Raw genomic sequence first — 141,956 nt, forward strand, 5'->3', positions numbered from 1 at the left:
TCTGTAGAAGAGACATCTGGCCCAGCAAGTGGAGGGCAGTCCACAAGGAAGGAGGTGACTATTTGTAGAAAAAAAGAGCTTTAAAAAGACAAAGCTGTATTACCCAAGAGAACTGTGATCTGAGGACAGCTGGCAAGGGAGACGGAGGGCCTGAGAGAGCAGAAGCTTCTCTCAAGAGGAAGAACCCTTTCTCAACACTGGGGCTGGTGGCAAGCCCTGGTCAGAATAGGCCCCATAGCTTACAATAGGCACCTGTTAGTAAGAATTCTGACAGCCTGGGAAGTGGTGGCTGGAGCATTGGGTTTGGAAGCTTCAAGACCTGAGTTCAATTCCCCACATGATATGTGCCATGTCATCTTAAAAGAATTGAAAGAGGGAGTCAGGTGGTAGCACAGCGGATTAAGTGCACATGGCGCAAAGCGCGAGGACCGGCATTAAGGATCTGGGTTCAAGCCCGAGGCTCCCTACCTGTAGGGGAGTCGCTTCACAGGTGGTGAAGCAGGCCCACAGATGTCTCTCTTTCTCTCCCCCTCTGTCTTCCCCTCCTCTCTCCATTTCTCTCTGTCCTATTTAACAACGATGACATTAATAACAACAATAACAACAACAACAATAAAAAAAAACAAGGGCAACAAAAAGGAAAATAAATAAATATAAAAAAATTTAAAAAGAATTACTATTATTATTATTGCCATGCACATGGACCTATGTTCATGCTCCTAACCTCATCTGCAGGGGGGAAAGTTTCATGAGTGGTGAAACAGTCCTGCAGGTGTCTCTCTTTTTTTGTCTCTCTATCTCCCTTTTCCCTCTACATCTATAAAAAAGAAAGTCAGGAAGGAAGGAAGGAAGGAAGGAAAGAAGGAAGACAAGAAGAAAGGAAGGAAAGACAGGAAGGAAAAAAGGAAGGCAAGAAGAAAGATAAAAGGAAGTAAATGACAGAAATATAACCAGAGGGGATGGTTTTCAAAGTTAGGAAAGGAAGGACTAGGGGCAAGTCTAAGGTTAGCTGTGGGGTGTGTGGGAAGAGGACAGGCAGGAAGAGTGTGTGCAGTGAAATTCTGAAAGCCATTCACAGACCCCATGCTGATGCCAGAGCAACCCCCCCACTCTCTGTCCTGGGGCTCACTCCTCATTCTTGGGGGTAGATTCATCTGGCAGGTATGATGCCCAACCCACTGGGTCATATCCTTGGCTTTCTGAGCAGGGCAGCCTGGCAGAGCCTCTGGAGAAGCAAAGGACTGCAGGGGCAGGTGCCAGCAAGAGAGGCAGGCATGCCAAGAAGACACCCATGGTGAGAGGTGCAGATTGCCCAAGGGCAAGTTTGCTCAGCTCACCCAGCTTCACACTCTCACTGGGGCCAAGAGAACTCACTCACTAAGGCCAAGGGCCCTCAGGCACTCTTGCAGCTAGCTTATCAGGGCCTAGCTTCTAGAGAGCCAGGAACAAACAGGCTTCAAAGTCAAGAGCTTGGCTGGCAGACAGGGGCTGCATCCTTCACCTCTGGCCCCTCTTCTTGCTAGTATATATTAGACCCTTTTCACAATTGGGAGTTAGGAGGGCAAGGCACCTGCAGCAAAGATGGACATAGGCAGCAAGGAGGTTTTGATGGAGAGTCCACCGGTAAGTGTAACTGTGTGTGTCTTTACATGTGGAAGTGTGCATGTGCATGTGTGTACATATGGAGTGTTACATGCACTTTCATGTTCTCCTACAAGTTGGAGTGTGCATGAGTTTGTGTGTATGCATGTGTGTGTGTGTGTGTGTGTGTGTGTGTGTGTGGTGGGCCCTAGCCCCTTTGGTCCCTGTGGACTGCTTCCTCATCTGAATTCATGCTGACTGACCTGAGCCTGCACGGAGGTACTGTCACTAAGCCGATTCCCTCAGGGACACAAACATGGCACATGGCAGCCAATACTTCCAACATGGAAGCTGAGAGTCAGCACAAATATCGGTGGAAAGAGGTAAAAAGAATCCAGAGAAAATGCCATTTGAGCTGGCTCCAAAGGAGTCAGCAGAAGTTCAACAGGTGGGGGAAAGGCCAAAAACACAGCAAAAAGAAGGGATAGTGAGTGCAAAGGCATCAAGGTTTGAGGCAGTATGGACTTAAGGGAAACAGAAAAGACTGGGCACGACTGGGGTAAAAAGCTGGAGATGAAAGAAACAGACTCACTTGGGCCTCTCTATTCTAGGCATCTATAGGCTTGTTGGAACCTAGGTCACCTCCTCTAGGAAGCCTTCTCTGAGCTCTTCAGCACATCAGAGCCTAGGTTGTCTAGCTTTGGGAGGGTGCCAGTAGGGTGTGTTCCCATGATTTCACACCTATCTTCCTACCTGACCCTCCCCCCACAAACTCAGGACTACACAGCAGCCCCCCGGGGTCGGTTTGGCATCCCATGCTGTCCTCTGCACCTCAAACGCCTTCTCATCGTTGTGGTGGTGGTGGTCCTGGTTGTGGTGGTGATTGTGGGGGCCCTACTCATGGGTCTCCACATGAGCCAAAAACACACTGAAATGGTGAGTAACCCCAGCTGGGCAGGTGGTGGGCATAGGGCATTCAGGACAGACGGTCTGGGAGGGCAGAGAACAAGCTGGGTGGGGAGCATGAGAACCAAAAGGATGAGCAGAGAAGGTGGATGCCAAGAATTGCAATGCCTCCTCCCCCCAGGTCCTAGAGATGAGCATTGGGGGGCCTGAAGCCCAGCAACACCTGGCTATGAATGAGTATAGGGGTACCACAGCCACCTTCTCCGTCGGCTCCACTGGCATCGCAGTCTATGACTACCAGCGGGTGAGTGTGCCTGGCTCTTTCCACCCTGGGGCCTCAGGCAAATGCCAAGCTCTGCAAGACCTGCCTGCTGTGCCCCACACTTCCTACACCCCATCTCTCCTCATCCCAGCCCTTCTGCCTCCTCTGGGGGTGCCTGAGCACCCCCTCCCATGCCCAGCCTAGAGCCCAGCATTAAAGGATGAGCAAGGTAGTGCCTTCCTCCCTGAAGTCTGGGATTCCTGTACCCAGCTCCTGATTGCCTACAAGCCAGCCCCGGGGACTTGCTGCTACATCATGAAGATGGCTCCGGAAAGCATCCCCAGTCTTGAGGCTCTCACCAGAAAATTCCAGGTGGGTGTGTGGGTGAGAAGGGGCTACTGAGATAAACCTTGGAAATGATGGCTGTCATCTGCTCTTCCTGGGCTGCCACCCTGACTGCCTCATCACCACCCCACTCCCTGCCCCCAGATCTGTCCATTGCCCAGCAGTTGACTTCAACTGAGCCGTGGTGCTCTCTCTCTCTCTTTCTCTGTGTGTGTGTGTGTGTGTGTGTGTGTGTGTGTGTGTGTGTGTGTGTTGGTTCTTACTCCAGCACAGCCCTCCTTTTTGCTGGTGTGGAAGCTGAGGATCCAAAAGACCACCTGACACGACTGAGGCCTCCCTGGGTAAGGGCTGCAGGTGAGACAGAAACACAGCCCCCAGGCTCCAAACCATGTGCTTTTTCCAGACCAAGCCGGAAGTGCCTTCCTCAAAGCTGGCTCAGGAGGGGGCCGCTGACCCTGGCGCGGGGGCCTCGCTGGAGCTGGCCTTCCTAGGCACCACCTTGAACACCCTGTGTGGGGAAGTGCCCCTCTACTACATCTAGCGGTCCCCCCACCCAGGTGAGAGGCAGGGGCGGCAGGGCCTTAATGACCTTGAGCAAGCTAGCCAGTCTTGGGAGTCGTGCAGAGCGCTGGGCCTCCTTCTTCACATGATAAAGTGCATTCCTTTGCTTCACAGGACCCATGGAAGCCCCAAGGCGACAGGAAAGGACGGTTAGACAGCCGCTCCCATCACACCATACAAGTGGCCCTGGAAAAAAAAGTAGGGCTGGGGGCTGAGGGTGGGGGTTACCACGGGCAGGGGCGCCTACTACAAAAGAATAAAGCAGCCTGATTGAAAAACGAAGGGTGTCTCTCTTCCTTCTTCCCTCGGCCCTTAGTCCCACTTTCTTGGGGGTCGCGCAGGAGAGCGCAGTCTGAAGCAAAGGGGTTTCCCGTCCCCTCCCCTCCCAGGGACATGGGGGTGACCAGGCTGCGGGCAGGGCATGTGTGTGTGTGTGTGTGTGTGTGTGTGTGTGTGTGTGTGTGTGTGTGTGGCCAGGCTGGGGGCAGGGCGTGTGTGTGTGTGTGTGTGTGTGTGTGTGGTGTGTGTGTGTGTGTGTGTGTGTGTGCGCGCGCGCGCGCGCGTGCAGGGCGTGTGTGTGTGTGTGTGTCGTGTGATGTGGTGTGGTGTGTGTGTGTGTGTGTGCGCGCGCGCGTGCGTGTCCGGAGCAGCAATCTACAGGCTTCAGGCGCCCTCCAGTGGTTTCTCCCAAGGGAGGGCGAGGGCAGCGACAGAGACGAAAAGAGCGCTAGAAAGAGAGCGGGGCCGAGATGAGAGAGAGCGAGGATCTAGAGAAGGAGAGACAGACCGACGCCCAGCAGAGCCGCGCGGCCAGTGAGCGGCAGATCTCGATGCGGCCGCGCTGGCGGCCCGACAGCGGGTCCCGTAACCCGGGAGAAGCCGCCGCTAGAGGGCACCCCGCGGGCGCGGCCGCCCTATAGGCACCCCCGGGCCGGCGCCCTCTCCCCGCCCCGCGCCCGTCGACCCCTCCCGGTGCGGGCCAGGGAGGGGTCCTCCTTGCCGCCGCCTGGCGCGCCGCCCGGCCAGGCAGAGCACGGTCGCGGCCTCAAAGGGGCCGAGCTCCGGGCAGAACCCGCCCTCCAGCGAGCTCATTTCCCTAAAACGGGGGGTCGAGGAAGGGAGGGCGAGAAGGAAAGAGAGAAAAAGCAGACAAGGGAGAGCAGAAGGCAGCCGGCGTGGGGAGCGGGCGGCCGAGCCGGGTCGGAGGGGGGTAGGGAGACAGGAAGGAGGGAAGGGGAAGAGGTAGGAGCGCTGGGGGGGGGGGGGGCGCGGGAGGAGGGAGCGAGCGGGCCGGCCGAGGGGAGCGCCTCCCCCTAGCCGCCAGTCCTCCGCTTCCCTCCAGCCGCTCCCGCGTCCGAGCGCCCCGCCGCCCGCCCGCCGCCAGCATGCCCGGCGTGGCCCGCCTGCCGCTGCCGCTGCTGCTCTGGCTGCTGTTGCTCCCGCGCCCGGGTTGCCCGCTCGACCTGGCCGACTACACCTATGACCTGGGGGAGGAGGACGAGCCGGAGCCCCTCAACTACAAAGACCCCTGCAAGGCGGGTAGGCACCCACACCCCCGCCGGCCGGGGCGCAGGGGGCGGGCGCGGGCTGGCCGGGTGGCCCCGACTTTGGGGCGGGGGGAGAGCGGTCCAGTGTGGGAAGCCGGGAGCTGCCTGGTTGGCAATGCTGTGAGGAACAAAAGAAAGAGGGAGAGAGGGAGGGGAAGTTTGGGGGACTTTTAGGACCGAAGTTTTGCTGCTATGTCTGGCGGCCGCGGCGGCTGCCTTTTCCCTTCCCAGAGGATTCCTGGGGGCGGCAGGCAGCTTACGGTCCCGGCAGAGACCTGCGGTCACCCAGGCTTTTCCTCCTGCAGGAAACTTCTAGCCAAACTCGCAAGTGTGTGCGACTCCGAGACATTGGTGTTTTCCAGTCTGTATGTCTGGGCTGCCCCGGCTGTTGCACATCTGTCCTCTGGATTGGAGGCAGCGGGTACAGGGAGGCTTGCATCTCCCAGAAGCAAGGCTCCAGAGGTGCACGCTTTTGGGGAAGAAGAAAGTTTTTTTTTTTCTTTTTTCTTGGAGGGGAGGACCCTCCTTGGTATTTCTTGGTCGCCAGCAGCGGCAGCAATTTTCTGGGATGAAGGAACAGCTGTCAAAGTCAAAAAAGCCAGCCCAGACTTTCTTCTGCCTCTGTTCTGGGAGGCCCTCACTAAGGCCATCCTGGGGTGCAAAGGGTGCAAGAACATACGCAATCTAGCTGCTGTGTTTCAGCCCCCTCCCTCCTGGAGGTTAATTATCTGAGGTCAAGGCCCCCCTGAGTGTTTGTGTGTGTTCTTTGTCCTTAAAGACCTGCATAGCCCCTACCCTTCTTCTGGGCTCAGAAGTCTGGCCCTGAGAGTGACCAGGTGGCCAGGCACTCAGGTCATTTGCCTGATAGGATGACCCCCTGCACAAGCTGCCTGGGACAGGATAACATGGGGAATATGAGATCACAACCTTTCCTAGACTTCCTGCTTGTCTCCAGCCAGAGCAGAGCTGGGGCAGCCACAGTTCCTAGAGTTCTAGGAGCGCCTGTGTGTGGCGCATCTGTTCCAGTCCTGTCCCTGGAGACCTTTCTTGGGTGGATGGGAGCACAGTACACTATAGGAATAGGACAGGAAGAGGAACTGAGTTTCCCAGTTCTTCCTCATTCCCACAAGGGCTGGAGGCGAGTCCAGATGTTGGCCAACATCTCTTGTTGGGCTTGTGACTAGTTTGGTTAGAGTAGTTTGGAGGCAGACTGGTCCAATAGTTAGTCCTCAACCCATAGCTCATTAGCTCTGTCACCATGGGCACGTTAATTATCACCTCTGCTCACTTGTGAAATGGACCTAGTGTGATGTCTCTACAGAGTTGATGGTAAGGCGTTAATGTGAGCACCTCTATAAAATGGTACATAGTAGGCCAAGAGATAGCTCATCTGGTAGAATTCACAACTTGAATTTGGAGTATTACACCAAAGTAAAACAAACAAACAAACAAACTTCAAGCTGGGGGAAGGGGTAGATAGTGTAATGGTTATGCAAACAACCTGAGGCTACAAGGTCCCAGGTTCAATCCCTTACACCACCATAAACCAGAGCTGAGCAGTGCTGTGGTAAAACAAACAAATAAACAAAAAAACAAAACTGGGGGATGGAGAGTGAGGGTAGATTTTTCAGCTTCACTAGAGGGGGGTGGGGGTAGGGACACAGACCTTTGGTGACAGAAATGATGTTAATATACACTCCAATAAAGTATCACAAAAAGAGAGAGAGAGAGAGAGAATACACACCTTGCCATGCATGAGGACCTAGGTTTGAGCCCCTGGCACAACATGGGAGCTCCACACAGCACCAGGGGCAACCCAGTGAGTGGCAGAACAACTCTGTTGTGTCTCCCTTTCTCACTCTATCGCTCCGTCTCTACCTGAGATCTTAAAAGGAAAAAAAAAAGTGTGGGAGTTGGGCGGTAGTGCAGCGGGTTAAGCGCACGTGGCGCAAAGAACAAGGGCCGGAGTAAGGATCCCGGTTCGAGTCCCCGGCTCTCCACCTGTAGGGAAGTCACTTCACAGGCGGTGAAGTAGGTCTACAGGTGTCTATCTTTCTCTCCCCTTATCTGTCTTCCCCTCCTCTCTCCATTTCTCTTTGTCCTATCCAACAACAACGACATCCATAATAACAATAATAACTACAACTATAAAACAACAAGGGCAACAACAAGGAATAAATAAGTAAATTGAAAAAAAAAGTGTGCAGGAGGGCCGGGTAGTAAACTGCACAACTTACCATATGTGAGGACCTGGGTTTGAACTCTTGGCCCCTACCTGCAGGAGGAAATCTTCACAAATGGTGGAGCAGCCTGCTGGTGACTCCCTTTCTCTCTTCCTCTCTTGCATTCTATTTGCGTTTCTCATAATTAAAAATTTTTTTTAAAAAATAAAAAGGGGAAATTATGGCCCCTGGGGGTGGTATATACCACTGCAGGCACTGAACCCCAGTGATAATCCTGGTGGCAAGAAAAAAAAAAGTGCTAGAAGCAGTAGGTCCCTGTGTGTTTTCTGCCCCTGCAGTTTTACACAGAGCAAGTGTTGGCTTCCTGCCTCTTGTTTTCTGGGCTTCAGACTCACTTCAACTTTTTGTTTTTTGTTTGTTTAGTATTATATTTATTTATTAATGAGAAAGAGAAAGAAAGAACCAGACATTACTTTGGTACATGGGCTGCTGGGGCTCAAACTTGGGACCTCATGCTTCAATGTTTTATCCACTGCACCACCTCCTGGACCACCCCACATCAACTTTTCTGAAAGTGTTTGCTGACTTTTAGGAACAGGGAGTTTCAGCTTTTTATTCTCCTGATCTGCATATGCCATACCTGTGTGAGGCCTGGGCTTGATGTTTGGGCAATTGCGAGAAGTGTCAGACCCAGTGCCTGCCCTTGAGGTGCTTACAGTTCACTAGGGTACAAGACTCCTGTGCTCCCGTTTCACAGCACAGTCCAAGATGCATTTAGCAACACCTTGGAGGGTAGTCTCGGAGCTTTGATCCCCAGTGGCACTGGAGGTGGCAAAGAAACAGGGATTGTAGGAGGCTCAGAGGAGGTTGGGGTCTTCATGGATGAGGTGAGTTGAGGCAAGGACTTCAAGAATCGGTAGGGGGGGCAAGGTGGTGGCTCATCTCATGTTACCTTGTGTGAGGGCCCAGGTTCAAGCCTTCAGCCATCACATGGGAGCGCCTGCAAAGAGGAGACTTTACAATCACTGGAGTGGTGCTTTACTTTTTACTTATTTATTTTAAGAGAGGCAGAGAAATTGAGAAGACAGGGAAAGTTAGGGAGAGAGTGAAACACCTGCAGCACTGCTTCACTGTTCATGAAGCTTCCCCAGTGAAGTTGGGAGCCAGGGCACTTGAACCCTGGTCCTTGTGCACTATAACATGTACATTCTACTAGATATACTACCACCCAGCCCCAGGAGTGGTGCTTCTGTCTCTTTCTCTCTTTAAAAATTAAAATAAAATAAAGAATGGGTAGGAAAACACCATAAGAAGTCAGGCACTGTTTCTCTTATCTGAGAGAGAAGAAGAAAAAGGAAGGACACTCAGAAGTAGTAATAGTGGTGCAAAGCACAAGGACTGGTAGAAGGATCCTAGTTTGAGCCCCTGGCTGCCCACCTGCAGGGGAGTCACTTCACAGGCAGTGAAGCAGGTCTATAGGTGTCTATCTTTCTCTCCCTCTCTCTGTCTTCCCCTCTTCTCTCCATTTCTCTCTGTCCTATCCAACAATGACAACATCAATAACAACAACAATAATAACTACAACAATAAAACAACAAGGGCAACACAAGGGAATAAATAAATAAATAGAAGTAGTAATAGGTATAGGTGTGACTTAGAAAGGAAGTGAAGGCAGGACCATAGAAAAAATGGGCAAAAAAATATAGATATAGATAGATAGACAGATGTAGATATAAATATATAGTCAAGCCATATCTGACCTTAAGAGAATTATTTTGGGATAACCAAAGGTGTGGGAGGTGGGGATACAGAACTTTGTCTCAGAGTTCACAGGCAGAGCCACTACTCCAGCCTGACAGTGTCAGGGTTACAGAACTTTGGTGGCTGGTGTGGTGTGGAACAATACGTTATAATCTTACAATCTTGTAATGAACTATTAATAACAAATAAAAAATTAAATATATGTAATAAAAATAAAATTTTGATTCTCCAATGTAAAAAAAAAAAGCAAACTTACAGTTTCTGCTGGAGGAATGGGGACACAGAATTTCGGTGGTGGGAACAGTGTGGAATTATACCCCTATTATCTTGTATCTTATAATTTTGCAAGTCACTATTAAAAACATGGGGGAAAAAAGACTAGGTAAGAAGAATAGGAGTCACAGCTGATGAATTTCATTACTCAGTGGAAAGTGGAGTGAATTTTGGAGCTCTGCAAACTGAGGGCTCTATCCCCCATCTCAGATTTTTTTTTAAAAAGATTTTATTTATTTAGTTAGTTGTGAAAAAGGAGAGAGAGAGAGAAAGAACCAGACATCACAATGTTACATGTACTGCTGGGGACCGAACTCAGAACCTCATGGTTGAGAATCCAATGCCTTGTCCACTGTGCTACCTCCCAGACCACCCCCATCTCAGATTTCAACTGGGGTGCTGGGCTGGCTGACTTGAATCTTCAGAAAAAGCTTTCTACCAGAGTGCAGCAAGGCCGGTGGTAAGCTGGGTCAGACCTGGGGGTGGCTGTGTTGGCCTGAAAATAGGCCATGCCTCAGGAACAGGATAGGCCTTCCTCCTGCACCTGCTGCGACATTCTTGCTTCTTAGTTTGCTGGCCAAGACCCTTAAGTGAGGAACCCAAGGCTCTTTTCTCTGTGTGGTTACTTCCTGCCTGGCTTTGCCTCTTACTTCCCTTGGAGCCCTGACCTCCAGACACAGGTGGTGATGGTGCCAGTGTGCCTGGCTCTGGGGTGCCTGCTTGCCTCTGCTCATTTGTCCCTTTCCTCCTCCCTCCCACCCACGCATGGGACATGACAGCCCTGTGATCTCCCAGGCCCGCACAGAGGTAAGATTACTGTTGAAGCAGGACAAGACTGGGGCCTGGCTTCTCTAGAAGGGGTCCTGGAGCTCCTGGGCAATGACCTGAACAATGTGCTGACCTCTGTGTGCTCGCTCAGCTGCTTCCACCAAGACACCCCCCCCCCCCATGCCCTCGCTAAGGGAGACTAGGAATCAGCCTGGAGCACTTGTTTGTTGGTGACCTTGCACAACCTTCCAGGGGGTCCTTCCCCAGGCTCTCCAGCTCTGTCTGAGGACCCCAGTGTTTTGGTGGTGATCCTCAGGGCTCCAGCAGACCTGGAGACAGGACCCATTTGCTATCCTAAGCAGAGATTCCCCCCCCCCCAGGAGCCTTCCTGGGCAGGATGAGGGGTGGGGAAGCTTCCAAAAGCATCTCCCACAGCTGGTGGGCCCTAGGTCACAGCCTCCCTCACCACCTTCACCCAGGGCAAGTCAGGGGGCCAGCTTTGGACTTCAGGGGACCTAAGAGACTTTGAAGAGGCTCCTTCTCTCACCAGACCACATTCCCCTCTAGACACACTAAATGAGTCACCCGCCCACCTATGCCCTGCTGAGTCACCTTCTCTTTTAGGTCCCCTGAGGGGAAGGAGACAGAATATATCCCTAGGCTTCAAATGGGGAGGAACATAGTCTCTCTGGGAAGAACTCTGGAATTCTGATTTCTCCTAAGAAGAGATTTCAAGGGGTAGGAAAGGAAATATCTGCCATTTCTTAGACCACCTAGAGATATCCTTGAGTATCAGATAATGTAAAGATTTACATATTTATTATCTTCCAGTCAAGAGAGATGGACCAGAACACCACCCTAGCATATACAATGCTGGAGTCGGCGCTCAAGCCCAGGCCCTCAGTGTGTGCAAGCCCTTCACTCTACCAGCTGAGTTATTTCCCCAGCATATTCCATTTCTGAGGGTGCCCACTCCCTTGGGGGAGGGGATGTAGCCTGTGAAATGGGGCCTGTGCATATATTTGCATGTGTGTTTGGAAACACAAATGGAGTATGAGTTTTTTTGCCTGTGAGTGTAAGCCTCCGCTCTCTGGATACATCTATTCAACTATACTGTGTAGGGGCCCCAGAGGGCATCTGAGTTTATGTGCAAATGTGTATCTGTGCCTGAGCAAGTGCGCACATATCTTGGTGTAAGTGTGTCCTCTCAGCATCCCGATAGAAGGCTGCATCTGTCTGGTCCACAGCATGTGGGGGAGCCTGCCCAAAAGCCAGGAGTCTCTCCCTCTCCCCCAGTAGGGGCCTCCCTGCCCTGCTCTGCTGTGGGGTAGCCCATGGGATAGACACATGGTAGGGGTCTGCTCCCTTCTCTCCTCTTCCACTCCTGGTTGGTTCACAGCCACAAAACAAAACAACAAGTGGTACCCTGGCCTTGATACCCCCTCTTGCTGCCCTTTCACCTCTCCCTCACTTGTTTCCTTCCTGATAAGGAGGGTCATCCTGAATTCTCCAGTATCTAGATTCTCCATTTCTGCTCTGGGGAAATCCACATGGGCAGTGACTTCAGACCCAGCTCCTGTCCATAAGGCTCTCCTGTCCTCCTCCCCTACCTCCCCACTCTTACACTTCCCACGCATTCTTCAGCCATGACATCCCTACCACAGACGCTCACTCTTCTGCAGCCAGACCACCAGGCCCTCCTTCCCTGTCCCCTGCCGGCACAGCTCTCTCTACTGGAATTTGAGATTCAGGCTTCAAGGCACACCCAGTATGCTTTGAGAAAAAGAGAGCTGACCTTGAACTTGCAGGGTTGTTAATGAGAAGGTATCCACAATGGCCATTCAGTTGGAGTGGCCTCTCCTCCCAGTTCTGCTAGCTTATTCAACTCAGTACTCCTAAGAGACAGATTCTGTTATCAACTATCTTGTCTATAAGAGAAAACTGAGCTTTAGGTGAGTTCCTACAACTTGTCAGTGGTAGCTGTACTGGGCTTCGAAGATGAGTCGCTGCCTCCAGAACCCTTTGCAAAGACAAGTCTGAATGTGTAGCCACAGGAGGACATGCGTATGTGTGCAGTGTAGGAGCCTGCAGGTGCAGAGCTGTGCAAAGGTGTGTGTGTAGGGTTCACATGGCAGGTGCACACCTGTGCAGACAAATGAACAAAGTAAGAGCTCACTCACTCATGCCTCCTTGGGATGTGCATCCTGTCCTAAGGCCTTGGAACACCTCCCTTGTGTGTCGGCTGAAAAGCAGCTTCTGTCACTCTCCCATGACTGAGCCTAGCCAAAGACAGCCACTTGCCAACTTGTAACTTCGGGTAAGTCATGTCTCCCCCAAGTCAGGGAGGAAGGCTGGAATCCAGCCACTAGTTAACTCTTCACAAGTGTGTAAGGATATACAAGCTAGGCAAACACAGTGGCAGCCCTCAAAGGACATGAGGGTTATGTCTCAGGCAGGACAGGGCTAAATTACTTCTTTAATAGGAAAGAACTTTGTCAACTGGAAATCACACCCATCACAACAAACATTTCCACAGATTTTGCTGTTGCAACTGTTAATGCTTTAGTGGGTTCACAAGTTGCAGTTGGTTTGTGTGTCTTGGAACTCTTAGATATGTTTTTCAGGGATGCCTGTAGCTATGTGTGTGTTGCTATTATTTTTGTGTGTAGATGTGTGTGTTTGAGTGAGTGTCTATTTTTGCATATGTGTATTTACAGTGCAGGCTCCTCGAAGGTAATGAGCTTGAGGGCATTCAGCAATGGACTGGGAATTGTCAGGCCTGAAGTACAAACCCAGCCAGTACTGAGGGGTGGTGTAGTTTTGTTAAGTCATTTCCCTGTAGACTCAAGTTTCCTCATCTGTATAAGATGGAGGGGAGGCCTGCATAACTGCTGAGGTCACTTGTACTGATCCAGGTTTAGATCACATCTGTGGGAGAGAAAGAGAGAGAGGGAAAGGGAGAGGGAGAGGGAGAGAGAGAGAGAGAGAGAGAGAGAGAGAAACGATGTCTGTTGGTGTGTGTTTGCCAGCCCTAAGATCATCCGTGTAGCCTGTCATTTGCACACACAATCTCGAGTCCCTTCCACCCAAGAATGAAGCTGCTTGTGTGTACAGGGTTCAACTGTGTTTCTCTGGACATGACAGCATGGGTGTGGACAGTGGTGTGTGTGTGTGTGTGTGTGTGTGTGTGTGTGTACTCTAACCTCTTGTGTCTGACTCTGTGTAACAAAGCATTTGCTGTGTGTGTGTGTCCACCCAATGGGCCATCTGCGGAGGAGAAACCTGTGTGCAAGGCCTCAAGGTTAAAACAATTTTTGTAATGCTGCTGGTCAGGCCTGTGCTGTGCTGGGATGAGAAGCAGATGTGGCCATGGGTGGAGCTATGGGAAAGTTGCCCCACCTCCTGCCCAGCCCAGTGCTGGCCTCTGAGCTTCTTCGAGAGCTCTTCCTTCGCTTCAGGCCTCCTGCCCTTCTTGTTCCTAATGTCACAGAAAGTAGACACATCATTGAACCCACCCATCCAGAAATCATGTCCCTCAACTCCAGAAAGCAAAAATGGCCTACAAGGGGGGCTGTTTCTTTCAGATTTTTCTCCCTCCAGGGAGGGGAGCCTGAAATTCAGCATAGGAATCATTTGAGAACTGTTCCACCTTTTCCTCTGACCTGAGAAACTCCCACTATGTGCTCTGGCTCCCCTAAAATGTCTGTCTCCTCCTGTCTACTTCTCCCCTTAATCTAATTTAAAGGGCAATTGTTGAATGTAAACCGCAGATTCAGTTCCATCAATGGCCCACAAAGCATGTGTACCATCATCTTTTCCATCCCTTTTGTTCTTCTCATAGCCGCCATCACTAACTGGTATTTGTCTACTTGTATCTTGTTGAGAGTAGTGCCTCGTGAACAGGGACTTGTCTCACTTATCACTTGAGCAGTGCCTGGCCCACAGAAGGTGCTTATGGGTGTTTGCTGAAGAATAATGATGTAAATGACGTGACTGTCTCATATCTGGGAGGGGCCAGAAATGAGCTTTGCTGGGATTCCAGCTAAAAAGTGAGCATAAGTCTCCCATGAGAACTGGAAGATAGCCCCCACCTAACACTCATCCTCTTCATCTGTCCATCTCTCTCTCTCTTTCTCTCTCTCTCCCCCTCTCTCTCTCCTGTCTTAGAAGGTGTTTAAGGATTAAGTTGCCAGGTGTGGGCTGAGTGAGGGCTAGGAGACAGCTCCACCTTGGGTTTGAGCCTCACTAGGATAGTATGCTGCTTTGTCATGTGCAGGACCCCAGTTTGAGCCCAACTTCCTCTATATTGAAGAAAGCTTCAGTGCTGTGGTCTCTTTGACACTCTTTCTCTCTCTCTCTCTCTTTCTCTCTCTCTCTCTGCTTTCTCTGTCTCTATTTAGATCGATCAATCAATCAATCAATCAAGACAAGAATAAAATTGCTGTATGCTTGGAGGATGGGCCCACAGTGTATAGGACATCTGTGCAGGATAGGATGATTGACTCAGCTCCTGGACTCTTCTTTTCTCTCTAGCTGCCTTCCTTGGGGACATTGCCCTGGACGAGGAGGACCTGCGGGCCTTCCAGGTGCAGCGAGCGGCAGATCTGAGACAGCGTGCGAGCAGCAGGCTACCCGGCAGAGCTGCAGGTACCGTGGTTACATGCTGGCCCTTCTATGTTCAGAAGTGTTTCCAAAACTGAAGGAACAAGGAGTGTACCTGTTCCCAGCCAGGCCTTCCCAGGACGGAGGCCATGAGCATGAACCCAGTGTGAGGGCCATCTTCCCTTGGGATGTCTTCATCCCTTCCTGAGGGGAATAGCAAGTACAGACATACCCAGGAGCTAAAAATGGACTTGCTTTTTTGCTGACAGCTCACAAAGCACTTTGATAAACATTATCTAACTTGATTGTCTCCAACCACCTTGAAAGGGAGGTGTCAGGACAACACCTACTTTACAGAAATGGATAACTAAGACTCAGAGGAGGTAACTTGACTTACCCAACATCATAGTCTAGTCAGTGACAAAACTGGGGTAGGAACCAAATCCTCTTACTCCAAATCTGGAAGACTCCTTTCTTCATACCACAATCTCCCTGGATACTTCTCTTGCTCGTGCTTTGCCAGCTTCTATTCATTTTTCAAAACCCATCTCAAGGGGCCAGGTGGTAATACACCTAGTAGAGTGCACTTGTTACCATGCTTGAGGACCAGGGTTCTAGACCCTGGTCCCCACCTGCAAGTGGAGAAGCTTTACAAGTGGTGAAGCAGTGTTGCAGGTGTCTCTCCCTCTCTGTCTCTTCTTCAGCTCTAAATTTCTGTCTGTTTCTATTAAAAAAAAAAAAAAGACCGGGATAAACTAATGGCTACTGGGAGTGGATTCATCATGTAGGCACTGAGTCTCAGTGTAAATCCTGGTGGCAATTAAAAAAAAAGTTTCAAGAGCTTCTCTTTTGAAATATTGCCTGATTGTCCTTCAGACATTTTCTATAAAATTCCCATTTTCTGTGTTCTTCCAGTGCTGTAGTCATCAATTTTTCTGTCATTTCACTCATTGTACCATATTGCAGTGATTTTTTTTTTTTTCAATGCCTGGATTCCCAGAGAGAGACTCAAAGGTCTTCATGGTCAGGAGTGGTCTCATCTTATCCTTTTATTTTCCCCAGGCACCTAACAACCCATCTGGAGCTTGTGAATGGCTGAGAAATGTTGGCGGGATGAGGATCTGGGCTGGCTCAGTTCTATCCGGCCTTCCTACAGCTCTGGGGAGCCCACAGGCACCTCTCCCACTGCCAGAGTGCAGGGATTCTCACTCTGGGCCTGTTCTGAGCATACTCAGGTGGTGCTTGGCAGTCATTCTGCATGGGATGAAAAAGAGGATCCTGACATGGGCAGCTTAGGGAACCAAGCTCACCCTACCCCAGATAACAGCAAGGACTGGAGGGTGACCTGTTAGTCTGGTAACTTATTTGAATTTCTTGTGGCCTAGTAGGCATGGTACCAGGGCAAAGCAGAATGGGGGAAATGGGTCATGTTCTCTGCCACTAAGCCACTATGCTTTCTCCTCTGTCACATGTAGATAGTGACACCCTAGAGAGCTATGGTGCCAAGTGACACCAGGTGTTTGGGAGTACTTCAAGACACCACTTCTGTGCACTCCACAAACAGGAAAGTTTACTGGATGAGAAAGAAACATTGTTCTAATCGCAGGTCCCTCTTAGTGCCTAGAAAATTAACATAGCAGGTCCTCACAGACAGTTGTTCTGCACAGTGCTGTTTCATTATAACATTGACAAGGAAAAAAAAAACCAAAACTATTCAGCCTCGAGCCCCCGGCTCCCCACCTGCAGGGAAGTTGCTTCACAGGCAGTGAAGCAGGTCTGCAGGTGTCTATATCTCCCCCTCTCTCTGTCTTCCCCTCTTCTCTCCATTTTTCTCTGTCCTAACAACAATGACATCAATAACAACAACAATAACTACAACAACAATAAAAAACAAGGGCAACAAAAAGGAAAATAAATAAATAAGTAAATAAAAAGCTATTCAGCCAGGATCACTGTGTGGAATGGAGTTACACACTCTGCCCACATCATGAGGGAGATGTATGTGAGTCTTGGGTCCACTGGCATCAGTTGTTTCAGTGTGAGTGAGTATGGGTGGGAGCAAGTACACCTGGCAATAGAAGGTCATTCTGTTCAGAGTTGGGTTCCACCTTGTGTCCTATGTCACTGAGATAGGCTCCAGCCGCTGGGGACCCTGAATTAGAGTTAGTGGACTGGAAAATGAATGAACAAATGAAGGAATGTAAGTTATTATTATTATTATTTAGTATCAGATGGGCTCTGGGTCTTATTTAGAAGTTTGGTGGTGTTTTCATAAATATGTGATCATAAATATGCTGTGGTGATTTGATTTATGTATGTGAGTTAGCCTATGGTAAAAGTGGTTTAATTATGCGTTGTTTCACCTAAAGTCATGGTTTCTAAGAACCTATTAGCAGCATTAAGTGAGATGTACTGTGCACTATTGCTCTTTTCAGTTGGTCAGTTCTTTACTCTGATGGCTGTAGGTGGGGTTATAGAATAACCTTACAGTTATTTGTAGAGTCATTGAATTGGTGAGTAAAGAACCTTTGTTCCTAATGGAAATGCAGGATTAGGTTCCTGTGAGCCTGTGCTCACACTTGCACCAATTGATCAGTCTATAGCACTATCTACTGTGTCCTTCTGTTTCAGGACACCTTATTTAGTTAGAGAGTTTATTCCTTACTGTGGAACTCAGATAAACACAGCCATACCACCTGCCTCAATGAGCTTATCTAGCACATGGATTTTCTAAGATCTTAGCTAGTACTTCAGCACCACAGGAGGGACATCTTAAACAGCAAAATCACCACCAACAACCAAAAAAAATGCAAAAACCCTGGCACTAAGTAGACTGTGAAAAGGATACTTATGTACAGACTGAGAGCTGAAGCAAAAAGGCAAAGCATTATCTTGTCCAGCCGCAGCTGGGTGTGTTTACCCTTGGGCAACCCACATTTTTCACTGCTCCGCCCATGTCAATCAATGACCCTGAGAGAGCTGGAGCAATTGATTTTGAGCTTACAAATAAATGTTAGTGAGTGGGCAAATACGGACTCTTCAGACAGTGAGAACTGACTCCCATTTGTGTTCCCCTAACTCTGTTTTATCCACTCATTATCAACATCTTTTCATTCCAGGAAACTCTTCTGCCCCCAAGTGCCAGGCCGCTAGTGGGCAGCCTCAGAGGAAAATCTGTGGGGGGCGGAGAAGCAGGTCTCGCAGCAGGCGGGCGGCCACATCTAGGCCAGAGCGTGTGTGGCCCGATGGGGTCATCCCCTTTGTCATTGGGGGGAACTTCACTGGTGAGCGTGGTGTTGGGGAGCAGCCTGGATGTGCTGTGCACGGTGGGATGAGTGGGACCTTCTGCTTATCTGTCTGATGGGTGGCTATGACTTGCTAGTTGGGTGGAGGTCGCTCCCCCACCCCCAACACTGAAAATCTGGAACCCTGGGTCCCGGCAGGCAGCCAGAGAGCCGTCTTCCGGCAGGCCATGAGGCACTGGGAGAAGCACACCTGCGTCACCTTCCTGGAACGCACAGATGAGGACAGCTACATAGTATTCACCTATCGACCCTGCGGGTGAGCAGGGGCCTCCTGGGAACAACACCCCCAGCCATCATCCCAAAGGTGTCTGTCCTGGGCACTGTAGTTGCCCCAGCTGGGCACGACCCTGTTTCATCTGTCCCCTCCCTCCATGGGGCATCTCCCCAGAAATTAGCACACAACCTGGGGCTCCCACACTCAGGTCCCCTGCCTGCTCCCTCCACTCCCCTGCCCCCCTGGCAGCCTCGCCCGGCCCCTGAGTGGATGCACTCCCCCAGCTCGGGACCGCCCCCCTGAGCTGGCCCCGCCCTCCAGGTGCTGCTCCTACGTGGGTCGCCGTGGTGGGGGCCCCCAGGCCATCTCCATTGGCAAGAACTGTGACAAGTTTGGCATTGTGGTCCATGAACTGGGCCATGTCATTGGCTTCTGGCATGAGCACACACGCCCTGACCGGGACCGTCATGTCGCCATCGTTCGAGAAAACATCCAGCCAGGTATGAGTCTTGGCTAGAAGCTGTTCCCTCAAGCCTTTAGTCAACTCAGCCCTGTAGCACCCACTGACTGGGTGCTAGCAGTTACACCTGGAGCCCAGGACACTACAGTTGCCACCTCTCTTTGGGTCAGTGGCAGCTCTGGGGACACAGATCAGTGTGGAGCCATTTTGGGGGACTAGACAGGTTCTGGTTCTCGACATGGGCCATTCATGGAAGCCTCCAGTGGGTCTTGAGGACTGGGGGGGGTTGGTAACCCCTCATGCTGCCTCAGCCTTTCTGTTGGCTCCCCCAGTCTTCAGCTCTCTGCCTATTCTGCCCTCTTTTTTTTTTTTTCATGTTTCTCCTCACTCTCTGTCTCTCCAACCCTTAATACCTTTCATGTGTCCTCTTCTGTCTTCTCAGGCCTCCTCTGTTCTTCACTGCTTCCCTGTGGCTGAGGTTCTAGAAAAGGGCCCTCCATTCTCAGACTCCCTGTTGCCTTTCCTCCAGCAATTCCTCACTCACCCCTCCCTTCTCCCAGACAGACTTTTCTAGAGACCTTCCTTTCTCTGCCCCCGTCCCCTGCTATGGACCCCTCCCCTTCCCTTGGCTCCTCCTTGGACCCTCAGGTATGGGGGTATCTCTCAGGCCCAGGGTGGACCACATTCCCACTCTGAATGGTCGGCACTGTATCAGTGCACACACACACACACACCCTCACCCCCACCCTCCCACCGCACACCCTTTTCCTGGTCTTTGCAGGGCAGGAGTATAACTTCCTAAAGATGGAGGTGCAGGAGGTGGAGTCTCTGGGGGAGACTTATGACTTTGACAGCATCATGCATTACGCCCGGAACACGTTCTCCAGGTGAGAGATGGGCCTTGACCTCCCACCAGCTCAGCCTCCCTCTGGAGGCCACCTGCTTACCACCAGGCTGTCTGTTGGGGTCATCATCAAGGACAAGAGTGGGCCTCTGGGCAGGGGCCCATGGGGGCTACTTACACCGCCAGGTTCTTCCATGGTGGAGCCATGCCAAACCTCAGTTTGGGCTGGGAAGACAGCATAATGGTTATGCAAAGACTTTCATGCCTGAAGCACCAAAGACCACAGGTTCAATCTCCAACACTAACATAAGCCAGAGGTGAGCTCACCTTAAACAAACAAACAAACAACAACAACAACAAAAACTTGGCATCAAAGCTGCATTTTCCACCTAGGACTATACACCCAAGGATACCATCTGACTCAGGAGGCAAAATGCTACTATGAGCTACATGTGTGCCAGAGCTCAAGCTGTAGCAACCTAAAGGGAGCTGTGCTGTCCCCTCACCCCTTTTCTGATGGGCCTGGTTTTCTATATTTGACTAATTTGCCCCCTTCCTGCTCATAAGCTCACACACAGCTACTCCTGATGGGTCCAGGTCCCTGGAAGTCCCAGCCAGAACCTCCAGAGGTAACAGCCTTGTCTCCCCATCCCAGCACAGTGTGGGAAGCCTTCACCCAGCTCACTCCCCTTTCTGCCCAGCTTTCTTCTCAGTCTCTGCTCTCTGGCCCAGCCCAGCTTCTGGCCCTCCCCCTTCCTCAGTCCTCAGTCCTCAGTCCTCAGTCCTCAGTCCTCAGTCCTCAGTCTTCTTTCTAGACCCATTCTTTTTGTCTCCAGAGCTGAGGGACCAGACCAAGCTAAGGTGGTGAGGTCATTCTTCCCGTCCCCACACCACAGACAGACCCCCACCTGAACGTCCCTCCTTTCCCACTACATCCCACCCACCCCCTGCTGGGCTCCACCCAGCTGGGTGTGAGTCAGGGCCCTGGGGAGGTGGAGGGCTGCTGCTTCCCCTTCAGTCTGCCCCTTCCAGATGGAAACACCCAGGATCTGATGATGGGATCTGGGGGCAGGGGACAAGAGACATCAGTGGAAGAGAGTTGGTAGGCTGTCCCCAGGCCTGGCCCAGCCACCATGGACCCTGATCTTTGGCCTTGTCCTGGGTGCTATCAGAGGCAGTAATGCCCAAAGGGTGAAGTGTTGGCCTAGTGGTCTGGGGGAAAGTTCTGGAACTGAGCCAGCCTGAGGGGCACAGAAGCAAGGTGGTGCTAGATGTGACCCGCTTGGGGCCTGGCCTGGGACTGGGGGAGGGGCCATCCTGAGCTTGGGTCCCAGTGGGTCTCAGTGCCCCCTCACTCCCAGAATATTTCTGGGGCTTCCTCTGGTTCCTGTGGTGTGGTTGCCACGGAGCAGGGTGGCTGTTGGTCAGTGGGCAGCATAATGACAGGGTAAGGAGTCCCCACCCATCCCTGACCCTGTGGAGGAATGTCTGTACTTGGCAGGGTCATGACCTTCGGTGCCCAGGCCAGCATGCCCCCCCTTGTCCTAGCAGACTCACCCCACCCACTGGACTTTTCCTCCTCAGGGGCATCTTCCTGGACACCATTGTCCCCAAGTATGAGGTGAACGGGGTGAAACCTCCCATTGGCCAAAGGACTCGACTCAGCAAGGGGGACATCGCCCAGGCCCGCAAGCTCTACAAGTGCCCAGGTCGGGGCCTGAGCATCAGTTGGGGGACAGGGCCTGTGCTGAGAAAGTCAAGGCTGTGTTAGGGGAGGCTGCCTGCTGTTGGGTGGGGGGGAGGCACTACTCAAGTTCTGGATCGAAGCTGGCCTAGGTTCAGGTGGTGGGAGACATGGAGTCACCCCCATTCTCAGCATTGAGATGGAAGCACAGTAGCAGCAGGACTGTTCTCAGGGAGTGCAGGCCCACCGGAGAAGCTAGCCCTCAACCCTGGACCCTGTTGCCTTGACAACAGGACACCCTGCATGTGGGGAGATGATGTGGCTGTGCTGATGCTGAGGAGAAGGGACACACTGCCTTGCACTGCTCCCCTCTGCTCAGCCAGGCTCAGAATAGGGAAACCAGAAGATGAGGAGGTATGTGGGGGGTGCCTGCAGCCACCCACTCAGTCACTTCCTTTCCTCAACAGCCTGCGGAGAGACACTGCAAGACAGCACAGGCAACTTCTCTTCTCCAGAATACCCCAATGGCTACTCTGCCCATATGCATTGTGTCTGGCGCATCTCCGTCACCCCAGGGGAGAAGGTAAAGGAATGGCCCTACACTGCCAGGACCCCAGAGCTGGAGAGCCTGGTTCCTCTCAGAAGCCTAAAGTTGGGGTTCCTGTGTCTGTGAAATGAGCTATAAGAGGAACAATACCCTTCCCCCCAATTTACCCCATTCCTTCATCCTTCTGTTGTGATGCCTGTCTTGGGGAACTGTTTAATGGATAATTGTAATGATAATGATAATAGTAACTAAGGATGACTGAGCATGTGATTGACCAGGCATTGTCAGTGAGATGGGGCCCCCACAGTCTACAGCCTCCCCAAAAAATGCTTGCTAGGCCCTGCTCTGAGTGCCTCTCAGACTCATTCGAAGGCTTTACAAGGAAAGTCCAGACCCTTCAAGTACTCTCAGACCTTCTATGCCCTTCAGACTTGTACTGCTCTCAAGAGTCAACTTTTTTCCCCCCTATTTTTTACCAGGTTTATCCCTGGGGCTAGGTTCCTATATAATTTACCACTCCCAGTAGCCATTTTTCTTATTTTTCTTTCATTCTTCCCTTCTCTCTATGCCTTCCTTCATTAGTTCCTTCCTTCCTTCTTTTTGATAGAGGATGATAGAGAAAAATAGGATGTGAGGGGGCAGTTGATGGTGTATCTGGTTGAATACACATGTTACAATGTGCAAGGGCCAGGGTTTGAGCCCTCTGTTCCTACCTGCAGGGGGAAAGCTTTGCAAGTGGTGAAGCAGTGCTGCAGGTCTCTCTCTCTCTCTCTCTTCCTACCCTCTCTATTTCTGTCTGTTTTTATCCAATAAATAAAGATAATTTTAAAAAGAGAGAAATAGGATGTGAGAGAAAGACAGAGAGAGAAGAGAGAGAGGAGAGATGACTGCAGTGCTGCTTCACTGTTGGTCAGGCTTCCTGACATGCCATTGGGGACCAGAGCTTGAACCTGATTCCTCATGCATATGGTAGCATGTATGCTCTACTGTGTGAATTAGCACCCACTCCACACCCCACGAGTCAACTTTAAGACTTAATCTCCCTTGGATTGAACACGGCATTTTATATACCAGTGCATCTCCATTGGGATTAGATGTTACTGCTTATCACATTGTTCATCCAACAAAGGTCTCAGGATCACTTGGGACCTATCTCCAGTGGGTAGCCATCCTTCTTCTCTCTCATAAACTCATTTAGTAAGTAGGTCTTGTAAGTCTTCTCCATCTGGTATTTGATGAGAATATTGAGTAGGACAGGATCCAAAGCAGACACAGGAGCTCCCTTTGAAATGACATAATGGGGGCCGGGTTGTGGAACACCTGGTTGAACGTACATATTACAGTGCACAAGGACCCAGGTTCGAGCCCCCAGTCCCTACCTACAGGGGGAAAGCTTTGCGAGTGGTGAAGCAGGTTTGCAGGTATTTCTCTGTCTCTCTTTCTCTTTATCTCCCTTCCTTCTCTCAATTTCTGGCTGTCTCTATCCAATAAATAAATAAAGTTAATAAAAAATTTTGAAAAAAAAATGACATGATGAATCTACAGGCTTTGAGTAGAGTTAGTCCACCAGTGATAACACTTCTTAATGCTACTGTCACCCAGTCTTGGGTGACCAAAATTTTGTGGTGAGCTACAGCTGAGACCATACCTATGTCGTTAATGGGTTGCCTTACAAAAATCAAATCCACCATTTCACCAGTTGGTAAAATCCCTTTGAAAACAGAAGAGGAACCTGTTTTACATACATTATTTCAAGTGAACTCAAACTGCCTCCTAGTGATCAAGTGTTCCTTTTCTAAGTAGTCTCAGGAATTCTGGTTAATTGAGGATTGACAATCATTTCAGTGGCTTGAAATTCCCAGAACCTGCTTCAAATCCCCTAGGGGACACACACACACACACACACACACACACACACACACACACTCCTTAGAAGGTTGGGAAAGCTTTTGTTCTGTGTTCTCAAGACTGCAAGACACTGATCACATCTGTAAGTTATTTGAATGTCCAGTGATGTCATTTTAGAAACCAGAGACAAAAGCCAATTTAAAGAGATGCACATTGATTCTCTCCCTATAATACACAGACTTCCCTTTCCTTTCCACAATATGCTTATTCATGTTTTGTGATTTGGAGTTCTTTCTCATTAACAACAGATTTTTTTAAAAAAAAATATTTATATATGTATTCCCTTTTGTTGTCCTTGTTTTATTATTGTAGTTACTGTTGTTTTCCTCATTGTTGGATAGGACAGAGAGAAATGGAGAGAGGATGGGAAGATAGAGAGGGGAGAGAAAGATAGACACCTGCAGACCTGCTTCACTGCTTGTGAAGCAACTCCCCTGCAGGTAGGGAGCCAGGGACTCAAACCGGGATCCTTACGCTGGCCCTTACACTTTGTGCCACCTGCACTTAACCCGCTGTGCTGCCGCCCGACTCCCAATAACAGATTTTTTTAATGTCATGTGAAGAATTGAACCCAGAGCCTTGTACATATTCATTCTGTATTTGCTGAGTGATCTCCTCAGCTCTGTTCTATATTGTTTTTTAAAAATATTTAATTAATTTATTTATTGGGTAGAGACAGAGAAATCAAGGGGGGATGGAGAAAAGAGGGGAGGGGGAGATAGAGAGGGAGAGAGACACTTGCAACACTGTTTCACTGCTTGTGAAACTTCCCCCTTGCAGGTGGGGACCTAGGGCTTGAACCCAGATTCTTATGCATTATAATATGTATGTTCAATATTGTCCAGCCCCTGTTTTATATTATGTTTTTATGAAAGGGACCTGGTGGTGACGCACCTGGTTGAGTGTATATGTTACAATGCTCAAGGATCCAGGTTCAAGACCCCAGTCCCCACCTGCAGGGGGAAAGCTTGTCTTGCCCTTCATCTCAATTTCTATCTATTAAACAAATAAAGATAATAATAAAAAAAGAAAGAGGGAGAGACATCAAAGCACCATTATACCATCCAGAGTTCCACTCGTTTCTGTTCTTATTGCTGTCATGTGGTACTGGGTATCAAACCTTGATTTACAACAGATTTTTTTTTTTTTTGCCTCCAGGGTTATGTTTGGGCTTGATGCTTGCACCATGAATCCACTGCTCCTGGAGGCTATTTATTTCCCCTTTTGTTGCCCTGGTTGTTTTATCGTTGTTGTGGCTATTATTGTTGTTGTTGTTGATGTCATTGTTGTTGGATAGGACAGAGAGAAATCGAGAGAAGAGGGGAAGACAGACGGGGAGAGAAATATAGACACCTGCAGACCTGCTTCACCGTTTGTGAAGTGACCCCCCCCCACAGGTGGGGAGTCGGAGGCTTGAACTGGGATCCTTACGTCAGTCCTTGAACTTTTGTGTCATGTGCTCTTAACCCGCTGTGCTTCTGCTCAACCTCTACAACAAACTTTTATTGAATCATTTCATCATCTCTCTTTATTAACTTTCTACCCTTTTCCCTCAAAAGTGAACCCATCTCCCTCCTCCTCCTCTTCTCCCCTGCCTTCTACTTTTTCCTCTCCTCCTTAACTTTAACTTTAAAACCAAAATCCTTTTGCTGTTTTGTACTAATTGTGCCCTGGCTTCCTTAACTCTTCTGCTGGGGAATCTCCTTGACTCCAGCCTTTGGAAGTCTCCTCACAGATAATAACAATGACAATAACAGTAACAATCTAATAGCAACAACAATAATAGTAACTAATGATTATTGAGCATATAATTGCTCCGGTATTTGTTTAGTTATTTATTTAGATGTCTTGTAGTGGACATAGCATTTTGGGATGGATAAAAATGTCATCATACTCTACATATGAGAAAACAAACTGAAAAAGTGAATAACATGTTCAAGATTGCATAGAATCTGAATTATGACACCATATCTCATAATTGCAATACTAGATGTGTTCTAGTATCTGTCCCTGTCCCTTTTCCCTTCTACAAGCCCACACTCCCATTCTGTGACTGGCACTGGGGATGGGGAGATGCCTGAGGAGTACTGAACTCTTTCTTTCCCTCTGGGAGTTTGCTCAGTCAGGGAGACAGCAGCTTGGATCATCTTCTTTGGCAATTGCTGCAGACTGGCCCTAATCTCTAGTGGCCTTGCCCCAGGAGCCCCTCTGTGTCTTGGGTCTTCTTCCTCCAGAACTCCCAGAAGACTTCCATTCTTTTCAGAGGCTTGCTAGGAGCTTCAGGGAAGAAAAGTGGGTGATAGTCACAGAAAAAGTTCAGACTAATCAGTGGTTATGGAAATACAAAATAAATAAATAAATAAATAAATGTCATCTACAATCCTGAATGAAGGTATGAAGTTGTAAGTGAACCAAAGCTAGACCCTGCAGGGAAGAAATATTTAAAGAGACCAGGAGGGCCAGGGAAATAGCACATGTGAAAAAGGCTTCCATGCCTGAAGCCCAAGGTCCCATGTTCAATCTCCCAGCACCACCATAAGCCAGAGCTGAGCAGTGCTCTGGTAAATAATAAATAAATAAGCAAACAAACAAAACAAGCCAGAAACCAGGATATGGTATTTTACAATAATGATCCTTATTTGTTATGTTATTTAACAATTATGTAGGGCTGGTGAAATAGCTCACTTGGATAGTGTGCTGCTTTGTTTGCCATGTACAACACCTAAGTTTGAGCACACTGATGGACGCAGTGGTGTTGTGCTCTCTCTCTCTCTCTTTCTGTCTCTCTCTCTCTCACTCTCTCTCTCTCTGTCTCTCTCTCTCTCTGCCCACCTCTATTTAAAAAAAAACGATATTGGTAATTATGTGCTAGGTAAAATATTAGGCATCTCCCATGCATTCTTTCATGATCCTTTCAATAATGTGGTGTAGTATTCTCTCTATTGGATAGCTAATGGAATTGAAGCTAAAGGGAGTCATTAAATCTGCCTAAATTGGTATGGGTAGTAGTGGAATATCCAGCATGTAGACTCCAAAGTCTATGCTCTTTTAATAGCACACTTTAAATAAATCCACCTGTATTTGTACATGGACTTTGACATCTATTTTTGGCTGATAGGTTGTTTTTTCACTTGCTTCTCAGTTTTCAGCTTATTGTCAGAAAGGTAAATGATAGGGAGGAACCCTTATTTTATACAATTGTACAAGTTAGGGGTATGTCAGACAAGAAAAAGGACCACAGTGGAAGGCACCTCACGTCTCTGCACTACACATTATCAGCAGGTGCTCCAACCAGGAATTTCTGTTTCTCAAGTAATCCAGCCAGCTTCTTGATACACAGGAAAAAGCTTTCAGAAGATCATGGTTGGATGAGCAGAAGGGCCAAGAAGATAAGAATTTTAGGTGTCTTTTAGATTGAGCAGCATCCACCTTCATTCCCACCCCTGCCTCATGATATCCTGCCTCATATTCAGGGTCTGCCCTCCGTTCTACCCACTTTGTGCCTCCTTAGCATGCAGACACACACACACACACACCCCAACACCACCACCACCACTACCAACAACAACAACAACCTCCACTGAGCTTCAGGACACCTCCCTCTTCTGCAAGACCTATGCTGGCCACTACCCTAAGTAACCCCTTCTCAGTATCGGCCTGTAGAGCTCTGAAGGTAGGACAGGAGTTGATGTTTAGTCTTTGCAGATCTTGGGCAAAACTGATTGGCTGGTGGACCGGGGGGGGGGGGCAGGGAGTCAGTGGCTTAGGGTGTAAATTTCAGAGCCAGGTGGCTGGGTTTGACTTCCAGCTGCACTGTTGGCAGGATTGACAGGTCTAGAGGGAAGTTGCTTAACATGCATCATGTCACAGCCTCCCCCACCCCAAGTTTTTATTCTATATTCTATAAGAAAGAAGGAGAAAGGAGACACCAAAACACCACTCTGCCATGCATGGAAAACCACCTGTTTTGGCCCCTGGTATTGTCTATGGTGCTGGGAATAGAACCCAGGGCCTCAAGCATGGAAGACAGATATTCTATATGACTGAGCCACCTCTCAGGCCCGAAGTAGTGAAATTCAATCAACAGTAACTGCTATTGTCATTTCTATGTTCTTAACCTATTAAATGAGTAAACCAGATCCCCTTCCCTAGTGCCCCATTTGCCTCCCTCTTCTCCAGGAGTACCTTTCAGATGTCAAACTACCTTAAACTTGGCTCCCAAGAGTGAAATGAACATTTATTGAGTATTGTGCACTGCCATATATATATGTGCGACACATATGTTGGGTTATGACACATGTACTTGTCTGCCACTGTTATAAACCTTACATCTATTAATTTAATTCCCCTAAGTTCCATAAGCCAGGTACCCATGCTATTACTTTTTTTTTTTTTTTGCCACCAGGGTTATCGCTGGGCTCAGTGTCTGCACTACAAAGCCACTGCTCCTGGCGCCCATTTTTTCCATGTTACTGGATAAGATAGAGAGAAATCAAGAGGGATAGGAAGATAGAGAGGGAGAGAGAAAGAAACCTGCAGACCTGCTTCACTGCTTGTGAAGCAACCCTCTTGTAGGTGGAGAACCGAGGGCTTGAACCAGGATCCTTGCACGGGTCCTTGTGCTTCATACTTCATATGTGCACTTAACCTTGTGTGCCACTGCCCACCTTATCATCATCATCATCATCATCATCATCATCATCATCATTATTATTATTTAGATAGAGGCAATGAGACAGAAAAGCAGAGAGAGAGAGAAACAGAGAGAGACCACTGCACCAAAGCTTTTCTCAAAGGCTGGACTTGAACTTGGATCACACACATGGCAAAGCACTCAACAGAGGTGGATACCCTCACATCCATGATTTATCTAGAGACTCTGAACCTTAATTTCATCTACCCCCCCCCCACACTTTCCAGGGGAGACATTACCACATCCATTGTTCAAAGACACAGGAGCTCAAAGAAGTCAAGCCACAGGCCCTGAGTAGCCAGCCATGGCAGAGTTTGGCAGGTTTTCTTTGGCAAATGGTGTTGCTCTGCCACCAGAGAGCACAGCTGTTTCCACAGGAGAGCAGTTTCTACAGCTCTTAATTAGACATCTCCACTCTGGATAGTGCCTTGCTCTGCCTCTTGGCAGGACTCCCCTAACCACCAGCACAAGCCCCTCTCTGCTGAGTGAGCCTCCCTCCTGCCCTGGAACCTCCTTCAGGGGGTCCTTTAGGGTTCCACCCACTGGGTGTGGTTTCTCCTTTGGAGACTCTGGACTTACTGAGACTGAAGCCAGAGCTGTTCCAAGGAGGAAGGTTCTTAGCACTGCTGCTGAACAAAACTGATTGGCAGGCTCAGGCAGCCTGGTGGGCAGTGGTGAAGGGTATAAGATGAAGAGCCAGGCTGCCCTCCTTAGCTCTCTATATTCCTTTCATCCAGCAGCTACTTTAAAAAACATTTTATCAATAAAGAAATTTTTTAAAAAAGTAAAACATTAAAAACATTTTATTTAGTTAATTAGTTGGTAGACAGAGAACAATCAAGAAGGAAAGAGAAGATAGAGAATGAGGGAGAAAGAGAGACACCTGCAATAATGGTTCACCCCTCTGAAGCTTTCCCCTGCAGATATAGACTGAAGCCTTGAACCAGGGTTCTTGCACATGATAACTAGAGCACTCAACCAGATGCACTACCACCCAGCCCCCCAGAAGCTATTTTAAAAGTTGTTTGTGAGTTATAGAGACCATATTTTCATGTTGTAAAATGTTTAAACAGTGTAAGGGTTTCAGATACAAAGTGGTTGATCTCGTCTTGATGCTTCTCCAGCCCCACACCCCAGAGGTAGGTCTGCATCTGTACATGTGTGTAGACCCTTCCAGGTCTTTCTAGGTGTGTGTGTGTGTGTGTGTGTGTGTGTGTGTGTGTGTGTGTGTGTGTGTGTGTGTGTGAGAGAGAGAGAGAGAGAGTATAAACAAAAAGAACAACATACCTATAATAATAAATCCTGGCCATTATCCATGTTAACACATTTAGATCTGCCTCAACCGTCTCCAAGTCTGCTTAACATCTTGTTATCTTGATTTTGCTACATTTAATTATCTGGTCGTCCCCAGCAGGTCTCTACTGATGGATGTTTGATTTAAGTTTCTCCAAGTTCTCACTATTGCTCAGAGTACTGCAATAAATATCTTGAAGTTGACATCTTTAATATTCTTGGGCAGGTGTGTCTGTAGGATAAACTCCACAAAGCAGGATTCTGTTCAGGCTGGGAGAGAGCTCAGTAGATAGAGTGCAAGTCTTCCTTTGCAGGAGGCCCCGGGTTCAATCGACAGCACCACATGGGAGCACAATGGATAACATCAAGGGAACCCCATGGTTGGTAGAGTGATGCTTTGGTATCTTTGCCTTTCTCTTCTCTCTCATTCTGATAGTCTTTCCTTCTCCTCTCCTCCCCACCCCCACTTTATGTAGAATATGGAATGAAAAAAAAACTGGACTGGAGAAACCACTTGGCAATGTCACTCTGCAAAAGTCTCTTTGTTCATCCCCCAGTGCCACATAAAAGATAAATTAAATATATTTAGCTGTCTAAGGAGTAGTGTAGTGGCTAGAATGTTAGACACATGGGGTCCTGAGTTCAATCCCTGACATCACATATGCCAGATTGATGCTCTGGTGTGTTCTCTCTCTCTCTTTCATGCTAATGAATAAATACATATTTAGAAAAAAATCTAGTCAACAAGTATTTAATCAGCTACTACTATGTGCCATGTACCCAAAGTTTCACAGTGTCTTGAGTCAGGAGTTGACATTTGGGTGGTGAGAGGCAGCAGACAATGAGCAAACAAACATGTCGAGGCACAGGTCAGATGGTATGCTATGGAGGAAATCAGCAGCAGAAGGTGAAGGGGTAAGGTGGGGACTTCAGCTCCATGTGAGATGGCCTTTGAAGTTAAGTTGGAAGGGAAAACAGGAAGCAAGCAACTCCAGGCAGAGACCTGGGGGGGGGGGGGGTGCTTCCAGGCAGCAGATGCAGAGCAGGCAGCCAGTGTTATGCTGGGATGAGGAGCTGGCTCCTTTGTTCCCCCCCTTCCACAGGCAAGAGCCAGCTCTGTGCCTACCCCTCCCCCCTCAATCCCCCAGGCAGAAGCAGGCTCAGCTCCATGGTCCACAGAGTGGCTGGAGATTGGTCAGGGAGATAGCAGAGGCTCACTCAGGTCATAAATGGCTTTGAGATCCTGACCAGGACTTGGGGTTTCACTCCGAGTTATATGGACTAGAGGATTGGTAGTGGGGGAGGGGGATATTGTCTCAGAAGATAGTTTGTGCTTTGCAAGCCTGAAATTGGGCCCAGCTCTGATCCCCACCACATGTGACACCATATGTGACTGAACAGTGCTCTAGCTTCTCTCTTTTTCATAAAAATAAATAATAAATAGGGTCCAAGAGAGCTCACCTGGTAGAGCTCACGCCTGCCACATCAAAGCATTACAAATGTAGGACTCTTGATAATATTAATCACTTAATAATATTAAGCACTCTTGATTAATATTATTAAAAGCTGAGCATTATTATTATAAAACAACTTCTGGCATTTTGAAAAAAGAATTGAAAATCTTTTGTAGCTCTGGTTAAGGAGCTAGTGTCTTTTTTTTTTCCTGAGGAGTGAGTATTTTTGAGATGTCTCTTCTGTTTCTCATTCTCCTTTCTTTTTCTTCTTCTTTTTAATTGCCACCAGGTTTATCACTGGTGCTCAGTGCCTACACAATGAATCCACTGCTTCTGGAAGTTGTCGTCTTCTTCCTCCTCCTCCTCTTCTTCTTTTCTTTTCTTTGACAAGACAGAGAGAAATTGAGATGGGAGGAGGAATAGAAAGTGAGAGAAAAAGAGAGAGACTTGCTGCACAGCTTCAAAGCTTGTGAAGCTTGTGAAGCTTTCCCTCTGCAGGTGGGGATCAGGGGCTTGACACCTGATCTTTCCCCCCCCCCCCCCCCCCCCCCCCACCTCCACCCCAGCCACTCCCTGCTCTTTCTAAATAAAAAAAGTTTTTTTTAAGTGTCTAATGTTTCTTGTTTATATATTTATGGGACAGAGACAGAGAGAAATCAAAGGGAGGAAGATAGATAGGGAGAGAAAAAGAGAGGCACTTGTGGCATTGCTTCATAGCTTATGAAGCTTCCATTTGGCAGGTGTTATTTTTTAAGTTTTTTTATTTTATTATTTTTTTGTATAATTTTTAAAAATATTTATTTAATTTATTTATTCCCTTTTGTTGCCCTTGTTGTTTTATTGTTGTAGTTATTATTGTTGTTGTCATTGTTGGATAGGACAGAGAGAAATGGAGAGAGGAGGGGAAGACAGAGAGGAGGAGAGAAAGATAGACACCTGCAGACCTGCTTCACCGCCTGTGAAGCGACTCCCCTGCAGGTGGGGAGCCGGGGTTCAAACCGGGTTCCTTATGCCGGTCCTTGTGCTTTGCGCCACCTGCGCTTAATCCGCTGCGCTACAGCCCGACTCCCATTTTTTAAGTTTTTTAAAAAATATTTATTTATTCCCTTTTGTTGCCCTTGTTGTTTTATTGTTGTAGTTATTATTGTTGTTATTGATGTCATTGTTGGATAGGACAGAGAGAAATCGAGAGAGAAGGGAAAGACAGAGAAGGGGAGAGAAAGATAGACACCTGCAGACCTGCTTCACCGCTTGTGAAGCAACTCCCCTGCAGGCGGGGAGCTGGGGCCTTGAACTGGGATGCTTATGCCGGCCCTTGTGCTTTGTGCCATGTGCGTTTAGCCCGCTGCGCAGCCGCCTGACTTCCAAGGTTTTTTTTTTTTTTTTTTTTTTTTTATGAGAGAAAGAGAGTATAAAAACCAGAGTATCTCTCAGGCATATGTGATACCAGGTTTGAATTTGGATCTCATACTTGAGAGTCCTGCTTTTTACCTATCATGTCACCTCCTGGTCCACAATAAATGAATATTTAAAATTTTTTTAAAAGTCTGTTATGTTGAGCAAGGTCAGGGGCTATTGCTCTAGTCTTGGGGTAGATGGCAGTGGGACTAGGACTGAGAGGAACGAGGGGGAAGAGAGGGTGCGAAGAGGGTATATAGATGGCCTGGGCCAGATGAGTGATTTTAGACTTCAGATGAGGCTACTATCATGCTTGCATTTCTTTTCTCCAGCCATATTGGCTGTCCCAGTCCTAGTGCAGAGTAGATCAAAAGATAGAATCGGGGCCAGGTGAGTTAAGTGCACATGGCAGAAAACACAAGGACCAGCTTAAGGATCCCAGTTTGAGCCCCGTGGCTCCCCACCTGCAGGGGAGTCGCTTCACAAGTGGTGAAGCAGGTCTGCAGGTGTCTATCTTTCTCTCCCCCATCTGTATTCCCCTCCTGTCTCGATTTCTCTCTGTCCTATCCAACAATAACAATAAGGACAACAAAATGGGAAAAATGGCCTCCAGGAGCAGTGGATTTGTAGTGCAGGCGTCGAGCCCCAGCGATAACCCTGGAGGAAAAAAAAAAGCTGGAATCAACATGTCCAGTGAAGAGAAAAAGGAGCAAGCTAGTTGAGGACAGGAAGGTGATGCCAGAGATACACGGTGGGTCAGCTTTGATGTCATGTGACTGCTTGCACTTTGTCATTCTCTCCATGACCATCTGTGGTCTGGTTTCATTTTGTTTAGTTTTACCATTGCACTGCTCAACTCTGTTTTATGGTAGTGTGGGGGATTGAACCTGGGACTTCGGAACCTCAGGCATGACAGTCTCTTTGCCGCGAAGTACAAGGACTGGTGTAAGGATCCCAGTTCTAGCCCCCAGCTCCCCACCTGCAGGGGAGTAGCTTCACAGGCAGTGAAGCAGGTCTGCAGGTGTTTACCTTTTCTCTCCCCCTCCCTGTGTCCCCCTCCTCTCTCCATTTCTCTCTGTTCTATCTAATAATAATGACATTATTAACTACAACAATAATAAAAAACAACAATGGCAACAAAAGGGAAAATAAATAAATAAAAGAAAGTCTCTTTGCATAACCATTATGCTATCTCCCTCACCCTATTTGGTCCTTTTCTAAAATGATGGACTATTTCTAAAAAAAAAAAAAAGATACTAGCCCCTTAACCAGAGCTACAAAAGATTTTCAACTCTTTTTTCAAAATGCCAGAAATTATTTTATAATAATAATGCTCAGCTTTTAATAATATTAATCAAGAGTGTCAAGAGTGATTAATAGAATGAACTTTTTAAGACATGATCTTACTCAATTATACCTCAGAGTCCCACAACTAATAAAAGGTGCCCCAGATACAAACATTTAAACTCAGGGAAGAATTAAAGAAAAGAAGGAAGGGTGCTGAAGTTTCCAAACTTGATGAGGAATGGAAGTGAAAGGCAGCACTAAACTTAGGGAGGAAAAGTCAGAGTGAACTGGAAGGATGGTTGGGCTCAGCAAATCAGAGGAATGAACAAGGAAAGATTGGTGCGTGCAGGTGGAGAGTGGGTTCTTGAACTTGAGAGTGTGGATGTGAAAAGCCTAGGGTGTGGCATGCTCTGTATGGCCGAGATCGGGCTAACAGCCTGGGGAAAGAGGTCATGGAGCTGAGGGACCAGGACATGAGAAAGACAGCTAGGGGGATCTTGAAATCACCAGAGCTTCTGCCCGCTGCTGCTGTTGTGACTATGAACCTGAATCCTTTCCGTGGCTGCTCATAGCACTGGCAACAGGCAGAGAGAGCACTTGTAGATAGCAGATAACACTGCCTTGGATCCTCTTCCTTCTGGCCTCCATTCTGTCTGCTTCTGACACTATGAGAGAGCCAGAGGGAAGGCTGGTCTCTCCCCCCAACTCCCCTTCATTCCCTTCTCTAGTAGGGACCCCTGCAGGCACCTAACAGGGGTGTCCCTTGGGCTGTGGTGTGTCCAGTGCATACACTTCTGGTTGCATGGTGAGCCTCTCTCTGGCTCCCTTCCTGCTTGTTGTATTCTGAACCCACAACAAACTTCAGGCTCACTCTGGAAACTACTAAGGAAGCAGTTTCCCTCCGGTCCCTGTGAAGTGCTATGCTTGGAGGGGAGACTGCTTCCTCACTTTATGCACGCCATAACTGGGGTTCAGAGAGGTTGGTGTCTTATCCCACAACTCATAGCAGGAAATGCAGAGATTCCAACCTAGGCTCTTGCATCTCTGAGTCTGGGTTTTTGTTTGTTTGTGTGCTTGTTTTTATTTTTCTTTCTTTTTTTAATTTTTATTTATAAAAATGAAACACTGACAAAACTGTAAGATAAGAGGGTACAACTCCACACAATTCCCACCACCAGAACTTCCTATCCCATCCCCTCCCCTGATAGCTTTCCTATTCTTTATCCCTCTGGGAGTATGGACCCAGGGTCATTATGGGGTGCAGAAGATGAAAGGTCTGGCTTCTGTAACTGCTTCTTCGCTGAACATGGGCATTGGCAGGTTGATCCATACTCCCAGCCTGTCTTTCTCTTTGACTAGTAGAGCGGGGTTCTGGGAAAGCGGGGCTCTAGGACACATTGGTGGGGTCGTCTGCCCAGTGAGGTCTGGTTGGCATCGTGGTAGCTTCTGGAACCTGGTGGCTGAAAAAAGAGTTAACATGTAAAGCCATACAAATTGTTGACTAATCATGAACCTAAAGGCTGGAATATTGCAGATGAAGACTTGGGATCTCCATTTTATTTTATTTTATTATTATTATTTTATTATTTTATTTTTTAAATTTTTTTATTTAAGAAAGGATTAATTAACAAAACCATAGGGTAGGAGGGGTACAACTCCACACAATTCCCACCACCCAATCTCCATATCCCACCCCCTGCCCCGGTAGCTTTCCCATTCTCTATCCCTCTGGGAGCATGGACCCAGGGTCATTGTGGGTTGCAGAAGGTAGAAGGTCTGGCTTCTGTAATTGCTTCCCCGCTGAACATGGGCGTTGACTGGTCGGTCCATACTCCCAGTCTGCCTCTCTCTTTCCCTAGTAGGGTGGGTCTCTGGGGAAGCTGAGCTCCAGGACATATTGGTGGGGTCTTCAATCCAGGGAAGTCTGGCCGGCATCCTGATGACACCTGGAACCTGGTGACTGAAAAGAGAGTTAACATACAAAGCCAAACAAATTGTTGAGCAATCATGGACCCAAAGCTTGGAAAAGTGGAGAGGAAGTATTAGGGAGGTACTCACTGCAAACTCTAGTATACTTCTGCTTTCTTACTTTGGTGCCATACTCCAAACTCATGCTTTGCGTTTCTACTTCTTCTTCCTTTTTTTTTTTTTTACATGCATAACATTCCCCAGATTCCCATTTAACAATACAACCCCCACTATTTCATTCATCATTTTTCATGGACCTGTATTCTCCCCACCCACCCACCCACCCCAGAGTCTTTTACTTTGGTGTAATACTCCAATTCCATTTCAGGTTCGACTTGTGTTTTCTTTTCTAATCTTGTTTTTCAACTTCGGCCTGAGAGTGAGATCATCCCGTATTCATGCTTCTGTTCCTGACTTATTTCACTCAACATGATTTTTTCAAGGTCCATCCAAGATCGGCTGAAAACGGTGAAGTCACCATTTTTTACAGCTGAGTAGTATTCCATTGTGTATATATACCACAGCTTGCTCAGCCACTCATCTGTTGTTGGACACCTGGGTTGCTTCCAGGTTTTGGCTATTACAAATTGTGCTGCCAAGAACATATGTGTACACAGATCTTTTTGGATGGATGTGTTGGGTTCCTTAGGATATATCCCCAGGAGGGGAATTGCAGAGTCATAGGGTAGGTCCATTTCTAGCCTTCTGAGAGTTCTCCAGACTGTTCTCCACAGAGGTTGGACCAATTGACATTCCCACCAGCAGTGCAGGAGGGTTCCTTTGACCCCACACCCTCTCCAGCATTTGCTGCCGTTACCTTTTCTGATGTGTGACATTCTCACAGGAGTGAAGTGATATCTCATTGTTGTCTTGATTTGCATTTCTCTGACAATCAGAGACTTGGAGCATTTTTTCATGTGTTTCTCGGCCTTTTGGATCTCTTCTGTGGTGAATATTCTGTCCATGTCCTCCCCCTATTTTTGGATGGGGTTATTTGTTGTCTTGTTGTTGAGTCTGGTAAGCTCTTTATATATGTTGGTTATTAAACTCTTATCTGATGTATGGCATGTAAAGATCTTCTCCCATTCTGTGAGGGGTCTCTTGATTTGGGTAGTGGTTTCTTTTGCTGTGAAGAAGCTTTTTAATTTGATGTAGTCCCATAGGTTTATACTTGCCTTAGTCTTCCTTGTAATTGGATTCGTTTCATTGAAAATGTCTTTAAAATTTATGCGGAAAAAAGTTCTTCCAATATTTTCCTCTAAGTATCTGATAGTTTCTGGTCTAACATCCAAGTCCTTGATCCACTTGGAATTTACTTTTGTATTTGGTGAAATACAGTGATTCAGTTTCATTCTTCTGCATGTTTCAACCCATTGTTTCCAACACCATTTGTTGAAGAGACTCTGCTTCCCCCATATAATAGTCTGGGCCCCTTTGTCAAAGATTAGATGTCCATAGGTGTGGGGCCTCATTTCTGGGCTCTCAATTCTATTCCACTGGTCAGTGTGTCTGTTCATATTCCAGTACCAAGCAGTTTTGATGACAATGGCCCTATAATACAGTTTGAGATCTGGCAGTGTGATGCCTCCGGTTCTGTTCTTTTTTCTCAAGATTGTTTTGGCAATTCTAGGTCTTTTCTGGTTCCAGATAAACATTTGTAGCATTTTTTCTATTCTCCTAAAAAATGTGCTTGGGATCTTGATGGGGATAGCATTAAATTTGTAGATGGCTCTGGGTAATATATTCATTTTGATGATGTTAATTCTTCCAACCCATGAACATGGAATATCTTTCCACTTCTTTGTGTCTTTTTCAATTTCTTTGAGTAGTGACTCATAATTTTCAGTATACAAGTCTTTCACTTCTTTGGTTAGGTTTATTCCTAGATATTTTATTGTTTTTATTGCTATAGAAAAAGGAACTGATTTCTGGATTTCAATTTCTTCTAACTTAGTGTTTGCATAGAGGAATGCCACTGACTTTTGAATGTTAATTTTATAGCCTGACACATTACTGTATTGCCTGATGATTTCCAAAAGCTTCTTGCTGGATTCCTTAGGTTTTTCCATGTATACTATCATGTCATCTGCAAATAAGGAGAGTTTGACTTCTTCTCTTCCAATCTGTATGCCTTTAATTCCTTGCTCCTGCCTGATTGCTATGGCAAGAACTTCCAACACTATGTTGAATAGTAATGGTGATAGTGGGCAGCCCTGTCTAGTACCTGATCTGAGGGGAAATGCTTCCAGTTTTTCACCATTGAGTATGATGTTGGCTGTAGGTTTGCTATATATAGACTCCACTATCTTCAGGAATTTTCCATCTATTCCTATTTTTTGTAGTGTTTTGATCATAAAGGGATGTTGTATTTTGTCAAAGGCTTTCTCTGCGTCTATTGATATGACCATATGGTTTTTGGTCTTGCTTTTGTTGATGTGGTGGATCACATTGATTGATTTACGTATATTAAACCAACCTTGCATGCCTGGGATAAACCCCACTTGGTCATGATGAACAATTTTTTTGATATACTGCTGTATCCGGTTGGCTAGAATTTTGTTCAATATTTTCGCATCTATGTTCATCAGAGATATTGGTCTGTAGTTTTCTTTTTTGGTTGTGTCCCTGTCTGCTTTTGGTATCAGGGTGATGTTGGCTTCATAGAAGCTGGCAGGGAGTATTCCAGTGTCTTCAATCTTCTGGAAGACTTTTAAAAGTAGAGGTATTAGTTCTTCTTTGAAAGTTTTGTAGAATTCATTTGTAAAACCATCTGGTCCAGGACTTTTATTTTTGGGAAGATTTTTGATAACTGTTTCAATTTCATTAGCTGTGATGGGCCTGTTCATGTTATCCACTTCCTCTTTACTTAGTTTTGGAAGTTGGTAGGTATCTAGGAAATCATTCATTTCTTCCAGGTTCTCTAGCTTGGTGGCATATAGTTGTTCATAGAAGCCTCACGTGATATGTTGAATTTCTGCAGTGTCTGTTGTGATTTCTCCTCTTTCATTTACTATCCGATTTATTTGGGTCTTCTCCCTTTTTTGTTTTGTGAGTCTGGCTAAAGGTTTGTCGATTTTGTTTACTCTTTCGAAGAACCAACATTTACTTTCATTGATCTTTTGTATGGTTTTCCTATTCTCAATGTTATTTATTTCTGCCCTAACTTTAGTAATTTCTGTCCTTCTGGTTGCTTTAGGATTCCTTTGTTGTTCTTCTTCTAGGTCTTTAAGATGTGCAATCAGGCTGTTTATTTGTGCCTTTTCTTGTTTCCTGATGTGTGCTTGTATAGCTATGAACTTCCCTCTTAGGACTGCTTTAGCTGTGTCCCAAATATTTTGATAGCTTGTGTCTTCATTTTCATTGAACTCTCGAAACATTTTGATTTCTTCCTTGATTTCCTCTTTGACCCAGAAGTTGTTAAGAAGTGTACTGTTGAGCTTCCACATTTTGGCACTGTTACTAATCTTTTGTTGATTGTTAAGTGTTAGTTTAATTCCACTGTGGTCTGAGAAGATGCTTGGGATGATTTCAGTGCTCTTGAATAGGCTGATGCTGTCTTTGTGGCCTAACATATGGTCTATCCTTGAGAATGATCCATGTGGATTTGAGTAAAATGTGTATTCCAGTTTCTTGGGATGAATGACTCTGAAAATGTCCAATAGTTCTAGTTTATCTATCTCTTCATTTAGCTCCCTTATGTCTTTACTGATTTTCTGCCTGGATGATCTGTCAAGTTGAGATAGTGGGGTGTTGAAGTCCCCTACTATGATTGTGTTACTGTTAATATATTGCTGTAGCTCTTTCAGTAGAAGTTTGATGTATTTAGATGGCTTCTCATTGGGTGCATAGATATTAATAATTGTTAAGTCCTCTTGATTGACTGATCCTCTGAGCATTAAGTAGTGTCCATTCCTATCTTTTTTAATCTTATCTATTTTAAAGTCTATCATGTCAGATATGAGAATAGCTGTTCCTGCCCTTTTTTGTGGGCCATTGGCTTGAATGATGGTTTTCCATCCTTTCACTTTAAGTCTGTGTTTCTCTTGTTGCGTTAGGTGAGTTTCCTATAGACAACATATTGTTGGGTTGTGTTTTCTGATCCATCTTCCTACTCTGTGTCTTTTGATAGGTGAATTCAGGCCATTGACATTTATTGATATCAAAGATTGAAGATATTTTAACGCCATTCTTGTAGAGTTTTAGAGTGTTTTGATATATGTCCTATTTGTGGTGGTCTGGTTGTTTGTAGGAGACCTTTCAGAACTTCTTTCAGGGCAGGCTTGGTGATGGTTGCTTCCTTCAACTGTTGCTTGTCTGAGAAGGTTTTGATGCTTCCATCTAGTCTGAATGACAATCTAGCAGGATATAGTATTCTTGGCTGAAAGCCTTTCTCATTGAGCACTTGATAGATATCTTGCCATTCTCTTCTGGCCTGTAGTGTTTGTATGGAGAAGTCTGCTGCTAATCTTATGGGTTTTCCTTTGTAGGTGACTCTTTGTTTTTCTCTTGCAGCCTTGAGGATCCTTTCTTTATCCTTATTCCTTTCCAATCTAAGTATGACATGTCTTGGTGTCTTTAGGTCTGGGTTAATTCTGTTTGGGACCCTCTGGGCTTCTTGAATCTTTATGTCTTTGGTGTTGTCTAGACTAGAGAAATTTTCAGCTATTATGGCCTGGAGAATGCTTTCTTCCTCCCCTTCTCTTTCTTCCTGTGGTAAGCCAATAATGCGTATATTGTTTCTTTTGAAGTCATCCCATAGGACTCTGTTGTTGTTTTCAGCATCTCTTAATCTCTTTTTGAGATCTCTTACTTCTTCTTTAGTTGTCTCTAATTCATCCTCAATCTTGCTAATTCTGTCTTCAGCCTCATTGATTCTATTCTCTCTGCCCTCTACTGCTTTCTGGAGTTCATCTATTTTGTTGCCCTGCTCTGATACTGTTTTAGCTTGTTCAGCTAGTTGCCTTCTTAGCTCAGCGATTTCAGCTTTCAGCTCTCTAATAACCATGAGATAATTAGAATTTTCTTCCATATTCTCATTTGTTGTTCCTGCATTTCTGATTACAATTTTTTTCAAATTCTTTACTCACTCCTGTTATTATTTCCTTAGCTAATGTTTGGATGTTGAACTCGTTGTTTTGTGCTTCACTCTCTGGAGGACTTTTAGCTGGACTCTTGTCCTGGTTTGAGTCTCCATTATTTTTTCTTGTTGTTTTAACCATTTTATATAAGTTAACAGTTTTTTCAATCCCTGAGTTGGAGCTCAGTGGTGTAAAAGCCTCTTTTTTTTTTCTTCCCTGTAGGCTATGGGAGCCTGAGGGCTTTTAAACTGTCAATAGGCTTCTTAGCTTAATAACTGACTCCTGACCAAGAGATAAAGCAGGGTGTGGCAGAGATAATCCAGTGGTTATGCAAAGAGACTTTCACAGCCCCTCAGCTATGCCACCGAGGTATGGGTCTTCTCCTGAATTTCCCGGTTAGATCTCTGTACCCTGGTGTACCCTGGTGTCCCTCCCTGTTGCTGCTCCAGATTCTGAGGGTAGTAGCAAGGGAGACTCAGAGTTGCACTTGGTGAGTCTCTGGGGAGTCTTTTCCTCCCTTCAGCTGTCCCCTTGTTGGTGGAGCAGACTGGAGGTGGTGTCTCCACTGACAAACTGTTGAACTGTTAGCAGTCACTTAGTCTCTCCTTAGGCCCCTCTCTCCTCTCTGTCACCAGCCACGCGTGTTTGTACTCACGGGTGATTTACTGGGTTTCTGTGGTCATTCTAGTCCTGTCTTGTTTCGGTCCGGGTGGTCTCCTTTGGTATTCCTAGTTGATCCGGGAGAGGAGAGGAGAGGAGAGAAAGCGATCTGCTGCTCGTAGCTCCGCCCCCGGAAGTCGAATCCGGGGTCTCCATTTTAAAGATAGCTAGTAGGCCTATCTTAAGTCATATTACAAAGGACCCATGACTATACTAGTTTTTTCCTGAGCCTGACCTCTGATATGCAGGAGGATCCAATTATTGTCTGGGGAGATGATGTCATGGCTGGAAAAAGGGCTAGAAAACTGGATCAGGGAAGAGAGTAGCACCCAAAGATGGGAAAGGTATATAAATATTGTTGACTGTAAACCCTAGCAATTTGATATGATCTGGGGCCCATATTCAGCACAGGAGCCTATGTGATCTCTGCATCCCTATAGATCTGAGCTCACATTCTGTGGTCAGAGTAGGAACATTCCAAGCTGCCCCAATTTCAGGACCCATCTTTTTCAGGTGGTAGATAGAGCCTCCCTTCAGAGGATGGAACATTCTCTACCATTGTTGATCCACATTGAGGGCAAAGTCCTATGGGGGCTCACAAAGGGGTCTATTGTGTTGTTCCTGAAGGAGATGACCAGTGACAGTGAAGAGGGGGATCTGTTTGAGGTTTAGGCCCATCATGCCTGTGTGGGAATCTCAAGACTCCCTGACTAGGGACCCAGCTGATGGGGGTGGCCTGATAGTGACTACAGAGTCATCCCCTCCTGGGATCCCCTGAATTATTGATTCTCTATATCCAGAGCTCCCCAAGACAGGTGCAGGGGTCATGGGACTGGAGAGAGAAGCTAAACCTAGGCAGGGAACTGAGTTCCCCTCTTCTTGTGCCATCTTTTCAGATCATTCTGAACTTCACGTCCATGGATCTGTACCGCAGCCGTTTGTGCTGGTATGACTACGTGGAGGTCCGAGATGGCTTCTGGAGGAAGGCGCCCCTCCGAGGTAAGGGCCCAATCCACCCCCAGCCTCTGCTCAGAGACCTGTCTTGCCCTCCCTGGAACTTCTCATCTCTTTGTCCATCCTTCCTGGAAAACACATACGGGAGAGGGGGGAGACTGTCTCATAACTCAGTAGTCATGGGCATATTCTTTCCCAAAGCTGGACCTTAGGGTCCTCAGTGAAGGCCTAACCACCCCTTCCTGACACACAGAGGGTGGCTATTAGGGCGAATCAGATAAGTGAGAAAGGCAAGCAAATTGATTCCACAGCTCTGAGCTTTCTTCTGCATTGGGGCCACTTGGGAGGTTCTATTTTCTCTCCTTGCACACTCTGTGGATGCAGAGCCAGGCAAAGTCTGGTGTCCCAGGAGAGTTTGCATCTATGTGAAATCTTCTCTCATCTGCGGATGATCCCAAGTGACTCAGGGCTACTCAGTCAGTTGAAGGCTCTGTCCTTCTCAGCCTGTGCCTGAAGCAGGCTGACACAGTCTTGCTAAGCATCACATTTCCCCCTCTAGTTTCTGATAGTCAGATACTTTGTGTTAGTCACCTCAGACAGCTTGTCATTACAACACTTTGCCCTGCAGACAACTGAGCATTTCCAAGATTGCAGCTTCCTTCTCATAACTCACATTCCTAGGTCAGCACCCTCTGTCCTTTGCTGGAAGTTGGGAAACACCAAGCCTTAGGAACACATAAATCATCTTTAGCTGATAGTGGACTATATGGAATTTCACAGATGGCTAGACGCATCCGCTTATGTGGATTCTCCTTGTGCTGGGTTTTAAAGGAAACATGTTCTGATCCAGACCACCGATCCTGGGATTTGAGATCCTGTGCATTTGACCCAGTGGAAACATGTAATATACCAATGAAGCCCCCCCTTTTTTTTTTGCCACCAGAGTTACCATTGGGATTGAGTATCTACATGACAAATCCATTGCTCCTGGTGGCCATTTTTTTTCCTTTAAAAATTATTTGAAGGGGTCAGGCGGTGGCACACCTGGTTAAGTGCATATATTACAATGTGAGAGGATGCAGGTTCAAGCCCCTGGTCCCCATCTGCAGGGGAAAAGCTTCATGAGTGGTGAAGCAGATCTGCAGGTGTCTCTCTATCTGCCTCTCCCCTCTCCCTTTCTCTCTGTCTCTATCCAATAATAAATAAAAATATATTTAAAAATTATTTGGTAAGAAAGAGAGAAATTGAGAGGGGAGGGGGAGGTAGAGAGGGAGAGAGAAAGAGAGATAACTGCAGACCTGCTTCACAACTTGTGAAGCTCTCCCCCTGCCCCAGGTGAGGACTGGGAGTTTGAACCTGGGTCTTTGCACATGGGCTGCACTCAATTCTGTGTGTCACCACCCAGCCACATATTTGTTCTTGATGGCTACTTCTTTGTGGGGAGACCAAGTTAAGAACAGGTAAGTGATGATGTTAATGTACTTTTAAAAAACCAAAAAGGAAATCAAATACATGCACAGTTGTTGATGCCGAGGATCCTGTTTCCTCCCAGAAACAAACTCACATCCTGTCCCACAAGTGCATGAGGGCCTCTGGACTTATCTTTGGCTCTTCAAGGTCAAGCTGGACTGGCCTTGGACTGTAGTCAGGTGGCCAGAGGCTACATGGTGTCAGGAACATGTGCTAAGTACAGACCAGGACTGGGTTCCCAGCTTCCTGGTGGGGGTGGTGTGGGGAAAAGCCCTGATGTAAGGAGTGGGGAGGGACTCCATGGGGACCTCACTGCCCCTCTGTCCACACTGCAGGCCGCTTCTGCGGGGGCAAACTCCCGGAGCCCATCATCTCCACGGACAGTCGCCTCTGGGTAGAGTTTCGCAGCAGCAGCAACTGGGTTGGGAAGGGCTTCTTTGCAGTTTATGAAGGTACTGGGGGAGGGAATGGATTTGGGGCAAGACTGAGGGCTCTTGGGGAGAGAGAGAAAAAGATTCTAGGGAAATTAACAAGGGTGGGGGACACAGGATCTATGTGAGGGGGGCAGTGAGAAACTGGAAGCACTGAGAAACTGAGGGACACAGGAACTGGGGGGCACTGAGAAGCTGGGGGGACACAGGGAGAGCTGGAAAAAGAAAGGAGGGGGCATCTGGAGCAGCTAGACTATTCTGAACCCTCTCCCCCTCTTCCCACCTCACTCTGTGCCCCCCAAGCCATCTGCGGGGGAGATGTGAAGAAGGACAACGGCCACATCCAGTCACCCAATTACCCAGATGACTACAGGCCCAGCAAAGTTTGCATCTGGCGGATCCAGGTGTCTGAGGGCTTCCACGTAGGCCTCACCTTCCAGTCCTTCGAAGTAGGTCAAGTCCCCATGTCCCACATCCCAGCATCCTGGTTTCCCCAGGACAGCCCACCTGCCTGTGGACTCCTGAGGCTTGGGTCCCCCAGCCAACTCCCCACTGATAGAGGACCCCCTGCCCCCCGCCACCAGATTGAGCGCCATGACAGCTGTGCCTATGACTACCTGGAGGTGCGAGATGGGCATAGTGAGAGCAGCACCCTCATTGGGCGCTACTGTGGCTATGAGAAGCCCGATGACATCAAGAGCACTTCCAGCCGCCTTTGGCTCAAGTTCGTATCTGATGGGTCCATCAACAAAGCCGGCTTCGCTGTCAACTTTTTCAAAGGTGCCTCTCCTAGGACCAAACCTACTCCCTCAAGCCTCCCTTTCACTTTGTACATTTTTATAGGATTTTAATTAATATCTTATTTATTTATTTATTATTTCTTAGATAAATTGAGAGGGAAGGTGGAGACACAGAAGGAGAGAGAGAAAGTATACAAGAGGGAGAGAGACATCTGCAGCACTGCTTCACCATTTCTGAAGCTTCCCCCCTCCCCCTGGCCCCTGTAGGTGGGAACTAGGGGCTTGAACCTGGGTCCTTATGCATTGTAACATGTACATTCAACTGGGTATACCACTGCCTGGTCCCAGTTTTTTTTTTTAAGACTTTATTTATTGGGGGCCAGGTGGTGTCTCAGCTGGTTGAGCACACATGTCATAATGCTCAAGGACCTGAGTTCAAGCCCCTGGCCCCCACCTGTAGAGGGAAAGTTTTGTGAGTCATGAAGCAGAGCTGCAGTTGTTTGTCTCTCTCACTGTACCAACCCCTTCCCTCTCGATTCCTGGCTGTCTCTGTCCAATAAATAAATTAATAAAAAATAAAGATATATTTTTTTAAAATTAAAAAAAAGATTTTATTTATTAATGATAGAGACAGGGAGAGAGAAAGAGAACTTTACTTCACACTAGTAATTATGCTTTGTATCAAACCCAAGACCTCCTGCTTAAGGGCCCAACACTTGATCCACTGTGCTGTCTCCTGGACCACACTGTGAGTTTTACTGTGGTAGAGACACACATGTGAACCATCCTTTGCATTCCTGTGGAATGGCAGGTCTCTATAGCTGTTCCTCTCACTAGACTCAGTCCTTATGCCCTCTGCTGAGAAACTCCCCCTCTCCCTCTACTCTTTATTTCCATGAATTTGGCAGTGTAATTGTCTCATGTAAATGAAACCATGCAATATTTATCTTTCTGTGACTAGCAGAATTCACTTAACTTCATGTCCCTGCAATTCATCCATGCTGTCACATATGGCAAAATGTCTTCCCATTCTTTTTTAAGGCAGAGTAGTATTCCATTGTGGGTCTACACTATACCCTTTCTATCCTCACTTACCAATGGGCCTTAGCTATTCTGCATAGTACTGGGATGACTTTATTCAGCAAAGAGATTCTAAGAGGGATGTGTAGAACCTAGCACCCTGCTCTTGAACTTCTGATATGAGGAGAAAAATGCCACCCCTGGGCTAGCAAAATAGCTCACTTTTCAAAATAGTGCACTTCTTTGCCATATGAGCAACCCAAGGTTCAAGTCCAGCCTCCACTGCATTAAAATAGGAAGCTTTGTTGCTGTGGTCTCTCTTTCTTTCTACCTCTCTACCCCTCTGTCAAGGAAGGAAGGAAGGGAGGGAGGAAGAAAGGGGAAAGGGAAGGAAGGAAAAGAAGGAAGGAAGGAAAAAAGGGAGGAAGAAAGGGGAAAGGGAAGAAAGGAGAAAAGGAAGGAAGGGAGAGAGGGAGGGAGGCTAGGATGGAGGGAGGGAGAGGGAAGAAGGGTCAACCTTACTGAAAATCTGCATACCTCTTTGACTGAAGGACAGACTTCACAAAAAGTCCAATTATGAACTGAAATAATGACTTGAGAGTTGCCTAAAAGTCTGAAATTCTGTGCAGAAGAGAGGTGGATGGGCCCTAGGGGCAGAGAAGCTCAGGGAAGAAGCAGGGCAGCTGGGCTTGTGTAAGTGTCCTGGGGCCAGGCACTCCTGTTAAGTGAGGATAGTTACAGTGTCCCCATCACAGGCTTCCCAGTGGAAGAACTGAAAGAGCAGCACTTGGCCAGGGATCTCTTGTGAGAGGCACCAGTCAGTGGCGGGGATCAATCCTGAAGTATGGTCAGAAGGAAGGCCTCCATCTCTGCCGTCCCTTTGGAGATGTATTTATTATATTTGAGAGGCAGAAAGAGAGAGAGATTCACATGAGAAGAGAGAGACAAGCTAGAGTATCACTCTACTACATGTGGCACTGGGAATTGAACCTGGAACCTCAGCCATGTATGTCCAGTGCTTTCTCAGTTAAGCCCTCTCCCCGGTTGCACTGCCTCCCTTCATCCTTTTGAGGCTCTCACATCTCCCCCAGGGACTGAATAGCATGCTGAGCAGCCTTGCAGGGTTGGGGCACAGGGAGGCCCACAGCTGACCCCCTGTTCTTGAATGGGGCTTAGGTGATCACAGGAAGCCTAAGGGACTCTGGATGGGACCTCCCAAGAAGAGGGCAGGAGGAAGGAACCTGGCCCCAGCCTGGGAGTCACCTTCTCCTTCCTTCCTTCCTTCCTTCCTTCCTTCCTTCCTTCCTTCCTTCCTTCCATCTTTCCATCCTTCCATCCTCCCATTCTTCCCTCTTCTGGCAGAGGTGGACGAGTGTTCCCGGCCCAACCGTGGGGGCTGCGAGCAGCGCTGCCTCAACACCCTGGGCAGCTACAAGTGCAGCTGTGACCCCGGCTATGAGCTGGCCCCTGACAAACGCCGATGTGAGGGTGAGTGCCACCCATGCCGCTGGGACCCTCCCTGTCTCCTGCCCCTCAGCTAGGATCTCTTATGTCCTTGACAGACCCCTTTCTGGAAGAACTAGGGTTTCCAGTACCTTCTCCACTGCTCATGGACAGGGGATGCTTTCATGGTGCAGTTTCCCCAGGCCTCTCTGTGAGCAGATGTGATGCTTGCTGGAAATTATTTTTTCATTTCCCCTTCTGACACTTATCTTGACCATCTAAGTGATTTCTCAAGATCTTGGAGAGACGCTGAGAATCAGCCTCTTGCTGTACCTGTTCCTGACCTGCTGGTGGCAGTCGCCTGGCTCCCCAGCTCCAGCTCAGCCTGAGCTTTTGGTTGTATGGTTTCTCTCGCCTCCTGAGCTGCCTCTCAGCTGGGCCGTCCACCACCCTGGGGTCCCTAAGCTCCTGTGCCCACCCCCTCTCTGCAGAGGCCCTGGTCACTTTCACAGAGTAGACAGCAAGTGGCCACACTCACGACTCATCCCCCTGACAGGTCCTACAGAGACCTGTCTCTCACTCTACCTCCTTCCCTTCCTCCCCGAAAGACTAGGCCCTGGGCTCAGCCTCCAACACCCTCTCATAAGTTCACCCATGCCCAGTCTCCTGCCTACCTTCCTTTTTTCCCCAGCTGCCTGCGGTGGTTTTCTTACCAAGCTCAATGGCTCCATCACTAGCCCTGGCTGGCCCAAGGAGTACCCCCCCAACAAAAACTGCATCTGGCAGCTGGTGGCCCCTACTCAGTACCGCATCTCCCTGCAGTTTGACTTCTTTGAGACCGAAGGCAATGACGTGAGTGCCCGCCTTGCCTGCCATGTGGGGCCACAGGAAGGTTGTGAGAGGTGGTGACCCTTTGCCTGCTCCCTTCCCTCTTGAAAGAAATGGTCTGGGGGTGCAGGGGTAGATGGCATAGTGGTTATGCAAAGAGACTGTCATGCCTGAGGCTCTGAAGTCCCAGGTTCAATCACCTGTATCACTATAAACCAGAGCTGAGCACTGCTCTGGTAAGAGAGAAAGGAAGGAAGGAAGGGAGGGAGGGAGGAAAGAAAAAGAGAGTTGGGCGGTAGCACAGCGAGTTAAGCACAGGTCACACAAAGATCAAGGACCGGTGTAAGGATCCCAGTTTGAACCCCCAGCTCCCCACCTGCAGGGGAGTTGCTTCACAAGTGGTGAAGCAGGTCTGCAGGTTTCTATCTTTCTCTCCTCCTCTCTGTTTCCCCTTCTCTATCGATTTCTCTCTGTCCTATCCAACAACAATGATACCAATAATTACAACAATAAAACAAGGGCAACAAATAAATAAATAAATAAATATTAAAATATATATTTATAAAAATAGATAGATAAATAGAGAGGGGGAAAAAAGAAAGCAAGGAAGGATGGGAAGTAGGACAGATGCTCTGCCATGCCCTCCACTCAGGTCTGAGCCTCCCATACACCACATGGGAATACTATGGCCCCGGGGAGAAGCTCCAGGACTGTGGTGTCTCTCTTTCTATCTGAAAACATTGGCCTGGAGTGGTGAAGCCCCAGCAACTAAAAATTAAAAAAATTAAAAAAGAAAGAAGTAGCCTTGGAATATAGAGGAGGAAAGGGGACTCTGGATTTGGGGAGCTGGGAGGCTTGAGGAAGACCTTAAAGACTGAGGACATATTAGAATGAAGGACATAGATTTGGGGAGCTGGTGGTGGCTTGTATGGGGAATCAAGAGGATTCCCTGAAGCAGGGTAGGACTTATGTAGTTGTTAGGTTTGGTAAAGCTGGTCCTCAACCATCAGAGGTGAAACAGCTTGCAGACCCAGAGTCTCACTAGGTGGGAGTGGTCAGGGGAGGCTTCCTGGAGGAGGAAGATCTATAGTCATGCTGCCCTGGCTGCTCTGCAGGTGTGCAAGTATGACTTCGTGGAGGTGCGCAGTGGACTTACGGCCGACTCCAAGCTGCATGGCAAGTTCTGTGGCTCCGAGAAGCCTGAAGTCATCACCTCCCAGTACAACAACATGCGTGTGGAGTTTAAATCTGACAACACCGTCTCCAAAAAGGGCTTCAAGGCCCACTTCTTCTCAGGTATCCCCAGCCCCCAGCCCTGGCTCCCCTCCTCCTGCCACTGCACCCCTGCTCCCCCCCAGCTGTCCTTGGTTCCAGGCAGGCAGACTTGAGCTCCTGCTCCCCAACCAGGCTGCTTCCCTGAGCCTGAGTCCCCTTATTCCTAAGCCATCATAGCTCTGTGAGGGGCAGCCTGAGGCCTGGCAGGTGTAGAAATGAGAGGAGAGAACATTCCAGATATCCAAGGCCTGAGAGAGGGCTGGTCCTGGGAACAGAGAGTGAGTGGGGTTACCCACTGAGGTGGGGAGTTTAAGTTGGACAATGCAGGGAGGTGACGACCTCCACAAAGCCAAGTTCATGCAGGTGTCTCAGAGACAAGTATTCTCCCTACTTGAGCATCAAAGTCAACCCACTACCCCTGCCTGAAAACAGGGGCTCAGGTATACTCCCAGGTGCCCAATGTAAGACTGGGAGTGGCACCCTCTGACGCCCTGCCCAGCCTCAGAGCTAGAGCTCCAGGTGTCCCCAGAGCCTGTTGACCTTTCAGTCCTGTATCCAGAGTCAGTGAGACCTGGAATTCAGCTGTGTAGGGCAGGACAGGAGATCCAGGGAGGCTGCGGTCTGGCTGAAACAGTGGTTTTGCAGGGGTGGGGCAGGTGCAAGGTGGCCCAGGGACCCTCATCCCAGCATGTCTGGCGGGCCGGCATGTGACAGCAGGAAGGTAGACAGCCCCTGGCCGAGTCCATGCTGTCTTCCTTCTCTCCTCCCTCACCCAGGGGCCTGCATCCTCTAGTCCCCCCATGCCCCAGCCCTGCCGTGTAGCCCACCTGCACCCCTGCCTGCCCCTCCTGGATGCCATGCACCCCGTGTACTGGTTCCCTGCTTGGCACTGCAGCCACCCTGCTCAGCTTCAAGTGTCCACAGCCCCTGCCCCATTGCTCGCTGAGACCCCCTGTAATGCCAGTCCTTCCCACACCTACCTGGATCTCCAATGAGGAGTTCTCTGAGGGCCAAGAAGATGGACACCAACTCAGGGCTGGGCTGGGCCCTGGGAAACCATTACCTGCTTACTCTGTCTCTTCAAGCCCTTCTGTTGCTCCATTCCTGGAGCCTGACACCATCTTTCAGACCCTGATCCCAGGCTCTCTACTAAGGATTACACATGACAACTCTACTTACAGCCTTGCATAGGGAGACACACACATGTATACCCCTGCACACACACACACACACATACACATATATACACACATGTGTGCATTGCCTGTTGCATAAGAAACCTGCAGAAGAGCTAGCCCGCTGGTGGTTCAGCCCTCAGGGTATAGGGCATCTGGCTCTGGCCCCCCAGGAGGGGCTAATTGGACATTTGAGACACCCAGCGAGGAGACTGTAAGCCAAGAAGGAGAAGAAAGCAACTGAAGACCTTCAGTCTGACCCCTCTGGGGCATTTGGCACTGGAGGGTGAGTGCCCTCTCCTGTGCCCATGTCCACACCCCACTCCTGTCCTTTCTAAAGTTTCCTGCTCGACTCTCAGGGGCCTGCTCATTCCCACCCCACCCTGGAATGCTATAGTGGGCCTTCTTCACTGCTCACTTCCCTCACTCATCCAGCTACCCAGGTCCCACACACATACTCACCCACTGTCAAGGGTTTCTTTGGCCCTGAATATATGCCATACACTGTGCTAAGCTTTGGGGTCCAACTACAAGGGAGGCAGGGGCTCAAGCATTTCAGCAAAGTCTGCTCAGTCCCTGACACTCCCAGCATTGTCACCATCAGGTTATCCAAAGGATCTCCACGACTGGTGATAGAGTGCCCTCACCCTCACTTGCCTCCAGAGCTAGTGAAAAGGTAGCCTCCATAACTTCCCTGTTCAACATCTCTAACTGAGAAGGAGCCTGGGTTCCAGTGGGCCCCAAGCCTGGGTTCCACTGGGTTCCAGTGCCCACCTGTAGATGAACTGGAGAAATAAGACTTTCTGGAAGTCAGCCACTCAGACCACACAGGTCACTCAAGTGGCAACACTTCTCTTTCCACCTGAAGCTTCCTCTCCAGAACACTGGGTGTCCATTCCACTCACATCCCTTCTGACACCTGCCTTTATGTAAACAATCCTCCAAGTAACCATGGGCAGACTGGATATCATAGAGAGTGACACGCATGAGCCTGTGACCAGCATCTCTCCGTGTGTCCATGCATGTTTCTGTACACATTGAGTCAGAAGTCTGCTGTGGAGTCTTGGTCTCTGTGTGTGTCATTGTCGTTGTCCCAATTGATGGTCATTGTGTCATTGTGATAGTGCCTCAGTGCCCCCACGTGTAACTTGCTGTGTGTTTGTGCTTATACACCTTCCTCATGCTACTCAGGTATGAAAAATCTTGGTGTGTCACATGATGACGGTTGTGACACTGTATGTCCGTCATGTTTGTATGTGTATAAGGGGGCATCTGTGTGTACCTGGTGCCAGAGCCTGTGCAGCCTTATTGGGACAACAGCATACCCACAAGAGGCCCTGTTTATGAGCACACATCTGTATCTCACTCTCAGCCTGAATGGGAGAGCAGGGTCTCCCAGAGGCCCACCCTTTCCATGGACTGCTCCCCTCTGCCTGAGATTCCCCCACAAGGCCCCCTCCCCTACCCCCTCCCATTGCTGTGCCTCCTTCCACCTGCTGCCCTCTATGACCTGGCTGCAGACATGGCTGTCCTGCATGAGTGCCCCTGCTGTCCTCCCACCCCACCCCATGGCTAGGCCTCTGAGGTCCCCCCTCGGGCTTGTTTTCACTGCTCTCCCCCTGGCCCTGCCCCCCACCCCCACCCCTCGGTCCCTCTTCTCCTTCTTTCTCTCGTTTCAGAAAAGAAGCCAGCTCTGCAGCCCCCTCGGGGACGCCCCCACCAGCCCAAATTCCGAGTGCAGAAAAGAAACCGGACCCCCCAGTGAGGCCTGCTGGGCCTCCCGGACCCTTGTTACTCAGGAACCTCACCTTGGACAGAATGGGATGGGGGCTCTGGCACCCGCCCACCCCCCCACCTCCTCTCTGCCATTCCGGCCTCCCTCCTTCCGGCCGGACAGAACTGGTGCTCTCCTGCCCTGTCCCCCCTCCTGTGGACAGGGCACTGTCCCCACCCTTCCCCCTCCCACATTGATGGTGTCTGTGACATTTCCTATTGTGAAGTAAAAGAGGGACCCCTGCGTCCTGCTCCTTTCTCTTGCAGTCTGCTTGTCCATGTGTCTGTTTTTCTACATGTCCATCTGTCCAGTAAGCAGGTAATGGTGAAGGGTGCCTGTGCTGTCAGCTCCAGACCCCAGCCCACCCTTCACCCAACTCTATTTTCTCATGCTGGAGTTGGGTGCCACTTGGCTGGCTCCACTTGACACAGTAACCGGGACCCCCTCAGCACCTTGGCCTCCTGATCCCCCCACCCAGGCAGGCTCCCACTCCTCAGGATCCCCGCCTTTAGCCTTTGCTTGCTCCCTTTCAGACAAGGACGAGTGTTCCAAGGACAATGGCGGCTGTCAGCAGGACTGCGTCAACACGTTTGGCAGCTACGAGTGTCAGTGCCGCAGCGGCTTTGTCCTCCATGACAACAAACATGACTGCAAGGAAGGTAAGGGCAATGCAGGGACCAGCACTGCCAGAGGCAGCCCACAGCCTGCTGGGCATTGCCCAAGGTGGCCGGATCCAGAGACAGGTAACAGCATGTCAGGTGCCACCTTTGTGGGCCAAGGTTCAGACTCAAGGAGCTTTGTGACCTCTGAAGTCCCCTCTTAGGTATCACAGCTGGTCATGAGAGCCCCTACTCACCTTAAACTCCAAGCCAGTGCACTTCTGGTCTCCGTTGCTCACACTGGGCAAGGAGACACTCTCACTGCTCTTTGGGATCTATGTTTAAGTTTTGGTGCTTATTAAAGTCCTTGTCCAGGTCTTTCTCTGCTTCCTTTGTTTGTTTCTTTACCAGCAGGGCTATCAGTCACTGTGCCTACACAGCTTCACCACCTTTCCTCACAGACATTTATTTTCCTTTTTGATAGAGGGTGAGAGACAGGGAGTGTGAGAGGGTGACAGAGAGAAGGAGAGAAACCTACAGCACAGCAGGAACTCCCATTTGAGGGTGCAGGGCTTGAACCTGGGTCCTTATGCATGGTAACATGTGTGCTCTACCAGGTGAGCCACCTGTTGTGTCATTCCCCCCACATATACACACACCTACACACACTGTCTTTCTCTCCATGAAGAGCTCCTTCAGGCAGAGAGGATGGGACAGGGGCCAACAACAGACTCTAGTTAGCTGCCAGGACTACATAGGGAGCTGTGGGTCCTTGAACCACTGACTTCTTCTCTATGCCTCAGTTTCTTCCTGTGCAACTTATAGATGGGTGTGTCACTATAGAGATTTGGTGCCTGGGAAGTGCCTCAAGCAGTGCCTGGCTCTTAGTAGGCACAACCACAATTGTGTATAATCATTGTCACCGGTCACCCTTTGCAATCCTAGAGACACCCTTGGTGCTCTTGGTGCTCAAGCCCTGTAGATGCTAGAAGCCAACTCTCACGTCATCACTGATGTCTCAGAATAGCTCTTGGATACAAGGCAGTACTGGCCCACTCCAACTCCTTCACTTACTATGTCCCTGGCTTGGTGGGGACATAAGACCCCAGCAGTGCCACAAAATCACCTCTGTGGTGATCATCTGAGTGGTGTTGGGGGAGTCACATCACCTCTCTGAGCTCCAGTTTCCTCTCCCTGACATGGTAAAAGTATACCTGCTTTACAAGGTGCTCAGCTTTGAGGACCTTGCTTTGAGCACTTAGTACATTTCCTGACCAAGTTCTCTCTCCTCCACATAGTAAGATGAGAGACTGACAATAGACATATAGACTACAGACCAAAATAGCAGAATTACAGCTTCTACAGTGATCTCACAGCCTGGTCACCCTAGCATCCTCAGTTACAGAATCCCTGACTCTTACAGACCCACAACAGTGAACCACAAGTGACTTCATTCTGATGTTGTCTGAAGTGCTTTGGTGCTGGGCTGTCTTTGGAAAAGAGGATTTAGGGCTGGGAAAATAACTCACCCCAGTACTGTGTACTGTGTACTGGCTCTCTACAATTGATGTGTGAGCTGCCCCCCCCCCCACCAATATGTCCACACTCCTGCCTCCTCGACTTGTGCACATGCCCCCTTGTGCTCCTTGCATATCTGCAGTCTGTGTATCATGTACAAGGATCTGGGTTCCAACATATGGGAGCACTGTGCAAATGGAGGAACTTTGTGAGTGATGGAGCCATATTGCGCTGTCTCCTTTCTCTGTCTCTCACCCTCTATCTGGAAGGAGAGAGAGAGAGAGAGAGAGAGAATGAATAAATCCACTGGGAGCTGTGAAATTACACAGGCACGAAGCCCAGCAAATCCCTTGCAGTAAAAATAAAATAAAAAAAAGAGAGAGAGAAAGACAGAAATAGAGAATGAGGGCTTAGCTAAGGACTCTCAGCAGCAACATCAACAAGCTAGCTGGGAGAGTGTTTGGTCTTCTTAGGAAGGAGGCCCACACGCAGCTCTGACTCACTTAGAAGCCCTCAGGTTCTTTAAGTGTTAGGCTCTTCACAGCTCTGTGCTGTTTCCAGAACCCCTGCAGGGGTGGATGCAAAGTTCTGTAGGCGATTCATGAGAGAAGCCCTGCTCACAGGGAGACTGCAGATGTGCAAGGAGCACAAGAGGGCATGTGCACAAGTGGGGGAGGCAGGAGTGTGGACACATTGCAGGGGGGCAGCTCACATATCAATTGTAGAGAGCCAGAAACTGCTGATCTAAGAGCAACTGCATCCCTGGCCCCAACCCTGACCCCCACTACTGAGCACACATGGTGCAAACCCCTGACTGTAGGCAAGGTTGAGTCCTTACCCACCCCGTCTCTTCTCTAGACCCAGCAGTGCTCCAGCATCATGATTCCTTGGTGGGGTCTGTCAGATTGGGTGACAGTAAATACTACTACTAATAATAATGAAACAATTCACTTGGATAGTGTCCTGCTTTGCCATGTCCATGACCCAGGTTTGAACTTGATGATGCTGTTTTCTGCCTCTCTCTCTCTCTCTCTCTCTCTCTCTCTCTCTGTCTGTCTAAAGCTTGATAATCATAATAATGCATGTTTAGATTCAGGTTTGTGAGGCCACACTTTTCAGAGCAAGAAGGCAGAGAACTAAAGAGTCATAAGTAGTGAGGTGATAATGAGTTTTCTGGAAGGTTAGTAGAAAAGAAAATGAGAATGGATAGTAGCTAGAGAGAATTATAGGGTCGCAAGAGAGTGATGTTTTAGGATGGTCAGAGTTTAGGAAGGTTCACTGACTGGCAGAGCTAGGAGACTGAGTGAAGTGGATGATTTGTGGCACAAGCATCCACATGTCCTTGTGCTTCCCTGACACCAAATCTCAAGTATCCTCTAGCACCAGCTCATGGGAGACAATCCATCTCTGCTGTGACACTTGACATTCCCTAAGTTGAGGCAAGGAGGGAAGGTCAAGGAGGAAGAGGGTGAGTTGGTAAGCAGGGTTGGAAGTTGGAGTCATCCATACGTGAGGGCCCTGAGTCTCTCAGAGGTAAACAGTAAGGTAGTCTCCTGGGAAGAAGGTTCTAGGAGTTAAGAAGAGGGATAAAAGTTTGTAGTAGTTGCTGAGGAGGTGAAAGATGGAACTGGCAAAGGGTCAATGTCAAGAGAGTCTAGTCTGTGGGCCCCATTGCAGCTTAGGACTGTGAATGGGGTTGTCCAAGATGGTGCATGGGATGAACAGTCTAGGTGATTAGTCATACAGCTTTGCTGGACAGGGGACCAAGTGAAGTCAACTCTAGAGAGAATACTGGGAGGCCATGGAGGTCTCACTAAAGATGAGAAACCAAAGACTAGCTCACCTGGTAAAGTGCATGTGTTTCTGTATGCAAAGCCTAGTACCACATGGGAATACCATGTCACTGGGGGAAGTGTCATAGATGGTGAAGCAGTATTGTGGTATGACTCTCTCTGATTCTCTTTTTCTCAGAAACATTAAAAAAAAAAAAAAAGTTGGCCTGGAAACAGTGGAATCAGACATTGTGTGAGGCCCCAGAGCCATTAAAGTTGTGGAAGCATTAAATAGAAAACAAGAGTCTGAGCTCAGCAGTAGAAATGGAGGTGCCACAGATAGGCTGATGCATTACTTAACAGGACTGAGATGTTTGATAAGCAGAGAGGCCAGCCTGCTGGGTGGACTGTCTGTCTGCTTCAGTCACCTGGCTTGTGGCAGGAGTGGAGTGGAGAGAAATGAGTCAAATGCCAAAGTCTTCTCAAGTGTGGAGACATGGCCAGAGAGCAGAGGGCAATAGCACCAGGGAAGCCAGAGGTGATATGGCCACATGGCCCCCAAAAGAGGAACCTAGAGGAGTACTTCGGATGCAAGCAGCTAGATTTCCCCCTGCTTGAGGTACCAACCAGACAGGTTGCCTTCATCCAGTTTGTAAGTGGGGATCATGAGGAAGAAGAAAAGAGGGCAGCAGGAGGGAAGTGCATTCTTTCTTCGTAAGGGGGTATTGGGGTCCCTACTGACTTCTGCCCCTCACTCACTTTTGTTATAGCTGGCTGTGACCACAAGGTGACATCAACCAGCGGTACCATTACCAGCCCCAACTGGCCTGACAAATACCCCAGCAAGAAGGAGTGTACCTGGGCTATCTCTAGCACCCCTGGGCACCGGGTCAAGCTGGTAAGATATCCAGTCCCCAACCCACATGAGCACCTGGCCCCTCTTCCATGCCATCTGTCCACCACCTATTTACCTTTATCTACCTGATCTGGCTAACCCTACAGGGCTGCCGTCCCTATAAAATTTCAGTTCGGGGGGGGGGGGGGCGGGGGCGGGCAATAGCACAGTGGGTTAAGTGCACATGATGCAAAGACCAGTCTAACAATCCTAGTTCAAGCCCCCAACTCCCCACCTGCAGGGGGGTTGCCTCACAAATGGTAAATCAGGTCTGCAGGTGTCTATCTTTCTCTCCCCCTCTCTGTCTTCCCCTCCTCTCTTGATTTCTTTCTGTCCTATCCAACAACAGCAATAACAATGACAACAATAATAATAACAACAACAACAACGATAAACAACGAGGGCAACAAAAGGGAAAAATAGCTTCCAGGAGCAGTAGACTCTTATGCAGGCACTGAAGCAATAACCCTGGAGGCAAAAAAAAAAAAAAAATCTCAGTTCTGGTCTGGACAGAGGTTCTTTCCTGGACCTGCTGTCACCCCCAGTCCTGGATTACTGACCCTACACCCACCCCCAGTATCTTCAGTCTGTGGTCCAGAGACCTAGGTTTGGGGTCATCTATTGCTCACTCTTCCTGTCCTCCTCCTGCTTTCCCCGCTGTGCCCCCCAGACCTTCATGGAGATGGACATTGAGGCCCAGCCAGAGTGCACCTACGACCACCTGGAGGTGTACGATGGGCGTGATGCCAAGGCTCCTGTGCTGGGCCGCTTCTGTGGAAGCAAGAAACCCGAGCCTGTCCTGGCCACAGGCAGCCGCATGTTCCTGCGCTTCTACTCAGACAACTCCGTTCAGAGGAAGGGCTTTCAGGCATCCCACTCCACAGGTAAGGCCCACAGACCAGAACCCTGGACCATGCCCTCTGTTCTGGAGGCACCCCTAACACTCACCTGGTCTCAAAGTCTGGCCCTGGGTCCTAGCAGGGGGTAACTGAGAGCTTGTGCAGGTACAGCTAGTCCAGACAATGATGAAGAACAGGACAGTCAGATGGGGGTGTTGGGGGGGGCTGTGCACGTCCCAGTGGTAAGACACTTGCCTGAGCAGCAGCCCACCCACATGCCACCCCCCCAATTTCACTATCCATTATACATTTTTTATTCAGTGCTAGAGATTGAACCCAGAGTCTTGTGACTCTGTATTACCACTGAGCCAACTCCCTACCCAGTTTCTTTCTTTTTAGAGAGATAGACATGGGGGTGGGGGGATGACCTAATAGTCATGCAAAAAACTTTCATGCCTGAGGCTCTGAAATCTTAGGTTCAAGCCACCACATCATCTGTGCTCTGATAAACAAACAAACAGACAGACAGATAGATTGAAAGGGAGGTAGAGCAGAGTACCACTCTACATAAAGCTGGAGCTCAGAACCAGAGGCTTACACACATGCCCTACACACATTTATCCAGACCTGACATGTGTGAGGCAACATTCTAGGTGCAGGCAACAAAAACGAACAAAGCAAACATCACAGCCCTGGAGGGGCTTACTGTGTGCATGTGCCTGTTCAATAAGTGTTCCCTGAGCTCTAGCTCTAGGCAAGGAGATGCAGAGACAGAGGGGCACAGAGACTCAGAGATGAATTTGGCTTGAGCCTCTATCCCGGGAACTTAGTCCAGGCATGGGATCAGGTTTGTGTAGGTCCCTTCAGCACCAGACAAAGCACGGTAACACCTCCCCTTTCCAGCTGGGGAAGTGTTCAACCCAGCCCTGACCCCAGGACAACTCTGGGTGTGTACCAGCATGTCATTGCACTTGGCTGTGGCCATGGGCGTACAGTGTGATGTGAGAGCTGTGTGGCCACAGGGAAAGGCCCAGTCATGGGAGGCCTTGCATGCCAGACCAAGGGGTCAGATGAGGGCTCCCAGGCTCCTCTCAGGCATTCAGCCACCTGCTGGAGAGTCCCCAAAAGTGGGGGTCCACAGTTTCCCTGCACCCCTTTTAGACAGGACCCTGACCCAAGCCCTGCTCCACCTGCTCATTACCCATCTTGCTTCGGAGTGTGAGTACCAGGTGTCCAAGCCGGAAGCCAGGTGTGGAGAGCAGGGTGGCCGCCCGTGCTCACTGGCCCCTCCTAGCCTGGGGTCAAACACTGGAAGCCCAGAACTCCATCTGGCCCTTGGACCTGCTATGTTTGGCCCACAGAATGTTTTGTAAAAAAAAAAAAAACTGAGCCAACATTTTACAAACTCAGGAGTTTTCATATCACATCCAGATGTATGTCTTCTCTCTGAAGAATGGAAGATCTGGCAATGCCAGAGCTGCATTCTTTCCTGACAGGCATCTGCTGGTGTAAATTAGCAATGTCTCCTTTCCACAAGCTGGCCTCCCCAGGGCCTCCATGACTGCCTGCCCCACAGGTACCTCCCCAGGCATCTGTTAGCATCTGTCCAGAGGCAGAGGCAGAGCCACAGAACATTTATTCTGGGTTAAGTCCTAGGCCAGATCCAAACCCTCTTACCATAGGCCATGGAGCCCTTCCCCAGTACTTCCTCTTGATGGATTGGGGCCTGGCCTGGCTAGGAGGGTTAGCTGTGGGAGGAAGGCACAGTGCCTAGCGTGAAGCCCTGCTCAGGGAGTGGTGGCCCCTGTCTTGTCATCCCCCCAGAGTGCGGAGGCCAGGTGCGGGCAGAGGTGAAAACCAAAGACCTTTACTCCCATGCTCAATTTGGTGACAATAACTACCCCGGAGGTGTGGACTGCGAGTGGGTCATCGTGGCAGAAGAGGGCTACGGCGTGGAGCTCATATTCCAGACCTTCGAGGTAGAGGAGGAGACAGACTGTGGCTATGACTATATGGAGCTCTTCGATGGCTATGACAGCACAGCCCCCAGGCTGGGACGCTACTGTGGCTCAGGGGTGAGCTTCCCCCAACCCCCTTCCAGCCCAGTGCAGGGCCCAGCACCAGCCTGGTGCCTCTGGTGGGTGGCTAGTCTCAGCTCCACCCCACCTGGGTCCTCCCCACCCACAAAGCCCAGTCCTTTGGGGCCACACAAAGGTTCCAGAAGCCTCTAGGACATACCTTGTCCCTACCCAAGCCCACCAGTTCTGTTGAACCCACAAAAAGGAAGGTGGTGCTCCTGCCCCTCCCCCTTCCCTTGCCCCAAGATAGCTTACCAGTTGGGGACAGAGGATGGACAAGAGCCAGGGACAGAGGATCCTCACCAATCACGTTAGCTATTCATTCTGGCTGAGCCATCCATAAACACTCTCTCATCTACTCCACTGCCAGTTTCCCTTCTTGGTGAGAGGCCAGCTTGTCCTGAAGCCTTTGCTGTTGCTGCCATCCCAGCAGACGCTGAGCAGTGCTTCTTGGTCCCTGAAACAGCACTTTCAGAGGCCGTGGGCAAACATTGGCAGGAAGAGGTTTTAACTGGGGCTACAGGAAAAATGCTAAGGTGGATTGATTTTCCTCCCAGTCAGAGCCTGTGATTTGACTTGTTTTGTTCATTCTTTTGTCCTTCAGAGAACACAGTCTTCCCCTCCCCATCCCCCACACCCCTTCCTGTGACCTCCCTGTCCCTGGTCTCAGGGTTAAACTTTCCTGAAGCCATAGCAGCTGCTGGCCCCAGTGTTGGCCAGATCTTCTGCAGGGTGTTGGGGGGTGGGGTGGGGGAGTGGTGGTAGTGATTTAGGCCTTTGTTAAAGGCAAGGACTGGCAGGATGGAGATGTTGGATGGAGGGAAGCCCCCTTGCCTGCCTGCCTCAGCTGCTCTGGAATCCCCTGGGCACAGAGCGCGCGCACACACACACACACACACACACACACACACACACACACACACACACACACACTTTGTCTGTTATAACTCACTCAGTATAACGCATTCCGATGAGTCACTCTCCAAATCAGGTGTCCCTAGGTGACTCTGCAGTCACTTTCACAAGGCTGAAGCCAGTCCTGGGGAAAGAGTCTAGTCCAATCAGGGCTTCCAGGACTGATGGCTACACACGTCCTCAAGGTTCTCAGAAAAGCTCCTTCTGTGACCTGAGGGCAGGGGCATCTACAGGCACTGTCACTCTGCACACACAGAGGTGAGGGGTGGGCTTGTTGGAACATGTATGTGGCTCTTTCTCCCACCATCCCTCTGTCCTTTGCTGTGACTTTGGAGCTCACTAAGACTAAAGTCAGGAGGGCAGTGAGGGAACAGCCAGGCCCAGGTCTGGGGGACCTAGGGAGAGGGCAGCCACTGGGAGGATCTGCTCCCCTTGCAAACCCCCTCCAGCCATCCTCTGACTTGTCTTCCCACTCCAGACTTGGGGAGCAGAAAGCCTTTGGTCCTGCAAGCTTTAGAATGAACTTCTGACTCTGAACTTGAAACCAGTTCCTCCAAACCTGTGTTCTCCCATTAGATGCCCCCCCAAGCAAAAGTCTTCCTCTTGCTGTGGGGGGGGGGGGGAGGCAGAGATTATCTGCAAGTCAAGGGTCTTAAGGAGGGAAAGCTTTGGCCTCATCCTCAAGCCATCAGCCTCATGCATGCCTCTGTTCCCTGCCAGCCCCCTGAGGAAGTATACTCAGCAGGAGACTCTGTCCTGGTGAAATTCCATTCAGACGACACTATCACCAAGAAAGGCTTCCACCTGCGCTATACCAGCACCAAGTTCCAGGACACACTGCACAGCAGGAAGTGACCGCTGCCACCTCCTCACTTGGGGCCTTGGTCACTGGACCAGACAGTGGGCACCCCATCCCTGTCTCCCAGGAGCCAGGTCCTGCGGGCCTGTGGTCTGGTGAAGCTGCCCTCAGAAGGCGGGAGACTGGACTCCTTCAAGAGCCTCTTACCCATCTTCCCACCATCCCTGGCTCCCACCAGCATGAAGAGACCAGGCCCGGGAGCCAGAGCTTTCACTGACACACTTGAAGTGGCCGTCCCTCTCTAAGGTGCCGGGGCGCCTTCCTGCCCCCTCTGTGCTATGTATTGTGTATCTCAGTGGCTTCTATACATTCCCAACTCCTCTCCAGTCCCCCAACTTGGTTTTACTTTAAGCCTCCACTGCCCACCACCCCATTTCCAGGGGTGTGGGTTTTTGTACACGGCCCCCAGGAGCCACAGTTGGGGGGGAGGACAGGGTGAGAGGGAGACAAGGCAGGTATTCTCACAGGCCCAGTGGAGGTTCGGCCACACCAGGGCACCCCAGCCAATAAACAGAAAGTGCTACAGCCAACGTTCCATGCCAGCTACTGTCCAGGCTGTGGGGGTGGGGTACACTCATTCCAGATGCGCAGGCTCACCTCACCTAGGGGGTCTGGGACTGGCTAGCAGCCAAAACACCTGGCCTAGCTTGCTGCCTTTCCTTCCTACATCCAGGAGCCCTAAGGGTGTGATTTCACACTCTCACACACAAACACAGACATGGGGAGGCTCCCTCACATCGGGAGAAGTAGTACATTCTGTCAGGAGACTGTTGGTGGGGAGGGGTGGGAGGAGGTATGGAAAGAGGGGTAGGTGTGTATTTGTCTACCATGTGTCTATTCCAGGTTTCCTCCCTGTGTGTCTGGAAAGGGGGCAGACATCCAACTAGTGGGAGAAGGGGGTCAGCCACCAGGAGCCAGAAAACCAGCATGGGCTGGAACAGACCTGCTAGCTGGCGTCCAGTGCTGCCTGTGCAAAGGTCAGCCCCTGACTGTGCCCCACCACCACCACCCCCAGGGCCCTTCTCTCAGGGAGACAAGAGCCAGAACTCAGCAGCCACTGAGCAAACATTCCAACTTTGCCCCTTCTCCCAGGCAGCCCAAGATAGTCCTCTGGCCTCCTTCCTGTCATTGTCCCCTCCCCAGCCAGCCAAGCAGGAGGAGAGAGACTCCATCCATGCTTCTTTCCCTGCAAAGGGGGTGTTGTAACTCCTTTCTCAGATCTCCCAGGGAAGGAAAGCAGAGAAGGGACTTTGCTTCTTAGATCTGGGCTACTCACTCCCCAAATTCCAGAAAGGGCCTAGCATGCCTGAGGCTCCCTCAGAGCCTTCAGTGGTCCAGGAGGGGCTTCTGGACCCAGACTCCTCCCTGGAGCAGATATGCCAGACCACATGGAGGGCCCTAGCTCCAGGGCACAGTAGAATCTGGCAGACCTCATATTGGCCCTCTAAGCAGGGAGTGGCCATGGAAGCCAGGTGCACAACTGGCATGTGATGCTTGAAGGCCCTCCCCCCCACCCAGAAACCAGCCTACATGTGCCATTCTAGGTGGGCTACAACCTTCTCCCTGTTCTGATCACTGTTATGCCTAGAGCAGGTACTGCTTGTTGCTCCAGTGAGGTCACTGGCTATAACAAAACAGCCACCTCTTTCTGGCTCCACCTACTGGGGTGTTCCAGATAGAATGGGGGGCACAAGAAAAATGGACAGGCCCCCAAATGATTAGATGCACCTGGGCACCTCATCCAGACATTTTGCCCACCAAGCTGGCATTAGATTTCCACCACAAAGTTCCTTCTTTTTCTCCTTCTCCTCCTCCTCCTTCTTCCTCTTCTTCTAATTTCGTTATTAGGGGGTTAATGGCTTACAGTTGACAGTAAAATATAATAGTTTGTATGTGTGTAACATTTCCCAGTTGTTCATTAATTCTTTATTGGAGGATTAATGGTTTACAGTTGACAGTAAAATACAACAGTTTATATATGCTTAACATTTCCCAGTTTTCCATATCACAATTTAACTCCCACTAGGTCCTCCTCTGTCATCATGTTCCAGGACCTGAGCTCCCTACCCCACCCCATCACCCCACCCCACCCCAAAGTCTTTTACTTTGGTACAATGCACCAATTTCTTCTTCTTTTACTTCTCTGCCTCCTCCTCTTTCTTCTTCTTCTGCTTCCCCCCCCCCCAAACCAGAGTTATAGGTGGGGCTTAGTGCCTGTACAACTCCACAGTTTTTGGAGGTTTTCTTTTTTCCTTCCTCCCTCCCTCCCTTCCTCCCTCTCTCCCTTCCTTCTTCCCTCCCTCCTTTCCTTCCTCCCTCCCTCCCGTCCTTCCTTCCTTCTTTCCTTTATAGGGTAAGAGACAAAGAGAGGGACAGAGAGGAGAGACACCACAGCACTGCTCCACTACTTGTGAGGCTTCCCCCCTGGAGGTGGGGACCAAGGATTGAACCTGGGTCCTCATGCATGATAACATGTGTTCTCTATTGGGTAAGCCACCACCCAGCCCCTCCAAAGTAGTATTTGTAGTGACCACAGTCCTTGTCACCAACCTTCCAGTCCCTTTGAAGCTCAAAGGAACCAAACTCCCAGTTGGCAATCACAGGCCAGGCTCCAGACCACAGAACTCCCAGCCTCCCCTGTGCCTTGAGCCAGGCCTCTACAGACAGTAGGACCACAGCCAGAGGCAGCTCAGGACTGACCAGGGTACTAACTTCAAGCCCCTCTAATGACTTGGGGTGCTGTGCCTGTGGGTCCTCCTCCTGAGTCCAAGCCCCTGAGCTGAACCTCCCCCCGAAGCATGGTTCACTGGGAAGAGCTGGGATGTCCTTACCCCAGATCTAGGTTGGAATCTTTCAGAGTCATCCCTAGGGAGCACTTGTCCAGCCTTTAGAGGACCCAACTGTGAAGAGATGGACTCTTCCAGGCTCAGCACTGAGCTGTTGCTCAGTTGTCCCCAACTTAGGCCTCTGTTCCCCAAACTTGCTGCCTTTCCCCAGCAGCACCCCTTGCCAAGTCAAGGTAGATGGCAGCATCTAGGTCTAGTTTCTGAGGATAGTATAGACTGCTGAGGCAGGGAGGCCTCAGCTGAGTGACAGTCATAGAAAAGAACTCAGAGGCTCCACATGACCCCTCACTCCTCCCCCACTCCTTTTCCCCGCCTCCCTCCTCCCACAGACTTCTCTGTCATGAACAGGCCACAAGTGTGAAAGCAGGTGGTTGATTCTGAGCATGGGCACCACCATTAGGTGGCTGTGGCCCTAGTGAGTCATTTAGGCCTCAGCTTCTTCATTTAGACATGGGTGATGTAGCTCACAGGGTTTCAAGGAAGGGACAGATGACCTTTGAAGAGGACTCTGGCAAACAGAAGACTCTCCTTCCCTCTCATGAGGTTCTAGTTCCTGGACTGCACTATTCTGTTGCTAAAAAGAAACTTCTGAGACATTCACTTCCATCTGAGCATTCAGAGCTTAGTGCAGAGTCAATGCTTAACCCCCAGCAGGGCAGGGCTTGTGGGCAGGGGACATTTTTCTGGTACGTTGGTGGCTTTGCTTGGCACCTTCCAAGTCACACCCTATGCTTGACTGCCATAGGCTGCTCTGGTTGCAGAAAGAGCAGTGCCTGAGGCAGAGAGGGCAGCCAGCTGTGGCCCCCAGAGAGCCATGGGGCCCTCCTTTGCTTGGCTGCTGCTGACCAGCCTGCTGCTCCAGCTCCAGCCCCCACCCCAACTCCCCACCCCAGGAACATCTGGTTCCAATCTCTCGCAGCCACTGTGGCCAAGCTATTTTATGGCCATTCACCTCAGCCTGGCTTCCTGTAGGCCTCTCTCCATTTCAGGGAGTGGTCTCTCCCTATTGCTTACCTTGGGACCCCAGCTTCCTCCATTCCACACAGAGAGAAGAGATGCAGAAAACAGAAGCCAGAGGAAACTGAGGGCCCTCCCAGCTGGCACCTCCCCTCCTCCCTTGTGGGGAGTCTCTCACAGCCAGAATGAAAAGAAAGATGTTGACCCCAAAGGAATGGAAAAGGCAGGGAAGTGTGAGGATATGTCTGTGTGGAGGAAAGTGGATGGAGGGGGAGGGTGGAGGGAGTGACAGAGTACTGGGGATGTGTGTGACCACATACATGTGTTGGATGTATTCTGTGCCACACAACAGAGCACCCTGCCAGAAACTCAAGGCACCCCTTGGTGGTCACCCCCATCCCGTTCCCTTCATACTTGCACTGGAACAGGGCTAACTTGGGGTCCCTTTGCTGGAAATGGGAGCTACAGGCGAAGACTGTTCCTCACCTTGACCATGGCTGTGTTCTTTTTTTTTTTTTTTCCCACCGCCCAATCTCCATATCCCACCCCCTCCCCCGATAGCTTTCCCATTCTCTATCCCTCTGGGAGCATGGACCCAGGGTCATTGTGGGTTGCAGAAGGTAGAAGGTCTGGCTTCTGTAATTGCTTCCCCGCTGAACATGGGCGTTGACTGGTCGGTCCATACTCCCAGTCTGCCTCTCTCTTTCCCTAGTAGGGTGGGTCTCTGGGGAAGCTGAGCTCCAGGACACATTGGTGGGGTCTTCAATCCAGGGAAGTCTGGCCGGCATCCTGATGACACCTGGAACCTGGTGACTGAAAAGAGAGTTAACATACAAAGCCAAACAAATTGTTGAGCAATCATGGACCCAAAGCTTGGAAAAGTGGAGAGGAAGTATTAGGGAGGTACTCACTGCAAACTCTAGTGTACTTCTGCTTTCTTACTTTGGTGCCATACTCCAAACTCAGTCAATTTCTGCTTTGCGTTTCTACTTCTTTTTTTTTTTTTTATACATGCATAACATTCCCCAGATTCCCATTTAGCAATACAACCCCCACTATTTCATTCATCATTTTTCATGGACCTGTATTCTCCCCACCCACCCACCCACCCCAGAGTCTTTTACTTTGGTGTAATACTCCAATTCCATTTCAGATTCGACTTGTGTTTTCTTTTCTAATCTTGTTTTTCAACTTCGGCCTGAGAGTGAGATCATCCCATATTCATCCTTCTGTTTCTGACTTATTTCACTCAACATGATTTTTTCAAGGTCCATCCAAGATCGGCTGAAAACGGTGAAGTCACCATTTTTTACAGCTGAGTAGTATTCCATTGTGTATATATACCACAACTTGCTCAGCCACTCATCTGTTGTTGGACACCTGGGTTGCTTCCAGGTTTTGGCTATTACAAATTGTGCTGCCAAGAACATATGTGTACACAGATCTTTTTGGATGGATGTGTTGGGTTCCTTAGGGTATATCCCCAGGAGGGGAATTGCAGGGTCATAGGGTAGGTCCATTTCTAGCCTTCTGAGAGTTCTCCAGACTGTTCTCCACAGAGGTTGGACCAATTGACATTCCCACCAGCAGTGCAGGAGGGTTCCTTTGACCCCACATCCTCTCCAGCATTTGCTGCTGTTACCTTTTCTGATGTGTGACATTCTCACAGGAGTGAAGTGATATCTCATTGTTGTCTTGATTTGCATTTCTCTGACAATCAGAGACTTGGAGCATTTTTTCATGTGTTTCTCGGCCTTTTGGATCTCTTCTGTGGTGAATATTCTGTCCATGTCCTCCCCCCATTTTTGGATGGGGTTATTTGTTGTCTTGTTGTTGAGTCTGGCAAGCTCTTTATATATGTTGGTTATTAAACTCTTATCTGATGTATGGCATGTAAAGATCTTCTCCCATTCTGTGAGGGGTCTCTTGATTTGGGTAGTGGTTTCTTTTGCTGTGAAGAAGCTTTTTAATTTGATGTAGTCCCATAGGTTTATACTTGCCTTAGTCTTCCTTGTAATTGGATTCGTTTCATTGAAAATGTCTTTAAAATTTATGCGGAAAAAAGTTCTTCCAATATTTTCCTCTAAGTATCTGATAGTTTCTGGTCTAACATCCAAGTCCTTGATCCACTTGGAATTTACTTTTGTATTTGGTGAAATACAGTGATTCAGCTTCATTCTTCTGCATGTTTCAACCCATTGTTTCCAACACCATTTGTTGAAGAGACTCTGCTTTCCCCATGTAATAGTCTGGGCCCCTTTGTCAAAGATTAGATGTCCATAGGTGTGGGGCCTCATTTCTGGGCTCTCAATTCTATTCCACTGGTCAGTGTGTCTGTTCATATTCCAGTACCAAGCAGTTTTGATGACAATGGCCCTATAATATAGTTTGAGATCTGGCAGTGTGATGCCTCCGGTTCTGTTCTTTTTTCTCAAGATTGTTTTGGCAATTCTAGGTCTTTTCTGGTTCCAGATAAACATTTGTAGCATTTTTTCTATTCTCCTAAAAAATGTGCTTGGGATCTTGATGGGGATAGCATTAAATTTGTAGATGGCTCTGGGTAATATATTCATTTTGATGATGTTAATTCTTCCAACCCATGAACATGGAATATCTTTCCACTTCTTTGTGTCTTTTTCAATTTCTTTGAGTAGTGACTCATAATTTTCAGTATACAAGTCTTTCACTTCTTTGGTTAGGTTTACTCCTAGATATTTTATTGTTTTTGTTACTATAGAAAAAGGAACTGATTTCTGGATTTCAATTTCTTCTAACTTAGTGTTTGCATAGAGGAATGCCACTGACTTTTGAATGTTAATTTTATAGCCTGACACATTACTGTATTGCCTGATGATTTCCAAAAGCTTCTTGCTGGATTCCTTAGGTTTTTCCATGTATACTATCATGTCATCTGCAAATAAGGAGAGTTTGACTTCTTCTCTTCCAATCTGTATGCCTTTAATTCCTTGCTCCTGCCTGATTGCTATGGCAAGAACTTCCAACACTATGTTGAATAGTAATGGTGATAGTGGGCAGCCCTGTCTAGTACCTGATCTGAGGGGAAATGCTTCCAGTTTTTCACCATTGAGTATGATGTTGGCTGTAGGTTTGCTATATATAGACTCCACTATCTTCAGGAATTTTCCATCTATTCCTATTTTTTGTAGTGTTTTGATCATAAAGGGATGTTGTATTTTGTCAAAGGCTTTCTCTGCATCTATTGATATGACCATGTGGTTTTTGGTCTTGCTTTTGTTGATGTGGTGGATCACATTGATTGACTTACGTATATTAAACCAACCTTGCATGCCTGGGATAAACCCCACTTGGTCATGATGAACAATTTTTTTGATATACTACTGTATCCGGTTGGCTAGAATTTTGTTCAATATTTTCGCATCTATGTTCATCAGAGATATTGGTCTGTAGTTTTCTTTTTTGGTTGTGTCCCTGTCTGCTTTTGGTATCAGAGTGATGTTGGCTTCATAGAAGCTGGCAGGGAGTATTCCAGTGTCTTCAATCTTCTGGAAGACTTTTAAAAGTAGAGGTATTAGTTCTTCTTTGAAAGTTTTGTAGAATTCATTTGTAAAACCATCTGGTCCAGGACTTTTATTTTTGGGAAGATTTTTGATAACTGTTTCAATTTCATTAGCTGTGATGGGCCTGTTCATGTTCCTCTTTACTTAGTTTTGGAAGTTGGTAGGTATCTAGGAAATCATTCATTTCTTCCAGGTTCTCTAGCTTGGTGGCATATAGTTGTTCGTAGAAGCCTCGCATGATATGTTGAATTTCTGCAGTGTCTGTTGTGATATCTCCTCTTTCATTTACTATCCGATTTATTTGGGTCTTCTCCCTTTTTTGTTTTGTGAGTCTGGCTAAAGGTTTGTCGATTTTGTTTACTCTTTCGAAGAACCAACATTTACTTTCATTGATCTTTTGTATGGTTTTCCTATTCTCAATGTTATTTATTTCTGCCCTAACTTTAGTAGTTTCTGTCCTTCTGGTTGCTTTAGGGTTCCTTTGTTGTTCTTCTTCTAGGTCTTTAAGATGTGCAATCAGGCTGTTTATTTGTGCCTTTTCTTGTTTCCTAATGTGTGCTTGTATAGCTATGAACTTCCCTCTTAGGACTGCTTTAGCTGTGTCCCAAATATTTTGATAGCTTGTGTCTTCATTTTCATTGAACTCTCGAAACATTTTGATTTCTTCCTTGATTTCCTCTTTGACCCAGAAGTTGTTAAGAAGTGTACTGTTGAGCTTCCACATTTTGGCACTGTTACTAATCTTTTGTTGATTGTTAAGTGTTAGTTTAATTCCACTGTGGTCTGAGAAGATGCTTGGGATGATTTCAGTGCTCTTGAATAGGCTGATGCTGTCTTTGTGGCCTAACATATGGTCTATCCTTGAGAATGATCCATGTGGATTTGAGTAAAATGTGTATTCCAGTTTCTTGGGATGAATGACTCTGAAAATGTCTAATAGTTCTAGTTTATCTATCTCTTCATTTAGCTCCCTTATGTCTTTACTGATTTTCTGCCTGGATGATCTGTCAAGTTGAGATAGTGGGGTGTTGAAGTCCCCTACTATGATTGTGTTACTGTTAATATATTGCTGTAGCTCTTTCAGTAGAAGTTTGATGTATTTAGATGGCTTCTCATTGGGTGCATAGATATTAATAATTGTTAAGTCCTCTTGATTGACTGATCCTCTGAGCATTAAGTAGTGTCCATTCCTATCTTTTTTAATCTTATCTATTTTAAAGTCTATCATGTCAGATATGAGAATAGCTGTTCCTGCCCTTTTTTGTGGGCCATTGGCTTGAATGATGGTTTTCCATCCTTTCACTTTAAGTCTGTGTTTGTCTTGTTGCATTAGGTGAGTTTCCTGTAGACAACATATTATTGGGTTGTGTTTTCTGATCCATCTTCCTACTCTGTGTCTTTTAATAGGTGAATTCAGGCCATTGACATTTATTGATATCAAAGATTGAAGATATTTTAACACCATTCTTGTAGAGTTTTAGAGTGTTTTGATATATGTTCTATTTGTGGTGGTCTGGTTGTTTATAGGAAACCTTTCAGAACTTCTTTCAAGGCAGGCTTGGTGATGGTTGCTTCCTTCAACTGTTGCTTGTCTGAGAAGGTTTTGATGCTTCCATCTAGTCTGAATGACAATCTAGCAGGATATAGTATTCTTGGCTGAAAGCCTTTCTCATTGAGCACTTGATAGATATCTTGCCATTCTCTTCTGGCCTGTAGTGTTTGTATGGAGAAGTCTGCTGCTAATCTTATGGGTTTTCCTTTGTAGGTGACTCTTTGTTTTTCTCTTGCAGCCTTGAGGATCCTTTCTTTATCCTTATTCCTTTCCAGTCTAAGTATGACATGTCTTGGTGTCTTTAGGTCTGGGTTAATTCTGTTTGGGACCCTCTGGGCTTCTTGAATCTTTATGCCTTTGGTGTTGTCTAGACTAGAGAAATTTTCAGCTATTATGGCCTGGAGAATGCTTTCTTCCTCCCCTTCTCTTTCTTCCTCTGGTAAGCCAATAATGCGTATATTGTTTGTTTTGAAGTCATCCCATAGGACTCTGTTGTTGTTTTCAGCATCTCTTAATCTCTTTTTGAGGTCTTTTACTTCTTCTTTAGTTGTCTCTAATTCATCCTCAATCTTGCTAATTCTGTCTTCAGCCTCATTGATTCTATTCTCTCTGCCCTCTACTGCTTTCTGGAGTTCATCTATTTTGTTGCCCTGCTCTGATACTGTTTTAGCTTGTTCAGCTAGTTGCCTTCTTAGCTCAGCAATTTCAGCTTTCAGCTCTCTAATAACCATGAGATAATTAGAATTTTCTTCCATATTCTCATTTGTTGTTCCTGCATTTCTGATTACAATTTTTTCAAATTCTTTACTCACTCCTGTTATTATTTCCTTAGCTAATGTTTGGATGTTGAACTCGTTGTTTTGTGCTTCACCCTCTGGAGGACTTTTAGCTGGACTCTTGTCCTGGTTCGAGTCTCCATTATTTTTTCTTGTTGTTTTAACCATTTTATATAAGTTAACAGTTTTTTCAATCCCTGAGTTGGAGTTCAGTGGTGTAAAAGCCTTTTTTTTTTTTTCCCCTGTAGGCTATGGTAGCCTGAGGGCTTTTAAACTATCAATAGGCTTCTTGGCTTAATCACTGACTCCTGACCAAGAGATAAAGCAGGGTGTGGCAGAGATAATCCAGTAGTTATGCAAAGAGACTTTCACAGCCCTTCAGCTATGCCACCGAGGTATAGGTCTTCTCCTGAGTTTCCCGGTTAGATCTCTGTGCCCTAGTGTCCCTCCCTGTTGCTGCTCCAGATTCTGAGGGTAGTAGCAATGGAGACTCAGAGTTGTAATTGGTGAGTCTCTGGGGAGTCCTTTCCTCCCTTCAGCTGTCCCCTTGTTGGTGGAGCAGACTGGAGGTGGTGTCTCCACTGACAAACTGTCGAACTGTTAGCAGTCACTTAATCTCTCCTTAGGCCCCTCTCTCTTCTCTGTCACCAGCCACGCATGTTTGTACTCACGGGTGATTTACTGGGTTTCTGTGGTCATTCTAGTCCTGTCTTGTTTCGGTCCGGGTGGTCTCCTTTGGTATTCCTAGTTGATCCGGGAGAGGAGAGGAGAGGAGAGAAAACCATGGCTGTGTTCTAAAGGCAGCCCAGGGAGGTTGCATGTGCACTAGCACCAGGTCAGATCAGAGGAGCCCCAGGGGCAGACTCTAGCAGATGTCCTGACCCAGCTCATTCCCACCAGCCTCGAGCAGCCCAGGACTGGCCTCGTGATGGAAAGCAGCCATCTGGAGAGGGAATGGAAGTAGGCTCTTACATGTAGCCCCCCCCACCACCACCACCACCTTTGTCCACCTCCTTTGTCCCCTCCTGAGGGAGCAGGGAGTGCATTTCTCCTGAGAAACCCAGAGAGATCTGAAAAAGCCCCAAGGCAAGTGTGAAGCCCACCCCACTCCAGAAGTCTTTGGTAACCCCTTAGGGGGCCCTGCCAATCACTCCCTGTACTTGGAATCCAAATGCTGTCCATAGCTCCTTTCCAATAAGCACCCAGGGCACTTGCAACTCCACAGCTCCCCCTGGTGTTACTCACAAGCTAGACATGGCCTGGGTCAACAGCTGCCATGTGGAAGGGCCCCTTGGGAGGGCAACTGTGTCTGAACCAGGCTGGTTGTGCCTGGGTTTTACTCTACTAGATTGCTCCTGGTGGACAGTAGGGGCAAGAGGACAGTGAACTTGGAAGATTCCAGCTTTTAAGTCGAACCTCAGCTACTGCAGCTTCCCAGTTGGAAGACACAAACAGGTCTTTTGGCTCCATCGTGCTTCAGTTTCTGCATATATCAAGAGTGATATAGCCCATAGCTTTTAACATCTAGGCAGCATGATATATGTGCAAGTACCTGCCCCATTACCAGCACACAGCGGCACATAGTAGGCCCTCAGGAAAGGTTCTCTGCACTAGAGAGGCAATTCCCCAGGTTCTGGATGACACAGCCAGAAAGTGTCAATGAGGTGACTGATTTCTCTGGAGCTTTCCACTCCAGCAGAGGATCATTTTAGTAAGTCCATAATCATTGATGCAGAGGTGACTCAGATCTGCAAACCAGTGGCCCAGCTGGGGAGGTGGGGACTCTGGGCTCTGGGAGGAGCTGAGGTGGCATCTCAGTGCAGCAGGAAGGGCTCTGAAAAGGAGTCCCAGAGACCTCACTAGGCTGGCTTGCAACAGGTTCTCCCAAAAAGCCTCAGTTTCCCTATCTTCAGAGTTCAGGGTAGCACCAAGTGACCTCCTAAGTCCATTTCTCAAACCTGTTGCCACAACATTTGGGGGACCTTTGTCTCATCTAAAAGGGGATCCTCCTGTTTGTTTTCACCATGGTGATACAACCAATCCCCAACTCAGAGACAGGGCTCTCAGGCCTTGGTGGTTTATTGATGCACATCAAAAGCACAGCACAGGCAGGTACCCCCTAGCTGGGGCAGACTCAGAGGGCCAGGGGAGGGTAGTGGGCCACCCCTCCAGCAACACTGTCAGCAGAGGGGGTAAGGTCCTCTCCTTCATGCAGCTCCCAGTCTTCTAGGCCCTTGGGTCATGCCGTGGAGACAATCTCCACACCACTCCCCTCAGCTGCAGAAGAGGCCACCAGTTGTCCCACCTGTCCCCCCCCCACCACCACACACACACTGTGGTGTGGCCTCATTGGCCAGCTGGTCCTTTCTGTCCTTCATGTCACTGTGATGGCTGCTCCATCAGCATGTCTTCCAGTTACCCCACCTTGTCTGCTTGTCCTGGGGGTCCCTGCTCACCACCTAGGTGACCCATACAAAAGTAGGAAATAGGTAAAAACACTATAGCAGGTCCCAAAAGCACCTCCACCCTGGGAAGGACTTTCTGCCAATAAGCTTTGTGGGGGAGGGAGGGAAGCAATGCACGGTGGGGGATGGCAGAGAAGCCACAGTCCAGGTTACACACAGGCATAGAGTAGTCACAGCGGCACCATGGCAGAGAGAGAGCACAAAGCACAGCCAGGCAGGGTGCCAGAGCTCTGCAAGAAAACCCTCCATTATATCTGCAAGCTGGGACCCCCTTGGGATGCAGGGAAACTCACTTCTGACAGAGGAAGGATCCCTCTGGGTCTCAGGGGTCACTTCCCCCTCCTCAACCCCAGCGGCTGCATTCTAGACCCCAGGGGCTCTGAGCAAAAGAGAAGGTTCACTGGGTGTCAGTCAACTCCAGAGAGAAGAAAAGGGATATCTCAATGGCCTGGAGCCCCCCTCCCCCAGCTATGAGAAAATGGGGGCTCCTTTCCAGAGGAAAGTAGAGATGATGAGGGACAGCCCGCCTGGGCAGGAAGAGGGTGTTGTGGGCAAGGGTTAGCCCAGGGTCACAGCGGTGCAGGGTACTATTTATAGGCTGGAGCCCCAGGCCCAGCTCTGCAGGAAAGGGTGCTCTGCAGTGGGCCCTGAGTAGGTGGTGGGGTGGGAGAAGGGCACCCACAGCTCTGCATCAGCCCTGGAAGCAGGCAAACTACTTGCAGGCCTGGGTGAGGCAAAACACAACAGGACAAGAAATCAGAGGAAAGGGGAGAGGGACTCAAGAATCCAACCCACCCACCATCCTACTGAGGCCAAGAAGCCATTGCAAGTCCACCAGGCACAGGGTGCTGGTCACCCAAAGGGCACCCTCTGTTGCCTTCAATGCTGAGGGGTAGGGAAGTGGAGGCCGACGGCTTAAAGGGAGCACAGGAAGAAGGAGAGAGAAAGCCAGATTCCTGAACCTATGCCACCCACTGCCACCCTGCCTGCCATCTCTCCTGGGACCCCCAGCTCCCCAGGAGTCCCTAGCGGCCCACACTGATGTTGCATGTCTTGCAGCTGGGGTCTTTCTTGGCATCAGCAGTGGACAGGCTCATAAGCTGGTGCCCGCTGATCTCGCCCAGCGTGCCCAGGGACAGGTCAACCGGCTCAGTGTAGATGATCTCCAGGATGAGGTCCTGAGCATGGCGGAAGACCAGCTCCCCATCCTCCACACTGCAGGTCAGGAACTTGTTGCAGGCAATGTCCAGGAGGGGCAGGCGGTCACGGCAGAAGCGGTCCCCCAGGGAGCCCTTGGGCGCCAGCACCAGGATGGTGTAGTGGTAGGCTGTGTACATACAGTAGAAGTCTGCGAAGTAGAGATTGGTGCTGGGGTTGAAAAGACGCTGGGCTGGGATCTGGAAGCGCCAGCGGCCATAGGGGGAGTCCTGTGGGGGCTGGCCAGTGTTGAACTCCGTGTTGCAGCTGAAGAAGACCCCATGGAGCATGCCGCTGGTTGGGGAGCCGTGGCTGCCACTGTTATCCTTCAGGTAGGGCTGCAGCATGTTCCCGCAGTGGGTCCTACCCGTCAAGGGTGGGGGGAGAAACGCCAAAGGGAAAAGAGAGTTGCTGGTTAACAGGGCTGAGGCTTGGCAGCTGAGCTGCGTGTGGTCCAGAAGGGAGGGAGCCCAGCTCCCAGCTCTCCCACTGCTGTTGCCTCCATCAGTCACAAATAGAATGTTCCAGAATGCAAGAGCAGGGAGAGCCCTGGAGCTAGGTTAGTCCAGCCCACCACTTCATAGCTGGAATGATCTGACCCTGCCACTCCCCAGCTTAAAACTCTTCCAAGGGGTGCTCCTGTGAAAAATGAAGGCTGGTCTTTCTGGCCCTACCCTCTGCCGCACCCATAGGCCACATCACCCAGCCAAGTATGAGCCCCACTTGCAGCTCTTCCCTGGCTCTGCAGATGGCAGGTTCTCCCCTGTGCTTGAACCACCCTGCTCAGCAAACTTCTAATTGTCCTGCAAGACCCAGCACCAATAGCCCTTCCTTTCTAAAACCTTCCTGGAACAGCAGGCACTTGCATTCAGCAAAACCTTCATTGCCTGCTGTGTGCAAGACATGGAACTTCCTTCACTTAGATGGAGCCTGTCCCTGCCCTCAGAGACCCCATGGAGACACAGATTGCTAAGTGGAGCTGAGAATGGCTCCTTTTCATCTATACATTTGCCACACACAGGATTTCTCTTTCCATTGTTCATTGACAGAGGAACCCAAACCCAGCCAGTCCCCTCACCTCTTCCTCACTTCCTCTCATCTTTAGTCAGGCACCAAAGGCTCCCACAGGACCCCACTCCTCTGGGTTAGGGTCACACCACCCTACCCCAGCTACAAATAATGGCAAAGGTAGTGATAATGGTACTTTTCCAGATCCTGTCTGAGAGGGACAGAGACCTGGAGCCATGTCTGCAGGCACAGGGGAGGGTGGTTTTGTCTGGTTCTGGCCAGTGACTTGCTGACCCTCTGGACCTCAGGTGCTCCATCTGGAAACTGAAGCTATTGGGCAGATTTTCAAGGCTTTGTGGACTGAAGAACTTCTTTATCCCCCTAGGAAATGCTACATAGGCTGTAGGCAAATCAAACTGAAGCTTCTAGGGTTGGATAACAGACATGGGCCACCTGGCCTCTTCTGATTTTCTCCTGATCAACTCCCTAAAGGGTTCCCTGAGACGATTCCCTTGGGCATTTTGAAAACCAAGACCTTCCTGCTCAGAATCCTCTTGCTCTGTGCTTCCCCCTGGAATGGACAAGACCACTGCCCCAGAGTTAAAACACAGTAAAGCTGCCCCACAGGAAGGGCCTCACCCACCCAGGCCTCCTATTGGGCCAGACACGTCTACCCCAGAAGGCTTCTCCTGCCCTAGGCCAAGCAGCTATGCCCCTCAAAACCAGCCTGTGATCTGAGGGAATGAGTACTTCAGAGGAGAATTCAGAAGGCAACAGGGAGTAGAGGGCATCAGTCAGCCAGGGTGGAGAGGACCAAACTGGGGAGGCCCCTCCGGGGCACCTTACCTGGCATGCTGAAAGTACTCCTTGTGGTGGTTGCGGTAGAAGACCGAGAAGCGGAGCATGCGGCCTGCAATCTGCTCAGCCTTCCCCTGCAGCTGGGCCAGATGCTCCTTGGCATAATCTACAAGAGTCGGGGGAAGGGAGCAAATCACAGCCTGTCTCTAGCCCCACTCACCTGCAGGGCCCTCTCTGTCCTTGGAGGTCATGGTGGGGGGTGGGGGGTGGGGGGAGCAGAAAGGAACAGGCCAGCAGGTCTGGCTGGGAACATGGAGGGCTAGATGCTGCCTGTCCTCTTGCCTGCTTGCAGAGACAGCGTGGGATTGCTCAGTTACAGTCATGAAGGGACAAGATGGGGCAAGGGCTGCAACTCCAGCCTGTGAAAGGGGGACTGTGAAGCAAGAGGAAGGTTGGGGTTGGGGGGGATGTGGACCCTTGTGACAACAATCCTATAAATAAATATTTCCCCAATAAAGTGATACTGAAGTTGTGGGGGAGGACTGGGCAAGAATTGGAGGTTCTCAGGAGAGAACCTCTGGAATACAGCACATAGGAAGCTTCCACACACCCCCAGATTTGTTTAAAATGAGGTTTTTGAAAAACCTAGAGGGAACAAATGGGCTACAACATCCTGGGAGAAGCAAGAAGAGTAAACCTGGGGACTATTTATTGCCCTGGTACCTGGACCAGGAAGTGGGATCTGGGGACAGGGCAGTGCTACTGGAAGCCTAGACAGAGCCTTTGTAGGAATTAGGAAAAGATGCCTTTTCCTCCTGATGCAGCCCTGGCCATGGTGCTTGGCTTGGCAAGAGGAGGTGGGCTGGACCACAGCCACCCCCAGCTCTCCAGAATTCCTGACATACGGTTTCCCCATGCAAAGCAGGAGGCTTTCCGGACCTGGAGCCGGAGCACCTGCAGAGTGGGGTGTGAAAGCTGAATGAAACAAACAAACAAACAAAAGACACCACTCAAAATATGAGGGCAGTTCAAGGAGACTCAGGGCACAGACCTTGGCAGAGGATGAAGTCAGCGGCCTCAAGCCCTAAGGGTAAAAATGTTCCTGCCCTTTCTTTGTGACAGAGGGCTATCTGGAGCAGTTCTCCCCACAGACACTAAAGGAAGGGAATGTTGTAGGGAAGATCCTGGGTCACCAGTGACTGAGTACATCAGTGCTGGTATTCTCACAGAACCTGCAAGCTGACTTCTGCTCCAAGAGTGACAGGGCCATTGAATGGGGACCGATTCTCAGACTAAGGGGAGGGTCCAGACAAGCAAACTGGGACTGTCTACCATGTGTCCATGGATACAAGATGGATAAAACATGGTTTGCTCACACAGTGGGGAATTTGTTAACTTAAAAAAAGGAAGGGAGGGCTAGATGGTGGCACACACCTAGTTGAGTGCACATGTTACCATGTGCAGTGACCCAGACTCAAGGCCCTGGTCCTCCCCTGTAAGGGGGAAGCTTCACAAGCAATGAGGCAGCATTGTAGGTCTCTGTCTCCCTATCTCTTAACCACCTTCTCATTTTCTCTCTGTTTAGTTAAACAAAAAAGGCCAGCTGCAGTGGTGGATTCTTTATAAAGGTACCAAGCCCCCAGCAATAACCATGGTGGCAATAATACACACACACACACACACACACACACACACACACACACACACGGGAATTATAATACATGCTACAATATGAATGGAACTCAAGATCATCATGCTTAAGAAAATATGCCAGTCACATGGCATGAAGAATAAGGACTGGCACAAAGATCCTGGTTTGAGTCCCCAGCTCCCCACCTGCAGGGGGGTTGCTTCACAAGCAGTGAAGCAGGTCTACAAGTGTCTATCTTTCTCTCCCCTTCTCTGTCTTCCCCTCTTCTCTCGATTTCTCTCTGTCCTATCCAACAACAATGACAGTAATAACAATAATAATAATAACAACAAAGATAAACAACAAGGACAACAAAAGGGAAAAAAATAGCCTCCAGGAGCAGTGGATTCGTAGTGCAGGCACCAAGCCCCAGCAATAACCCTGAAGGCCAAAAAAAAAAAAAAAAAAGGAAAAAAAAGAAAAGAAAGAAAGGAAATATGCCAGTTACAGAAGGATAAATTCTATATGAATTTGCTCATATGAGGTACCCAGAGTACTCAAACTTACAGAGAGAGAAAATGGAGTAGTAGCTGATGGAGACTGGATTGAGATAGGAAGGAATACGTGTTGTTTAATGGATATAAGGTTTGGGGAAATGAAGGAGTTCTAGAACCCGAGCTGAAGGGAGATAAGAGATGGGTGGAACAAGTAAGGGGGGCCAATTGGGTGGCGGTGGTGGTGGTGGTGGTGGGGACTAGACCCCTGGGGCAGACATGATGTGAATTGTACAGATGCAAATCAATCTTCCTCCACAAAAAAAAGAAAGTTCTGGCACCTGGTTGCACAGGAGTGTGAATATCCCTAACACTACTCAACTGAAGCTCAGAGACAGCTAAAATGGTCACTTTTATGTTATGTGTGTTGTACTACCTCTTTAAAAATATGCCTTTGGGGATCTCTCTACCACTCTATGGAAGTGGGGCTGTCAACATGATTAGCAATAATTACATCTGCCTGCTTTGGTGGGCACCCCCACGTGTAGTGCTTGGCATACAATGGGGAGTAGGCAAAAGTATTTCTGGGTTAAGCTGAAGCTGCCTCTTGTTGTGGCTAAGCCGGATGTACCAGATTCACAGGACACAGGACCTCACCCCCTGTGCAGAACTCCACCGTCTCACTCCAGCCAGACACCAGGTACTCCCCGTCACTCTGCTTCACAGCCGTCTGTACTGCCACGCTGTACTCTGTGCGGGGGCTCAGGAACCAGTGGCCTCTCACCGTCATAGGCAGTGGCACAGCCTTAGCCACAAGCTTGGTGGGAACATCCTGACATGAGGGGCAGAAAAAGATCCAAGAGTCACACTGGCAGATGGGTCCCTATTTCTCCTAAGGAAGCTGGGGATTCAAGGATTTAGTACTTCCTTGCCCTGGCCACCATTTCCCCTGCAGAAAGGCAGGACCCTCATCTCCCAACCCCCAGCTCTCCCCTCTCCCCTCTCCCCAAGACTGTTCTCTTGGGGACTGTTCTCTTGGGGACAGAGAAGAGAGGCCACCAGGGTGGAGGTCCACAAAGTTGAGGGCGGGGAAACCTGTGTTTCCGAGGGAGACTTCGAGAGCTGTGTGCACAGCAGTGCTGTCTCCATGGCAACTGCAAATGCTGAGAAGCCAGGGAGGAAGGGAAAATATGCCTTATTCTTTAGGGGGGAGGGCTAAGGGGGTGGTGTTGAACATTCACGTCACCGTAGCAACTGGCCTGCCAAAAGACACCCAGATCTGGAGAACCAGTTCCAAAGAGAGAGAGGGTGAGTAACCCACACGACACAGTTGTCCTGGGAACGGGCTCCTTCCCACTTCACTCCCGCCCTCCTCTCTGCCAGCTGGAGAAGAGGGGAGCCTGCTCCAAACCAGCCCCCACACTGGCCGTAACCCAGGGAAGGACACCCAGCCAGCCTTGTGGGGGACTCTTGAATTCCTCTTAAAACCAGCAAATAACAGGCTGAGGGGAGAGGGCCAGTCACTGAGGACTAAGAAAAGCCTCTTTCCCACTGCCCATGGCTCCTGCTCCCCACCCAAACAACACCAATGTTGCTGGGCTGGAGCCTTGCTGCATCCACAGCTGCTATCTATCCTCAGGAGTGACACCCATGTGGCCCACCCCCTCTGAAGTCCCAGTCATGACACTGATGTCTTGTGTGTCAGACCCTAATCCAAACACTACACAGGTGCAGCCTCACTGAAGCCTCTCACAGGCTGCTGGGGGTTGGCAGTGTTTACCAGTGAAGGAACTTGGGCTCTGGGAGATTAAATAACTGTCCCAATATTACACAGGAACGATTCTGGCTTTGATCCAGCCCCCCCCCCCCCAACTCCCTCCTACAAGTGCTATCCTGCCTCCTTCAAGGACAGATGTTAGTGAGACTAGAGTGATAGTATAGCTGCTTACACAACAGACTTTCATGCCTGGCAGTCAGTGGTCCCAGGTTCAACCCCTAACATCACCATAAGCCAGAGCTAAGCAGTGGTCTGAAAGGAAGGAAGGAAGGGAGGGAGGGAGGGAGGAAGAAGGAAGGAAGGAAGGAAGGAAGGAAGGAAGGAAGGAAGGAAGGAAGGAGAAAGGTAAAGATAAATGAAGGAAGGAGAAATGAAGAAGAAAAAATGGAAGGAAGAAGAAGGGAAAGGGAGAAAGGAGAGAGGAAGATGTAGAAAGGGAAAGAGAGGAGGGAAGGAAGAAAGGAAGGGGAAGAAAGATGGAATGAGAGATGGAGGGAGAAGGGTGATTGTTGGCGACCTACCACTCACCCGGTGTTTGAACTTGTTGGAGTTCTTATTCTCCTTCTTGTTGAGGTCAATGAAGTAATGGGTGACCCGCTCCAGGTCAGTGTTCTCCATGGCCCAGGAGATGCGGAAGGAGTCACAGGTGATGTTGTTGACCTCAATGCTGTGAGGTGTGGACAGCAGCTCCATGTTCCCCTGTGGTATGGCTCCTGTGGAGACTGAGAGGAGAGGCAGAATGGGTACTACCTTCCCCACTGTGGAGCTGTCTGGAATGTTCTACTCCCAACATCTCTTACAAACTGGAATCCTGAAGATCTACTGATTACCCCTCCTCATCAAGTCTAAGGAAAAGTCTGCTGGGGCAAAACTGAAGGGTGGATCCAAAGGTGGGGCAGGTACCTGGGGGGGGGAGGGTCTATAATCTCGGAGGGGTCCACTGAGCAGACGGCACCTGACAGGTGGTAGAGCCAGTAGGAATGCTGCAAATGCAGGGCAGGACAGATTTGCAGCAGATGGAGCCGAGGAGGGGGGCCCTCAGCCAGTAGGCGTGAAAAGAGAAAGTGGGGGGTGGAGAGAATGGTGTGAGGCATGAGAGAGGCAGGAAGCACCCACTGAGGGGCTGGGTGTGAGAATAGAGCTGGAAGAAGGTGGTAGAAGCCAGGAGGTCAAGGGTATCAGGACCATGGGGCTTCCCTCCACTCAGTGAGTCACCATGATGCATTTAAGGAGACAGGTGATAGAGGTGCTTGCGTATCCCTGAACAAGCAAGTGCAAGCTCCTCTTCTTTCCCTAACTCTCTAGCATACCATCTCTTTCAGCAGCTATGTGCTAGTAATTTCACAGACATCATAATTTCAAGCAGCCTCCCAACAGGAAGGTACTACTGTTACCCCCAAACTCCATGAAGTCACTGAAGTTGGGGGGGACTGTGATGCCAATGTCCACAAAGCTGGAAAATGATTTGAACTTTGGTCTCACTCTGGAGCCCAAAATCTTTACCATTAAACTAAGATTATATTCTCTTGAGTGAGTGAGTGAGTGAGTGTGTGTGTGTGTGTGTGTGTGTGAGAGAGAGAGAGAGAGAGAGAGAGAGAGAGGAACACATGTGTGCTCTGGTGCATGTGATGTTACCAATCTCTACTTTCCCTTCCTCTTGCTTCTCTTTCAAGCAGTCTTTCCCCCCACCACCACCGGTTTCTGCTCCTGGTTGTCATCCAGGTATTAGTGGAGCACACCACCACCACTGTCACCTGAGCTTTGGCGACAGTGGGAGGGAAACAGGAGAATGGGGGCAGGGAGCATGGATTGGGCATCTGCTTAGGACACAGCAGTTTCCATGCTTTCCTGGCTCTCCCTCAAATCCTGTTCTCTGCCACCCCAGTTTCCCATAGTGCCATCTCCTTGTCCACTCCCCTGTCATCTCCTTGTCCTCTCTCCTCTCCTTTCCCTGCCCAGGCACCAGGGGTAAGGGTACTTCATGACTTCCCAAGCAGGTGCTATTTATAACTTCAAGAAGATTCAGCCCACACCTCCCTGTCAATTAAGCCTGCTCCAGAGCCTGGTACCTCAGGATTCACCTCTTTGCTGCAGGGTGGCAGGCACAGGGCAGGGATGATGGGCACAGCCCTTACCTGCCCCCCAGTGTCTCCTGAGCCCTTGTTTCACCTGAGCTTTCCACCCTGAAACATGTGCCTGCCTGTTGTGAAGTTTAGCCAGGTGTTGATGGCTGTGTGTAGCATGCGCTGCGGTAAATAAGTGTGGGGGTGCTACTGAATTCACCCCAACATAAAACAGAATGGACTCGAGTGCCTGAAAACAGCCCTGTAATGATAGAGCCATTTGTCAAATTTTCCAGGGTAGGGTGTGGTGAGTGCAGGGAGAGTAACTGTGCCCTGGCTCCCAGGGAGGAGTCCCCAGAGACAGACACACACACACATACCCCCCATGCACACACACCTACACAGACACACTCCCACCCAAAGGCAAGCTCAGCACCCCCCTCCTAAGGGTTACCATCTATGCCTGCCAAGGGTAAGTACCCACTCCTGCCACAGAAGCAGGGGCAGCACCTTCTTGGGGACTGTGGGAGCTCCAGATTTAGGCTCTCCAGTCCCACCCATACTGACTGGGAGAGTGGTGCTGAGGGACCCTGAGAGAAGGCTAAAGTCAGGGTGGCCCAAGGGTGGGCATGTAGCCCAGCTCCCCAAACCCAGATAGGTGTGAGGAGCAGGTTGAGGCAACACCTGAAAAATACCCACTCTCCCGTGTGAATCCACTCTGAGACAGGCATTTCCACACCCACACACATACATGCAGCAATGGTGTCCACCCACACCTGCCACACACAGGCTGCGCACACCTCCTCACAGCCTCGATCCCACTCACTCCCACATTCTTAGACCCCTCCATGGTCTAGGAATGGCCACAAGATGTTCCCTCCACCAGCTGTCAGGTTGACAGGCTCCTGCACACATGCAGGCAAGCATACCTTCCTACAGGCCATCTTTAGGGAAAAGAAAGCCACAGACATCCATATGCCTCCATGCCATCTCCACAGAGCACACTTGACCCCCACAGCTGCTTGGGCACATGTATACACTGGGCACGACCTGCCTTGGGTCTGGCTTTCTTGCCTAAGTCCTCTCCAAGACAGAGATTTTGGCAACACATTTGTGTCCGGTTGTGCTCTGCCAGCCCCGGGACTTCACATGCCAACAGGTCTGTGACTTTGGCCCACATTCCCCACCTACCCCCCCTCCTGCTCCCTATGAAGAAACTCACCCCCCACATCCTCCCACATGCTTGACCCAGACTGTCCACCCTGTATCTACCCACCTCCCAGGGCCTCTGCCCATGCATCACCCGGGGACTCCATCACAGCTCCCCCGCATGTGCCTCACGTGTCCAAGAAATGCATGTTCCTAGACATGCCACACACGGCTGTAAGAACCCGCACAGAAGCACAACTACATGCAGACACAACTATCTACGCAAACAAGCTGTCAGCCTCTCTGCTGGCCTGCACACACACTTTCCATGCTGGTGTCCCTCGCTCCTGCCTGTCTAGAGCAGAGAGGCCCCCTGCATGCCCACTGGAAAGCGCCCCCACCCCGATTTCTCAGCTGGCACGCTGACTGCAGCACAATGGTCACGGGGTGGTTGGCTGTGGTGCTCTGGGACCGGATCCAGCTGTTAATCCTTTTGCCAAGGGCCTGGGGAAAAGGGGACAAGGTCATTGCCCTGGCCATCAGGCACCCCTCTAGCAGTGACCCTCAGCTCCTAGCCCCTGGCCACCCAAGTCTGTCAGGGGATTGGCAGCTGGATGCTCTGGGGGGTGGGGGCACTCACCTGGTTCCACTGGATCCGCAGAGGAAGACTAGAAGAGGGGGGAAGCGAGGGACCCTTCTGGGGTGGGCTCCCCAGGCAAGGCTCAGGGGAGTGCCTGACTCACAGGCAGGGGCTCACACAGAGTTCAGGCACCTTTCACAGCCGTCAGGAAGGTTTATTCCATGCCCCACAGGCAGCTTCTGCCCAGAGAGGAGAGACTGCGTTTCCAGCCAAGCGAGCACAAGGGGAGCAGCGAGAGCAGAATCAAAGCAGCGTGGAGGAGAGAGAGAGGCAGGGAAGGAGAGAGAGAGAGAGAGAGAGAGAGAGAGAGAGAGAGGGAAGAACCAGACCGAATCTGGCTCCACCAATGGAATCAGAGGCTGCCCAGCGTCAGGTGACAATAAGCAAGCTTGGTCCCCGCGGGCCCTGACTGGTGGGAGGGGCAAAGGGCAGAGGGTCTCTCCAGGAGCTATGCAGATGTCCTTGGGGACTCCAGCACGGTGGCAGCCACCTTCCCCCTTACTCCAGGGCAGGCTGCCTACAGAAGTCCCTCCAACCTTGCAATCCCCAAAAGTTTGGGATGCTGCTGAGAGAGGGGTGGGGCTTAGCCTGAGAGCTCAGAAGCCCCAGAGCAAAGATTGCGATTGGAAGGAGAGAGGGAGACCAGGAGAGAAGGGTCAGCAGGAGTATGTGAGCTGGTTTTCGTGTTCCACCCCCCACCCCACCCCCATCCCAATCTTGTTCCAGGGCCGATCCCTGGCTCCATTTTCTCACCTAATTGTCATGAGCTATCAGACCTGTAGCTTCGGGGACCCCTGATCTAGGGAGATGTTCCTGAGGGATTCCCAAGGAAAAGGATAGGAGACTGAGGCTGTGGGACTGTGAGGGTGTGAAGGGCAAGAAAGCAGGTGGGGAGGTACATACAGAGCTAAAAGTGTCTCAACCCAACTGGCCTTCCTAGCCTGGAAGGCCCAAGCCCAAAGTGTGGCCAGAAAGAGGGCAAGCTGCTGGCTCCTCTCAGGCAGCTTTTGCCCACCCGGAAACCAAGACCCTGGGATTGCTGCTGCAAAGACACTCAAGTAAATAGGAACCAAACTGCCAGAGACTGCATGACATTGGAGAGTCGGGCCTGGCAGCACAGCAGAGATGTTCAGACTTCTTGCTCTACCACTTTCCAGCAGGGTGATCTCTTGAAACTTCAATTTCATCATCTGTCAAATGGGACAATCACAAAGGTTTCTTAACATCATCAAATGAGGTTATGCAAATCACTTAGCTTCTACCAGACTCTAACACTAAAAGTGCCCCATTGGCCAAGAAGCAGGATTGGGGAGGAGAATGAAGGGGGTACAAGATCTCAGTGGTACCACATCAGAATATTCACCAAGGACTGAGGGTTGCAGGCAGATTCGAGGAGGCAACAATGGGCAGAAGTAAACAGTTCCAGAACTGTGCAATTCAGTGCAAACATTACCATGTACAAGCACCAGGTTCAAGCTTCCAGTCCCTACCTGCAGGGAGGAGAAGCATCACCAGCAGTGAAAAAATGCTGTATTTCTCTCTGTCCTATCAAGTAAGTAAGTAAGTAAATAAATAAACAAACAAACATATTGTGTCCTAGGGTTACTGCTGGGGCTCGGTGCCTGCACTATGAATCCACTGCTCCTAGAGGCCACTTTTCCCATTTTGTTGCCCTTGTTGTTACATAAATAAATATTTTATACTGTTGAATGTAAAACATTAATTCCCCAATAAATAAATTTAAAAAGTAAATATTTTAAAAATAAATTTAAAAAGAAGTAATTATGCTTAGTGAAGTAAAGAAGAGGGAAGGTGAAAGACAACAGATGAGATGGTTTTGCTCATACACAGAATTATAGAGGAAACACATGAACTTACAAAACAAAATAAACAAAAGTGTAGCTTAACTGCAAATTGTCTCTAAGAGTTTGTGAGAACTATGGTAGTCAGTGGGGGGCAAGAAACTTAGGTAGTGGGTACGGTGTAGAACTATACTCTGTAATCTTATAATACTGTAAACAAACATAAATAAGTAAAGTAATTATTGCTAAGTGTCTGTGTTGGGGAAGACATTGCACAGAAAACAAAGATGAGCAGAAGCCAGTCCTAGCCTGAAGGGTGTGGAGGACTGAGCAAGTCTGGTCAGCTCCCAAGCACAGAATGTGGCATGGTGAGGCATCAAGTCAGGAATGGGCACTCCTTTGGCCTTACAGGAGTAGGCCACTCCCTCACACACCTCCACTGAGTGATGGGAACCCCAAAAGAGGCCAGACACAATCTCAGGTAAGGCCAGTCCCAGTCAACCTGTGGGGTGGCTGGAGGACTCAGTGTCCCCCTCTGGGAAGGAAAGTGAGCCCCCAATGCCAGGCCTGCCCTCCACCTGGGTGGGAAGTCACGCTGAGGCCTCCCTGTCACGTGTCCCGAGCAAGGAACAATGTGCTCTTGTGGTCAGGTGAGAGTGCATGCCCTGCTTGGCTTCTGCCTTTGCTTGCCTCAGAGACATCTGTCCAGATCCCGTGAGAAAGCTTGGGGTCACAGGCAAGGTCAATGTGCCAGATGTAACTACCTCCACCAGAGATCAAGTGTTCAGCCAAGATGCACCTCTGCTGCAGTTTTATTCTTAAAGACTTTTTGTTATACAAAGTAATGCATGATCCTTGTAGAAAGAGAAGAAGGCTGCAGTTTCAAATGAGAAATTTTAAACTACTCATTTTTCTACCATTCAGAAATATGCATATTGTATATATACTTTATTACTGAAAATGGAAATGGTGTGTGTGTGTGTAGTTGGGAAGATAGGGAGGGAGAGAGATAGGGAGAAACACCCTAGATCTGGGGCTTTCCCCCATTGGTAGGAATTCAAAACTTCAAATCTTGGCTACACACATGTCAAGGCACTCAAGCTTATCCCTCCCGTACTAAGTGCTTTTTTCCACTTATCTATACATATCTGTTGATTACAAAGTCTTTTTAAACATTGTTTTTCAATTGCTGCATATAATCTATTGTCATACACCTTTTTTTGATGTTTATTTATTTATTTATTGGGTAGAAACAAGAGAAATAGAGATAATAGAGATAGAGAGATATCTGCAGCACTGCTTTACCACTTGGGAAGCTTTCCCCCTATAGGTAGGGACTGGGGGCTTGAGCCCAAGTCCTTGCACATGGAAATGTGTGCTCTACCATTGTGCCATGGTCTAGCCCCACAACTTTTTTTAAAAAACCTGTTATCTAATCTATTAAATTACTTTTTCATCATTCTAATCAATGTTGCAATGAACATTCTTAGTGAAATCTCTTCCCACAAATTAATTATATATTTTTAGATTTCTATTTTATTTGTTTACTTACCACCAGAGTGCTGCTCAGCTCTGGATTATAGTGGTGATGGGGGTTGAACCTGAGACCTTGGAGTGTCAGTCATGAAAGACATTTTCCATGGTATTATACTGTTTCCCCAGCCCTCTTTTATTTATTATATGACAGAAAGAGAGAGAACTCATGTGTGCAAATACACACATGTGTGCAAACATGTTACACAGCATGTGTGCAAATACACACACACACACACACACACACAAACCAACATATGTAGTACCAGGAATTGAACCTAAGGATCCACACATGAAAGTTTTTCACTTTACTATGGAGTCATTTCCCTAGCCACATATATTACATTTGCAATAAAATATTAGAGGGCATGGACACTGATTCAATCTAATTTAAAAAAATCATTGGGAGTTGGGCAGTAGCACAGGGGGTTAAGCGCACATGGCACAAAGCACAAGGGCCGGCATAAGGATCCCGGTTTGAGCCCCCAGCTCCCCATCTGCAGGAGGTCGCTTTGTAAGCGGTGAAGCAGGTCTGCAGGAGTCTATCACTCTCTCCTCCTCTCTGTCTTCCCCTCCTCTCTCCATTTCTCTCTGTCCTATCCAACAACAACAACAACTATGACAACAATAACAACAAGCACAACAACAATGGCAACAAAATGGGAAAAATAGCCTCCAGGAGCAATGGATTCATAGTGCAGGCATCGAGCCCCAGCAATAACCCTGGAAGCAAAAAAAAAAAAAAAAAACCCACTTATGTGATAACTGGGAGAGATCTAAATACTAACTGATATTCACAATGTTTAGAAATTACTAGTCCAGATAATAACGTCTATGGTCATTCTTTTGATAGGATATTCTTCAGAGATACATATTATCATATTTATGAGTTAATATCATAATATCTGTGACTTATTTTAAAATAATCTGAAGGTGAGTAGAGGTGTATATGAGACAAGATTGGGATGGATGTGTGGATGATTATAGTGACTGGGTATTTTGTGACTTAATTCTCTATTTTTGTGTATGCATGGAGACTTCTATATTAAGCGTTATGTCTAAGCTATGACTAAAATATTAACCAAAGTATTTATTAAGTATCAAGACATGGTTTTAGGTATGTGATTCTTACAACCTTGAGAGAGTGCCTGGGAAACAGCTCAGTGTCAGAGCACAGGATATGCATTGTTGAGGCCCCAGATACCCTGGAATCTGTGCTAGTACTGAGTAATGTTTTGGTCTATCTCTAGTAGAAATAAATAAATAATTTTGTAATAAAGAGAAAATAAAAGCAGCAAGATATTTCATCTGGATAATATACCTGTTTGACATGCGCATGACCTAGATTTGAGCCTAGACCATACTTTCTGCAGGAAACTTCGATGCTGCTGTCTCTTCCAGTTTCCATCTTTTTTTTTTTTTTTTTTGTCTCCAGGGTTATTGCTGGGACTTGGTGCTGGCACTGCAAATCCACTGCTCCTGGAAGCTATTTTTCCCCCATTTTTGTTGCCCTTGTTGTTGTTATTGTTGTTACTGTTGTTATTGATGCTATTGTTACTGGATAGGACAGAGAGAAATGGAGAGAGGAAGGGAAGACAGAGAGGGGGAGAGAAAGACACCTGCAGACCTGCTTCACCGCCTGTGAAGCGACTCCCATGCAGGTGGGGAGCCAGGGGCTTGAACCAGGATCCTCACACGAATCCTTGCACTTTGCGCCACTTGTGCTTAACGCGCTGCACTACCGCTTGACCCTCCCCCTCCCCCCCCCCCCAGTTTCCATCTTTTTAAGTAAAGTTGGTAGAAAATGAAACCAAAACCAATTTTGGTTGTCATAAATAGTTCACTTGGATAGTACCCTGCTTCCACTTGTATGTGACCCAGACCTCACCCCACCAAAGGAAGTTCTGGAGCTGTGGTCTCTTTTACTCTTTCTTTCTGCTTCTCTGCTTCTATCTCTCTCTATGTTTCTATCCAAAAAAATGAGATTTGGGGACCAGGTGGTAGCACAGCAGGCTAAGCGCACATGGCGCAAAGCACAAGGACCGTCGTAAGGATCCCGGTTCAAGCCCTGGCTCCTCACCTGCAAGGTGGTCACTTCACAGGCAGTGAAGCAGGTTTGCAGGTGTCTATCTTTCTCTCCTCTCTATCTTCCTGTCCTCTCTCGATTTCTCTATGGCCTATCCAACATCAACAACAGCAATAACAACAATAATAGTAACCACAACAATGATAAACAAGGGCAACAAAAAGGGAAAAAATAGCCTCTAGGAGCAATGGATTCATAATGCAGGCACCGAGCCCCAGCAATAACCCTGGAGGCAAAAAAAAAAAATTGAGATTCAATCCAAAAGTATTTAAACTAGATTCATAGTCAGGCCTGATTATAAAGGTTGGGTTCTAAGGCAGAAGGACACTTAGCAAATATAGAATTCTGTGTAATAGAAAATGAGAAAAAAGAGAGAATGAAAGAAAGAAAATGAGATAGAGAGAAAGAGAGAGAGAGAACTAGCCTCAATATTGCTTATCTACTCTATAGACCCAAAGAATTTCAGTGTATTTCCCTAGGGTTGAATTAAGTGTGGCAACCTCATAAGGCAGTGAATGAACCCCTCCCCACCCCCTGCCCCTGCAGACAGCCCATAACATCCACCTTGCTCATTTACATGTGTTGGCAATGTGTAAAAGAGTGAGCAATAACTATAAAGATTCTATGGATTTCTCACTGCTTATTTATTTTATCTTTTTTAAAATATGTGTTTAGAAATCCTATAACCCTCACAGGGTGCCAATTTTGAACTGGCTAAAGAATATAAAAGGCATTCTATTTAAAATGGGACATTAATGTAAAATCTAGAAAATGCTATGAATTTCTCAGAGCATGTTTACTTTATCTTTTTTAAATTATACTTAGACATCCTATAACACTCACTGGGCACCTATTTTGAACTTGCTAGAGAACATTAAAGCCATTCTAATTATAGGACATACTTGGCTGTCGGAAAAATCATGATGTATTTTTCTATCTAAAGATGTGTCATAACTTTTCAGATAATCTATTTTTCCCCACATTCATTTAACTAAGCATAAGATAGTACATAGTGTCAAAGTTAACCCAATTGTCAAATAATTTGGTTATAGCATTAACTATATATTGCCTTCTTAAATCCTAAGACAGCAGGAACCTTCCCCATTCTCTATAAAACCCGTATTTCTCCTAGTCCTAGAACCTCTGGGGTAGGGCTCACTTTCCTGCATGTTTCTCTCAATTCATACCAATTGATACTGCATCTGTTGATCCCAAGCTATTCAATGTAACCAGTACCACCTTGACATGTTTCACTTCGGATTGTGTCCAGAGACATCAGGTGTGGAATGTCAACCCTCCAGCTTCATTACTCTGGTGAAACCTTTCCTAGCTCATAGGACTCCTTAATTCTATTTCAGGTGGTGCACTTCCTTGAGATAATTAGTGTTTTCTTCCAGAGTCTCATTTGTTGTTTCTGCACTTCTGACAACAATTCTTTCAAACTCTTTACTCACTCCTGTAATTATTTCCTTAACTAGTTTGAATGTTGACCTCATTATTTTGTGCTTCAACCTTTGGGAGGCTTTTAGCTGGACTCTTGTCCTGGTTCATTTCTCCAATATTTCTTCTTGTTGGTTTAACCATTCTATATAGTATGTTATGAGGTCCCTCTCTCAGTATTCTTCAAATTTCTGATCACTCTTGCCTGGATTCACTTGTGTCTAGGTAAGGTAATTAAATGCTTCACAGTTGTGGAAATTGACAGTTGTTTCAATAGTATTTTAATCCCTGACTTGGAGTTCAGTGGCTTAAAAGCCTCTTTTGTTCTTTTTCTTCTATGTAGGCTATGGGAGCCTGAGGGCTTTAAAACTATAAATAGGCTTCTTAGTTAAATCCCTCACTCCTGACCAAGAGATAACGCAGGCTGGGCAGGGATAATCCAGTGGCTATGCAAAGAGACTTTCACAGACCCATTGCTAGGCCACCTAGGTATAGATCGTCTCCTGAATTTCCTGGCTAGTTCTCTATCCCCTGGTGTCAGCAGAGGGCCTCCCCCCTGCTGCTCCAGGTTCTGAGGGCAGTAGCAGTGGAGACTCACAGTTGCATTTGGTGAGTCTTAGGGGAGTCCTCTCCTCCCTTCAGCCATCTTTTTGTTGATGAAACAGACTGGAGGTGGTGTCTCAACTGGTAAACTGCCAGACTGTTACCAGCCATTTAATCTCTCCCCAGGCTCCTCTCTGTCCACGAGCCACACGTATTTGCATTCACCAGTGATTTGGTAGGTTCCTGGAGTTGTTCTAGTCCTGTCTTGTTGCAGTCCCAGATGATCTCCTTTAGTGTTCCTAGTTGACCAGGGAGAGGAGAGGAGAGAAACCCAGCTGCTGCTGCTCCATAGCCCCGCCTCCAGAAGTCTTAGGTGGTGCACTTCCAAACAAAACCTCAAAACCTAGATACAGACCAGGGCCTGTGAGGTAGGGCTCATGTACACATGTATCCATAAATTGGGGAAAAATACATACCTTAAAGCAATAGCGCACAATAGTTTGCAGTGAGTCAATAAATGCAGCAAGCAAGTAGAAAGACCTAAAAAAAGACACCATGGGGAGTTGGCGGTAGCACAGCGGGTTAAGCGCATGTGGCATAAAATGCAAGGACCGGCTTTGAGCCCCCGGCTCCCCACCTGCAGAGGAGTCGCTTCGCAGGCGTTGAAGCAGGTCTGCAGGTGTCTGTCTTTCTCTCCCCCTCTCTGTCTTCCCCTTCTCTCTCCATTTCTCTCTGTCCTAGCTAACAACAATGACAACATCAATAACAATAAAAAGGGGGGACAACATAAAGGAAATAAATAATTTTTTTAAAAAAAGACACCATGAAGTGCCTAATCAAATAGTTTTTACTTAGACACCCTCCTCACCTAATTCCTATTTCACTTCCCACAGTCACTCCAAAGTTAACCTTGTCAGACAAAGTAAACATTACAAAAGCTGGATAAGGGTAAGAGACTGGCATACTTTAATGATGACTCTTTGGTCACTACCAGGCCACTCCATTATCTGGGGCCCTAGTCAAGGAACCCTGGGATTCCCACACAGACATGATGGGCCTAGAGTTCTAACAGACCCCTCTCACCACTGTCACTGGTCATTTCCATTAGGAACAACATAATGTACCCTTCTGTGGGCCCCTACAGGACCTTGCCCTCAGTATGAATCAACAATAGTAGGGACTGTTTCATTCACCAAAGGGAGGTTGGACAACATATTCTACCACTCAAAGAAGATGGGTCCTGAAATTAGTGCAGCCTAGAATGTTTCCAGCTGTGACCATGGAATGTGAGCTCAGACCTACAGAGATGCAGAGGTTACATAGGCTCCTATGCTGAGTATGGACCCCATATCAAATCAATGGGGTTTACAGTTAACAATATTTATATACTTTCCCCATATTTGGGATCTACTCTCTTCGCTGATACAGCTTTCTAGTCCTTTTTCCAAATATGCCACCATCTCCCCTACAATACCTTGGGTCCACCTGTGTGTTAGCTGTCAGACTCAGGCAAAGACTAGTAAAGCCATGGGTCCCTTGGAATATACCTAAAATAGACCTACTAGCTTTTTCCAAAATGGAGATTCCCCCAAATCTTCATCTGCAATATTCATGCCATTAAGTTCATGATTAGTCAACAACTTGTTCTGCCTTATATCTTAACATTTTTTCCGACACTAGGTTCCAAATGCTACCATGATGCTAGCCTCACTTCCCTGGGCAGACGACCCCACCAATATGTTCTGGAGCCCCACTTCCCCAGATCCCTGACCCACTAGGGAAAGAGAGAGACAGGCTGGGAGCATGGATCAGCCTGCCAATGCCCATGTTCAGCAAGGAAGCAGTTACAGAAGCCAGACCTTTCACCTTCTGCATCCCATAATGTTCCTGGGTCCATACTCCCAGAGAGATAAAGAATAGGAAAGTTTTCAAGGAAGGATATGGGATACAGAGTACTGGGAAACTGTGTGGAAGTACCCCTCTTATCCTATAGTTTTTCAATATTTCCACTTTTTTTTGCCTCCAGGGTTATTGCTGGGGCTCAGTGCCTGCACCATGAATCCACTGCTCCTGGAGGCCATTTTTCCCCCTTTTGTTGCCCTTGTTGTTGTAGCCTTGTTGTGGTTATTACTGTTATTGTTGATATCGTTCATTGTTGTATAGGACAGAGAGAAATGGAGAGAGAAGGGGAAGACAGAGAGGGGGAGAGAAAGACATACACCCGTAGTCCTGCTTCACAGCCTGTGAAGCGACTCCCCTGCAGGTGGGAAGCCGGGGGCTTGAACCGGATTCCTTAAGCCGGTCCTTGCACTTTGCACTACGTGTGCTTAACCTGCTGTGCTACCACCCGACCCCAATATTTCCATTTGATAAATAAATTTTTAAAAAATATAAGCTTTACCAACGCAACGATTGCCACCTCAACATGCTTCACCTCAGACTGTGTCCAGAGACTTCACGAGTGGAATGACAACCCTTCAACTTCATTACTTGGGTGAGACCTTTCCTTTTATAGTACACTCTAATTTCATCTCAGGTGGTTCACTTTCTAACAAAGTCCCATAACCTAGATATACACCAGTTTCTGTGAGAGAGAGCTTATGTTCACACGTATCCATAAACTACTGCAAAATATATACCTGAAAGCAGAAGTACACTAGAGTTTGCAGTGAGTACCCCCCTAACACTTCCTCTCCACTATTCCAAGCTTTGGGTCCATGATTGTTCAACAGTTTGTTTGGCTTCGTATGTTAACTCTTTTCAATCACCAGGTTCCAGATGCCACCAGGATGCTGGCCAGGCTTCCCTGGATTGAAGACCCCACCAATATGTCCTGGAGCTCAGCTTCCCCAGAGACACACCCTACTAGGGAAAGAGAGAGGCAGACTGGGAGTATGGACCGCCCAGTCAACGCCCATGTTCAGCGGGGAAGCAATTACAGAAGCCAGACCTTCTACCTTCTGCAACCCTCAATGACCCTGGGTCCATGCTCCCAGAGGGATAGAGAATGGGAAAGCTATCAGGGGAGGGGGTGGGTTATGGAGATTGGGTGGTGGGAATTGTGTGGAGTTGTACCCCTCCTACCTTATGGTTTTGTTAATTAATCCTTTCTTAAATAAAAAAAAAAAAAGATAAGCTTTGAAAGAAAAACTAGATTAGTTGTTGTTAAAATTAGGGGGCGCCAGCAGGCCGGGCTAGCGTCGCGGTGGAGACAGACTCGGGGACACACGGCTGGGCTGAGATGAGAAGCTGCAGTTTAATCTTTATTCACGAACAGGCAAATCACCATACCATGTGCTTCCCCCATCATTCTCTCTGCTGGGACTCTGGACATCCTTAGCATACCGGGTGGGGAGAAAGAGGGGTGCGAAACTAGCAAGGGCCAAACCATTTCTCTCAGAGGTAGGGGGAAGGGAACCAAACCAACACGAACTAGATTAGTGAGCTTCTTGCTTTTTCTGTCTGGACCATTATGTAAGTGGTAACTTGGCTTTTTCACTCACTCTCTCATGTTTTGTTTTTTTTTTTTTGCCTCCAGGATTATCGCTGGGGTTTAGTGCCTGCACTATGAATCTGCTGCTCTTGGAGGCCATTTTTTCCCATTTTTGTTGCCCTTGTTGTTGGCCTAGTTGTTGCTATTGTTATTGCTGTTGTTGGATAGGACAGAGAGAAATTGAGAGAGATGGGGAAGGCAGAGGGGGGGAGAGAAAGATAGACACCTGCAGACCTGCTTCATCCCCTTCCCCCTCCAATAAAGTTTAAAATGCCTTGTGTGGAGTTGTACCCCTCCTACCCTATGGTTTTGTTAATTAATCCTTTCTTAAATAAAATTAAAAAAAAGAAAAATAAATAAATAAATAAATAAAGTCTTTTAAAAAATCTTTAAAAAAAAAGTTTAAAATGCCTGAAAAAATAAAAAGATAGTAATCAGTGGAGTCTGCGGAGACAGCGTAGTGGTTATGCAAGACTTTCATGCCTAGAGCTCTAACATCCCAGGTTCAATCCCAGTACCAGAATAATCCAGGGCTGAGAAGTGCTCTGGTCTCCTTCTTTCTTTCTTTCTTTCTTTCTTTTATTCAGGGTTTTTTCTGGGGCTTGGTGCCTGCACTACGAATCCACTGCTCCTGGAGATCATTTTTTTTTCCCATTTTGTTGCCTTTGTTGTTGTCCTTATTGTTATTTTTGCCACTGATGTTGTTGTTGTTGGATAGGACAGAGAGAAATCAAGAAAGGAGGGGAGACAAAGAGGGGGAGAGAAAGATAGACATCTGGAGACCTGCTTCACTGCTTGTGAAGAGACTCCCCTGCAAATGGGGAGCCAGGGACTCAAACAAGGATCCTTACGCCAGTCCTTGTGCTTTGCACCACCTGCGCTTAATTCTGCTGCACTACCACACAACCCCCCTCTGCTTTCTTCCTATATCTTCTTCCTTTCTTACTGTATCTCTCTTTCATTAAAGTAAATAAATAAAATACAAATTAAAAAAATAGGAAACAGTGCAATATAACACAGTAAGATACAATGCATTGCTATAATAAGGGGTGCAATATATTTTACAGCATTTTCAAACTTAAATATCAAATAATCTTAAGACAAGGAAAAACAATAAATTATTATATTTAAGGACTCTGAAAGTTATGGAAGAGTTAATGCTTAAATGATGGAGAAACCAAGGAAACTTCAAGAGAAGACAAAGAACAATAACTAAGAAAGAACCACAAGTAAAATGAGAAGTGGAAGTCTAATCTGCTAGAACAGTGGAATTGAAACAGTCACTAAATTATACCTGCAGTGGAAGAGCATATGACACAGGAAGTATGGAACAATAGTGGGCACTGCGTGGCAAGATACCAGCTCCAGACCTGACATGCTGAATACATAAGCAGTTGCTGAGCCAGAAAGGTTCACCTCCACTCAAATGGGATTTGCCACACTTACTCCATTAAGAGAGCTGCCTACAGAAGAGACTATAGTGGAGCCAGGTGGTGATGCACCAGGTTAAGTGCTCATGCACAAGGACCTGGGTTCTAACCCCTGCTCCCCTTCTGCAAGGGAAGCTACAGAAGTGGTAAAGCAAATAAGACACTACAGGTGTCTCTTTTGTCTCTCTCCCTATCTCTTCTCCTCTCATTTTCTCTCTGTCCTATCAAATTAATTAAATTAAATTAAATTAAAAGGAAAAATGGTCCCCTGGGAGTGGGGGTGTAGTGGATTCATTGTGTAGGCACTATTACCCAGTGATAGCCCTAGTGGCAATTACAAAAAAAGAAGAGCCTGTGGAGATATATGAAAATACAACACAAAGTTTTTACATTAATGATGCCAAAGTTAAATCACTGATACAATTCACTCTTTCCCATGCATCCAAATTTGCTATTTTCTACCAATGGGAACTCATTCATTCAACAAATACTTATTGAATGCATATATATATATATATATATATATGTATATATATATATATATATATATATATATATATCACGGAAAGAGGGAGAAATATTCCTACTCTTATGAGGCTTTCTTTTTTTTTATTTTCTTTATTGGAGAATTAATGTTTTATGTTCGACAGTAAATACAGTAGTTTGTACATGCATAACATTTCCCAGTTTTCCATATAACAATACAACCCCCACAAGGTCCTCTGTCATCCTTGTTGGATCTGTATTCTCCCCACCCACCTACCCCAGAGTCTTTTACTTTGGTGCAATACGCCAATTCCAGTTCAGGTTCTACTTGTGGTTTTTTTTTTTTTTTCTGATCTTGTTTTTCAACTTCTGCCTGAGAGTGAGATCATCCCATATCCATCCTTCTGTTTCTGACTTATTTCACTTAACATGAATTTTTTAAGGTCCAAGATCGACTGAAAACGGTGAAGTTGACATTTTTTATAGCTGAGTAGTATTCCATTGGGTATATATACCACAACTTACTCAGCCACTCATCTGTTGTTGGACACCTGGGTTGCTTCCAGGTTTTGGCTATTACAAATTGTGCTTCCAAAAACATATGTGTACACAGATCTTTCTGGATGGGTGTGTTGGTTTCCTTAGGATATATCCCCAGGAGAGGAATTGCAGGATCATAGGGTAGGTCCATTTCTAGATGAGGCTTACTTTCTAGTTTGTGCTTAGGGGAGTGGGGACAGAGTAGTAAGAGAGAGTGGAAGAAAGTGAGAACAAATAGTGGGTAGAGGGTGTGTACCAGTATAAGGTCTCTGGTTTTTATTCTGAAATGGAAGCCCCTGGTGAGTATAGAGTACAGTTGTAACCAACAGTGAAATCTGTTCGTTGTGCTACATTGAGGTTAGACTGAGGGGATATGGGGAGAAGCAGGGAGGCCAGGTAGGAAACTATTGTAGTAAACACAGCAAAGGATGAGGATGGATTGAGAGATTCCATTGGAGGTGCTGAAAAATGGTAAGATTCAACATGGATCTGGAAGAGCTGACTTATAGATCTAGCAAATAAGAGAAAGAGGAGTGGAGAGGAGTCTTAACTGTAAGACTTTTGACTTAAACGGTTGGAGGATGACATTGCTCTTTGCTGAGAAGGGGAACCTTTCAAGGTATTTGAGAAGGAAAATTTTAGATGTAGACACAGATTTGAGATGCTTAGCACACATCCAAATACAGGCATGGGGTGGAAAGACACATCTGGAGCACAGACAGGTCTAAACTGAGATAAGCACTGAGGAGCTTTCTACATACAGCACAGTTTGAAGCAAGAAACAGAACTAAAGGGCTGTGTATAGAGAAACATTCTGAAGATTGGAACCTAGAGTTCTCCAGTGTTTAGAGATGAAGAGATTCAGGGAGATAAAGAGGAACTAGCAAATAAATGGCCCTCAAAATAATGAAGATTAATTAGGATAACTTATATGCAAAGGGGACCAGGTAGTGGGTGACTCATGCAGTAGGGCACAAATTTCACCATGAGTGAGAATTAGGGAGGTAGCACAGTGGGTTAAGTGCACGTGGCGCAAAGTGCAAGGACCAGCGTAAGGATCCGGTTCGAGCGCCCGGCTCCCCACCTGCAGGAGAATCACTTCACAAGTGGTGAAGCAGGTCTAGAGGTGTCTTTCTCTGCCCCCTCTGTCTTCCCCTCCTCTCTCTATTTCTCTCTATCCCATCCAACAATAACAACAATAATAAAACAACAAGGGCAACAAAAAAGGAATAATAATAACTTTTAAAAAACCCTTCACCATGAGCAAGGACCTGGTTCAAGCCCCTGGTCCCCACCTGCAGGGGAGGATCTTCATAAGTGGTCAACAATGCTGTAGATGTCTTTCCTCCCTCCCCCCCTCGTCCCTCTATTCACTTTGTCTCTCACGTTCTATCAAAAACCATTTTTAAGTGAAAACATGGCTGCAGGGAAAGATGGAGCATACAAGCACAAAGCACCAGTGATAACCCTAGTAGCAGAAAAAATATATGTGCAAAGAACCTGTAATAGCCTGAACTTGGATAGCATCCTCATGCCACACATCCCTTTTATTGTATTCAGAGCAGTTCCTTATTCATTTAGTATTTCCAATGATCATAAAGGACTCACAGGAATAGGATTTTGACATATTTGTACCTTCAGAAAGCAGCATTTAGACAATATATATATGCATACTTGGTCTTAAAAGTGTGCTTATTTGGGGTGGGGGCTCCCCAGGGCAGGAGTCCCAGGCACAGCTGGGGTCCTCTGGCTGGTTTGCTGGTGAGGAAACTGGACCAGAGAGCTGTGGTGTCCTGGAGACCTTCACCTGCTCTGGCCAGCCATGGTTGCCCTCTCCTGCCTCTGTCTCCTCCTCCTTCTCCTTCCATCTCTCTCACTTTCTCTCTCTGCTCCTGCTTCTCCTTTCTCTCTCTCTCTCTCCCCCTCTCTCACTGTTCCCCCCCCCCTCATGTGGACGACAGTACTCAATAGAAGTGGCCTTTGCAGCCTCAAAAAAAAAGTGCTTACTTGATTTATAAGTTATCAAAAAATAATGACCTACTTGCTTTACTAGGAATATGTGAAAATAAAATGCAATATTATTAATAATAAATTCAGTCTTACTGGAATCATATATGCAATTACATGAGGTTCCTCTAATGACAATTTACAAGTTTCTTTTTTTAAGATTTATCTTTTAAATATTTATTTATTATTTATTCCCTTTTGTTGCCCTTGTTGTTTTATTGTTGTAGTTATGGTTGATGTCGTTGTTGTTGGATAGGACAGAGAGAAATGGAGAGAGGAGGGGAAGACAGAGAAGGGGAGAGAAAGATAGACACCTGCAGACCTGCTTCACAGCTTGTAAAGCTACTCACCTGCATGTGGGGAGCCAGGGGCTTGAACCAGAATCCTTGGTCCTTGCGTTTTGCACCACGTGTGCTTAACCCGCTGCACTACCGCCCAACTTCCTACAAGTTTCTTTTGAAGTTAGATAAAATAAAATTGCTCTTTGGATGGAAAGGAAGGGGGGGTGTTAGAGCAAGAAAGTGAAGTGGCACTGAGAAGTATTAATTAGAGGGATAGTTGGGATACTGCTAATGGGAAATTTTCATAACCCTGTTGATGGTAAAGGTGGAGGATCTGACTGAAGTCTTCTGTTCTCTTATTCTCCTCAGGTGGAAAATCCTATATACATTACAAGAAGGAAACTGGCTAAATAAGTGATAGTGTAAGGCCACAACATAGAGTACCATCTCATCCATTAAGAGTTATAATTTTTAAGTGCACGTGGTGCGAAGCCCAAGGACCACCGTAGGGATCCCAGTTTGAGCCCCTGGCTCTCCATCTGCAGGGAGTTCGCTTCATAAACAGTGAAGCAGGTCTTTAGGTGTCTTTCTCTCTCCCTCTCTGTCTTCCTCTCTCTATTTCTCTCTGTCCTATCCAAAAATGATGACATCAACAACAACAACAATAACTACAACAACAACAAAAAAAAAAACAAGGGCAACAAAAGGGACAATAAGTAAATATTAAAAAATAGATATAAAAAAATTTTAAAGAGTCATAATTCATTCCAGACACCTATTATGGGGAAATAAGAGGTTGTGTCAACAACCTATGTGTCAACAACTGTACTGTAAGCTATTAGCGCCCCCCCATAAAGTATATGTTTTAAAAGAATAATAATTTAGAACCACAATTAACTTAAAAATATTTATAGTGGGGTAGACCAGTGGGTTAAGTGCAAATGGCGCCAAGTGCAAGTACTAGCGTAAGGATCCCAGTTCGAGCCGGGGGGGGGGGGGGGGGAGTGGCATCACAGGCAGTGAAGCAGGTCTGCAGGTGTCTCTCTTTCTCTCCCCCTTTCTGTCTTCCCCTCCTCTCTTGATTTCTCTCTGTCCTATCCAACAACAAGGGCAACAAAAATGGGGGGGAAATGGCCTCCAGGAGCTGTAGATTCGTAGTACAGGCACCAAGCCCCAGTGATAACCCTGGAGGCAAATATATATATTTAATATAAATATGTTTTTAATATAAATATATATTTAACATAAATATACATTTGCCTATATATCATTATATTTGCCTCACTATATATTATATATTTTCCCCTATATGTGATATATATATATATACATATATATATATACATATATATATATTATTGCTGTTGGAGGCTGGAGACATAGCTCACTAGGTAGGATGCCTGCCTTTTCACGTGAACAACCCAGAAGCACATAGGAGGTTCCATGGCAACAGAAAGTTTTGATGCTATGGGATCTCCCTCTACCCCATCAAAAAGTTTAAGTCACCTGGAGTGGTGAAATCACATGTATGAGCTCCTCAGCTACACATATTACACCACACCACACCACACCACACAACACAACACCCAGAGAATATCGCTACCAGAATAAAGAAAATTATATAACCACATGTGAAAAATCTAAGTTTGAAAATCTACATACATAGAAAAACTTTAAGTTTATTAAAATTGATGTGATAATAATGGATGGGTTGGAGCTGAAGGAAATACACAGCAGTTCATACAATAGACTTTCATGTCTCAGGAATCAGATTTTCTAGGTTCAATCCCTGGCAATACCATAAATCAGAATTAAGCAGTGCTCAGAAAATCAAAAAGAAAGGGGAGGGGGAGAGAGAAGAGAGAGAGAAATGGAGAAAGGGAGGGAGGGATGGTGAAAGGAAGGAAGGGGAGAGAAGAAAAGGATTAATTTTAATTTTCTTTTGGGTACTTTTATAAAATTTCAAATTTTCTACAATCAACAAGTATTTTGCAACAAAACAAAAAACTCAGGAGATACAAAAAAATCTGGTGGATCTCCAGTCCCCAAAGCTAAAATCAAAGGAATTTCATCTGTATCTCCAGGCAGAAACCAAGGGGCATGCATATAGCTCTGTTGGAGAAAGGAAAGGATTTTCTTATTTAAATCTGGTTGTCATTAAACCTATATGGAGAGGGGGGCCAGAAGATGGCTTACCTGGCAGAAAGACTTGGTCATTCAAAGGACCAGGTGAAAGCCCCAGGCCACCACAAGGGAACACTATGCAAAGGAGGAAGCTTCATAAGCTATGAAAGAGCTGTGGTGCATCTTCTTCGTCCTCTTTTTCCTCTCCTTCTTCTTCTCTTTTTCCTTCTCCCTCTCCCCTCGACCCCTCTTCCTTTCATATTATCTGAACAAAACATGGCAAAAATAGCTAACCCGTGGTCCAGGAGATGGCACAGTAGATACGGCACTGGACTCTCAAGCACGAGGTCCTGAGTTCAATCCCTGGCAGCATATGTACCAGAGTGATGTCTGGTTCATTTCTCCAACTATACTTCTCATAAATAAATAAATAAAATCTTAAAAATATATATAGCCAACCCAGAGCAGTAGAACCATACAGGTACAAAGTCCCAGTAAAACCCTGATGGTAAATAAAAAAATACACACACACACACGCACATATGAAGAAAAGAAGTTTTAAAGTTGTTTATTTGGGGGCTGATGGTAGCACGCCCAGTTGAGTGCACATGTTACCTGATGGGTAACATGAGCAAGTCAGGTATCTTTCTCTCTCCTTCTCATGCATTGTAACATGTGCACTCAATCAGGTGCACCAACACTTGCCCCCCCATTCCCCTTCCGCCTCTCAATTTCTCTCTGTCCTATCAAATAAAATCGAAAAAAAGGGGGGGAGGAAAATATGACCTCCAGGAGGGGAGGATTCAAAGCACCAGCAATAACCCTGGTAGCAAAAAAAAAAAAAAGTAAGAAAATGTCTGTTACATAAAAATATAAAATAATAAAATATTAAAGTGGCAAAACAATGTTTGAGTTAATGTTCAAAAACCATCGTAAAATGTTATACATGGTTGGGGGGGGGGCAGTGGCACACTTGATTACGTGCATATAGTACTAAAGACCCACAGGGGACATGCTACACAAGCAGTAAAGCAGCTTGGCTATTTTTGCCTTATTTTGTTCAGATAGTGTGAAAGGGAGAGAGAAGGAGAAAGAGGAGGAGGAGGAAGAGGAGGAGGAGGAGGAGGAGGAGGAGGAGGAGGAGGAGGAGGAGATGCACCACAGCTCTTTCACAGTTTATGAAGCTTCCTCCTTTGCATGGTGCTCCCTTGTGGTGGCCTGGGGCTTGCACTTGGTCCTTTTCATAGCTAAGTGTTCACTACTGCTTTTATTTTCACTCCTCATCTGCAGGGGGGGGGGGTGCTTCACAAGCAGTAAAGCAGGTCTGCAGGTGTCTATCTTTCTCTTCCTCTCTCAAATTCTCTCTGTCCTATTACATAAAATGAAAAGAAAAAAATGGCTGCTAGAAACAATGGATTTGTAGTGCTAGCAACAAGCCCCCAGTGATAACCCTGGAGGAAAAAAATGCTATATATGTGCCTATCCTTATATACCATATACATTGATATATATTTACATATATATGCGAATGGTAGTGCATATTAGCATAACCATCCCACCCCCATTTTTAAAAAATATTTATTCCCTTTTGTTGCCCTTGTTGTTTTTTTATTGTTGTAGTTATCATTGTTACTGATGTCATCATTGTTGGATAGGACAGAGAGAAATAGAGAGAGGAGGGGAGGACAGAGAGAAGGAGAGAAAGATAGACACCTGCAGACTTGCTTCACCGCTTGTGAAGTGACCCACCTGCAGGTGGGGAGTGAAGGGCTCAAACCGGGATCCTTACGCGGGTCCTTGCACTATGTGCCACCTGCACTTAACCCACTGCACTACTGCCCGACTCCCCCATTTTTATTATTTTTTTTGAGACAAGAGCATTGCTCCACCATTGTATGTGAGGTCAAGTCAAACCCATACCTCATACATGCAAAACATACACCTTAGCACTGAGGCCTGCCCTGGTCCCAGCATAACCTGCTTTGAAAGCCATTTAGCAATATGAGATAGTTATGAAATAATCATAAAAAGTGCATATTTAAAATGGTACATCTACTGTGGGAAATAATTGGCAGCTTCTTGTGAAACTAAACATACAACTACTACTGGACCCAACAATTACACTCATGGACATCTATTCTGCAGAAATTAAAACCATACTTATTCACACAAGAATGTGTACACATAGCACCTTTATTCCTAGTAGCCCCACCTGCCCCCCTCCACCAAAAAACAAAACCCACCTGGGAACAGTGAATTATTCAACAGACCATAGATACTTAGCATCAAAGAAAAATCAACCATGAATACAGGCAGCAATTTGGATAATCTCCAGGCAATTATGCTGAGTGAAAAAAAAAAAGTCACATACTGTATGATCCCATTTTTTATGGGATCCCATTTTCTTTTGAAACAACATATGGAGAACAGATTAGTGTAGCCTGGGGTGAGTGGGAACAAGGGAGGTGTGACTATAAAAATGTAAGCAAAGTTAGAAGGACCCTTGTAGTGATAGTCTTGTATCTTACCTCCATCAGTGTCAATATATTGGTTGTGATAATGTCCTATACTTTTGTAAGTTCTTTGTATGGGGGGGACTGAGTATGGGGCACATGATATCTTTTTCTTTCCTTCTTTCTTTCCCCCCCAAGATTTCATTTATTTATTGAGATATATAGGAGAGAAATAAAGAGAACCAAACTTCACTCTGGTACATTCCTTGCCAGGGATCAAACTCAGGACCTCATGCTTGGAAGTCCAAGTTCTTCACCACTGTGACATCACTTTCTTTTATTTTCACCTGGGTTATCACTGGGGCTCAGTGCCAGCACTACGAATCCACCACTCTCAGAGGCTCTTTTTCCCCTTCCTTCTTTTTTGTTTTATTTGATTAAGACACAGAGAAATTGAGAAGGGAGGGGTAGACAGAGAGGGAGAAAGACACCTGCAGACCTGCTTCACTGCTTGTGAAATGTCTCCTTGCAGGTGGAGACCAAGGGCTCCAACCTGGGCTTTTGTGCATGGTAACCTGTGCACTTGATTGGGTGCACTACAACCTGCCCCCTCCCACTTCTTTATTTTTATGTGGCACCATGGAATGAGCCTAATGCCTCCTATATTGGGGATACTACTTAACAGCATGCTCCCCCCCATCACACAAGTCTAATTCTATTGCTCCTAAGCCAACTTTTCTGTTTTATTTATTTCTATACATATATAGACAATACATGGAGGAAAAGAGACACCACCATACCACTGCACAATCCATAGAGCTTTCTTAGTGTCACACTGATTCCCTGTGGTGCCAGGGCTCAAAGCCAGAACCTCAGAACACAGCAGTATATGCTTTCTACCCACTGAACTATCTCCCAGTTCTTGAATTGCTTCTTACAACTGCATATGCATCTACAATACATTCAGTTTTCCCTAGCTTGGGAAATCTGTCCTACGCCTATAATCAAGAAAAAAAATTATTAATGCACCTGATGTTCACTACAACATTATTTACAACAGGGAAAAGAAACAACATAAGTGTCTAAATGGGAAAATAGGAAAAGAACAGACACAACCACCCAAGATCTGATGAGCAACAACAAAAAGTGTATTTAAAAGCAAAAGATGGAAAATTGTGGTACAATAGTACAGCACTGTAGAGTTGACTGGAATGTACTACGAATATTTTAATAGCTGTTCTCTGTGTGGAATTTTTTTTTTCGCCTCCAGGGTTATTGCTGGGGCTCTGTGCCTGCACTAGGAATTCACTGCTCCTGGAGGCCATTTTTCTCCTTTTGTTGACCTTGTTGTTTATCGTTGTTGAGGTTATTGTTGTGTTTGTTATTGTTGTCATTGTTGGATAGGACAGAGAGAAATGGAGAGAGATGGGGCAGACAGACACCTGCAGATCTGCTTCACCCACTTGTGAAGCGACCTCCCTTCAGGTGGGGAGCGGGGGGCTCGAACCGGGATTCCCTACGCTGGTCCTTGTGCTTTGTGCCATGTGCTCTTAAACCACCGCACTACCGCCCGACCCCGCCCCCCCCACACACACACTCTGTGTGGAATTCTAATGTGTTTTCTATTCTCAAATTTTCTGTAAATCCTCCCCATGGTTGGGGGAGGGGGGAGAATAATAGCAAATGACGCTTTGAATGGTAAATTACAAACATAAGAGTTAGTTATAAAAACTTGTCCCTCCCAGTAGAGGCAACTTCGTTTTTCAGGTTCCAGCACAGGATTAAAAGCTCGCAGAGCCAGCGGTCTTGGATCCAGGACAGGTGCGGTTATTCAGCGGCTGCTGCTGCTCCTGCACCACGCCCCCTGCTCACCCAGGAGTCCAGGGAAAGGACGAGTGACGCGGCTGCCCCAAGGTGCAATGACCACTCCAAGGTCACCATCACACCTGTAATCTGACCCAGTACTCCCAGACTCCTGAGCGGAAGTCTCACGGTGCCAGGCGTACCCTCTCCACATCCCGTGCCATGACCTCACTGTGCCCAGAGGATGGGCACCGCGAAGCCTCACATTCTGCTGCGGATGCTGCCATGGAGCGAGACTAGGAGGTCGGTGATTCCCACGCCCCTACACCCACCCCGGGCCAAAACCCTCAGGCTCCGCACCGAGGGTTAACCTAGAACAGCCTCCTCTTCTTTTTTCGCCCTCTCAACCCAGCTTTTCCCGACTCCGGGAAGAACCGGGAAGAGAAGACGGAGGGGGGCGAGGTGCCGCAGAATAAATACTGTGGCCTGGCCCCGCCCACCGACCTCACTTCCGCCCCGCGGCAAGATGGCGGCTCCGGAGCCCTGCCACGCAGACTTCCGCTCGGCCCTGCGCTCAAGGGTTGGCTGCGGACCCCGTCGGAGGTGAAATTGGGGCGGGTGAGGCGTAGAGTCGCAGTCCAGGTGCGCTGGGGTGCGCTGGGGTGCGGCCTCACATCATGGGGCCAGGCGGGGTTCCCGAGGAGAGGGCGAGCTGAGGGCTCTAGCTGGGGAGATCCGGGGAGTCTCGCCACGTGGGAGGGGGAGGAGCGGACGTTGCTGCGCGAGGGACGCTGTGAATGGGGGCAAGACCACGTGGGTGGGGTTCTGCCCAGTGCCTCCAGTCAACCCCATGAAGTGAGTTTGGTACCACTTGTCTCTGCCAGGCAACATGTCGGAAGGAAATGCAGCGGGCGAGCCCAACACACCCGGAGTCCCCCGACCCCTCCTCACCGGAGCCCGGGGACTTATCGGGCGGCGGCCGGCGCCCCCCCTCACCCCGGGCCGCCTTCCTTCCATCCGCTCCAGGGATCTCACCCTCGGAGGCGTCAAGAAGGTACCCCACAGCACTGTCCTAAAGATTCACTGACCCCTGGGGTTCACACAGGGCATGCTGTTCTGTATTGGATCTGGAATCTTGTCCTCAAACGTCGCCTGCTACTGGTTAGAAGATGCAGAGGTGGTGCTCAGAGGTGGCAAAAGGGCAGAGGATCCTAATTAGTTCAAGACGTTCAAAAGCAATTTGAGCAGTCTACTTAGATCGAGTGTATTTTGAACACCTTTAAGAAAGCCCCGGGCAGAAACTTCTCTTGCATTTTTGTATTAAATCTTGGGCAAAAGGCATCAGAGAGTCTCCTGTTATGTTTTGATTAGATATAATGAGTAGCCTGGGAAGAGAATGTGGGTGGAAAGGAGTGGTTTTACAATAACATAAAGCAACCAGTGTGTTGTTTTGCTTTGTTTTCTTTTAAGATTTGACTTTTCTGTGGGAACATTCAGTGGAAATGGAATTATGTCATCTGTTTATAATTGCTGAAAGATCTCCTGCCTTCCTGCCCTTTCACTATAATGCTGACACTGGTTTCTGGCAATTTGAAAATGAGACATAAAATTAGATAAGCTTCTTTACTTTTAGAAGTCCTGAGCAATCTCCTTTGGGGAAGGGGTAATCTAATGTCACAAGTTAAAATGGCTTGGGTTACCCTTTCATGTGTAACTCCACTACCACCATAACGTGACACTTTCCTCCTTTTCAAGTGCATGTCTGTATCTGTATAATCATTGTCAGCTGTGTGGACTGTGCAGAAGAGAGCTATGGTGATCCTGGTCTATAGATTGTGTGTTTTGGCAGTTGTCATTTTCCTCTGTACTTTGGAATTGACCAAGTCAATGGCTTTCATGTTTTACTTTCAGAAAACCTTCACTCCAAATATCATCAGTCGGAAGATCAAGGAAGAGTAAGTACCTAGGCCTGCTAAGACTTGCCATCTAGAAGTTTGCCCTGAGTTTTGGGGCTTTTGTGAAATGACTAACTAAGCATATGTCTCAGAAATTTATTTAGTTCTTCTGACTAGTACTTTTCAACTCTGGCCCTTAAAATTACTGACACCTGGGGACCCCAATATAGCTTACTCAGTAGAATGCATATTTTACCTTGCCCAAGGACCCTAGATTTGAGCCCCTGGCCACCACATGGGAACACTGTACAAAGGGAAACTTTCATAACCAGTGTGTTGTGATGTCTCTATCTCACACCCTATCTGGGAAGGAGAAAAGAGCCCTTTAGGAGCAGTGAGATCATATAGGCATGATACCCTGGCAGAAAAGAAAAAGGAAAAAAAAAATCAAAACCAAAAAGTATTGCATGAGAGTCATCACTAGAAATTGTAATTTAGCTTCTTTTCTATAAAAGTTTACAGCCAGAGTTGAGGGTCACTAGTTTAAACAAAGATGTATCAAGTTTTGTCATTTTATTTCATTTCTATTAAAATATTCCTGCTTTAGTCAATATAAAAGTATTTCTTAGCAGTCTATAGTTAGTTCTGGGGCTATATAGTTATATATAAATATGCTAGTAATACAAGAATATAAAGCATCAAAGAAATGAAAAAGATACTTGACGTAGGACTGGGTTCTGCTTTTCATAGGTATCAATAGTTATTGGCTCACAAACTTCACTCAGATTGAGTGGAATAACATGTGAAAATAACACTAGTTTTCTGGAGTGAGTGAATAAGTGGTTTTCCTCAATCCATTCTCTTTTTACAGACCCAAGGAAGATGTAACCATCAAGAAGGAAAAGCGGGAGAGAGATAGAGATCGGCAGAGAGATGGCCATGGTCGGGGTAGAGGTCGCCCAGAGCTGATCCAATCCCATTCCATCTTTGAGCAAGGCCCTGCGGAAATGATGAGGAAAACAGGTACGGAGCTGCAGGAACTTTGGGAAGAAGGAATCACTGAATTTCAGTTCAGATTGTCCCAGAGAAGGACTTGGGCAATGGAACTCCTACCCCCGGTTAGCTTTCCTTGCTGTCGCCTCTTTCTAAAGCTGTGGGTGATCTTCCACAGGGAACTGGGATAAGACAGTGGATATGTTGGACGTGGGACCCTCTCATATCATCAACATCAAAAAAGAAAAGAGGGAGACAGATGAAGAGACCAAACAGATCCTGCGCATGCTAGAGAAGGATGACGTAGGTAGCTGGGGGGAGCTGCTGTGTGGCTGTGGGAAGGGGCTTCCAGGGAGCCAGAGTTGGGGGGGAAAGAGTGCACTGATGTTCAAGAATTCTGGTGTTGAGCTGGAATCCCCATCAGACAAGGGCCAAGATGGACTCCAAGTTCAGATGCATGTTTTCTGGCCAGGCAGGGTAACACTGCCCTGCCCCTGTTCTTTGACAGTTCATCGATGATCCTGGACTGAGAAACGACACTCGGAACATGCCTGTGCAGCTGCCACTGGCTCACTCAGGGTGGCTTTTCAAGGAAGAAAGCGAGGAGGCAGATGAGAAGCCTTCGCTGAGCAACCCCAAGGAAGAGGACATGGATGTGGACATTCCTCCTGTGAAAGGTACTGTGTAACATTTTTCATCTCTACTTCTCCATAGCAGTCAACCCCCTCCCCAGCCTCCAGGAATGAGCCTCTCAGACTTCTGCTAATAAGCAGGCCCTCCCATTCCAATTATAAATACATGACTTAAACTAAGATACTCAATTCCTACACTTAGAGCAGTCAAGTCTCTATATGGATCAGTGGGAGAAACTAAGATAGAGAGCCCTTTTTATTTTACTTATTTATTTATTTTTCCAGAGCACTATTTAGCTCTGGCTTCTGGTGGTTGGGGGGGGGGTTTGAACTTGGAACTTTGGAGACTCAGATATGGAAGTTATTTGCACAACCATTGTGCTATCTCCTCTACCCTACAACTCCATTTCCTAAATGATACCTCCCCCCAGCTTCATGCCTGAATGCCAGTGGTTGGAAGCAAGTGTGATGGCATGGAGGGTAGCTGATTAATGGCCCTTCTGTTTGCATTATCCTGGGCAGTGAAAGAGGAGCCACGTGATGATGATGAGGAGACTAAAGTGAAGGCTCCTCCCAGAGTAGCCAAGAAGACCCCTGGCCTCCCTAAGGATGTGTCTGTGTCTGAGTTGCTCAGAGAGCTGAGCCTCACCCAGGAAGAGGAGTTGTTGTTCCTCCAGCTGCCTGACACACTTCCTGGCCAGCCACCTACTCAGGACATCAAGCCTGTCAAGACAGAGGTGCAGAATGAGGATGGACAGATGGTGGTGATAAAACAAGAAAAAGATCGGGTATGCTCACAACTGAGTTCTGTGAAAATGGGGAACCAGGCAGGGAACACTGACTCACAGGGAAGGCAGAGGTGTACAACCCCAGCTGAAATGTGGGAGTTATTTTTTTTAACTACCCACAAGGGCTTTGTTACTTCAACCCCAGCTTTGTTTGTTTCCTTTCTGAAATGAAAACTTTTGAACATCTGCTGAGAAAACATAAGACTCTTGTGTACCAACATCCACCTTTCTTTTCCTCCTTTGTTTTGCTTTCCATGACTTTATTATTTATTTATTTTTAAAAAATATTTGTTTATTTATTCCCTTTTGTTGCCCTTGCTGTTTTATTGTTGTAGTTATTATTGTTGTTGTTGATGTTGTCATTGTTGGATAGGACAGAGAGAAATGGAGAGAGGAGGGGAAGACAGAGAGGGGGAGAGAAAGACAGACACCTGCAGACCTGCTTCACCGTCTGTGAAGCGACTCCCCTTCAGGTGGGGAGCCGGGGGCTCGAACCAGGATCCTTACACCAGCCAGTCCTTGCGCTTTGTGTCACGTGCACTTAACCCGCTGCGCTACCGCCTGACTCCCAGACTTTATTTTTTTAACACTGTGAAAAAGCCCTTTTGGGGGGAGCTCATGCTAGGCCTTGCTGCTACTGCTTGTCTTTGGGAAAGGGTTCATTCATGGGGGATGGAGGAAAGAGCTCTTTACGCAGTTTGCCTCCCCTTATTCTCTTCACAGGAAGCCAGGCTAGCAGAGAATGTTTGTGCCCTGGCTGACTTGACAGAGGGTCAGGTTGGCAAGCTGCTCATCCGAAAGTCAGGAAAGGTGCAGCTCCTCCTGGGCAAGGTGACTCTGGATGTGACAATGGGAACCACCTGCTCTTTCCTGCAGGTGAGAGCCCAAGGGTCAGGTGGAGGCTCTGGAAGAAACCAAGGAGAACTAAGGAATCAGCGTTAAATTGGGGGAAAGGGCTGTTGGAACGATCACATTAGAATAATCAGCCTGAGTAGTGGGGTGTAGTCCTGGCTCTCATAACTGACTCTTGTTTGACAGGAGCTGGTATCCGTGGGTCTTGGAGAAAATAGGACCGGCGAGATGACAGTGTTGGGACACGTGAAGCACAAACTTGTATGTTCCCCAGATTTCGAGTCCCTATTGGATCACAAACACCGATAAAATGAGCAGATGGAGGATGGTGGCGACTGTGCCCACGACGGCTGCCTGCTCCAGACGATTTGTTCTCCATTCTCCACGACCCAGAAGGGGCCTGTTTAGCCCGCCCACTCCAGCATTCAGCAGCCATTGTCCCAGCTTCCCCCACAGGCCACACAGCCCCCTCACTACAGCTGTGAGTGGCACGGTGACCTTCCCACAGCATGGGTGATGTTGGGGAACATGTCCCGGCTATTTATTTTTATATTTATGTCTTCAGCTGACTCCCTCCAAGAGAGGGGAGGGTCTTGGAAAAGCACAGGCTCTTCCTCCTGCTGACCACCCTGGTCCCAGGGTAGGAAATGCTGCTGCTGCTTTCGCTCCCTCCTCCCGCCCAAGAGGCAGCACTGGGGAGAAAGCAAAGATTTTTTGAGTCTTAAACACAGTCCTCAGTCCCAGTTTTGTCAGTTACCACTTATGTGACCCTGGACAAACTACCTACTTAACCTTTTTGAGCCTCATACTCCTCATCTAACAAAAAATGAGGATAATTCCTACCTCACAGGGTTGGTATGAGGATTAAAGAAATGTTACAGATGAGAACTCCTTGCACAAGACCAGACATACACTATAGGTACTCAATAAATGTCAGCTTCCTTCCCTTTTCTTGAGTCTATTTTCAAACAAAGTAGAGATTCCAAGAAATTCTCTGAAGAAGTGATTGGAACTGATTGGGCTTGCCATTCTTATCTGTTGTGCTTGAATTGTGTTGTGTTGCCAGCCCCCAGTCCACCAGGCCTGTGTTGAATTGTGTTGTGTTGCCAGCCCCCAGTCTACCGGGCCTGATTCTCTGAAGGCACTGTTTAAGGCCTTTCTGTGCCCCTTTTTTCTCCTGGGTACTCTTAGGTAAGTGCTCCCTTCCTATTAATGAATTTGAATAATTTGAATAAGCAAAAAAGTCAGACTCCTCCGAACGCCCCACAGATCTCACTAGGTGACATGGACATCCTGGGACTCATTCCCTCCACCCCTATAAGTAGCCAGTTCTCTTGTAGCTTTCACTTAAGCATTTCTCTCTCAAATCTATGAGCACTCATGAGGAATCCTTACCACACGGAGTCAAATACTTCTGAGAAACAATCCTTGGTGTGAATAGTGGCCTCTTTGACTTTCCTTCTTGGGGCTCACTCAAAGGTTCTGTCTTGTTAGATGCTTAGCATATTATAGTCTTTAGTTCTTGGGCTCTTCCAAGAAAGCTTGAGGAACCATTTGCCACTACAAATATCTTGGGGATTGAAATTTGTAGGCCTGATTCAAAGTTCTCATGACTTGTCTGTATCCTAGATACACAAATTATATCTTGTCAGTAATAGTGTAGAAAGAAAAAAAGGCAAGTCTGTCTTAAAAATGAGGTAACTTTTTAATGGAGTTGCTTTTAAACTAGAGTGGACATAAGATATTAATTCAGTGCCTAACAGAAAAGTTCAGGCTGTATTCAGCAAAGTAAAAGGAAGTTAGGCTAGCAGTAGGGATTCTTTTCTATCTCATATAATGTAGAGTTTGGAAGTAGATGATTCCAGAGTTGAGTGCAGCCAAAATGATATCATGTTCTTACTTAGGGGCTGGCTAAATAGCACACTATGTCCTTGACCCAACTTCAAGCCCAGCTCTCACCACATTGAGGGAAGTTTTGGTGCTGTGAGCTCTTCGCTCTCTCTCTCTGCTTCTCTGCCTCTATCTAAGAAAGGAAGAAAGAAAAAAAGAAAGAAAGGAAAGGACTTCTTTAAAATAAATGTTCCTTGGATCCATTTGCTCTTCCATCCTCTTGCAAAGTAGTAGCAGCATTTCTCCAGATGACAGTATTCAAAGCCAAAGCAGATGCAAAGGAGATCATACTCTAATTCTGTGCTTGCCATAGAGCAATAAACTGAAGAGGTCTCATCAGATGTGCTGTTTCTCATTGTCAGAGCTAACTGGGCCAGGGCCCCACCCTTGGGCCAGGCACTGGGTATCCTATTGTCTGTGGACAGGGTGTTGTTACAGTAGATGCAGGAATGGCAGTTGGGTAGACATATTCAGGAAACTCTTAACATTGTAAAATCACAAAGTAAATCTAGGTAGGATTTTTTTTTTTAACATTCAGTTACCTCTACTAATAAATCAGTTTAAAATTTTAGTGCATGATTTAGATTCTGAAATTTTATTATATGTAAGACATACTGTTTTATCCTGTATTTTATTTCACTTAAATATATTGTTTTCCCATGTACACCTTGTATTTCCAATACTTTTGACTTGGCTGAATTTATAACAGTGTCCTTTAATACTAAAATACCCACATGGTCCATTTAGAATGATTCATTAATGCATGACTCTAAATGATAACTTAGGGTTTGGGTGATAGCATATTTGGTAAAGTACACATTATCAAGCACAAAGACGTGGATTCTGGCCCTTTGCCCCACATGCATGGGGAAGCTTCATGAGTAGTGGAGCAATGATGCAGTTGTATAGCCTCCCATTTCTCTATATCATTAAAAAGAAAACAGGCTGGGGGGTGGTGCATTTGGTAGAGCCCATATGTTACCATACGCAAGAACCCCAGCTCAAGCCCCCAGTTTCCACCTGTAGGAGAGAAGCTACATGAGCAGTGAAGCAGTGGTATAAGTGTCTCAATTTCTCTATCCAAAATAAATAAAAATTTAAAAGAAAGAAAATAGCCTCCCAGGAGCAGTGACATGCAGATACCTAGTCCCAGCAATGATCCCTGTGGCAAAATAAAGAGTAAGGGAGAGGGATAAGTCATTCCCAGCCTATTTACCCTTTGCTTTCATATCCCCATCTAAGCAGAATACTCCCATAGTCTATTTCTTCTCTTAAGATAGCTGTAGCCAGTAGCAAATACAATGTTAAGAGTTCTTGGACTGGTTTAGCTACCAAAGTTCCTCATGGGAGAGTAGGAACTGAAATTGGGTTGGATGTCAGGGGGACTGTCTTAAAAAAAAAAAATGGACAGAGAATCCTAGTGGTATTCCTTTGTAGCCAACTTTTATTATTTATTTTCCCTTTTGTTGCCATTGTTGTAGTTATTGTTATTGGTGTCATCATTGTTAGATAGGACAGCGAGAAATAGAGACACCTGCACACCTACTTCACCACCTGTGAAGCGATTTCCCTGCAGGTGGAGATCCAGGGTCTCAAACTGGGATCTTTATGCTGGTCCTTGTGCTTTGTGCCATGTGCATTTAATCCACTGCGCTACCGCCCAACTCCCTAACTTTTTTTCTAATTGGTGATTTAATATTGATTGACAAAGTTATGAGATAAGGGGTATAATTCCACACCATTTCCATCACCAGAGTTCTGTGTCCCCATTCCCTCCATTGGAAACTGCAGTAGTTCTCCCAAAGTAACAAGATATGAGTTGACCATTATTTCTATAACTATATTTTTATATATTAGCCCCCCCCCTTTTTTTTTTCTTCTATGCTCCTGCTTTCTCTTCCTTTCTAAGTCGTGCCTACACCTATTGCTAAATCTTAATGTCCTTCCTTTTTTTCTTCTTTCTCTGGCTTTTGATGGAATTGGAGTTCAGAATGCTCTGGTCGTCTTCCCCTAACATTAACCCACCTTTGGGAATATGGACCAAAATTCTTTATGGGGTGCAGAAGGTTGGAGTTCTGGTTTCTGTTATTGGTTCTCTACTGGACATGGGCATCAGCAGGTGGATCCATACCCCCAGCCTGTTTTTAACTTTCCCTAATAGGGTAAGACTGAAGAAGTAAGGTTCCAGGACACATTGGTGAGGTCATCTGCCCAGGGAAGTCAGGATGGAATCAGTAGCTTCTGCAATTTGGTGGCTGAAAGGCAGTATGATATAAAACAGGACAGATTGTTTAATAAACAAGAATCAAAAAGTAGGAGAGATGAGAATAAGAATCTAGGGGGAAAAGAAGCAAGATCTATTTTAGGAATGTTCCAAGGGGCCCATGACTTTAGTAATTTAGTACATGATAACTAACATGGAGGTGGACTAAAAATATTGTGTAGAAAGATGGTGTCAGAGTTGAGAAAGCTGGGTTAGGGCAGAGAGTAGTTCCCAAACTTGAAGAAAGTATAAAAATAGAATTAGGGAGTCGGGCGGTTGCACAGCAGGTTAAGCGCACATGGCGCAAAGCACAAAGACCCACATAAGGATCACGGTTTGAGCCCCTGGCTCCCCACCTGCAAGGGGAGTCGCTTCACAGGTGGTGAAGTAGGTCTGCAGGTGTCTGTCTCTCCCCCTCTGTCTTCCTCTCCTCTCTCCATTTCTCTCTGTCCTATCCAACAACGATGACATCAATAACAACAACAATAAAACAAGACAACAAAAGGGAATAAATAAATAACAAAAAAATAAATAGAATTAACTGTTTATCACATCAAATTGAGCCAGGGCCCAAATATATTTAGCACAGGAGCCTCTGAGTCCCTATCAGTCTGAACTCATAGTACATGGTCACAGCTGAAAACATTCTAGGCTGTACTCATTTAATCCCCCAATTAAAAAAAAATTGAATGGAGGAGCTGGGCGGTGTGGTACACCTGGTTGAGTATACATGTCACAATGCACAAAGACCAGAGTTTGGGCCCCTGGCCCCCACCTGCAGGGGAAAAGCTTCACAAGTGATGAAGCAGGGCTGCAGGTGTGTCTGTCTCCTTTTCTATCTACCCCCTTTTTTCTCAGTTTCTGGCTGTCTCTATCCAATAAGCAAATAAAGATAAAATAAATAAATAAAAACTTATTATAAAAATTAAATGGGAAGCTGACCATGTCTTGCTGCTAACCCAAAGTTCTAATTCAGTCCTTCAAAATGATATATTCCAAATGAAAAACACAGCACCTAAAACTGTCCTCAGTGTGGCTCTCAGACCTTTCACTGGGACTAGAGTATAAGAAATTTCTTTTTTAAATGTCTTACACTAGAAACAGCCTTTTTTTTTTTTCTTTCCTACCAGACCACTGCTTAGCTCTGGCTTATTATGGTGGTACAAGGGATTGACCCTGGGATTTTGGAGCCTCAGATGTGAGAGTTTTTTTGCATAACCATTATGCTATCCACCTCCACCCTAGAAAAATAACTTTTAAAAATTTTTCTATTATCTTATTTGTAACTTCTTTCAAAATACTTATTTGTTCCCTTTTGTTGCCCTTGTTGTTTTATTGTTGTAGTTATTATTGTTACTGATGTTGTTGTTCGATAGGACAGACGGAAATGGAGAGACCTGCTTCACTGTTTCTGAATCAACTCCCCTGTAGGTGGGGAGCCAGGGGCTTGAACCGGGACCCTTACGCCAGTTCTTGTGCTTTGCGCCACCTGCACTTAACCCACTGTGCTACTGCCTAACTCCCATTTGTAACTTTTAAAAATCTTTTTATTGAGAGTTTTAATGCTTTACAGTGCAGTCAGTCATTGACACATGAGTTATAATTTCATTATACACAAGGACCCCCAAATTCTCTTCCTCTTCTCCCTCCCCCACCTTTCCCAGAGTCCTTTTATTTGATGCAATACACCATGCCCAGTCCATGTTTCACCTTGTATTCTCACTCCTTGTCCCTATTAAGTCCCACTTATAAGTGAGATTATTTAGTATTTGTCTTTCTCTTTTTAGATTATTTCACTTAACATGATGTCTTCAAGTTCCATCCAGATGACTTCATCATTTCTAAGAGCTGAGTTAGTATTCCATTGTGTGTGTGTGTATGTATATATATATATATATATATATATATGTATATATGTATATATGTGTATATGTGTATATATATATATATATATATATCAGTTTTTTTAGCCACTCATCTGTTGAAACATAACTTTTGTGACTATATTATAATTTATCTTTTTTTTTTTTTTGCCTCCTGGGTTATTGATGCCTGCACTATGAATCCACTGCTCCTGGAGGCCATTTTCTCCAATTTTTGTTGCCCTTGTTACCCCTGTTGTTATCGCTATTGTTGTTGGATAGGACAGAGAGAAATCGAGAGAGGTGGAGAGAAAGATAGATACCTGCAGACCTGTTTTACCTCTTGTGAAGTGACACCCCATGGTGGGAAGCCAGGGGCTCGAACCGGGATCCTTACTCCTGTCCTTGTGCTTTGTGCCATGTGCGCTTAACCCACTGTGCTAATGCCCAGCCCCCTATTATAATTTATCTTTGGTTTTGCAATGAAAGTTTTCTAGTATTAAAAAAAATTATTAATTCTTTTTTTTTTTTCCTGCCACCAGAGTTATCACTGGGGCTTGGTACTAGCACTATGAATTCAGGGCTCCTGGCAACCATTTTTTCCTTTTTTTTTTTCTTTCTACTTTATTTTTATCTGATAGGACAGATTGAAATTGAGAGGAAAGGGGAGAGAGAGAGGGAGAGAGAAAGATAGATACCTGCAGACCTGCTTCATCACTCATGAAGCTTCCTCCCTGCAGGTGAAGAGTGGGACTTGAACCTAGATCCTTGCACATGGTGATATGTGTGTTTAACTGAGTGTGCCACAGCCTGGCTCCCAATTATCAATCCTTAGGACTATATTTCCTTAGGATTTTAAAGGAAAAGTTCTGCCTTAGGATTCTTTTATTAGTTAGGTTTTCTGAGTCAAACATCTATGCAATTTGTTAGGTGTTTTTTTTATAGTCCCCTCTAGAATGCCCATCAACAGTGTATAAAGTTAAAACATCAAGATTCTGTTTTTAAGCTATGTAAATATAAAAAGCCCATACTCACCCTATGAGTAGATAGCGTCTGTCCTCTCTCCTCCCTCTCTCAAGCATCTAGTGGTATGCTGAGAACACACCACCCTCAAAGTTGGGCTCTACACTTTCCAGAAGTCAGTTGTGTTTTCCTCTTTTGTTTTCACCATTTTATTTACTATTGTCTTTATATAATTCCACTGCACATTGCATAAACTAATAAATCAGGTCTAAAATAATTTATGATGAAAATTAAGTGACTAGGGCAGGGGTAGATAGCATAATGGTTATGCAAACAGACTGTCATGCCTGAGGCTTCGAAGCTAAGTCCCAGGTTCAATCCCCTGCACCACTGTAAACCAGAGCTGATCAGTGCTCTGGTAAAAAAAATTAAGTGACTAAATATTACAAACCTGTGAAATAGTTGAATGAAAAAGGTTTTGTTTCTGTCAAAATCTAAGCAAAATACTTTAGACAGACAATAAAGGTAAGTCACTAAAAATGTTGAATTAAATTTAGGTGAAATCAATGTAAAGCTAGAGAAATTGTCAGCCTCCAGGGTAATTCTGCCCTTAGATCCATAAGTACTCTAATTCCTTGACTTAATGTTCTACTTTTGGGGGAACCAGGGCTTGTGGTCTTCAGTGTGTTATGGATGTGTGTAGTTTCCATGAAATGTTCACGAGCCCTAGTGAGCACCACTGCATCACTGTATGTGATGCCAAGGATCAAACCCAGGGTCTCACACATGCAAATCATGTGCTGTACCACTGAGCAGCCTCCCTGACCCTAAGTGTTTATATGTTAAGTTAAAATGTTTAAAGACATAAGGAGAACATTGTAGGACATTAACATCAAAGATGTATTTGGAGACTCAACCCTATGGTCACAGAAATTAAAGAAAGAATAAGTGGATTGGACTGCATCAGGTTGAAAAGCTTCTGCACATTGAAAATAATCATCCCATGGGGCCAGGTGCTGGCGCACCTAGTTAAGCACACTACAGTGCTCAAGGATCTAGGTTCAAGCCCCTGATCCCCACCTGCAGGAGGAAAGCTTAATGAGTGGTAAAGCAGGGTTGCAGGTGTCTCTCTGACTTTCCCTCTCAATCTCCCCCTTCCCTCATGATTTCTGGCTGTCTCTATCCAATAAATAAATAAATATAATGAAAAAAATAAAAAAAAGAAAAGAATCATCCCAAAGATAAAATGACAATTAAGTAACTGGGGAAACATACTTGCACATCACACATCTATCAAGGGACTTAGAAAAAGTTTACAAAGAATTCAAACACATCAACAACAAACAACACTGATTAAATGGTCAAAAGAACTGAACAGATAATTCTCTTGAGCAGACATCGAGGTGAACCACAGGCATGAAAAGATGTTCTATATCACTTACTAGAGAAGTTCAAATCAAGACCACAATGAGATACCACCTCATACCTGTGAGAATGTGTTGGTCTGCTTCTAATTCTTCTTCTAAGACCCCTTGTTTTGATCATTACATTAGGTTCACTTGCATTGCTTATCGCTGTGGTCTATTTACATAATCACTGCTTTACCTGAGACCTACCGTGCCTACAGGGCATTGGTTTAATCCCACTGGTTCGAATTCTCTTTTCGCTCCACCCCCTCTCCTAGTCACATCCTGTTTTCCACCATTTAATCCCCACTGGTTCGAGCTCTTTTTCCACTCCACCCCCTAGCCTACATACTTCTTCCTGACACTTCTGCCTCAGGAGATATAAAGGACAGGATTTTCTAATGAAGAGAGATTAGATTGTACTGCATTCTCGCTCATCAATAAAGATTGAACTGCGTTCCCAGCTCAGCCATGAGCCCCTGATCGTCTCCTGCCTGTGAAGCTAGCCCGGCATTTGGCACCCGAACAGGGACTGGCAAGAATGGCCTACATCAACAAAACAGGAGGGTTGGAGAGATAGCATAATGGTTATGCAAAAGACTTCCATATCTGAGGCTCCAAGGTCCCAGGTTCAATCCTCAGCACCACTATAATCCAGAGCTGAGCAGTGCTCCAATAAAAATAAGTGAATGTAAGAAGAAAGAGAAAAAAGAATAGCCAGACTCTTGTAAAATGTGAGAACTAAGGTGGCTATTGGGAGCTGGGAAGGAAGTATCAGGAGAGGGTATTAGGTTAAATGGGAAACAGCTTTGGTAGGAAGTCTGATGATTTGCATGCACCAAATATGGTTATGAAAATACTTCTGAAATCTGATAATTCTGTAAAACTAACATTAAATTACTAATAAACTGTTTAGGGAGCTGGGTGGTGGTGCACTGGGTTAAGCACACATAGTCCAAAGCACAAAGGCCCACACAAGGATCCCAGTTCCAGCCTCCAGCTCCCCACCTGCAGGCGGTATCACCTCATAAGCGGTGAAGTAGGTCTACAGGTATCTGTCTTTCTCTCTCCCTCTCTACCTCCCCCCCAATTTCTGTCCTATCCAATAAAAAGAAAAAGAAAAAAATGGCCTCCAGGAGCCCCAACAATAACCCTAGAGGCAAAAAGAAGATGCTGTTTAAAGAGTGATTTTATTATTTTGCCACTGCTTCATGCCTACACTATTCCACTACTTTCAATATATTTTCTCTTTCTCCAGATAGAGGGTGAGAGACAGAGGGGAAACACTACCTCAGTGCCTCTTCACTGCTGGTAAAGCTTCTTCTTTGTGTGGTACTTCCATTGTGGCCAAGGCCTCAAACATGGCTGCTTGAGCATGGTAAAGTGTGCACTCCAGTAGGGAAAGAGTTTAGTAGTAGAGCACAGGACCTGCAAACATGATATTCCAGATTAGGGACCAGGTGGTGATGCACCTGATTAAGTGCATACACTACAGTGCACAAGGACCTGGGTTCAAGTCCCTGGGCCCCACTTGCAGGGGGAAAGCTTTGCGAGTAGTGAACTAGAGTTATATGTGTTTCTCTGTCTCTCTCCCTCTTTGCCTCTCTATTTCCCCACCCCTCTTAATTTCTGTCTCTATCAGGCAGACTGGGAGTATGGACTGACCAGTCAACGTCCATGTTCAGTGGGGAAGCAATTACAGAAGCCAGACCTTCCACCTTCTGCAACCCACAACGACCCTGGGTCCATGCTCCCAGAGGGATAGAGAATGGGAAAGCTATCAGGGGAGGGGGTGGGATATGGAGATTGGGTGGTGGGAATTGTGTGGAGTTGTACCCCCTCCTACCCTATGGTTTTGCTAATTTATCCTTTCTTAAATGAAAAAAAAAATTTTTAATTTTAAATAAATAATAAAAAAGAAAGGCTGAAAAAAAAAAAAGAAATCAATCAATTATATTTTCAACTCCTTAATGGAAGGATGTGTTCATTGTATTTTATATTTATTTCCTTTTAGTCTTGTCCATGCATATGTCCTGTTTTCACTTGTAGAGTGAAAAAAACATGACCTTTTTATTATTATTATTATTATTTTTTCATTTATATGATTACATTTTACTAGGAGTGTACATAAACATCATTCCCACTACCAAAAGACTGTGACCCATCCCTCCCACCCACTCCCACCCCCCACTGTCCCAGGAAGCTGCATGTCTACCCCTCACCACAGGATTTTTACTTTGGTGCCCTACTTACAATTTGGAACATGACCTTTTTCTAGGAGCGGAGTCAGTACAAAAAAAAATTTCTGTCTCTATCCAATAATAAATAAATAAATAACAAATTGAATTCCCCACAATGTCAGAGCCAAAGGGTGTGCACTGGTCTTTCATTAAAAAGTAGGGTTTTTTTTTTTCATTTTCCCCAAATATAGATGTGACAAGATTTAGTTGTAGAAATAGAGGTTCAAAATAATAGTGGCTACACACACATTCACACATATGTGGCAGCCCACTCTCTGCTGGTCTGGCAACTCTGCTCCACAAGACCTTAAGGATGCCAAGTTCCTTCTATCTTCCTAGGGTGTATGGGGTGTGAGCTACCTGAAAAATGCATCTGCATTTTCAAACAAGGGCCCCACAGTACTGAAGGTATTATCTTTGCCTCTTATCATTTATGTTTTGTTTTATTCTTGATGTTTGTTTTTTCAGAGTACTGCTCAATTCCGTCTTATGGTGGTGCTGAGGACTGAACCTGGGAGGTCAGAATCTCAGGTATGCTCCCCTGTCAGTTTCTCTCTGTCTCTATCCAGTAAATAAAATAGTATTAATAGAAGAATTTAGGGGATGGGCAGCAGCACAGCAGGTTAAGCACACATGGCACAAAGCACAAGGACCAGCCTAAGAATCCCAGTTCAAGCCCTGGGCTCCCCACCTGCAGGGGGAGTCACTTCATAAACAGTAAAGCAGGTCTGCAGGTGTCGTCCCCCCCTCTTTCTTTCCCTCCTCCATTTCTCTCTGTCATATCCAACAACAACTACAGCAATAATAACAACAATAATAGCAACAACAACGATAAGGGCAACAAAAGGGAAAAAATGGCCTCCAGGAGCATTGTATTCGTAGTGCAGGCACCGAGCCCCAGCAATAACCCTGGAGACAATAATAATAATAATAATAATAATAATAATAGAGAGAGAATCTCAAGTATTAAGTCTTTTGCATGACTATTATGTTATTTCTCCTATTTCACCCTTTTTAAAAATTTTTGATTATTTATTGGGTAGGGACAGAAATTTAGAGGGAAGAGGAAAAAGAGAGAGAGAGAGACACCTGTAGCACTGCTTTAACATTCATGAAGCTATCCCTCTGCAAGTGGGGACTGGGGTTTTGGACCTGGACCAGTGGAACTCAGGTGATGTTGAAAAAAAGAGGGGAAATGCCAGAAGAAAAGAAAGCATCTCTTGCAGCCTGATATGTGGTGCAGTGGCTAAAGTGTTAAAAGCCTGAGGTTTTGAGTTTGGACCTTAGCATCTCACATGCCAGAATGATGCTCCAATCTCCCCTTCCCCCACCCCCCCTCTCTTAACTAACTAACTAACTAACTAAATAAATAAATAAATAAATAAATAAATAAATGTTGAAGTGTTAAAAAGGAAGGAAGAAAAGTATTTCTTGTCAACACTATCAAAAACAGTTCTTGTCAACACTGAACTACCAGGAGATCTGGTGACTCAGTGGGCAAACGCTAGAAGAAGTGGGTGAAACTAACAGCTTCTCTTAATTCCATCCTCAGCAGTACATGTGAGCACCAAAGACAGAAATGAACAGATGGAGCCACCACCACCATAAATGGTGGAGTGGAGTGGAATATCTCTCCCCTCCTCACTGGTCCCAGTGGCATATATTCCACTCTACATGAAAGAGAGAGGAAGAAGAAGAAGGAGAAGAAAGAGGAGGAAGAGGAGGGATGGGAAGTTATCCTTGACTCAGGTCTTGGGAACTGCCTAAAGCAATGAGGGGGGCAGTGCTCCCAGTCTGCAGAGTTTTCCCTGCATGTCTGGGCCTGGCTCACTGATCTTTCAACTAAATTGAAACCCAGTGGTGTTTGCTGGGCTGTCGTGGCAATTCACATCAGTGCCAGTTATGTGGAACAGAAAACAGATGTGGCTTCTCTGCTCAGTAAGCAGAACTCAATGCTGTTTTCATTGCTATGGCAAACAGTCCTTGATGGACCTTGCTATATTTTTACTGACTCAGTTTGTTTGGTCTGCCATTTGGAAAACTACAGACTGGTAGATTAAAGATTTCCTTCTTTGGGGCCTGCAACCGTGGAGACAAACCATTAGGATTGTATTTGGTCTCCAGATGAAAGCAAATGGTGGCAGTGTTTAGGGAAAGATTAAAGCCAGGGAGGCCTGAACTACAGTTTTCCTGGGACTACCTGAGACTCGGAACTTTTGTGACATGGACCTTTTATTTTAGGCCGTGTCACTGAGAGGGAAGTAATTTTAGAGAACATTGATGAGAAAGTCAGGCCCTTTGTTTCCTTTACCTAGAGGGAATAAAAAGGAAGGATGCCAGTCAACTAGGAATACCAAAGAAGATCATCTGGGACCACAACAAGACAGGACTAGAATGACTTCAGGAACCCACCAAATCACTGGTGAATGCAAATACATGTGGCTCGTGGACAGAGAGGAGCCTAGGGAGAGTTTAAGTGGCTGGTAATAGTCTGGCAGTTTATCAGTTGAGACACCACCTCCAGTCTGTTTCACCAACAAGGGGACAGCTGAGGGAGGAGAGGACTCCCTTAAGACTCACCAAATGCAACTGTGAGTCTCCATTGCTACTGCCCTCAGAACCTGGAGCAGCAGCAGGGAGGTCCTGTGCTGACACCAGGGGACAGAGAACTAACCAGGAAACTCAGAAGATCTGTACCTAGGTGGCCTAGTGGGGGGGGCTGTGAAAGTCTCTTTGCATAACCACTGGATTATCTCTACCCCACCCTGCTTTATCTCTTGGTAAAGAGGGATTAAACTAAGAAGCCTATTTATAGTTTAAAAGCCCTCAGGCTCCCAAAGCCTACAGGGAAGGAAAAGCACAAAAGAGGCTTTTAAGCCACTGAACTCCAAGTCAGGGATTAAAATACTATTGAAACAACTGTCAATTTCCACAACTGTGAAGCATTTAATTACCTTATTTAGACACAAGTCAATCTAGGCAAGAGTGATCAGTAATTTGAAAAGTACTGAGAGAGGGAACTCATAACATAATATATAATATGATTAAACCAACAAGAAGGAATGTTGGAGAAATAAACCAGGACAAGAGTCCAGCTAAAAGTCCCCCCCAAAGGGTGAAGCACAAAATAATGAGGTCAACATCCAAACCCTAGTTAAGGAAATAATCACAGGAGTGAGTAAAGAGTTTGAAAGAATTGTCATCAGAAGTGCAGAAACAACAAATGAGACTCTGGAAGAAAGCACTAATTATATCAAGGTTATTAGAGAACTGAAAGCTGAAATAGCTGAGCTATTTCACAACTAGCTGAACAAGCTAAAACAGTATCAGAACAGGGTAACAAAATAGATGAATTCCAGAAAACACTAGAGGGGAGAGAGAATAGAATCAATGAGGCTGAACACAGAATTAGCAAGATTGAGGACGAATTAGAGACAACTAAAAAAGAAGTAAGAGATCTCAAAAAGAGACTAAGAGATACTGAAAACAAGAACAGAGACCTATGGGATGACTTCAAAAGAAACAATATATGCATTATTGGCTTACCAGAGGAAGAAAGAGAGGAAGAGGAAGAAACCATTCTTCAGGGGGTCAGGCGGTGGCGCAGTGGGTTAAGCGCATGTGGTGCAAAGCGCATGGACTGGCGTAAGGATCCCGGTTCGAGCCCCTGGCTCCCCACCTGCAGGGGAGTCGCTTCACAGGCGGTGAAGCAGGTCTGCAGGTGTCTATCTTTCTCTCCCCCACTCTGTCTTCCCCTCCTCTCTCCGTTTCTCTCTGTCCTATCCAACAACGAATAGCATCAACAAGGGCAATAATAATAACCACAACGAGGCTACAACAACAAGGGCAACAAAAGGGGGAAAAAATGGCCTCCAGGAGTGGTGGATTCATGGTGCAGGCACCGAGCCCAGCAATAACCCTGGAGGAAAAAAAAAAAAAAGAAAGCATTCTTCAGGCCATAATAGCTGAAAAGTTCTCTAGTCTTAGACAACTTCAAAGACATAAAGATTCAAGAATCCCAGAGGGTCCCAAATAGAATTAACCCAGACTTAAAGACACCAAGACACATCATATTTGAAACGGAAAAGAATAAGAATAAAGAAAGGATCCTGAAGGCTGCAAGAGAATAAACAAGAGTCACCTACAGAGGAAAACCCATAAGATTAGCAGCTGACTTCTCCACACAAACACTATAGGCCTGAAGAGAATGGAAAGGTATCTATTAAGTACTCAATGAGAAAGGCTTTCAACCAAGAATACTGTATCCTACTAGACTGTCAGTCAGACTAGATGAAGGCATAAAAACTTTCTCAGACAAGCAAGAGTTGAAAGAATCAACTATCACCAAGCCTGCCCTGAAAGAAGTTCTAAAAGGTCTCCTATAAACAGTCAGACCACCATAACATACGCCATATAACAAAAAAACTCTAAAACTCTACAAGAATGGCGTTAAAATATCTTCAATCTTTGATATCAATAAATGTCAATGGCCTGAATTCACCTATCAAAAGACACAGAGTAGGAAGATGGATCAGAAGACACAACCCAACTAACAGGAAACCCACCTAACTCAACAAGACAAACACAGACTAAAAGTGAAAGGATGGAAAACTATCATACAGGCCAATGGCCCACAAAAAAGGACAGGAACAGCTCTCCTCATATCTGATATGATAGACTTTAAAATAGATAAGATTAAAAAAGATAGGAATGGACACTAATGCTCAGAGGATCAGTCAATCAAGAGGACTTAACAATTATTAACATCTATGCACCCAATGAGAAGCCATCTAAATACATCAAACATCTACTGAAGGAGATACAGCAATATATTAACAGCAACACAGCCATAGTAGGGGGCTTCAACACCCCACTCTCTCAACTTGACAGATCATCCAGGCAGAAAATCAGTAAAGAAATGGAGCTAAATGAGGAGATAGATAAACTAGAACTATTGGACATTTTCAGAGTCATTCATTCCAACAAACTGGAATACACATTTTACTCAAGTCCATGTGGGTCATTCTCAAGTACAAACCATATGTTAGGCTACAAAGACAGCATCAGCAAATTCAAGAGCATTGAAATCATCCCAAGCATCTTCTTAGACCACAGTGGAATTAAACTAACACTTAACAATCAACAAAAGATTAGTAATAGTCCCAAAATGTGGATGCTCAGCAGTACATTCCTTAACAACTGCTGAGTCAAAGAGGAAATCAAGGAAGAAATGAAAATGTTTCGAGAGTTCAATGAAAATGAAGACACAAGCTATCAAAATATTTGGGACACAAGCCAGTACTAAGAGGGAAGTTCATCACCATACAAGCACACATTAAGAAACAAGAAAAAGCACAAATAAACAGCCTGATTGCACATCTTATAGACCTAGAAGAAGAAGAACAAAGTAACCCTAAAGCAACCAGAAGAACAGAAATAACTAAAGCTATGGCAGAAATCAATAACATTGAAAATAAGAAAGCCATACAAAAGATCAACGAATGTAAATGTTGGTTCTTCGAAAGAGTGAACAAAATCAACAAACCTTTAGCCAGACTCACAAAACAAAAAAGGAAGAAGACCCAAATAAATCAGATCATAAATGAAAGACGAGATATCACAACAGACACCTCAGAAATTCAACTTGGTTGAGCACACACACATTACAGTGCAAAAGAACCTGGGCTCAAGCCCTTGGTCCCCACCTGCAGGGGGGAAGCTTCACAAGTGGTGAAACAGTGTTGCAGATCTCTCTCTCTCTCTCAATTTCCTTCCCTCTCAATTTTTCTGTATCCAAAATAAATAAATAAGTAAAATTAAAATAATTTTTTTAAAAGAAATGCAGATGAAATTATGTAGATTTTCTTTTCTTCCTCTCTGAAGCTCTCTTTTTTCTCAGTCCTATAAAACATCCCTCCTCTAGTTTCCCAAGCAGAACTGATTTGACAGACTGCTCTCTCTTTCTGACCTTGACCAATTCTAGTGATACATAAATCCTGCTTTTCTTTTTTCAAGTGCCAGTGCTACTGTGACTTCAACTGTGTGTGTCAGTTGCATGAACCTAATTTAGAGACCCTCCAGTAATCATCTCGTGAGCCAGCCAGAAGCCCATGACTGCAGAGCCCCCAGCCAAGGGGAAGCTTTGGAAGAAACTAAGTTTTTTCCTGGAATTAGGATATGCTGAGTCTTTGGATGTTTTTCCATCTTGTTCATCTTGTCTCAGTGTGTTTCAGCTGGGTTAGTTGCCATATCATATATGGTCTTGATTCTTTAGTTTGTCTTCTGCCCTTGCTAACAGTTCTCTTTTGGGAAAGCTGAGGGAATCATGAGACTTTATGTTCTTTGTGCATATTTTCGTGTTATCTTTGAGTGTTCCTGGAAGGATCCACTTGATCTGGTGCATTTACTGAGGATAAACTTCTTTGGATCAATTGGATAAGTGATAAAAAATACTTACATAGTTTGGCTGAGTCATGATTAAACTGGAAAACTCCTAAATTCCATATTGGAGTTATGAAAAAAAATTAGAGAGCTCACAATTTATTGCTTACTAGAAAAAGGCCAAATTGATCAAGGAAAAAAGAAATGTTATTTTAAGAATTTTTAGAATAGCTTTTGCAGAATAGTTTTAAGACCTGAACTTATGTCTTAACAGAAATAATACCCCAAACCTGCCTCTGTGGTTTCAGTGGTCACCGTGAAACTTTCTTGAGTTTCAAAAACTTTTGTGTGTTGAGTTCAAAACTGTTTTTAAAGAAACAGAAATTGAGTAGCTCAGCAGTGGAACACAGGACTTGCAAACATGAGGTCCTGAGGTCAATCTCCAGCAACTCATATGTCAGAGTTTGTTCTGGTTATTTCTCTTAAATAAGTCATTAAAATCATTTGTAAAAATTGAATGAGCCAATTGTACAACTGAAAGTAAGATAAAAAGATGTCTATCTCCTTGTCCTCTTTCTCTAGTGTTTTCCATTGCTACAGATTTTTATTGTGTGACCTAGCCACCATTTTGGGGTTTGGTCAAAATAGCTGAACAGAGATAAGGTCTTTCACTAAATCAGTACTGCAAGCTTTAAAAGGAATCATGCCACAGAACTTCAGTTACCTAAATAATGAAGAGAGGGAAATAAAGAGAGATCCTTTTGCCTCTAGCAGGTTTCTTTTGCCATGAATTGCTAAAAAGGAAAAATACATATATGAGGACACTGCTCCTCAGATGATAAATTTGGCTATGTGAGGGGGTAAACTGAGCTTTTCCAACTGTTCCTTTATAAACTAATGTGTTTTACATGTGTCTGAAACTTTAACAAAGTTAAATCTCCACTTGTGTCTGTCTGTATGCTTGAGCCGCCTCCTTTATGTTTTAAAAATAATAGGCTTATTATTTATAAGTAGACCTAAAAACCTCCAGATGGCATAACTAGGAATGTTCACAAAATATGGTGCTCATAAATTCTAGACTTAGGAATATAATAGTAACTAACCCAAATATATTTTTCAAAATATGATTTAGAATAATTTTGATAAATAAAAATAGTTTAAAATTTTATGGTTAGGGACTGGGTAGTGGTGCACCCTGTTAAGCACACCTTGCACAAGAACCCAAGTTCAAGCCTCCAGTCCCCACTTGTAGGGGGGAAAACTCAAGCAGTGAAGCAGGGCTGCAGATGTTTCCTTTCTCCTTCCTCTCTAACTCCCTCCTTAATTTCTCTCAGATCAAATAAAATTAATAAATAAATACACAAATATCTTAAAAATTAATGGTGTTATTTAAAACATGGGAAGTTTAGGGCCATGGATATAGCATAGTTTTTAAAAATTAATTAATTTATTTTAAAAAGGAGACATTAACAAAACCGTATGATAGGAGGGGTACAACTCCACACAATTCCCACCACCAGATCTCTATATCCCACCCCCTCCCCTGATAGCTTTCCCATTCTCTATACCTCTGGGAGTATGGACCCAAGGTCATTGTGGGTTGCAGAAGGTGGAAGGTCTGGCTTCTGTAATTGCTTACCCGCTGAACATGGGCGTTGACTGGTAGATCCATATTCCCAGTCTGCCTCTCTCTTACCCTAGTAGGGTGGGGCTCTGGAGAAGCAGAGCTTCAGGACACACTGGTGGGGTCGTCTATCCAGGGAAGTCTGGTCAGCATCATGCTGGCACCTGGAACCTGGTGGCTGAAAAGAGAGTTAACATACAAAGCCAAACAAATTGAACAATCATGGATCTAAAGGCTGGAATAGTGCAGATGAAGTGTTGGGGGTGGGGTACTCACTTCAGACTATTGTGTACTTCTGCTTTCAGATACGTATTTTGCCCTAGTTTATGGATACGTGTGAACATATGCTCTATCTCAGGGGACCTGATCTATATACAGGTTTTGGGACTTTGTTAGAAAGTGAACCACCTGGAATGGAATTAGAGAATACTATGAAAGAAAAGGTCTCACCTGAGTAATGAAGCTGAAGGGTTGTCATTCCATGCCTGTCATTCCATTCCATGTCTCTGGACACAGTCTAAAGTGAAACATGCTGGGGTGGCCTCATTGCGTTGATTAGGTTGCAATCGACAGATGCAATATTATCTGATATGAAATGAGAGAAGCATTCAGGAAAATGCACCTCCCTCTAAGGTTCCAGGACTGGGGGAAATATAGGCTCTATTGTGGAAATGTGAGGTTCCTGCTGTCTTAGAGTTCAAGAAGACAATGGATGGTTATTGCTATCATCACATTATTTGGTAATTGGGTTAACTTTGAAGGGTCCCTTTGTTAGGGTTTGCTGTACAATACCCAGCATCTTGTATATAGCTGTGCCACCGGTTGCTTCTGTTCTCCCTGGTCTAGGCTTTTGAGAGTCAACATATCAAACACTCAGCCTATGTATTAAAAAGACTCAGTCTGTGTTTTAAAAAGTTTGAGACATACAATCAATTTTCCCCTCTCATATTAATTAAATAGTGATTTATATGACTACAATTTAATAAGAGTGTACATAAACACCATTCCCACCACCAAAAGACTGTGTCCCATCCCACCCACCCCCCAACCCCCCACACTGCCCCGGGAAGCCTAATGTCCACCCTCCCCCTCACCACAGGGCTTTTACTTTGGTGCCCTACTATAGCATAGTTTTTATGCAAAAGAATTTTATGTGTGAGGCACTGAGATCCCAGCTTCAATCCCAGGCACCACCATAAGACACAGCTGAGCAAGTACTCTCATTAAAAAAGGAAAGGGAAGGAAGGAAGGAAGGAAGGAAGGAAGGAAGGAAGGAAGGAAGGAAAGAAGGAAAGAATGAAGGAAGAAAAAAGTTATAAATGAAACATGAAAATATTTATGTTATAACATTAGGTTGAAACATTAATTCTACCTGTGTTTATTAATCAGAAGTATTTCATGTTAGCTAGCTTTGTGATTTGGTCTCATAAAGTTTATATGGCTGGTATGAAGACAACAAGATGGAGTCCCACATCAACATAACATTTCTAGTTCAGATAAACTTAATTAAATAGTAAATAACTTAAAATAGGTCTAGGTAGATAACTCAAAGTTTAATCACAGGACATGCATCCCTGAGTCCTCAGAACCCCAACCCCAGGTTCAATCCCCAACACTATATGCCAGAGTTGAGTGATGCTGTAGTCCCTGTTTTCTCTCTCATACAAATGAATAAATAAGTAAAGCATAAGGACTAGGGTTCAACCCCCTGGTTCTCACCTACAGGAAAAAGCTTCTTAAGTGTTGGGTCAGGCTGCAAGTGCCTCTCTTTTCTTTTGCTCTCCCTTTCTCTCGCCCTCTCTTGCTTTCTTTATCTGTATCTCTATCATAAAAACAAAGAAATTTAAGGTGGTGTGGAGGGGCTGACACTACAATATTGAATCTTGGTAGAAGCTAACCATGTTTACCCTAGGGGATTCCATTTTATTTTTATGATTCTTTTACATATTGGAATGATTTTATTGAAATTGCATACAAGACTATTGAGAGAACATAAATGTAGCAATTGAAATTAAGCTTGAAAATGTTACACTTATTCCAAAGACAACGGGTCAAAAAAGTCTAAATATCAATATTGTCTAGAAACAAAAAATAAATACAAAAATACTAACAGACCTCCATTACAGTTTACTTTTAGGAGGGAGTTGAGCGGTTGTGCACCAGACTAAACGCACATAGTAAGAAGCGCAAGGACCCATACAAGGATCCCTGTTCCATTCCCCAGGTTCTCAACTACAAGCGGCAGGGATCGAAGGTCTGTAGTTATCCTTCTCTCCCTCTCTCTACCTTCCCCTATCAATTTCTCTCTGTCCTACTGAAAAAAAAAGAAGACCTTCAGAAGTGGTGGATTTGTAGTGCTGGCACCGAGCCCCAAAATAATAGCAAAAAAATGGAAGAGGATCTGCTTTGCTCCGTGGGCACATAACGCACTGTGCTACTGCCCAGCACGCTGGGACCTCTTTCATGCAAGTCCTATACAATACTATCTCACAACCCCCTAGTGATACATTTGTGTGTCTTTAAAATAGCTTTACTGGGGGCCAGAAGGTGATGCACCTGGTTGAGTGCACATATTACAATGTGCAAGGACCCAGGCTCAAGCCCCAGTCCCCACCTATAGGGGAATGCTTCACAAGTAGTGAAGCATTGCTACAGGTGTCTGTCTCTTTCCCTTCTATCTCCCCCTTCCTCTTGATTCCTCTGTCTCTGTCCAAGAAATAAATAAAATATTTTAAATAATAACTTTAAAAAATAAAATAACTTTATTAAAGTATGTTTTACACATTATAAAATTTACCCTGTACAATCGTATAGTTCAATTTTTTTTGATAAATTTAACGAATGGTGTGGATATCACTATAAATCAATTTAGAACAGTTTCATCACTCTAATAAGATCTCTCAGGCCTATTAACAGTTCATTGCCATTGTCATTCTGAGCCCCAGGCAACAATTATTCTTCATTCTGTCTCAGCACATTTGTTTTTTTTCTTTTTTTGGTTTTTTTCTTTTAACTTTTTATTTCTAAAAAGGAAACATTGACTAAACCATAGGATAAGAGGGGTACAACTCCACACAATTCCCACCACCAAAACTCCACATCCCATCCCCTCTCCTGATAGCTTTCTTATTCTTTAACCCTCTGGGAGAATGGACCCAAGGTCATTGTGGGATACAGAAGGTGGAAGGTGTGGCTTCTGTAATTGCTTCCCCGCTGAACATGGGCATCAACAGGTCTATCCATACTCCCAGCCTGTCTCTCTCTTTCCCCAGTGGGGAAGGGCTCTGGGGAAGCGGAGCTCCAGGACACATTGGTGAGGTTGTCTGTCCAGGGAAGTTTGGTTGGCATCATGCTAGCATCTGGAACCTGGTGTTTGAAAAGAAAGTTAACATACAAACCAAACAAATTGTTGACCAATAATGAACCTAAAGGCTGGAATAATGTAGATGAAGAGTTGGGAAGGGGTCCTCCATTTTGTAGATAGCTAGTAGGCATATTTTAGTTATATTCTAAAGGGCCTGTGGCTATACTAGTTGTTTTTTTTTTTTTTCTTTTTTCCCCTGAGTCTGAAATCTGATATGCAGGTGGATTCAGGTTATTGTCTGGGGAGATGATGTCATGGCTGGAAAAAGGACCAGAAAGCTGGATCAGGGAAGAGAGTAGCTCCATAATATGGGAAAGGGGTATAAAAATATTGTTGACTGTAAACCCTATCAATTTGATGTTATCTGGGGGCCACATTTAGCTTAGGAGCCTATGTGACCTCTGCATCCCTGTAGATCTGAGCTCACATTCTGTGGTCATGAGAAGGAATATTCCAAGCTGCCCCAATTTCAGGACCCGTCTTCCTCAAGTGGTAAATAGAGTATGTTACCCAGTCTCCCTTTGGAGGATGGAACATTCCTTACCATTGTTGATCCAAGTTGAGGGCAAGGTCCTATGGGGGCCCACAAAGGGATCTGTTGTGTTGTTCCTAATAGAAATGACCAGTCACAATGGAGAGAGGGATTTATTCGAGGTCTAGGCCCATCATGTCTGTTTGGGAATCTCAGGACTCCCCAATTAGGGCTTCAGCTGATGGGGTGGCCTGATAGTCATCATTAAAGTATGCCAGTCTCTTGCCCTTATTCAGCTTTTGCAGTCCTTGCTTCGATAATGTTAGCTTTGGAGTAAGTGAGAGAACTGTAATAGGAAGTAGGTGAGGAGGTTATCTAAGTCTAAGTATACACTATTTCATTATAAATTTGATACTACAGACTATTGTCTATTTTTGCTTTCAGATATATATTTTGCCATAATTCATGGATACTTGTGAACATATGTTCTATCTCACGGGACCTGGTCTATATCTAGGTTTTGGGACTTTGTTAGAAATTGAACCTCCTGGAATGGAATTAGAGAATACTATGAAAGGAAAGGTCTTACCCGAGTAATGAGGCTGAGGGGTTGACATTCCATGCCTGACGTCTCTGGACACAGTCTGAAGTGAAGCATGCTGAGGTGGTACTCATTGCGTTGATTAGGCTGGGATCGGCGGATGCAATATTTGGTATGAATTGAGAGAAGCATGCAGGAAAGTGCACCCCACCCTAAGGTTCCAGGACTGGGGAAAATATAGGCTCTATAGTAGAAATGTGAGGTTCCCACTGTCTTAGGGTTCAAGAAGACAATAGATAGTTATTGCTATAATCACATTATTTGGTAATTAGGTTAACTTTGAAAGGTCCCTTTGTTAGGACTTGCTGTATAATACCCAACATCACCATAATTTATGTCCTTTGACATTATTTGTATATAGCTGTGCCACTGGTTGCTTCTCTTCTCCATTGTCTAGGCTTTTGAGAGAGTCAACATATCAAAAACTCAGCCTATGTATTAAAAAGACTCAGTCTGTGCTTTAAAAAGTTTGAGACGGGGGTCGAGCAGCAGCACAGCTGGTTAAGCATACATGGTACAAAGCGCAAGGACCAGCGTAAGGACCCCAGTTCGAGCCCCCTGCTCCCCACATGTAGAGGAGTCGCTTCACAGGCAGTGAAGCAGGTCTGCAGGTATCTATCTTTCTCTCCCCCTTTCTGTCTTCCCCTCCTCTCTCCATTTCTCTCTGTCCTATCCAACAAATAACTACATCAACAACAGCAATAATAACCACAACAAGGCTACAACAACAAGGGCAACAAAAGGGGAAAAAAAGGCCTCCAGGAGCAGTGGATTCATGATGCAGGCACTGAGCCCCAGCAATAACCCTGGAGGCAAAAAAAAAAGTTTGAGACATACAATCAATTTTTCCCCTCTCATATTAATTAAATAGTGATTTATATGACTACAAATTAGTAGGAGTGTACATAAACACCATTACCACCACCAAAAGGCTGTGTTGCATCCCACCCCACCCCCCACCCCAGGAAGCCAAATATCCACCCTCACCCCAGGGTTTTTACTTTGGTGCCCTGAAATGTTTCCTTTTTATAAATAAAAGAACTAAAAAAAAAAGGAAAAAAAAGAAAAGAAAATAGAGAATGAGGAGTCCACTAGGAACAATGGAATCCCACAGGTGCAGAAAGCTCTGGTAGGTAATAATAATAATAATAATAATAGTTCTTAAAATGATAAACTCAAAGGTGTACAGGAAAGATGAATCTGGGGGGAGGGAATTGGTCAACAGACTCACCAATTCCTTCCTCCATATGGCATCTCAGTCAAAAGGTGGGCTTCTGTTTCCTCAGTAAGCCCCCCTCCCTCTAAGAATTCAGACCATTCATCACCACTGTGCCAAATCCCCAGGAAGCAGGCGACTGAGCGACCTGAGATTGATGCTAACTCAATGCTCTGCTTAAACAAACTGTTTGGCAAAGGAATAGTTGATATGCTAACTAAATGTGTGGGGTCAGGTAGTGGCATATGTGGTAGAACATACACATTACCATATGCAAGGACCTGGGTTCAAGACCCTTGTCCACTTACAGGGGAGAAGATCACAAGAGATGGAGCAATGCTGAAGGTTATCTCTCTTTCCCTCTATTTCCTCTCCTCTTCTCTGCCTCTATAAAGAGAATAGAAGAATAGAAAGGAAAATAAAAGGAAAGGAAAGGAAAAGAGAGGAGAGGAGAGGAGAGGAGAGGAGAGGAGAGGAGAGGAGAGGAGAGGAGAGGAGAGGAGAGGAGAGGAGAGGAGAGGAGAGGAGAAGAGAGGAAAGGAAAGGGAAGGGAAGGGAAGGGAAGGGAAGGGAAGGGAAGGGAAGGAAAGGAAAGGAAAGGAAAGGAAAGGAAAGGAAAGGAAAGGAAAGGAAAGGAAAGGAAAGGAAAGGAGATTAAAATGGCTGCCAGGAAGGTTGGATTTGTTGTACATGCACCGAACCCCATCAATCACTTTGGTGGCAATAGAAAAAGATTTTTTAAATTGGTAGACAAAGTTCTCAAATACCCCCCTTCTCTTCCTCCCCTAAAAATAATACAGAACAGGGGGGCTGGGCGGTAGTGCAGCTGGTTAAGCACACATGGCGCAAAGCGCAAGGACCAGCATAAAAATCCTGGTTCGAGCCCCGAGCTCCCCACCTGCGGGGGGGGGGTCACTTCGTGATCAGTGAAGCAGGTCTGCAGGTGTCTCTTTATCTCCTCCTCTCTGTTTCCCCCTCCTCTCTCGATTTATCTCTGTCCTATCCAACAACAACAGTTATAACAACAATAACAACAAGGACAGCAAAAATGGGAAAAATAGCCTCCAGGAGCAGTGGATTTGTAGTGCTGGTACCGAGCCCCAGTGATAACCCTGGAGGTGATGATGATGATGATGATGATGATGATGATGATAATGATGATGATGAACAGTAAAAGCTTGATATAGGCTTTCTCTAGGAGTGCCCGTCAGGATCCAAGAGGTGGGTAGAACCCAAGAGGCAGGAAGATTTGAAAGCACCTGTCCATATATCCAGCTCCTACTTTCCACCTTCCCCTCATTTCTGCCTATATAATATGCTTACTCTCCTTAAAGGATGGAGTAGGCTAATTGAAGTGTTAATTCCTGCCTCCATTGTCTGTTCATATGGCAATAAACAAGCATCTTCCCCCTTATATAAAAGCCAGTGTAGTAGTCTTGTGTGTGTGTATGTATGTGTGTGTGTGTGTGTGTGTGTGTGTGTGTGTGTGTGTGTGTGTGTGTGTGTAGGACCTTACACATAGTGAGTTTTACTGCTCCTGGGTCAACTTTTTCATTCAGATACAGAAAGAAGCTCTCCTTGATATTGTACTCCTTTGTGATACTTGGGCTCAAACCCTGTCCATGTGCATGGCAACGCATGTGCCCTACCCCATGAGCTATCTCTCTAACACCTATTAAATTAAGGATAGACCCATTTGATTTCCTTTAATCGTATTATCTCCTTATAGGCCTTTCCTTCAAGTACAGTGAATTGGGGAGTTATACTTTTGTAGATGGACTGGGAGAGGAGAGAGAAGTTAGCCTATAATTTCCTATTGTTGGGTTCCTCAAAATACATGTTGTAGCATGCAAAATGGATTTATCCCATCCCCAAAGATCACAAAGCTTTAACCCATTGCAACATCAAACCCAAGTCCAAGATCCCATCTAGATTGTACTTAAGTCAAGTATGCCAAGACTTGAATTATGATTCATCCTAGGGCCATATTCCACTCTAATTGTGAACATGTGAGGAAGAAGCAAGCTTGCCTACTAGGCCTGTGGTGGGAGTGCAGCCCAGATGGTCTCTGACTCATGTCTGGGGTTATTCTTCCCTTGGCTTCCAGGATAAAACAGATTGAATAGCTCTATTGTCCTGGGATCCCAGCAGCCCAAATCCCCTTTGTTTATTTATTTCCATTTTTTATTGGATAGCACAGAGAGAAATTGAGAAGGGAGTGATAGAGAGGGAGAGAGGAAGATAGATACCTGAAGACCTGCTTCACTACTTTGAAGCATTCCTGCTGCAGGTGGGGAGCAGGTATCAAACCTGGATTCTTACGCGGGTCCTTAAGCATAGTAGTATGTGTGCTTAACTTGGTGTGCCACCACCTGGCCTCTCCAAATGCCTTTCCTTAGAAAATGTTCCATTAGTTTTTCCTGAACAAATTGGCATAATCCCATCTCTATTCCAGGTTTCTGTTGAAGTGAATGAACTAAATTTTCTAATGGGCTGATTCTCTGCCCACATGTTGGTGTTCTCTCTAGAACATGTCTCTTATTTTTCACAGTATGAATAGGCTGAGAACTTTTCAAATCTACAAACTCTAGTCCCTTTTCACTTAATGTTTCCTTCAACTTATCTCTCTTCTTTAATATTTTATTGAAACAGTGTGGAGAAGCCAGGGCACATCTTCAACAGTGGTTTAGAAATCTCATCTAGAGCCAGAGGATACATAACCCAGAGAGTACACACCTTGCCAACCATGAAGACGTGGGTTTGAGCCCCCCAGCACCATGTGGGAGTGTCATTCACAGAAGATGATGTGCTGTCTCGCCTCTGTGTGTACCTCCCTTTCTATGTTAAATTAGCAAATAACAAGTGGCCTAGGAGGTTGTTCGGTGAGTAAAGCATCAGATTTGCAGGCATATGAAGTCACAAGTTCAATACCTGGCCTAGCATATGTCATAGTGATATTCTGGTTCTTTCTGTCTCCACTTTAAATAAATAAAACTCTAAAAAATTAATTTAATAGAAAAATCCCACTAAAGCAATGGAATCAAACAGGTACATGCAAAAACAAACAAACAAAAACTTCTCAGTTAAATATCCAAGTATTTCCTATACTTCTAAGTTCTACCTTACTCAAAGCAGTAGGCCACAGTTAAGCTAGGTTTTTGTTTGTTTGTTTGTTTGTTTTTTGCCACTTTTCTTAAGAAGTGTCCAAGAACATGCTCCTAATTTTAGGCACCTCAACAGAAATACTTTTAACATTGATATTTCTGTCAACAGTCCTTCCAAGGCAGTCTGGGTTTACTTTAATATGCACCTCAATATTCTTTCTACCTAAGACTGGGAGATAGTATAGTGATTACAGAAAATGTATTTTATATCTGAGGCTCCGGATCAATCTCCTAGCATCATATATTCCAGAGCTGAGTAATGCTCTGGTAAAAACAAATAAAACTTCTTATCTATACCTGTTACCCAGTCCAAATCCATTTATACACTTTCATCTATTTCTTACATCAGTACCTCATCTCATGGTATCAAAATCTGTACTTACATGGCTTTCCAGAGAAACAGAACTTTTGGGGCTAGGCTGATTGAGTACATCATAAAGACATGGGTGTAAGCTCTTGGTCCCCACTTGCAGGATAAGTGAAGCAATGCTCCCAATGTCTGTCTGTCTCTCTCTCTTCCCCTCTCTCTCTCTCTCTCTCTTTTGCCTCCAGGGTTATTGCTGGGGTTCAGTGCCTGTGCTACAAATCCACTGCTGCTGGAGGCCATTTTCCCCCATTTTATTGGATAAGACAGAGAGAAATTGAGAGAAGAGAGAAAGAGAAAGATAGACACCTATGCACCTGCTTCATGCTTATAAAGTGACCCCCTGTTGGTGGGGAGCCAGGGCCTCAAACTGGGATCTTTGTGCCAGTTCTTGTCCTTTGTACTATGTGTGCTTAACTTGGTGCACTACCTACGGGCCCCCAGGTGTCTCTCTTTCTCTCCCTCTCTACCTCCCCCTTTCCTCTCAGTTTCTCTCTAAGTCTCTCTATCAACAACAAGAAGTATTTTTAAAATTATTTTTAAAAAACAGAACTTTTGGAATATATGAATGAAATTATACACTTTAGTTGGCAAATTATACATATATGTTATAAAATATGTAATTATAATATCCATAAATAAGCTTATTATAAGTAACTATAGAAGATGATAAGTCCCAAGATCTACAAAGTGATTTGGCAAAATGAAAACTTGGGGATCCAAAGTTGCAGTTCTAGGGAGTCGGGTGGTAGTGCAGCGGGTTAAGCACACGTGGCACAAAGCACAAGGACCGGCGTAAGAGTCCCAGTTCGAGCCCCCGGCTCCCCACCTGCAGGGGAGTCGCTTTACAGGCAGTGAAGCAGGTCTGCAGGTGTCTATCTTTCTCTCCCCCTCTCTGTCTTCCCCTTCTCTCTCTGTTTCTCTCTGTCCTATCCAACACCAGCAACAACAATAAGCAACAAGGACAACAGAAGGAAAAACAAAGTTGCAGTTCTAATTTGAGTTTGAAGATCTGAGGCCCAGGATTACTGACAGTGTTGCTATGGTCTGAAGACCTTTAGGTACAAGATATAGGAAGAGCTAATGTTTTATTTCAAATCCAAGGCAAGAAAAAGTGGATACCCTAGTTCAAAGACAGTTAAGCATGAGAAATTCCAAGATTTTGTGATATTCATGCCTTCAACTGATTGGATGTAGCCACCTAAGGGAAGAAAATCTGCTTTACCCAGTCTACCAATTCAATATTAACTTCATTCAAAAGACGGTCCTAGAAATGTCCAGAAATACCCAGAATAATGTTTGACCAATTTTTTTTTTACTACAGACTCAGTCCAGTTGACACATAAAATGAAAAATTTAACTCAACTTGAAATTAATTACTTAATTATTTGTCTTTTTAATGGTATGGATTGATATACTGATACATTTTGTTTTTTTGTTTTTGGCCTCCAGGGTTATTGTAGGGGCTATGAATTCATAGCTCCTGAAGGCCATTTTTTCCATTTTGTTGCCCTTGTTACTGTTGTTGTTGGATAAGGCAGAGAGAAATCAAGAGAGGAGGGGGAAGACAGAGAGGGTGAGAGAAAGATACCTGCAGACTTGCTTCACTGGCCATGAAGCGACCCCCCCACAGGTGGGGAGCCGAGGGCTCTCATCGGGATCCTTGAGCCAGTCCTTGTACTTCACACTATGTGCGCTTAACCCACTCTGCTACCTCCTGGTCCCTGGTATATTGTAGTTTTATTTGCATTTTCCTATAACTCATAATGTCTTGTTTTTTACAATGTACTTATTAGTCATTTGTCTATATTTTTTGCTGAAAGATAGGTTCATGTTTTTTGCCTCTTTTTAATGAAGCACCAGGGAATGAACTAAGGACCTTAAATATGCACGATGCTGTGCTTAGT

General features: G+C 46.3%; 4 protein-coding genes and 1 long non-coding RNA gene across 11 annotated transcripts; 3 read left to right on the forward strand and 2 right to left on the reverse strand.

The window, feature by feature from the left end:
* The first annotated feature begins 951 nt into the window (after positions 1 to 951).
* Positions 952 to 3,937, forward strand: SFTPC (surfactant protein C). The gene is made up of 6 exons (XM_007529131.3): positions 952 to 1,623; positions 2,359 to 2,517; positions 2,669 to 2,791; positions 3,020 to 3,121; positions 3,498 to 3,651; positions 3,770 to 3,937. The coding sequence occupies exons 1-5, from the start codon at positions 1,582 to 1,584 to the stop codon at positions 3,633 to 3,635; spliced, it is 564 nt and encodes a 187-aa protein (XP_007529193.1). The 5' UTR covers positions 952 to 1,581; the 3' UTR covers positions 3,636 to 3,651; positions 3,770 to 3,937.
* An 805-nt stretch (positions 3,938 to 4,742) lies between these two features.
* Positions 4,743 to 62,697, forward strand: BMP1 (bone morphogenetic protein 1). Of its 4 annotated transcripts, none has more exons than XM_060178807.1 (20): positions 4,743 to 4,897; positions 4,998 to 5,194; positions 14,721 to 14,834; positions 17,909 to 18,073; positions 18,233 to 18,350; positions 18,630 to 18,808; positions 19,550 to 19,655; positions 21,197 to 21,321; positions 21,764 to 21,879; positions 42,479 to 42,581; positions 44,342 to 44,458; positions 44,741 to 45,217; positions 47,560 to 47,685; positions 48,332 to 48,492; positions 49,584 to 49,764; positions 53,226 to 53,351; positions 57,352 to 57,479; positions 58,147 to 58,360; positions 60,140 to 60,390; positions 62,029 to 62,697. In XM_060178807.1, exons 2-20 carry the CDS (start codon positions 5,041 to 5,043, stop codon positions 62,161 to 62,163), a joined length of 3,096 nt encoding a protein of 1,031 aa, XP_060034790.1. In that variant the 5' UTR covers positions 4,743 to 4,897; positions 4,998 to 5,040; the 3' UTR covers positions 62,164 to 62,697. The 4 variants fall into 4 exon arrangements, with proteins under 4 accessions (XP_060034790.1, XP_016046307.1, XP_007529189.1 ...); XM_007529127.3 differs by lacking the exon at positions 4,743 to 4,897 and having other exon boundaries at positions 4,914 to 5,194; positions 44,741 to 44,886; positions 45,022 to 45,217; XM_016190821.2 differs by lacking the exon at positions 4,743 to 4,897 and having other exon boundaries at positions 4,908 to 5,194.
* On the reverse strand, positions 34,955 to 60,827 carry LOC132534628 (uncharacterized). Its single transcript, XR_009546353.1, has 2 exons — positions 60,649 to 60,827; positions 34,955 to 35,336 (listed from the first exon to the last, which is right to left on the reverse strand). It is a non-coding gene; the product is annotated as an uncharacterized LOC132534628 (long non-coding RNA).
* An 11,201-nt stretch (positions 62,698 to 73,898) lies between the features above and the next one.
* PHYHIP (phytanoyl-CoA 2-hydroxylase interacting protein) lies at positions 73,899 to 85,541 on the reverse strand. 4 transcript variants are annotated; one of them, XM_016190833.2, is made up of 6 exons: positions 85,059 to 85,540; positions 84,820 to 84,922; positions 81,735 to 81,928; positions 80,087 to 80,261; positions 77,354 to 77,471; positions 73,899 to 75,862 (listed from the first exon to the last, which is right to left on the reverse strand). In XM_016190833.2, exons 3-6 carry the CDS (start codon positions 81,897 to 81,899, stop codon positions 75,328 to 75,330), a joined length of 993 nt encoding a protein of 330 aa, XP_016046319.1. In that variant the 5' UTR covers positions 81,900 to 81,928; positions 84,820 to 84,922; positions 85,059 to 85,540; the 3' UTR covers positions 73,899 to 75,327. The 4 variants fall into 4 exon arrangements, with proteins under 4 accessions (XP_016046319.1, XP_007529187.1, XP_060034792.1 ...); XM_007529125.3 differs by lacking the exon at positions 84,820 to 84,922 and having other exon boundaries at positions 85,059 to 85,541; XM_060178809.1 differs by lacking the exons at positions 84,820 to 84,922; positions 85,059 to 85,540 and adding an exon at positions 84,730 to 84,818.
* A 22,026-nt stretch (positions 85,542 to 107,567) lies between these two features.
* Positions 107,568 to 113,188, forward strand: POLR3D (RNA polymerase III subunit D). Its single transcript, XM_060178813.1, has 9 exons — positions 107,568 to 107,721; positions 107,964 to 108,133; positions 108,991 to 109,034; positions 109,846 to 109,997; positions 110,146 to 110,270; positions 110,476 to 110,644; positions 111,122 to 111,387; positions 112,111 to 112,263; positions 112,426 to 113,188. The coding sequence occupies exons 2-9, from the start codon at positions 107,969 to 107,971 to the stop codon at positions 112,546 to 112,548; spliced, it is 1,197 nt and encodes a 398-aa protein (XP_060034796.1). The 5' UTR covers positions 107,568 to 107,721; positions 107,964 to 107,968; the 3' UTR covers positions 112,549 to 113,188.
* Positions 113,189 to 141,956: the final 28,768 nt, after the last annotated feature.

Source organism: Erinaceus europaeus, chromosome 19, assembly GCF_950295315.1.
Source record: "Erinaceus europaeus chromosome 19, mEriEur2.1, whole genome shotgun sequence".
NCBI classification, from domain to species: domain Eukaryota; kingdom Metazoa; phylum Chordata; class Mammalia; order Eulipotyphla; family Erinaceidae; genus Erinaceus; species Erinaceus europaeus.

Bases quoted from the DNA above. Each gene is read 5' to 3' on its own strand.
- SFTPC (XM_007529131.3), top strand. From the start codon at position 1,582: ATGGACATAGGCAGCAAGGAGGTTTTGATGGAGAGTCCACCG. The intron at 1,624-2,358 runs GTAAGTGTAACT...CCACAAACTCAG, and splicing joins TTTTGATGGAGAGTCCACCG to GACTACACAGCAGCCCCCCG. The intron at 3,122-3,497 runs GTGGGTGTGTGG...TGCTTTTTCCAG, and splicing joins CTCTCACCAGAAAATTCCAG to ACCAAGCCGGAAGTGCCTTC.
- BMP1 (XM_060178807.1), top strand. From the start codon at position 5,041: ATGCCCGGCGTGGCCCGCCTGCCGCTGCCGCTGCTGCTCTGGCTGCTG. The intron at 18,074-18,232 runs GTGAGCGTGGTG...GGGTCCCGGCAG, and splicing joins CATTGGGGGGAACTTCACTG to GCAGCCAGAGAGCCGTCTTC. The intron at 47,686-48,331 runs GTGAGTGCCACC...TTTTTTCCCCAG, and splicing joins TGACAAACGCCGATGTGAGG to CTGCCTGCGGTGGTTTTCTT.
- PHYHIP (XM_060178809.1), bottom strand. The intron at 80,262-81,734 runs GTGAGTGGTAGG...CCCTCATGTCAG, and splicing joins CCAACAAGTTCAAACACCGG to GATGTTCCCACCAAGCTTGT. The intron at 75,863-77,353 runs GTAAGGTGCCCC...CTTGACGGGTAG, and splicing joins GAGTACTTTCAGCATGCCAG to GACCCACTGCGGGAACATGC.
- POLR3D (XM_060178813.1), top strand. From the start codon at position 107,969: ATGTCGGAAGGAAATGCAGCGGGCGAGCCCAACACACCCGGAGTCCCC. The intron at 110,271-110,475 runs GTAGGTAGCTGG...GTTCTTTGACAG, and splicing joins GCATGCTAGAGAAGGATGAC to TTCATCGATGATCCTGGACT. The intron at 111,388-112,110 runs GTATGCTCACAA...TTCTCTTCACAG, and splicing joins TAAAACAAGAAAAAGATCGG to GAAGCCAGGCTAGCAGAGAA.